We start from the raw sequence: 135,940 nt of genomic DNA on the forward strand, positions 1-135,940 counted from the left end.
CGCTCTGTCACCCAGGCTGGAGTGCAGTGGTGCAATCATGGCTCACTGCAGCCTTGACCTCCTGGGTTTAAGCAATCCTCCCACCTCAGCCTCTGGAGTAGCTGGGACTTCAGGTGCGCACCACCATGCCCAGCTAATTTTTTTGGTTTTTAGTAGAGACGAGGTCTTGCTATGTTGCCCAGCCTGGTCTTGAGCTCTTGAGCTCAAGTGATCCTCCTACCTCAGCTTCCCAAAGTGCTAAGATCACAGGCATGAGCCACCATGCCCAGCCTGCTCTCACTTTTCAATGAGGAAAATGAAGTCCAGAGCAGGCCAGTGACTCCCCTGGGGTGACCAGAAGGGGTGGCTACACACAGGTGTCTACATCCCAGGCTACCCAATTTCCCTTCTGTCTATCCTTACCCCTCACTACCTTCCTTCCATTTCCTGCTGGCACTAACCCAAGCCTCAGCCCATCAGCCAAAACCCACCTGGCTTGTGGAACCTGTATTCTAATGAATGGAGACAGACAAAAAAGTAAATGGGGCCAGGCGTGTTGGCTGACGCTTGAATCCCAGCACTTTGGGAAGCCCAAGACATGAGGATTGCTTGAGGCCAGGAGTTCGAGACCACCCTGGGCAACATAGGAAGCCCCTATCTCTACAAAAAATTAAAAAAATAGCCAGGTGTGATGGCGCGCACCTATATCCCAGCTACTCAGGAGGCTGAGGTGGGAGGATTGCTTGAGCCCTCAGTGAGTCGTGATTGCACCACTGCCTCCAGCCTGGGTGACAGAGCAAGACTCAATCTCTACAAAAATAAGTAAATGATTTTTTAAATTAATAAAATGTAAAAGTGAAAAAAAGTTTTAAAATGTAAAAAAATGTAAAAGTGAAATGTTCATTTGAGACAAGAATTATGGCAGGAAAGGGTAGCCATTCAGTGGGGCAGCCAGAGACGAAGAGTATGGTACAGGGATTGGGGAGAGGGAGCTCCAGGCAGACAGAAGAGCTTGCACAAGGACCAGGAAGTACCAGATGGCTCATCACCTTCACACAAGCAGCAAGTTGCTGGAGCTGGCATAGGTTGAGAATGAGGCATGAGGCTGGAGGCACTGGCTGAAGCCAGGTTAAGAAGAGAAGAGGAAGCCAGGCGTGGTGGCTCACGCCTGTAATCCCAGCACTTTGGGAGGCCAAGGTGGGCGGATTGCTTGAGGTTAGGAGTTCGAGACCAGCCTTACCAACATGGTGAAACCCCGTCTCTACTAAAAATACAGACCAAGCTCGGTGGCTCATACCTGTAATCCCAGCACTTTGGAAGGTTGAGTCTGGCGGATCACTTGAAGCCAGGAGTTCGAGACCAGCCTGGCCAACATGGTAAAATCCTGTCTCTACTAAAAATACAAAAATCAGCCAGGCGTGGTGTTGCATGCCTGTAGTCCCAGCTACTCGGGAGGTTGAGGCACAAGAATCACTTGAACCCAGGAGGCGGAGGTTGCAGTGAGCCAACATCATGCCACTGAACTCCAGTCTGGGTGAGAGAGCAAAATTCTGTCTCAAAAAATAATAATAATAAAATAAAAATAAAAATAAGGCCGGGTGCAGTGGCTCACGCCTGTAATCCCAGCACTTTGGGAGGCCAAGGTGGGTGGATCATGAGGTCAGGAGATCAAGAACATCCTGGCTAACACAGTGAAACCCTGTCTCTACTAAAAATACAAAAAATTGGCGTGGCGTAGTGGCGGGCGCCTGTTGTCCCAGCTACTCGGGAGGCTGAGGCAGGAGAATGGCGTGAACCCGGGAGGTGGAGCTTGCGGTCCAGCCTTGGTGACAGAGCCAGACTCCGTCTCAACAAAATAAAAATTAAAAAAAATAATTAGCCAGGCACTGTGGCACACATCTATAATCGCAGCTACTCGGGAGGCTGAGGCAGGAGGATCGCTTGAACCCAGGAGTCAAAGATTGCCGTGAGCTGAGATCAAGCCACTGCACTCCAGCCTGGGCAATAGAGAGAGACTCCATCTCAAAAAAAAAAAAAAAAACACAAAGGAGCAGCAAGGGATTGGGGTGTGTCAGGGAGCCCTAAGAGAAGATGGGGTTCCATTTTTTTTTTTTTTTGAGATGGAGTCTCGCTCTGTCGCTCAGACTGGAGTGCAATGGTGTGACTTCAGCTCACTGCAACCTCCACCTGCCAGGTTCAAGCAATTCTCCTGCCTCAGCCTCCTGAGTAGCTGGGACTACAGGCGCAAGACACCATGCCTGGCTAATTTTTTTATATTTTTAGTACAGACGGGGTTTCATCATGCTGGCCAGGCTGGTCTCGAACTCCTGACCTCATTATCTGCCTGCCTCGGCCTCCTAAAGTGTTGGGATTACAGGCATGAACCACTGCACCCAGCCTAAGTTTTTTTTTTTAATTAGAGAAGGGGGTCTCACTATGTTGCCCAGGCTGACTTTGAACTCCTGGGCTTAATTGATCCTCCTGCTTCAGCTTCCCATAGTGGTAGGATTACCAGCATGAGCCACGGCACCCAGCCAACCGCCTCCTACCCTTTCTTTTTCTTTTCTTTTCTTCTTCTTCTTTTTTTTTTTTTTTTTTGAGACAGTGTCTTGCTCTGTTGCCCAGGATGGAGGGCAGTGGTGCAATCTTGGCTCACTGCAACCTCCGTCTCCCAAGTTCAAGCGATTCTCCTGCCTCAGCCTCCTAAGTAGCTGGGACTACAGGTGCCTGCTGCCATGCCTGGTTAGTTTTTGTATTTTTAGTAGAGACGGGGTTTCACCATGTTGGCCAGGCTGGTCTCAAACTCCTGACCTCAAGTGATCCACCCGCCTTGGCCTCCCAAAGTGCTAGGATTACAGGCATGAGCCACCACGCCTGGCCTTATTTTATTGTGTTTTTAATAGAGACGGGGTCTTGCTATTTTGCCCAAGCTGGTCTGGAACTCCTGGCCTCAAGGGATCCTCTCACCTCAGTTTCCCAAAGTGCTGAGATTACAGGTGAGAGCAGAGTCACCCAGCCAGGGTTCAAGATGTGAGAGGTAAGGCAGTTCTGGGTGACAGTAGAGGTTGGGAGGGGCCATGGAGAGAGCCGAAGCGAGGCCCCATGTGGTCAAGGGGGTGAGCAGGTGGCATGCCTCCAGGACCCGCTGTGGGGAGCCCCAGCTGCATGGGCTGCCGGGGAGTGAGCTGCCACCACTGGGGGATGCTGCAGAGGAAACAGGGGCTGGACTCCAGCCCCAGTTCCCTGTCCATCTCCAGTGGCCTGTGGGGCTGCTCCCTCGGCAGATGTTGGTATTTCCCTGGTGCACTCGTTCCCACGTGGCCTGGTGGGCAGTGCCCAGGCAGGCCGAGGAGGCAGAGAGCAGGAAGGGGAAGCCCCGCCTGGTTTCTATCTCACACCAGGGACCCGGCAGGGAAACCCCACAGGTCCTAAAAAGAAAGTGGCAGCAGTTGTTCTTGGGGAAGACCAAGAAACCCCATCCTCTCCCTGAAGATGGGAAATCCAGGGCGGGGCTGAGGGTGGGGCTGTGCTGGAAGGGAGACCTGTGGTCCATGTGGCCCAGCCCTGACCATGGCCTCTACAGAGCAGAAACACCAAGATTATTCTTGGACCTGGTTGAGCCCTGATCCTGACCTCACTCAACTCGAGCCTGGCCACAGGCTGAGCCCCGATCCTGGTCACTGACTGAGCTCTCATCCCAGCCCAAGCCTGGACCCCCTGCTGAGTCCCAGTCCCAGTCAGCACCTTGGCCAAAGACCAAGCTCTAGACCCAACCCTATAGGCCACAAGCAAAGCCCCAGGTCACTGATAGCTCTGACCCTAAACACAGACACAGCCGGGACATTGGCCCGGGACTAGGCTGTGAGTTCAGCTGTACACTGATTCCTGATCCTGATTATAGACTGAAATCAAATCCTATATCTGACTCAGGTTAAAGATGGAGACAGAGCCCTTGGCCCTGGAAAAAACCCTAACCCTGGTCCCAGATATGGCCTCAGACCTGGTTTTATCCAGCCTTGACCCTAGTTACAAACTGAGCTCCAATCCCACCATCACGCTGAGCCTCTGCCTGGCCCCATGCAAAGGTGCATCCCAGCCACCCACTGAGCACTGACTCTCTTTGCGCCACCTCCCTCAGCCATCTGGTAAACCATAAGGGAGTCAGATGACTCAAAACCCCGAATCCCCTCGGGTGGGCAATCCCCTTACCTGGCTATCCATCTTTGGAAGGACAGTAGACCCTAGGATGATGGTGGCAGAGCCGAGAATCAGGAGGGGGTTTGGGACTCTGGGATCAACCAGTGAATAGGGCTGGATGGCTCACCCAAGCATGGGACATTGAGGACAGGGCTGGACGTGGGAGCTTAGCAGTGAGTCTGGAGCTTGGATGTCCCGAAACCCCAGCTTCCCGTCACCCCCCATCATACCTCCCACCCCCTCCGGGAAGGGAAATTACATTTCCCCATTTTAGCAAGGGGTGGCGAGAGGGAAGAATGAGTGAACACAAAGTTGAAAGTACAAGCAGGACGGAAAGTGAAACCGGGCACAGCCCCCAGTATAAGACCCCCCCTACCCAGGAGATGGCTGACCAAAGAGGCTGGGCCCCGCCATGGACCAGACGGCAGGCGACCTTGGCTGGCGTGAGTTTGAAGCCAGGGGTGGGGGGCTTGGTTGAGTTTGGGCAGAGAATGGACGAGCTTGGCTGGTGCAGATGGGGGGTCGAGAGCTGAGAGCAGCAACTTGGCCAAGACTGAGGATTCGGCTGACTGCTGCATGGGAAGGGAGGCTGGCATGACTGGGTGGGGGCCTGGGGCAGTGGGGTGGTGGTCTGACCCAGGGCTGGGCAGAGGATGAGAAGGAGGCCTTGGCTAGTGGGAATGGGGAGGGTTGGACCAGCAATTTGATAAGGACCAGGTCTAGGCAGATAAATGAAGAGTTTGGAGTGAATAAGCAGAAGCCAAACAGCTTGGCTAAGACTGAGAATGGGGCCGGCTGGAGGAAGAGCAGAACGAGGTGCTGGCACAAGTGGAGCGCTGGGACCAAGATGTCAGCAGCCTCACTGGGTCAAAGGTCTTTAGTTTGATGTTGGAAGGAGGTCCAATCTGCGGCTGGTGGCTGCAGAACTCAGGGGCTAGAACCAGAGCAGTAGGCAGTGGAGAAGGTAACATGCCACGTAGGGCAGGTAGGGACCAAAGGCTGGAGGATGGAGACAGAGCCTTCAAAGGCCAGAGCCAATGACCCAGGATCAGCTGCAGAGGGTAAGGAGGGGGTCTGGGGGCTCCAGAGGTCAGGTTGGAGATGGCACAGCTCACTTATGGTTGGGCTTGATCCACCAGGGCCTGGGGGCACCCACCCTGTCCCCAACATTGAGCTAGGAAGAACCCCACTCTGCCTTAAGTCTCCAGGATGTCAGAGGGTCCGAGTGGCCCCAAAACCAGGGAGTCTGAATGCCAGAGATCTTACGTTAGGCATTGCCCACCACATCTGGAAGCCCACGAGGGAGGTAGACGTCCCTAGAAGCTCCCCTTCACCTTTATCAGGGGACATTTCGAAGAGCAGAGCCCAGGGGTTAGAGATTGAGAGAGGACAGGGAAGAGGCAGGGAGAGAAGGGAGAGCAGGATGGACTTCGGGCCAGTTTTGGTTTGTGTTTCGAGGAGAATTGTGTAACTCTTGTGCTTGCTAGATTTCCTCTCCCTGAGGGGGAAATTGATGAATGCTGCCCTCTTCCTAGAGCGCCCATCCGCTGCCCCTCTTTCCAGGAAAACACAGGTCAGGAAGCACACTCGGAATTCAGCCATTCTGGGCTGGGCGCAGTGGCTGATGTCTGTAATCCCAGCACTTTGGGAGGCCAAGGCAGGCGGATCACCTGAGGTCAGGAGTTGGAGACCAGCCTGGCCAACACAGCAAAACCCCTCTCTACTAAAAATAATAAAAATTAGCCAGGCGTGGTGGCACATGGCTGTAATCCCAGCTACTCAGGAGGCTGAGGCAGGATAATTACTTTAACCTGGGAGGTGAAGGGTGCAGTGAGCCGAGATCGCGCCACTGCACTGCAGCCTGGGTGACAAAGTGAGAATCCGTCTTAAAAAAAAAAAGCTCCCATACTGTGGATTCGCCCCAGGCAGGTTACCCTGCTAGGATCCACCTGCCGTGGTGGAAACTGGACAAACCTGTCCTTTTGACTCCCTGGAATAGAGCCTCTGGCATTGCCAGCCCATCCCTGGGGACCTCATGGCCAGTTCAAGCCATCAGAGCCGCTTGGCTGAGCCCAAAGAATCCTTGGCAGAACATGGTGTGCCCACTCCTGGGGCAGATGGCTGCCTCCCTCTGCATTCTCTGGGGAAAACCCATGGGCTCTGCATTTGGAAAAACCTGGAATCCAGTCCTGGCTTCCCACCTTCTGGCTATTTGACCTTGGGCAAGTCAACCTCACTGAGCCTCATCTGCAAATTGGGGAGAACAATAGCACTGAGGCTGCCACACGTGGTTGTGCAGGTTGCTCACTGAAAAAGGCATTTGGCCAAGGGAGTTTATGGGAGTCAAAATCCAGTCTCTGTCCCGGCACAGTGGCTCATGCCTGTGATCCCAGCAATTTGGGAGGCTGAGGCGGGAAGATCTCTTGAGGCCAGGAGTTCAAGACCAGCCTGGGCAACATAGTGAGACCCTGTCTCTACAAAAAAATACAAACAGGCACAGTGGTGTGTCCCTGTGATCCCAGCTACTTGGGAGGCTGAGGCGAGAGGATCACTTGAGCCTAGGAGTTCAAGGCTACAGTGAGCTGTGATCACACCACTACACTCCAGCCTGGGTGATAGAACAGAACTCTGTTTCAAAAAAAAAAAAAAAGGATCAGGCTTCTGGTCTTTTTGCAAAAGTGGGCACACCATGCGGAGATGCCATATGGGGGCCATGCTGGCTGCATCGTGGGGTTTTGTTTTGTTTTGTTTTGTTTTGTTTTTTTGAGACAGAGTCTGGCTCTGTCGCCCAGGCTGGAGCACAGTGGTGTTAGCTCACTGCAGCCTCTGCCTCCCAGGTTCAAGCGATTCTCCTGCCTCAACCTCCTGAGTAGCTGGGATTACAGGCATGCACCACCACGCCCGACTAATTTTTGTATTTTTAGTAGAGACAGGGTTTCGCCATGTTGGCCAGGCTGGTCTTGAACTCCTGGCCTCAGATGATCCGCCCGCCTCGGTGTCCTAAATTGTTGGGATTACAGGTGTGAGTCACCGCACCCAGCCTCCATTGTGGTTTTGAGGAGGCAGAGGAATGATGCTGGTCAAAGTGCCTGCACCGTGCTCACAGCTAGCACAGGCTCAGAAAAGGCATGTTCCCTTCCTTCTCCCGAGTTCTCAAGCTCTCTCCCTGTCTTGCCACCCTCTTCCCATCTCTCCAGGGCTCAGCCTGTTGCTGCTTCCCTTGCTCCTGGTTCAAGCTGGTGTCTGGGGATTCCCAAGGCCCCCAGGGAGGCCCCAGCTGAGCCTGCAGGAGCTGCGGAGGGAGTTCACAGTCAGCCTGCATCTCGCCAGGAAGCTGCTCTCCGAGGTTCGGGGCCAGGCCCACCGCTTTGTAAGTCCCCCTAATGCAGCTGGTGCTGGAGATGGGCAGACCCCCAATCCCGTCTGGCCCCCACTAACAGACCTTGCCCCCCAGGCGGAATCTCACCTGCCAGGAGTGAACCTGTACCTCCTGCCCCTGGGAGAGCAGCTCCCTGATGTTTCCCTGACCTTCCAGGCCTGGCGCCGCCTCTCTGTGAGTGAGGGCTGGTGGAGTGGGGCGGGAAGCTTGTGATAGGCTGGGGCCAGGGTGCAAGATGAGGCTGGAGATTGAGCTGGAGATGCATTGGGGATAGAACCTGGATAAGGCTGAATATGTCATTGGACATAGAGATGAAAGACAGGCATGGTAACTTACACCTATAAACCCAGCACTTTGGGAGGCCCAGGTGGAAGGACTGCTTGAGGCCAGGAGTTCAAGACCAGTCTGGGCAACATAGTGAAACTTTGTCTCTACAAAAAAAAATTTAAGAGTTAGCCAGGCATGGTGGTGTACACCTTTGGTCCCAGCTACTCAGGAGGCTGACATGGGAGGATTGCTTGAGCTCAGGAGTTGGAGGCTGCAGTGAGTTATGATCCTGGACTCCAGGATGGAGAACAGAGGGAAACCCTGTCTCAGAAAAATAAATAAACTGCCAGGCGTGGTGGCTCATGCCTGTAATCCCAGCACTTTGGGAGGCTGAGGAGGGCGGATCACCTGAGGTCAAGAGTTCAAGACCAGCCTGGCCAACATGGCGAAACCCCATCTCTACTAAAAAGTACAAAAATTAGCTGAGCGCGGTGGCTCACGCCTGTAATCCCAGCACTGTGGGAGGCTGATGTGGGTGGATCACCTGAGGTCAGGAGTTCGAGACCAGCCTGACCAACATGAAGAAACCCCACCTCTACTAAAAATACCAAATTAGCCGGGTATGGTGCTGTGCGCCTGTAATCCCAGCTACTCGGGAGGCTGAGGCAGGAGAATTACTTGAACCCAGGAGGTGGAGGTTGCAGTGAGATGAGATCGCGCCACTGCACTCCAGCCTGGGCAACAGAGCGAGACTCCATCTCAAAACAAACCAACAATAAAGATGAAGCTGGAATAAGGAAGTGGGGTTGGGAAGAGGTAAGAGTGGAGCTAGGCATGGAACGCGGCAGGCATGGGACTGGAATGAGGCTGGAGAGAGATCACAGCAGCATGGAGGGTGGGTGGAGGTGGCACTGGGGGTGAGAATGCGGATAGTTAGAGATGAGAAGGTGATGATGAGGGTGAACGTTAAGCATGGGATGGAGAAGGGATGGGGATTGCTGGTGGGGAAGGGAATGGAATAGGGTTAGGAATGAGGTTGGAGATGGGATGGAAAGATAGAAAGAGTGAGTCTGGGCACATGGAGGAAGGATGGAGTTGGGGTTAGGAATGGGAATGAGGATGAAGATGGGATGGAAACACATAGGCAGGAGGTATGATGGGATGGTGGAGGAGGGAAGGGAACAGGGCTGTGGATGGAGAGTGCTTCAGGGACTGAGAGGGGGTGGGTTAGAGAAGATCATTGGCATAGGAGTGAAAGGGAGGCTGGAAAAGGAGATGGGACAAATGTCCCAGACAGTGGAGATGGAAGGAATGGGGACACAGCTGGGCTGAGGTGGGGGAAGAGCTACAGGGATGGACTGGAGGCTGGAGCGTGGAATGGGAAGGAGACCCGGATAGGGAGGGGGTGGGTGTGATATGGCCATCCTTGGCCTGTGGGCCTTTCCTGACCATCTCCCTCCCCTTCAGGACCCGGAGCGTCTCTGCTTCATCTCCACCACGCTTCAGCCCTTCCATGCCCTGCTGGGAGGGCTGGGGACCCAGGGCCGCTGGACCAACATGGAGAGGATGCAGCTGTGGGCCATGAGGCTGGACCTCCGCGATCTGCAGCGGCACCTCCGCTTCCAGGTAGAGCCCGGCCACCCTCCACCACCCCAGACCACGTGGGAAAGAAAACTCGCTGGCTCATTCAGTGATCCCATGCTCTGAGTGTGTGTGAGTGTGAGAGTGTGAGTGTGACTGTGTGGGTCCGTAAGTGTGAGAGAGTGAGTGTGACTGTGTGGGTCCATGAGTGTGACAGTGTGACTGTGAGAGTGTGTGAGTGTGGGTCTGTGAGTGTGAGAGTGTGTGGGTGTGACTGTGAGTGCATGTGGGTCTGTATGAGTGTGAGCATGACTGTGTGTGAGGGTGTGGGTCCGTGAGTGTGAGAGTGTGTGAGTGTGTGGGTCTGTGTGAGTGTACCTGACTGTGAGAGTGTGTGGGTGTGACTGTGAGTGTGTGGGGGGGGCTGTATGAGTGTGAGCATGACTGTGTGTATGTGGGTCCGTGTGTGAGTGTGTGACTGTGAGTGTGTGGGTCTGTGAGTGTGAAAGTATGTGACTGTGAGTGTGTGAGTGTGTGGGTGTGACTGTGAGTGTGTGTGGGTCTGTATGAGTGTGAGCGTGACCGTGTGTGAGTGTGTAGGTCCATGAGTGTGAGACTGTGTGAGTGTATGGGACTGTGAGTGTAAGAGTGTGGGAGTGTGTGGGTGGGTGTGTGAATGTGAGTGTTGTGAGTGTGAAAGTGAGGTGGGTGTGTGGGTGAGAGTTTGGGTATAGGTATGTCAGTGTGTGAGGATGAGTGTGAGTGTGAGAGTGTGTGGGTACGTGAACGATTTTTTTTTTTTTTTCTGAGACTAAGTCTCACTCTGTCGCCCAGGCTGGAGTGCAGCGGTGCGATCTCAGCTCACCGTAACATCTGCCTCCCAGGTTCAAGCAATTCTCCTGCCTCAGCCTCCTGAGTAGCTAGGACTACAGGCGTGCACCATCATGCCCGGCTAATTTTTTTGTATTTTTAGTTTCACCATGTTGGCCAGGCTGGTCTCAGACTCCTGACCTCGTGCTCTGCCCGCCTCGGCTTCCCAAAGTGCTGGGATTACAGGCGTGAGCCACCATGCCCAGCCATGAATGTGTTTTGTGTGAATGTGACTGTATGGGAATGAGTGTGGGTGCGTTGTGAGAATGAGTATGTGTGTGAGTGTGTGCGTGTGTGCGCACGCACACACAGCCACACCAGGCCCTGGTGCCGCCCCTCAATCTTCACATTCTCCTGGGGCTCCATCTTCAACAGGAGGCCATTGGGCTGTGAGGTCACTCGGGGTGTGTCCTGAGTGCCCAGCACAGCGTCTGCCTCCTGTTTCCTTTCTCCCTCTGATTCTCTGATGTCACCCAGATCCTCCAGAACCTTTCAAAGGGAAATCAGAATTTTACACTTAATGAAACGAGAATAGAAAATGCAAGCAGCAGGGCTGGGCGTGGTGGCTCACGCCTGGAATCCCAGCACTTTGGGAGGCCAAAGCGGGTGGATCATTTGAGGTCAGGAGTTCGAGACCAGCCTGGCCAATATGGTAAAACCCCATCTCTACTAAAAATACAAAAATTAGTCGGGCGTGGTGGTGCGCGCCTGTAGTCCCAGCTACTCAGGAGGCTGAGGTAGGAGAATTGCTTGAACTGGGGAGACAGAGGTTGCAGTGAGCCGTGATCACCCCACTGCACTCCAGCCTGGGCGACAGAGCGGGACTCCCAAGAAAGAGAGAGAGAGAGGACTGGCAAGCAGCAGGGAATCTGAACTATGTCACCCTCTGCCTGTTGCTGACCCGACCCAAAAGCAACTTTCACAGCAGAGAGAAACTTCCTGAACCCCACGCCTCGGGGCAGTCCTTGGGGTGATCTAGCTCTGTGAGCATCCTCTTGCTCCTTGACTTCCATTTTCTCGAACCGAAAGATCAGGTGAGACGCGTTAGCAGGTGACATCATGGAAGATCAAGCAGGGAATATCCGGGGAAATCATGACCTTGTGGTCACTGATGTCATTGGGAACCGCTGGGCATGAATAGGGAATGAGGATTCCTCTCAGGTTCTTGGCCTGGCCCCTCCCTGACCCATGGCCTCTCCTCACAGGTGCTGGCTGCAGGATTCAACCTCCCGGAGGAGGAGGAGGAGGAGGAAGAGGAGGAGGAGGAGGAGGAGAGGAAGGGGCTGCTCCCAGGGGCACTGGGCAGCGCCTTACAGGGGCCGGCCCAGGTGTCCTGGCCCCAGCTCCTCTCCACCTACCGCCTGCTGCACTCCTTGGAGCTCGTCTTATCTCGGGCCGTGCGGGAGTTGCTGCTGCTGTCCCAGGCTGGGCACTCAGTCTGGCCCTTGGGGTTCCCAACATCGAGCCCCCAGCCCTGATCGGTGGCTTCTTAGCCCCCTGCCCCCCACCCTTTAGAACTTTAGGACTGGAGTCTTGGCATCAGGGCAGCCTTCGCATCATCAGCCTTGGACAAGGGAGGGCTCTTCCAGCCCCCTGCCCCAGGCCCTACCCAGTAACTGAAAGCCCCTCTGGTCCTCGCCAGCTATTTATTTCTTGGATATTTATTTATTGTTTAGGGAGATGATGGTTTATTTATTGTCTTGGGGCCTGATGGTCCTCCTCGGGCCAAGCCCCCATGCTGGGTGCCCAATAAAGCACTCTCATCCACCCCTGGCCTCCGCTTCTCTTCGGGTAAGGGCTCTCTGACACCCAGAGGGCAGGGCAGCCTGGAACGGGGTCAGCAACCTCTAGCCATCCTGAACCCCTTTCTGCTCCTACATTTTTGGGGTCTCTGGCCCACCTTCCCCTACTATGTCCTGCTCAGGCAGGCAGTTGCCATAGTAACCAGCAGCATCCTGAGGCCGAGCTACCGTTTTGGAAGCTCAAGGCAGCTCGTCTTTGATTCTGAACAGTGCTCCTTAAGCCCTCCTAATCGCCTTCCTTTGGCCTGGATGCAACTCCAGAGGTTTGTGTTATCCCCGCCCAGTTCTGAGGGTCTTGGTGCAGGGAGTTGGGCTGGGAAGTGGGAGTTAGAGAGGAAGGCCTGTAAGGAAAATGGTCGCTGTTCCCTCAGTCTTCCTTGCAGTCTTTATTGTTTTATTTTGTTTTTAAAAGATGGGGGTCTTGCTATGCTGCCCAGGCTGGTCTCGAACTCCTGGTCTCAAGCGATCCTCCCACCTTGGCCTCCCAAAGCTCTGGGGTGACAGGCGTGAGCCCCCGTGCCCAGCCTCCTTGCAGTCCAGACAGCTGACTCAGGCTGGGGAGGAACCAGGGCAGGCACCCTGAGAGGTGGTCTCAGTGGGGTAGGTGGTCCACCAGCCTGTGTTGGAGAATCAGACTCCTTAAGTTCACGGTCTTCCCAGACGTCTGGTTTTGCCTGCTCCATGAATGATACATCAAGACACTGAGGCCCAGAGGGTGGAGAGGATGTGTCCACAGTGGCAGAGGGAGCAGGGCTCAGTGGCATTGGAGCAAGCCTTCTGGCACCCACTCAGGGCCTGGCTCCCAGAGCACCGGGTCTCAGTCACTGGGGCTTAGGCCGGCCCAGACGGGCTTGCAGCTCCTGCATCATGCCAGGGTGCGCGAGGCCAAACCTGGAGGCGGAAGTCAGGCCCGTGAGAACAGGTTCCCAGGTGCCTGCGGTCTCTTCCCCACCCCAGCTGAGTTGCCCTGTGCCTACCCGTGTCCCAGGGGCCTTCTCCTGGCTGGCACCGGGGTCCCATCATGCCTCAGAGGGCTTGGCTCCAGGGGTTCCTCCAGCTGGAGGGGTCTCTGCTCAGGAGCTGACAGCTCCTCCTCAGGAGGGTTGGGGGCTGGGGGCTCCTCCTGCTGCTCCCAGGCCGGAGTCCGACGAAAAGAGGGCCGGGAGCGACGCTGTGAGGAGCTTCTTGAGAGGTGCACGCGACTCCTTGGGACAGAGACGTCTAGGAGGGACCCAGGGAGCGGGGCCTGCAGGAAAGGGGGCACAGAGGACCATGGGGCCGGCTTCGGGATTCCACTCATTTCCCCCGAGACCCCACCAAGAGCCCTCACCTCGCTCCAGCTGTTGGCAGCACCTCCTCTGGCACTGCCCATGGCCTCAGCCGTCTCGGCTTCCCCGACTGACTCTGGCGCAGCTTCTGCAGGGGCCTGGTGTGTTGGCTGCTCCTCCTGGCCCCTGACATGTTCCAGGCTTTCTGGCTCAGTCTCCTTGGCCTCTGCCCTCCGGCCCCCGGTCACCATGAGACCCTCTGCATCAAGGAGCCTTGGTGCCTCTCCCTCAGGGTGGTAGTCCCCACACCGCCCCTCACTGTCTTCCCTCTGTTCTCTCTCCTGCCATCCAACAGCCTCTTCTTCCAACAGTGTCCACTCTTCTAGAAGCCCCCCAGCCTCCACCATGGCTCCCATCCCCTCTGCCCTCGCTGTCTGGGAACCCGCGGGATCCAGCCCACAGCTGTCCTCTGCGCCTGCAGATTCCTCGGCCTCTACCCGCCCTCCCCAAGGTCCTCCCTCCCTGGACTCAAAAGCCTCTACTTGGCTGCCTCTGCCAGTCACCTCTTCCTCTGCTGAGCCCTCCAGACCAAATTCTTGCCCACCTGCATGCTCTCCTGCTGCTGCCTCTTCCTTTTCTTTCCAGTCCCAGCCTTGCCCAAGCGCCCCTTCCAAAGCTTCACCAGCGCCAGCAGCGCTGATGTCTGGGACCACCTCACCCCCCATAATCCCAGCAGCCACAGAGCCAGTCTGTGCATCCTCACGGTCCGGGAGGCCCACAGCCACTGCTTGCAGCCTCCAGCCTCTTCTGGATGTTCTGTCAGCCTCCGCCTCCTCATCCTCAGTTTCTCTGGCATAGGCCTCTCCCAGTGACGGGCAAGGCCCCGCGTCTGCCCCTGTGCTTCCGTCCAGCTCCTGGTTCTCTGAGACAGACGCCTCTCCCTCCTCAGTTCCACATCCCGCGTCCTGGGTTGTCAGCCCCTCCCCGCCTGCCTCTGGGACTTCTGATAGTTCAGACTCTCGGTCTCCTTCAGCCTCAGCCGCCAGGGTCTGGCCTCCCGCAGCCTCCTCCTCCTCCCGCTGCTCGCCATCCGCCGCATCCTCCTGAGTATTTCCTCTCTCCATGTCCTTTCTCGTGCGGTTTTCCCAGGCTCCTGGGAAGGCCTCGGAGGCCTCAGGCTTTACAGACCCCGCGTGCCTGGGACCTGCCTCCAGGCTCCTCTCCTGCTCCTCTTTGCTCTGGGCCAGAACTCCCATGAGCTCCACCTCCCCTGCCTCCCTTTCCTCGGGTTGCTTAGTTGGGGTCTGGGCGCCCCCCATCAGCTCAGGTCCCTGGCCTTTGGTGACGCTGTGTGTGAGGCCACCCCATTCCACCCCCAGTGGGCCACAGCTAGTCTGGGCCGCCTCACTCTCCTCCCCTGTGAGCTCCTCCTCAGGCCTGGCCTCTGGAGTTGCCTCCAAGTCGGCAGCGCCTTCAGCCCCTCCATCTGAGGGCAGCTCAGCCACTGGATCCCTGCTGCTCCCTCTCTCCTCCTGGGCCTCCTCTGCCTGTACCAGCTCTTCCATCCTGGCCCGGTCGGCCCTGATCTCCAAGTCCTGCCTCATCTCAGCCTCCTTACCACGCAGGTCTACCTGGCCCTCAAAGCTCTCCCCTGCCTCCTGGCCTCCCACAGCCTCCCTCCCTGCGGTCTGGCTCTCAGCAGCCTCTTCTGTTCTTTCAGTGCCCAGGACCTGGGCCTGTTTGGGGAAAGGGCTCACCTCAGCCTCTCTCTCCTCATCCCCCTCCTCCTCTAGGACCCAGACTTTTCCAGTAGCCTCTAGGAGCCTTTCTCCTGGGACTGCTCCATATTCTGTCTGTCTGACTCCCAGCAGGTCAGCCTCCTCTTTGCCTGAGGTTGTCCAGGCCTCGTCCCCTCCTGAGGCTGTCCCGGCCTCCTCCCCTCCTGAGGCTGTCCCAGCCTCCCCACCTGAGGCTATCCCGGCCTCCTCCCCTCCCGAGGCTGTCCCGGCCTCCTCCCCTCCCGAGGCTGTCCCGGCCTCCTCCCCTCCCGAGGCTGTCCCGGCCTCCTCCCCTCCCGAGGCTGTCCCGGCCTCCTCCCCGCCCGAGGCTGTCCCGGCCTCCTCCCCTCCCGAGGCTGTCCCGGCCTCCTCCCCGCCTGAGGCTGTTTCGGCCTCCTCCCCGCCTGAGGCTGTCTCAGCCTCCTCCCCGCCTGAGATTGTCCTGGCTTCCTCCCCATCTAAAATTGCCCTGGCCTCTTCCCTACCTGGGGTTGTCCTGGCCTCCTCTCTGCCTAAGATTCCCCAGTCCTCAGGCTCTGCCCCTGGGCCCCACGTCCCCCATGCCCTAGTGCTTTCACAGGCCTTCTCCACCACTACCACCTCTTCTCCTTTCCCAGCCCCTTCGGCCCCAGGCTCCTCAGTTTCCCCTGCATCTGCCTCCCTGACCCCCTGCTCCATCTCCCGGTTGTCCCCTGCCGCCTTTGGCCCAACAGCACCAGCCTTCCCCTCCGTCTCCCCATGCCAGGTCCACTCTGACTCCGCCCCTCTGGCCATCCCTGGCTCTCTTGCCCTGACCTCTTCCTCCTCCTCCTCCTGTTCCCAGCTTCTCAGCCTCTCCTCTCTGTTCACTTCCTGCTCATGGGACTCCTGCCTCTCCTGGGCTTGGCTGCTCCTGTCTTGGCAAGCCCCAGACCCTGCCTTGGATTTCTTTCTGGCCTCCAAGTGGGCGCTTGGCTCCTGGCACCTGGCAGCCTTGGCTGTCTCCCCAGCCCCACTGTCCTGCCTCTCTGCTTGGGACCCATGGGAGCTGCCATCTCCCCAGCCCCAGGTCTGTTCTACAGCTGAGCTCCCCACTTCACGTCTTCTGTCATCTCCAGGCCCTCTCAGCCTTCCAGCCCCCTCGTTTTGGCTGCCTCTAAGGCCCTCCAGGTCCTCCTGGGCTTCCTCCTCTACAATCTTCCCTGTCTTTCCCACCGCCACCGCCCCCAGTTCCTCAGCCGCCTGCGCCTCCCGCTCTACAGTGGGGACTGCATCTCCCAGGAGGTAGGAGACAAAGGTGCTGAGGGAATCCTAGGACAAAAGAGAGAGGGGAGAGTCATTGAGGAGAGTCCCAGCCCTTTCCCTGGGGGCCCTGGCTGGAGGAGCCCAGGTTAAGGAAGAGGGTACTGGGATCTGAAAGGAGAAGAAGAGGATTTGCAGAAGGAGCCAGAAGGGGCATCGATTAGGGGTACGAGGACGCATGGTTGGAGGTGGGGACTGAAATTCAGAAAATATTAGGCCAGGAGTCTGCCTGAACCTGAGAAAGCAATCTCCAGTTTGAGGAGATCAGAAGGAGGAGGGGAAAGGTGAGGCCCCAGGGGAGGTGCCCGGAAGTGAGGCCCCAGGGAATGGGGTGCAAGTATCTGGCAGCTGTCTGCCCTTCTCACCAGTGCCCCCCTCAAGGCCTGGTGCAGCCCAGGGAGGTATAGTCGGAGGAAGTCCATCCTGTCTGTCTCTGTCTGTGTGTCCAGAAAGCTGATAATGACCGTCCCCACCCACCAAGACAAGCCAACCTTCCCCAGGACCAAATGCACTTCCTCTTCCCCTGTCTCCCTGATGTGTCCCCACCCCAGGCCCTGCCCACGGCGCCTGATGCCCACAGTAGCCCCCACTGCAGCCCGGGAAATGGGTGTACATCACACAGGGGACTCAGGTGCACATTTGGAAATAAAGGACAAGCAAGAGGCCAGAAAGGACAAAGTGGGAGCAGGAGACCTTAGAACTGGGGAGGGGGAGAGGGAGGGGACATGTGGCAACAGCAGCTCAAGTGACTCAGGTCTCGTATCCGCACCTCAGCCATTTCCGCCTCCCCTACAAGCCACAGCCACTCTGCAAGAGGAAGCTGGGGTTTGTGGTTCCTGTTTTGCCTGGGAAGAAAGAGTAGCAGTGAAGAGGGGGCTGGTGGGAGCTCTGACACATTTCGGCGTCATTAACACTTCCCCCAGGGGCGGAAGGGGCCGGATTGGTGGCTCTGGGGTGCATCCCCTCACCTATGATTAGGCTTGCAAAAAAGAACTTGGCTAAACTTTATATTGTGGATATCTGTGTCTGCCTCCCACCTTCCTGTGACTTCCTTGATGGCAGATGCCATGTATGAAACGCTGCTGAATTTCTAGAGCCCTGCACGTTAGTAGGATTCCATTTTCCATCAGCTGAGTGACCTGGGAGGCACACTAGAGAGGGCACATTTCTTTTCTTTTCTTTTTTTTTTTTTTGAGACAGTCTCACTCTGTCACCCAGGCTGGAGTGTAGTGGCGCAGTCTCAGCTCACTGCAACCTCTGCCTCCTGGGTTCAAGTGATTCTCCTGCCTCAGCCTCCCGAGTAGCTGGGATTATAGGTGCGTGCCACCACACCTGGTTAATTTTTGTATCTTTAGTAGAGACAGGGTTTCACCATGTTAGCCAGGCTGGTTTCGAACTCCTGACCTCAGGTGATCTGCCCACCTTGGCCTCCCAAAGTGCTGGGATGACAGGCATGAGCCACCACGCCCAGACGAGAGGGCACATTTCCAACTGCATTCTGAAGGCCTGGTGGTGAGAAAGAGCATATAGAGGTGGCACAGCCCATAGCAGAGATGAGGCCAAGGACAAGAAGAGAATGCAGGATGCCGCTTTCCACCTAGAAGAAGGTAAGGGTATGATTCCTTATTTGGAACTATATAAAGTGACCTTGCTCTACTTCTCTTCCCCATACCCTCCTTCTCCCCTCCCCAGCCCCACTTTCCTATTCCAATTAGGGCAATTCTATGAAATCACAGCATCAGAATCTTAGGCCTTAAAATCATTTAGTCTGGCCAGGTGCAGTGGCTCACGCCTGTAGTCCTAGCACTTTGGGAAGCCAAGGCGGGTGGATTGCTTGAGCTCAGGAGTTTGAGGCCACCCTGGGCAACGTGGCAAAATCCAGTCTCTACAAAAAATACAAAAATTAGCTGGGCACAGTGGTGTGCACCTGCTGTCCCAGCTACTCGGCAGGCTGAGGTGGGAGGATCACCTGAGCCTGGGAGGTCAAGGTTGCAGCAAACCAAGATCCTGCCACTGCACTCCAGCCTGGGCAACAGAGCAAAACCCTGTCAAAAAAAAAAAAAAAAAAAAAAAATCTGGTCTAAGCACCACCTTTGATGGAGGCAGGAATCCTGCAGCAGCCTGGAGCCAACCCAATGGCTCCCTGCCTCTGGTGCTCTATTTCTTATCACCATACAGGTCTCTAAGGTCACCTTTAGGTCTAACATTGTATGAATGATTGTCAGCAACTGTCCAATTTTTTTCATATATATATATTTATTTTATTTTATTTTTTACTTTTTCTTTTTTTGAGACAGGATCTCACTCTGTCACCCAGGCTGGAGTGCAGTGGCGAGATCATAGCTCACTGTAGCTTCAACCTCCTGGGCACAAGTGATCCTCCCACCTCAGCTTCCAAGGTACCTGTGACTACAGGAGTGCGCCACCATGCCCGGCTAATTTTGTTTTATATATATATATTTGTACCTTGGTTTTCTCATCTGTAACACCAGGGGTTGAAGTGCTGTGATATTTTTTGGTTCTAGGATAATTTGGAAATAGGGATCTGTTAACATCTTGGATACTGCCAATAGATCATTCACGAAATCCCTTTAGATGAGTGTTATGTTTACTTAGGTCTCTAAAACAATTTGTAAGGTCAACAGATGGGGATAAGAATGACCTGAAGCTGGTCGTCTTTGTTCGCAACCAGAAACAGTCCTGCCTCAAAAAAAAAAAAAAAAAAAAAAGGGAGTAGGCAGGTGGCCATATTTGTTTCTGGCAAGTGAGTGCTGAAGGAGCTGAAGCCTCCCACAGCCATAACTGGTGCTGGCAGGCTACTGTCTCGGTCTTGGGCGCCACTGATCTAAGGTCACGGCTCTGCTTGCTGCTCCCACCCGCTCCAGTTTAAAACCTGCGGTTCCAGGGTTCTCCAGCCCCTCCCTTTCTCACGCTCCGAAGCCGAGAAGTCCCAAAGCGAAGACAGAGAGGACTCGGAAGTAGGGAAAACCTCTGAGCACGTGATGGGGGAACACGCGGGTGCTGTCACGTGATCCGACAAACGGCCTCTGCATAGTGCAGAACATTCTGCTGCTCTTAAAGGTACAGGCCTCAGGGTCCCTGCTGTAGACGGGGCGGGGGCAGAGTACGATGGGTGGAGTGTGGTGGGTCGTAGGGCGCTCGAGATGGAGCCCCCAGCTTCCTTGATGGATCGCGGGGCGCGAGTGCCCTAGACAAGCCGGAGCTGGGACCGGCAGTCGGGCGTTGATCCTTGTCACCTGTCGCAGACCCTCATCCCTCCCGTGGGAGCCCCCTTTGGACACTCTATGACCCTGGACCCTCGGGGGACCTGAACTTGATGCGATGGGAGGCTGTGCAGGCTCGCGGCGGCGCTTTTCGGATTCCGAGGGTGAGTATTCCCGCCCACCCTCATGGAACGACCACCTCTGGCTCGCAGCCCACCTGAGGGGAATGAGAGCTGACTCGGCCCCGGGAGGACACGCAAGGAGCGGTCGTGCACCTAAGAGTAGGTGGGGGTCATGCCCTCTTCTCGCTCTCCCAGGGGAGGAGACCGTCCCGGAGCCCCGGCTCCCTCTGTTGGACCATCAGGGCGCGCATTGGAAGAACGCGGTGGGCTTCTGGTGAGTGGCCTGAGACTTCAGCGAGTGACAATGGCATGAGAAGAGGGAAGTGACCGGAGGAAAGGGGGAAGAAAGAGTTAAGCTGCGCAAAGGAGCTGAACCCACAAATATTTACTGAATCCACTGGTTTGCCCCGGGGGCAGCATGTAAAATTTCCAAACTTCTCTCCTTATCACCTTCCGGATTTAGCAAGATCCTCATACCTACCACCTGTAGGATTATTTACTTTTTTCTTCCAGCCAATTCAGCCTTAACTTTTTTTAATGCACATATTTTTAAAAAGAAAACTTTAAATCACGACTCCACTTGGAAAACCAGCGTTTTCCTAATGAACGTTTAAATAAATGCATCACTACTAAAACTTTTTATTTTTTTAATTTATTTTATTTTATCTTATTTTTTTTTTCTTTTTGAGACAGGGTCTTGCTCTGTTGCCCAGGTTGGAATGCAGTAGTGCAATCACAGCTCCCTGCAGCCTGGAACTCCTGGGCTCAAGTGATTCTCCCACCTCAGCCTCCAAGTAGGTGTGGCTACAGGTGTGCACCAATGCATCTGCCTAATTTTTACATTTTTTTATAGAGATGAGGGTCTCACTATGGGACCTGGGCTGGTCTCAAACTCGTGGCCTCAAGTGATCCTCCTGCCTCAACCTTCCAAAGTGCTGAGATTACAAGCATGAGCCACCATGCCGGGCCTGAACCTTTTTTTTTTTTTTTTGAGACGGAGTCTCTCTCTGTCCTCCAGGCTGGAGTGCAGTGGCGCAATCTCGGCTCACTGCAAACTCCGCCTCCCAGGTTCACACCATTCTTCTGCCTCAGCCTCCGGAGTAGCTGAGACTACAGGCGCCTGCCACCACGCCCGGCTATTTTTTTGTATTTTTAGTAGAGATGGGGTTTCACCGCGTTATCCAGGATGGTCTCGATCTCCTGACCTCGTGATCCGCCCGCCTCGGCCTCCCAAAGTGCTGGGATTACAGGTGTGAGCCACCGCGCCCAGCTTTTTTTTTTTTTTAATTTTATTTTATTTTTGAGACAGAGCCTCACTCTATCACCCAGGCTGGAGAGCAGTGGCACAATCTCGGCTCACCGAAACCTCCACCTCCAAGGTTCAAGCGATTCTCCTGTCTCAGCTCCCTGAGTAGCTGGGATTACAGGCGCGTGCCACCAGACACAGCTAATTTTTTGTATTTTTAGTAAAGACAGGATTTCACCATGTTGGTCAGGCTGGTCTGGAACTCCTGACCTTAGGTGATCTGCTTGCCTCCACTTCCCAAAGTGCTGGGATTACAGGCGTGAGCCACCGTGCCCCGCCCTGACATAGGGGCTTTGGGATCACAGACTTGGATTCACTTCCAGCCTCCAAGGCCTCTCCCAGAAACTCTCTGTGACCACTACTCTCCTTTTTTTTTTTTTTGAGATAGAGTCTCGCTCTTGTAGCCCAGGCTGGAGTGCAATGGCACAATCTCGGCTTACTGCAACCTCCGCCTTTCAGGTTCAAGTGGTTCTCCTGCCTCAGCCTCCTGAGTAGCTAGGATTACAGGCATGTGCAACTTCGCCCAGCTAATTTTGTATTTTTTAGTAGAGACGGGGTTTCTCCATATTGCTCAGGCTGGTCTCGAACTCCTGACCTCAGGCGATCCGCCCGCCTCGGCCCCTCAAAGTGCTGGAATTACAGGTGTGAGCCACTGCACTCGGCCTCTTCATTTTTATTTTTTATTTTTGTGACAGGGTCTTGCTCTGTCACCCAGGCTAGAGTGCAGTGGCATGATCACAGTTCACTGCAGCCTCTGACTCCTGGACTCAAGCAATTCTCCCACCTCAGCCTCCCAAGTAGCTGGGACTACAGTGCAAGCCACCACACCTGGCTAATTTTTAAATTTTTTGTAGAGATGGGGGTCTCACTATCTTGCCCAAGCACCAAAGCCTGTATTTTTGACCCCAACATTGAATGAGGATGGGATCTGGTGATAGAGGGAAAAAAAAGAGGGGGCTGATTGAAGGGCACAGGTAAGGGAAGGTTTGGCACAAAGGCTACAGATGGCTGCAGGATGAGGAGGGAGTTGAGACCTGTCCTGCTCCTTCCAGGCTGCTGGGCCTTTGCAACAACTTCTCTTATGTGGTGATGCTGAGTGCCGCCCACGACATCCTTAGCCACAAGAGGACATCGGGAAACCAGAGCCATGTAAGTTACTCTCTACCACCACCACCATGGTTAGTCCCTGTGGGAAGATGAGGGGGTGGGACAAGGTGGGGTAAAGTTTCCAGTCTCTGGCTGGGCGCAGTGGCTCACACCTGTAATCCCAGCAGTTTGGGAGGCTGAGGCGGGTGGATCACTTGAAGTCAGGAGTTCGAGACCAGCCTGGCCAACATGTTGAAACTCCGACTCTACTAAAAATACAAAAACTAGCTGGGTGTGGTGGCACACACCTGTAGTCTGAGCTATTCAGGAGGCTGAGGCAGGAGAATTGCTTGAAGCCAGGAGGTGGAAGTTGCAATGAGCCAAGATCACACCACTGCACTCTAGCTTGGGCAACAGAGTGAGACTCCATCTCAAAAAAAAGAAAGCTCTTGAATGTGTTATCTAAACAAAGTCCATTTACAGGGCCATCTGTGGCCTGTGGTCTAGTAGTGTGAGACTCATATGGAAACCCCCTCTTCATTGTGCATGCAGAGATGCTGAGGTCCTGAGAAGTCAGTCACTGCTGACCCAAAGCCATCCTTCAAGTGAAGGCAGAGCTGGGACGGGAGCCAGGCTCTGTGTGTCTTCCCTCTGCCTCCAGGGTGAAAGACATGCTTTTCTCCCATTAGGTGGACCCAGGCCCAACGCCGATCCCCCACAACAGCTCATCACGATTTGACTGCAACTCTGTCTCTACGGCTGTGCGTACTCATCTCACCTGGTCCTTGCCTGACCCAGGGCCCCTGGGTCTATAGACCCCACTCCCAGCCCTTCACTACCCAGCTGGGACTGTCATGATTAAAACAGTTGAGACCTGGGCTGGGCGCACTGGCTCACACTTGTAATCCCAGCACTTTGGGAGACCAAGGTGGGAGGATCACTTGAGCCTAGGAGTTTGAGACCAGCCTGGGCAGTACAGTGAGACCCCCCATCTTAAGGAAAAAAATTAAAAAAATATATATATGTAATAATTGAGACCTTAATATAATTTCTGAGGCTGAGGCGGATGGATCACTTGAGACCAGGAGTTCAAGACCAGCCTGGCCAACATGGTGAAACCCCATCTGTACTAAAAATACAAAAATTAGCCAGGCATGGTGGTGCACTCCTGTAATCCCAGCTACTCGGGAGGCTGAGGCAGGAGAACCACTTGAACCCAGGAGGTGGAGGTTGTAGTGAGCCAAGATCGAGCCACTACACTCCAGCCTGGGTGGCAGAATGAGACTCACTCTCAAAATATATATATATATAGTTTCTGAGTCCTTTCTGTCTGTACCATATATTAGCTCATTTAAGCCACACAGCAGTCCTGTGAGCTAGGCGCTATGATATTCCCATTTTCCAGATGAGGAAACTGAAGCTCAGAGAGTATAAACTCTTGACACACAACTAAGGAGTGGGAGAGCTGAGACTTGAACCCAGGCGTGCCTGACTCCAGAGCCTGTGTTTGTAGCAGGCCTGTTTGGCCAGCTCCTGCCTCTCCTTGGCCACGTGCTTGGGAGGGTTGTCCCCTGGAAGCTCTGCGGTCTCACTCTATTCTCCTGTCCCAGGCTGTGCTCCTGGCGGACATCCTCCCCACACTCGTCATCAAATTGTTGGCTCCTCTTGGCCTTCACCTGCTGCCCTACAGGTCTGGGTGAGGGTAGTGGGAGGCAGGGTGGGCAGGAGCTGAGAAAGGGGAGGCCAGGATGGCTGAGATGCTGAGAGTAGAGACCGACCTTCCCCCTCCCTTCCCTTCTCACCCCCTCAGCCCCCGGGTTCTCGTCAGTGGGATTTGTGCTGCTGGAAGCTTTGTCCTGGTTGCCTTTTCTCATTCTGTGGGGACCAGCCTGTGTGGTGAGTGTGTGGTTCTGTGTCAGATGGGGAGCCCCGAGGAACCGCATCAGAGCATTTGTGGGAAGAGTCTCCCCAGCCTCCCAGAGGAAAGGGATTCATTCTGTCACCCTTAGAAGCCTGCTAGGGCTATCAGCAGTCGGAGATGGGAGACTGGGACAATTTGGAGGGGTAGGCAGTGGAGGAGATGGGAGAAAATGGATGAATTAGATGGAGATTGAGGTGAACAAAGTCAAGACTCTGTGATGGACCAGGCACAGTGACTCATGCCTATAATCCCAGCACTTTGGGAAGCCAAGGCAGGCAGATCACCTGAGGTCAGGAGTTCGAAACCAGCCTGGCCAACATGGAGAAACCCCGTCTCTACCAAAAATACAAAAATTAGCTGGGTGTGGTGTCAGGAGCCTGTAATCCCAGCTACTCGGGAGGCTGAGGCAGGAGAATCTCTTGAACCTGGGAGGCAGAGGTTGCAGTGAGCTGAGATCACGCCACTGTACTCCAGCCTGGGTGACAGGGCGAGACTCCGTCTCCAAAAAGAAAAGAAAAAGACTGATGAAGGGGCAGAGACATCAAGGGTGCATGTCTGCCCCTGGTCTGATAACTGGGTGGATAGAGGTGCCACTCTCCATGAAGGGACACGCAGGGGAGTGGGGCTCTGCTTCAGACCTGGAACCTGGCCTACGCATGGGATCTATTGGAGCCTCTATGAGCTGATACTGAGGAGGCCATGGCCAGACACATTAGAGGCCTGGGCAGTGTGGCAAGGTGAGGTGTGACCATCCCAGTGCTTGTCCTCCCCCCAGGTGTGGTCTTCGCTAGCATCTCATCAGGCCTTGGGGAGGTCACCTTCCTCTCCCTCACTGCCTTCTACCCCAGGTAAGCAGGTGGAGCAGGGAGTGTGGGGAGAGGCTGTCCTATGGTCAGCCTAGGTCCTCCTGAATGTTCCTGTGTTCTCCTTCCCAGGGCCGTGATCTCCTGGTGGTCCTCAGGGACTGGGGGAGCTGGGCTGCTGGGGGCCCTGTCCTACCTAGGCCTCACCCAGGCCGGCCTCTCCCCTCAGCAGACCCTGCTGTCCATGCTGGGTATCCCTGCCCTGCTGCTGGCCAGGTGAGCTGCCCTGAGCCGGGAGGGAGAGGGGTCCAAGGAGAGAAAACTTGGCCATGGCTGGGTGTGGTGGCTCACGCCTGTAATCCCAGCACTTTGGGAGGCCAAGGAGGGCGGATCGCCTAAGGTCAGGAAACCAGCCTGGCCAACATGGTGAAACCCCGTCTCTACTAAAAATACAACAATTAGCCAGGTGTGGTGGTGGGTGCCTGTAGTCGCAACTACTCAGGAGGCTGAGGCAGGAGAATCACTTGAACCCCGGAGGCAGTGGTGGCAGTGAGCCGAGATCGTGCCATTGCACTCCAGCCCGGGCGACAGAGTGAGACTCTGTCTCAGGAAGAAAAAAAAAAAAAAAGAAAGAAAAGAAAACTTGATTATGATTGCAATCTTCAAGTCCCTACCTTGCTGTGAAGGGAGGCGGAATCTGGACTCTGATAGCCCCAGGTGTGAGTCCTGGAGCTGCCACTTTTTAGCTTTGTAGCGTTGAACAAGTTACTCCACCTCTCTGAACCCTCAGTTTCCCCATATCTCAAATGGCAGTTGTTCTTGCTTTCCTTGGAGGTGATGAGGGTAATGCACTCAGCACAGTGTGGTTCCCAAGGTGATTAGAAGTAGGATGAGGGTGGACTTTATTTGATTAGTTCCTTTTTTTTTTTTTTTTTTGTATCAGTGTTGACCAGGTTGGCCTCGAATGTGTAGCCTTGCCTGCCTGAGTGCCAGGGCAACCGGCCTGAACCATGGCGACTCCCTTTTTTTTTTTTTTTTTTTTTTTTTTGAGACGGAGTCTCATTGTGTCACTCAGGCTGGAGTGCAGTGACTGGTGTGATCTCAGCTCACTGCAGCCTCGGCCTCCCGGGCTCTAGTGATTCTCCTGCCTCAGCCTCCCGAGTAGCTGGGACTACAGGCCCATGCCACCATGCCTGGCTAATTTTTTATATTTTTAGTAGAGACGGGGTTTCACTGTGTTGGCCAAGCTGGTCTCAAACTCCTGACCTCAAGTGATCCACCTGCCTTGGCCTCCCATAATGCTAGGAATACAGGCGCGAGCCACCGCGCCCGGCCTGATTAGTTCTGTGTATTTTCATGCATATTACAAAACACTTTGGCTGGGCATGGTGGCTCACACCTGTAATCCCAGCACTTTGGGAGGCCGAGGCGGGCGCATCACGAGGTCAGGAGTTTGAGACCAGCCTGGCCAATATGGTGAAACCCCATCTCTACTAAAAATACAAAAATTAGCCAGGCTTGGTGGCGCTTGCCTGTAGTCCCAGCTACTTGGGAGGCTGAGGAGAAGAATCGCTTGAACCCAGGAGGCAGAGGTTGCAGTGAGCCGTGATTGTGCCACTGCACTCCAGGCTGGGCAACAGAGCGAGACTCCGTCTAAAAAAAAAAAAAACACACACTTTGAGCTAGCCAGACACACCTGGCCCTTCACAAGATTAGTGCTTAGGACAAGTCTAAGTAGAAAAAGTGAGTCCATTTAAAGAAAAATATTAAGTAAAAATATATATATACAGGAGGAATATGGATATGGCAAATAACATGAAGCCAGAACCTAAGTGACTAAAATCGAGGAAGTTCTGGCCTAGCACAGAGTGAACGTATAATTAATGGGAGCTAGAGCAACCATTAGAATAATAATGGCCAAAAAACAACTGACTCGCTAGGTATGAGCCAGCAGTCCGAACAAGGGCCTGCTGAGCACAGTGGCTCACAGCTGTAATCCCAGTGCTTTAGGAGGCTGAGGCTGGAGGACCACTAGAGGCTAGAAATTTGAGACCAGCCTGGGCAACATAGCGAGACTCCATTTATACAAAAAATGGAAAATATGAGGCGGGCTTGGTGGCACATGCCTGTAGTCCCCGCTACTTGGGAGGCTGAGGCGGGAGGATTGCTTGAGCCTGGGAGGTCGCGGCTGCAGTGAGCTATGATTGCACCACTGCATTCCAGCCTGGATGCTGGAGAAAGACCCTGTCTCTGAAAAAAATCAAAACAAAATGAAGGCCCATGAATAGGAACAAGGAGATAAATTCAGCTCCAAAGAAGGAAGCCTTTGTCCACAATTGGAGCTCTCCCGCACAGCATAGGAGCCTTAGAGGCAGTGAGCTACCCATCTTTGGAAGTGTTCAAAGGTAGAGGTGTTCCCTGGGAAAAGTGGCCTAGATGGTCCCTGGGGACCTTCCCAGCCAGTAGGGTTTTCTGACCCTGCCTTCATCCTACTCCTAGCTATTTCTTGTTGCTCACATCTCCTGAGGCCCAGGACCCTGGAGGGGAAGAAGAGGCAGAGAGCGCAGCCCGGCAGCCCCTCATAAGAACCGAGGCCCCGGAGTCGAAGCCAGGTAGGAGACACAGACCCTCAGAGAGGTCACTTTCTTTCTCTCTGGGTTTGGCCTTTTCCTCTCTGCAATAGGCAAAGTTAAGAGGGGAAAGAGAGTGAGTATACTGGTTATGGGAAAAGCCTTTGTCTATTTGAGAAATACTTGTTGAGGACAAGCACAGTGGCTCACGCCTGTAATATCCCAGCACTTTGGGAGGCTGAGGCAGGAGGACCGCTTGAGCTCAGAAGTCTGAGTCCAGCCTGGGCAACAGAGCAAGACCTTGTTGCAAAAAAAAAAAAAAAGAAAAGAAAGGAAGGAAGGGAGGGAGAGAAGGAGGGATATTAATTGAGTACTTACCATGTGCCAGGCATTCCAATCACAAGTGCTGAGGCCCTGCGGTGGGGATAAGCTGGGATGTTCTAGAACCAGAGAATGGCCAGTGAGACTGGGCAGGATGGGCCAATGGCCATCTGTGGAGCTGTACAAGAGACATTGGCTGGGCGTGGTGGTTCACACCTGTAATCCCAGCACTTTGGGAGGCTGAGGCAGATGGATCATCTGAGATCAAGAGTTTGAGACCAGTCTGGCCAACATGGTAAAACCCCGTCTCTACTAAAAATAAAAAAATTAGCCAGGTGTGGTGGTGCATGCCTGTAGTCCCAGCTACTTGGGAAGCTGAGGCACGAGAATCACTTGAACCCAGGAGGCAGAGGCTGCAGTGAGCTGAGATTGCACCACTGCACTGCAGCCTGGGCAACTGAGTGAGACTCTGTCTCAAAAAATAAAAAAAAGTAAAAATCAAAGAGACGTGAAGAGGTCTCACCTGGTTAGCTTTTATTTTCATCATGATAAAGTATGTATATTACTGGAAGTTTACCATTTTATTATTTTTTATCTTACTTTATTTTTTTGAGGCGGAGTTTCGCTCTTGTTGCCCAGGCTGGAGTGCAATGGCGCAATCTCAGCTCACTACAACCTCTGCCTCCTGGGTTCAAGTGATTCTCCTGCCTCAGCCACCCGAGTAGCTGGGACTACAGGCACCTGCCACCACACATGGCTAATTTTTGTATTTTTAGTAGAGATGGGGTTTCTCCGTGTTGGCCAGGGTGGTCTTGAACTCCTGACCTCAGGTGATCCGCCCACCTCAGTCTCCCAAGGTGCTGGGATTACAAGCATGAGCCACTGCGCCCAGCCATTTTAACCATTTTTAAATGTCCAATCCAGTGGCATGTAAGTGAGTTCCCACTGTTGCGTGGTCTGGTTAATTCTGTCATACCGGTGCCTCTTTGCCGAGTCTTCAGTGTGAAAACTTCATCTGCCCTTCTCTCTCTGTTCCCCTGCAGGCTCCAGCTCCAGCCTCTCCCTTCGGGAAAGGTGGACGGTGTTCAAGGTTCGGATGATGGCTGGGGTATGTCCCTGTGGGGCTTGCTCACCTCCAGGCCCCCCGCTTATATCTTCTGCCTTTTCCAGGGTCTGCTGTGGTACATTGTTCCCTTGGTCGTAGTTTACTTTGCCGAGTATTTCATTAACCAGGGACTTGTAAGTGAGGGGTGCTAGGAGGGGTGTGGAGGTGGCGATTGGGGCTGGGACCCACACAGCCCCGTCCATCTCCCCTGTCTGGTATTTGTTGCAGTTTGAACTCCTCTTTTTCCGGAACACTTCCCTGAGTCACGCTCAGCAATACCGCTGGTAAGAGGAGCGAGGGCAGTGGGCTGGGAGGGCGCCGTGGTGATGCAGCTGCCCTGCCCAGTAGGCACCGGGGGGAGCGGGATGGTCCCTGGAGGAGCCTCCTCTCCTACCCCCAACCCTAACCTCAGGTACCAGATGCTGTACCAGGCTGGCGTCTTTGCCTCCCGCTCTTCTCTCCGCTGCTGTCGCATCCGTTTCACCTGGGCCCTGGCCCTGCTGCAGGTACCAAACCCCTGCCCCTCACTTCACTCCCACCTTGGCTCCCAGCTTGGCTCCCAGCTTCCCCAAACCCCCTGCTTCCCACTATCAGTGGGAAGTGTAAATTTTTTTTTTTTTTTTTTTGAGACAGAGTCTCGCTCTGTCGTCCAGGCTGGAGTGCAGTAGCACAATCTTGGCTTACTGCAACCTCTGCCTCCCGGGTTCAAGTGACTCTCCTGCCTCAGTCTCCTGAGTAGCTGGGATTACAGGCGCCCGCCACCATACCTGGCTAATTTTTGTATTTTTAGTAGAGATGGGATTTTGCCATATTGGCTGGTCTTGAACTCCTGACCTCAGGTGATCTGCCGGCCTCAGCCTCCCAAAGTGCTGGGATTACAGGGAAGTGTAAATTGTACACTATCATTTCTTAGCACAGGGAACCAAAGTCCAGCAGAGCTCCATGTAAAATGTATAGCCTCAGGAGCCAAGCAAAACTGAGCTTCAGTACTCAGCCACTGTGTGACTTAGGGCAGGTCTCAGAACCTCTCTGAGCCTCAATTTCCTCATGTATAAATTGGGTGTGGCCAATACCTATTTTTCAGGGTAGTTGTAAGAAATAGAGATGAGAGAAAGAATCGAAGAACAAGATTTTGTATTGTGTGTGTGTGTGTGTTTTAAGCATTGGGATTGGGCCGGGCCAGGTGGCTCATGCCTGTAATCCCAGCACTATGGGAGGCTGAGGCAGGTGGATCATTTGAGCTTGGTAGTTCAAGTCCAGCCTGGGCAACATGGCATAATCACATCTCTACAAAAATTAGCCAGGTGCAGTGGCGCACACCTGTAGTCTTAGCTACTGGGAAGCTGAGGTGGGAGGATCACTTTAACCCATGAGGTCAAGGCTGCAGTAACCAAGGTCATGCCACTGCACTCCAGCCTAGGCAATAGAGCGAGACCCTGTCTCCCAGAAAAAGAAAAAAGAAAGGAAAAGTCGGAACCTTCCTCTGTCGCCTAGGCTGGAGTACAGTGGCATGATCATAGGTCATTTACCTCAGGCAAAGAGACAGGCTTTCAAATAATGTTTCTAACTATAAGAAAATGTACAGTTCTTTTATTCTAGATAGTTAATTATAATAGAATTGGTGACTTTGAAGTCAGTGGGTTATTTATCTTGAGGGTGGTGAGCAAATTCAACTGCCTTTGGCAAACAGTAGTTTACAGCTTTAAGGGCGCAAACACCCTTCCTTACAACAGTCTAATAAAAGGAGTTTCATATAACCAGCATTCATTGTTTCAAGGTTACAAATCCACAGCCCCTGCAGGTAACTGTTACAATAAACTGTCAACTGTGACAGGAAAGTCCTCTGCCTTTGAAATTTAGGAACTTGGCCAGTCCTGGTGGCTCACACCTGTAATCCCACCACTTTGGGAGGCCAAGGCAGGTGAATCACCTGAGGTCAGGATCAGGAGTTTGAGACCAGTCTGGCCAACACAGTGAAACCCCGTCTCTACTAAAAATACAAAAATTAGTTGGGCGTGGTGGCACCTGCCTGTCATCTCAGCTACTCGCTAGGCTGAGGCAGGAGAATTGCTTGAACCCCGGATATGGAGGTTGCAGTGAGCCGAGATAGCAGTACTGTACTCCAGCCTGGGCCACAGAGCGAGACTCCATCTCCAAAAAAAAAAGACTTAGGAACTCAATTCTGTGATAGCAAAATACAGAAATAGAGATTATACTTTAGGCTAGGTGTTGTGGCTCACACCTGTAATCCCAATGCTTTTGGAGGCTAGGGTGGGAGGATCACTTGAAGCCAGGAGCTTGAGACCAGACTGGGCAACATAGTGAGACCCCCCCACCTCTACAAAAAATTAAAAAAAAAAAATAAGCCAGGTGGGAGAATTGCTTGAGCCCAGAAGTTTGAGAGAGCAGCCTGGGTAACATCACGAGACCTCATCTCTACAAAAAACAACAACAGGGTGTGGTGACATTCACCTGTAATCCCAGCTACTCGGGAGGCTGAGGCAGGAGGATCGCTTTAGCCCAGGAGTTCCAGGCTGCAGTGAGCCATAATCATGCCACTGTACCCCAGCCTGGGTGAGACCCTATCTCAAAAAAAAGATTACACTTTCATATTATGGCAAAAGCATGTAAATATCCTCCAGCCTCCTTCCTTATTTATCTGAGCAGTGCTGCAAGCCCAGGGTTTGTACCCACAAAACCCCAAATTTATAACTCAGGGTGCTTGTAGATACCACTGAAACATGTAGCTTATGGTTTTAAGCTACATGTTTTTAGCTATAATGTTTTTTGTTTTGTTTTGTTTTTTGAGATGGAGTCTCGCTCTGTTGCCCAGGCTGGAATGTAGCGGTGCAATCTTGGCTCACTGCAACCCCTGCCTCCCAGATTCAAGCGATTCTCAAGCCTCAGCCTTCCGAGTAGCTGGGATTACAGGTGCGCGCCACCACGCCCAGCAAATTTTTTGTTTTGTTTTGTTTTGTTTTGTTTTTTAGAGACAGAGTTTCGCTCTTGTAGCTCAGGCTAGAGTACAATGGCGTGATCTTGGCTCACTGCAACCTCCGCCTCCCAGGTTCAGGTGATTCTTCTGCCTCAGCCTCCTGCGTAGCTGGGATTACAGGCACATGCCACCACACCTGGCTAATTTTTGTATTTTTTAGTAGAGATGGGGTTTCGCCATGTTGGCCAGGCTGGTCTTGAACTCCTGACCTCAGGTGATCCACCCGCCTTGGCCTTCCAAAGTGCTGGGATTACAGGTGTGAGCCACCACACCTGGCTAGAGGTGTGTCCTTTTTAATGCTCATCTTTAAGTCCACCTCAGATTTAATGAATTAGGACCTCTAGGGTAAGCCCCGCTTGGGGCATTTTTGTACCTAGATCCCCAGGCGATTCTTACACATACGAAAAGTATGAACCGCCAGGAGGAGGCCTACACACTGCCCAAGAGGCAATGTGGCGTGGTCAGGGCTGGGAGGATGGCACCTCCTTGAGAGACTGGGGCACAGAGGTGGGACCTACACCCTGGGGTGGGGATCAAAGAGGCTTCCTGGCCAGGTGCGGTGGCTCCTGCCTATAATCCCAGCACTTTGGGAGGCTGAGGCAGGGGGGCAGCGACTGCTTGAGACCAGGAGTTCGAGCCCAGCTGAATAGGATGCCCGGCTACTCCCACCTTGTTTTACCATAGTGAACCAACGGTTTTTCAAACAGGGGCAATTTTGCTGCCCAGGGGATGTTTGGCAACGTCTGCAGGCATGCTTTGGTTGTCACAACTGAGGGATGCTATGGGCATCTAGCGGGCAGAGGCCAGGGATCCTGCTAAATGCGCTGCCATATACAGGACAGCCCTCACCATGCAGAACAACCAGCACCAAATGCCAAGAGTGCTGCAATTGAGAAATCCTGGTTTCGATGGTCCCACTTCCTTTAAGAAGCCTCCATTTTTTTTTTTTTTTTTTTTTTTTTTTTTATGAGACAGGATCTTGCCCTGTCACCCAGGCTGGAGCGCAGTGGCACAATTATAGCTTACTGCAGCCTCCACCTCCTGGGTTCAAGCAATCCTCCTGTCTCAGACTCCCGAGTAGTTGGGACTGCAGGTGCGTGCCACCATGCTCAACTAATTTTTAAATTTTTTGTAGAGACGGAGTTTTGTTATGTTGCCCAGGCTGGTCTCGAACTCCTGGCCTCAAGTGATCATCCCACCTTGGTCTCCCAATGTGCTGGTATTACCTGCATGAGCCACTGCACCAGGCTGAGGCTGAGAATTTTTTTTTTTTTTTTGGGATGGAGTCTCTCTCTGTTGCCCAGGCTGGAGTGCAGTGCTGCGATCTTGGCTCACTGCAGCCTCTGCCTCCCAGGTTCAGGTGATTCTCCTGCCTCAGCCTTCCAAGTAGCTGGGACTACAGGACCACTACACCCAGATAATTTTTGTATTTTTAGTTGAGATGGGGTTTTACCATGTTTAGTAGAGACCAGGCCAGGCTGGTCTTGAAATCCTGACCTCAGGTGATCTGCCCACCTCAGCCTCCCAAAGTGCTGGGATTACATGTGTGAGCCACCGCACCGGGCTGGTGTTGAGATTTTATCTAGACCTGGCAGCCCTCTCCTTCACCAGTAACTCCTAAAACCAGGGGCCCCTGGAGGGGAGGCCACCTCTCCTTCCCTGCCCCGCCCTGGTCCCAGGCTTAGCCTCTCCCTCTGTTTACAGTGCCTCAACCTGGTGTTCCTGCTGGCAGACGTGTGGTTCAGCTTTCTGCCAAGCATCTACCTCGTCTTCCTGATCATTCTGTATGAGGGGCTCCTGGGAGGCGCAGCCTACGTGAACACCTTCCACAACATCGCCCTGGAGGTCAGCATTGGCCGGGCAAGGGCTGGGGGTGGCCTGTCCAGGGACACCCAGGGCAGGGATGTCTGGGACTGAAGCCTCACCCCTGCTCTCTGCCCTCCCAGACCAGTGATGAGCACCGGGAGTTTGCAATGGCGGCCACCTGCATCTCTGACACACTGGGGATCTCCCTGTCGGGGCTCCTGGCTTTGCCTCTGCATGACTTCCTCTGCCAGCTCTCCTGATACTCGGGATCCTCAGGACGCAGGTCACATTCACCTGTGGGCAGAGGGACAGGTCAGACACTCAGGCCCACCCCAGAGACCCTCCATGAACTGTGCTCCCAGCCTTCCCGGCAGGTCTGGGAGTAGGGAAGGGCTGAAGCCTTGTTTCCCTTGCAGGGGGGCCAGCCATTGTCTCCCACTTGGGGAGTTTCTTCCTGGCATCATGCCTTCTGAATAAATGCCGATTTTATCCATGGACTTCTTATATCGTTTTTGTCTCTAAAAAGAAAGTTTTATTATGAAAGTAATACATGCCCACTTTCCTATATATAGACAGCATAAAGAAGGTATGTCAGCAGATTTCTCCCTTTTTTGTTTGTTTGTTTGTTTTGAGAGTCTCGCTCTGTCACCTAGGCTGGAGTGCAATGGCGTGATCTTGGCTCACTGCAACCTCCACTTCCCGGTTCAAGCAATTCTCCTGCCTCAGCCTCCTGAGTAGCTGGGATTACAGGTGGGCACTACCATGTCTGGCTAATTTTTATATTTTTAGTACAGACAGCATTTTGCCATGTTGGCCAGGCTGGTCTCAAACTCATGACCTCAGGTGATCCGCCCACCTTGGCCTCCCAAAGTGCTGAGATTACAGGTGTGAGCCACTGTACCTGGCCTCTGCCGTCTTTGAGGCCTTACGTATTCATTCATTCATGCATTCATTGTTTGGGACAATCTGTAAACAATCATGTTGGACATTCTTTCCAGCATGAAAGTTTTCAGAGAAGTGGAAAGAATTGTGCAGTGAATCATCCTGAGTATGCACCACCCTGTTCTATGTTAACATTTTGTTACAGTTGCTTTATCATGTAGTCCAGCCCCCATCAAATCTATGTATTCACTGTTCCATCAGTGAGTAGATAGAGCTAATGAATGGCAGGGTTGGCACCTGAGGCATTTTATTTTATTATTTTTTTTTATTTTTAGAGACAGGGTTGCACTCTGTCACCCAGGCTGAAGTGCAGTGGCACAGTCATGGCTCACTGTAGCCTTGACCTCCTAGACTCAAACAATCCTCACTCCTTGACCTCCCAAGCAGCTGGGACTGCAAGTGCATGCCACCAAGCCCAGCTAAGTTTTTTTTTTTTTTTTGGTAGAGACGCGATCTTCCTATGTTACCCAGGCTGGTCTTGAACTCTTGAGCTCAAGCAGTCCTGCCTCGGCCTCCCAAAGTACTGAGATTACAAGCATGAGCCACTGCTCCTGGCCTCCTGTTATTTAGGTACAGTTTGTATACACAGTAAAACGCATAAATTGTTACATATTTTTACAGTAAACTGAGTCTGGGCCAGGCACTGTGGCTCACACCTGTAATCCCAGCACTTTGGGAGGCTGAGGCGGGCAGATCACCTGAGGTCAGGAGTTTGAGACCAGCCTGCACAACGTGACAAAACCCCGTCTCTACGAAAAATACAAAAAATTAGCCAGGTGTGGTGGCTTGCACCTGTAGTCCCAGCTACTTGGAAGGCTGAGGCGCAAGAATTGCTTGAACCCAGGAGGCGGAGGTTGTGGTGAGCTGAAATTGCACCACTGCACTCCAGCCTGGGCAACAGAGCAAGACTCTGTCTCAAAAACAAAAAAAACAAAAAAAACTGAGTCTTAGTGTTTCTCATACTTCATTGTTACCCTTTCTACTATATTAGCCATATCTGAACCTAACAGTACTTTTATTTACTTAATATTTTTCATTAAAGCAACTAACCTTTAATATACATTCAGTTATTTTAAAGGGAAACATTATTAAAATCATGAGTTTGAGGTGATATATATGTATTTTCTACTTTACTTTAAATAGTTATGTAACTATTGGAGTTTAAAATGAACATGCAAGTTCCCCCTGAGACTACTCCATTACGACCAGTGATGTTTGTGGACCCAGATCTAGGAAATGCTGACCCACTGGTTAATAGCATGGGCTTTGGGGGCAGAAGGAACTGACTTTCAGGTGCCAACCCTGCCATTCACTAGCTCTATTACCTTGGGCAAGTCACTTCACCTCTCTGCACCTCAGTTTCCTGATCTGTCCAATGGGATAATAATAGCACCAGCATTTCATACGTTGCTTTTGGAAACTACATGAGATCATGTCAACACTCAATAAACATCAGCTCTGATCATGCTATGATATGACTCCTGCCTCTCACCTTTGCATTGCATTATACCCGTGTTTCTCAAACCTTAGTGTGTACTGGAGGCCTTGTTTTTTGTTTTTGTTTTCTTGGAGACCAAGAGTCTTGCCCTGTCACCCAGGCTGGAGTACAGTGGCATGATCATAGCTCACTGCAGTCTCAACCTCCTGGGCTCAAGGGGTCCTCCTGCCTCAGCCTCCTGAGTATCTAAGACTGCAGGCACGCACCACCATACCTGGCTAATTTTTATATTTTTGGTAGAGATGGGGTTTCACCATGTTGTCCAGGATAGTCTTGTACTCCAGAGCTCAAGTGATCCACCCACCTTGGCCTCCCAAAGTGCCAGGATCACAAGTGTGAGCCACTGCACCTGGCCCTGCCTGGCTAATTTTTATTTTTTTTTCTGTAGAGACGAGGTCTTGCTTTGTTGCTCAGGCTGGACTGGAACTCCTGGCCTCAAGTGATCCACCTGCTTCAGCCTCCCAAAGGGCTGGGATTATTACCCATGAGCCACCACACCCAGCCACAATATTTTATTTATCCATTTGTTAGTTGATGGATATTGGGGTTTCAATTTTTTGACTTAACTATGAATCATGCTGCTATAAATGTTTGGGTAAAGTTTTTGTGTGGACACATGTTTTCCATTTCTCTTGGATAATATCAAGGAGTGGAATTGCTGGGTTGATGGTAATTTTGTTTGATCCTTTGAGGAACTACCTGACTGTTTCCCAAAGTGGCTGCAATTTTACATTCCACTGGCAGTGTACGAGGACTCCACGTCCCCACCAATACTTGCTCTTTTCCATTCTTTTTCCACTGCAACCTCCGTCTCCCCGGTTCAAGTGATTCTCCTGCCTCAGCCTCCCTCTTTTTTTTAATTTTTGAGACAGTCTCGCTCTATTGCCCAGGATGGAGTGCAGTGGTGCTATCTCGGCTCACTGCAATCTCAGTCTCCTGAGTTCAAGTGATTCTCCCACCTCAGCCTCCCAAGTAGCTGGGATTACAGGCATGCGCCACTACACCTGGCTAATTCTTTTTTTTTGTTGTTTTTTGTTTTTTTGTTTTGTTTTGTTTTTTCAGATGGAGTCCTGCTCTGTCACCAGGCTGGAGTGCAGTGACGCAGTCTCTGCTCACTGCAGCCTCCGCTTCCTGGGTTCAAGCTATTCTTCTGCCTCAGCCTCCCAAGTAGCTGGGATTACAGGCACCCACCACCACACCTGGCTAATTTTTGTATTTGTTATGGAGACGAGGTTTCGCCATGTTGGCCAGGCTGGTCTCCAACTTCTAAACTCAGGTGATCCACCGGCCTTGGCCTCCCAGAGTGCTGGGATTACAGGCATGAGCCACCGTGCCCAGCCTCTTTTCCGTTTTTGTTTTTTTTTTTCCTTTGGTTGTCTGGTTTGGTTTTTATTATAGCCTTTCTAGTGAGTGTGAAGTGGTATCTCATTGTGGTTTTGATTTGCATGTCCCTGGTGACTAATGATGCTGAGCATCTTTTCATGTCCTTATTGACCGTACATATAGTTCTTTGAGAAATGTCTTCTCAGATCCTTTGCCCATTTTTAAATGGGATTGTCTTTTTTTATTAAAGAGCCAGAGATCTGAAGTCTTTTTGAGTTGTAAGATTTCTTCATATATTCTAGACAGAAGTCCCTTATAAGATACATGATTTGCAAATATTTTCTCCCATTCTGTGTTGTCTTTTTACTTTTTTGATATTGTCTTTTGGTATGGAAAGACACTTATTTTGATGAAGTCCAATTTATCTATTTTTTGTTTGGTTGCTTGTGCTTCTGGTAACATATCTAAGTGGGAGCCAGGTGCAGTGGCTCATGCCTGTAATCCCAGCACTTTGGGAGGCCAAGGCGGGAGGTTTGCTTGAGACCAGGAGTTCAAGACCAGCATGAGCAACATTGCAAGGTTCTATCTCTATAAAGAATTAAAATAATGATAAAAGGAGGCCGGGCGTGGTGGCTCATGCCTATAATCCCAGCATTCTGGGAGGCAGGAGGACAACTTGGGCCAGGAGTTCAAGACCAGTCTGGGCATCATGGCAAAAAAAGAAAAAATAAAAAATAATTATCCTGGCAAGGTATGCCTGTAGTCCCAGCTACTTGGGAGGCTGAGGCGGGAGAATTGCTTGAGCCCGAGAGGTGGAGGTTGTAGTGAGCTGAGATTGAACCATTGCACTCCAGCCTGGGTGACAGGAATGAAACCCTGTCTCAAAAAATAAAAATAAAGTAAGCCAGGTGTAGTGCTGCGTGCCTGTACTCCCAGCTACTCTGGAGGCTGAAGTGGGAGGATCACTTGAGCCTAGGAATTCGAGGCTGCAGTGAGCTATGATCATACCACTGCACCCCAATGTGGGCACAGAGCAAGACCCTATCTCTTAAAAAACAAACAAAGAGGGGCGGGGTGCAGTGGCTCACGCCTGTAATCCCAGCACTTTGGGAGGCTGAGGCGGGCAGATCACGAGGTCAGGAGATCGAGACCATCCTGGCTAACACGGTGAAACCCCATCTCTTTTTTTTTTTTTTTTTTTTGAAACAGAGTTTCATTCTTTTTGCCCAGACTCCTGGGTTCAAGCGATTCTCCTGCCTCAGCCTCCTGAGTAGCGGGCATTACAAGGATTACACACCCAGCTAATTTTTTATATTTTTAATAGAGGCGGGGTTTCACCGTGTTGGCCAGGCTGGTCTCAAACTCCTGACCTCAAGTGATCCGCCCACCTCGGCCTCCCAAAGTGCTGGGATTACAGGCGTGAACCAGCGCGCCCAGCCTCCTACATTTTCTTCTAAGAGTTTTATAGTTTTAGCTCTTACATTTAGATCTTGTTTTCATTTTGAATTAACTTTTTTGCAGGTGGTGTGATACAGCAGTCTGTGCAGAAAAAAGTTAACATAGTAGACCCTAACTGCTAACTTTATTTTTACTTTTATTTTTTATTTTGTTTAGAGACAGGGTTTTTGTCACCCAGGATGGAGTGAAGTGGCGTGATCATAGCTCACCGTAACCTTGAACTCCTGGGCTCCTCTGCCTCAGCCTCCCAATTAGCCACCACACCCAGCTACCTTTTGTACATTTTTTTGGTAGAGACGGTGTCTCACTATGTTGCCCAGTCTGGTCTCAAACTCCTCAGCTCAAATGATCTGCCCACCTTGACCTCCAGAGATACTGGGATTACAGGTGTGGGCCACTGCACCAGATCCAGGTTTATTCTTACACCAATACAACACTGTCTTAATTACTATAGCTTTGTAGTGAGCTTTTGAAAATAGGAAATGTGAATCCTCCAACTTTTTTTTTTGGAGACAGAGTCTCGCTCTGTTGCTCAGACTGGAGTGCAGTGGCACTATCTCAGCTCACTGCAAACTCCATCTTCCAGGTTCAAGTGATTCTCCTGCCTCAGCCTACCAAGTATCTGGGACTACAGGCAGGTGCCACCATGCCCAGCTAATTTTTGTATTTTTAGTAGAGATGGGGTTTCACCATGTTGGCCAGGCTGGTCTTCAACTTCTGACCTCAAGTGATCCACCCTCCTCAGCCTCCCAGCGTGCTGGGATTACGGGTGTGAGCCACCTCATCCAGCCTCTTTTTTTTTCTTTTAATATCTAAAATCCTTTTTAGAACATCATTGCTGTTTGCCAAATAGAAGACACAGACAGCAGATGAACAGTGGAAACAGAACCCGGTGACCTGAGCCACCTAGTGGCTGGGGACCCTCCCCTCTACCTGGTGGACCAGCCTGGCGACCTCTGCCCCTCCCCGGGCCCCTGGGCCTTTGGCATGATGCTGATGGGGCGCTGTGGGCAGTGAAGTCCCTTGACTCAAAGCAGAGACTTGAATGGGTGCTGGAGAGTGGGGACAGTGGAGAGGGCGGGGAGGGGGAGAGGGCAGGGAAGGCCTGGCAGGCCCCCAGGGCTAGGGGGAGCAGCGGAAGTGGAGGAAGCCAGGAGCTGGGGAGATGGTGTCTATTTTTGTTTTCTGAAAAGGGGCGCCTAGGGGCTTGCACACAGGTGGCAGCTGCAGCTGGGGTGGGTCACGCACTGACGTCCCCACCTGTCTTGGGAACAGCTTCCAGCAGCCGGTCCCTGAACACTCCTCCTCTCCCTCCTTGGCCTCGCTGACCTCAGAGTTGGGGACCCGGAGGCCGGCGTCGATACACTGCTGCATGGGGAACTTGGCCTTGGTGGGGTCCATCTTGCTGCATTTGCACGTCCTTCGCATTGAAGCCCTTTTGGAGTTCCTCAGGGGGGGACTCGTCACCTCCACGGGTTCCAGGCCACCAGGGCCAAGCTGCTTCTTGAGCTCCTCCTCCTAGTACTCCTGCACCACCTGCTTTCTAGACGCGCAGCTTGGCGCAGCCCCGCACAGGCTCCGTGGAGGCTTCCAGCTCGTCCTTGAAGCTCTCCATGTACTAGCAGTCAGCCGTCTGAATCTCAGTGAAGAACTGCCAGAAGCAGGCCCGGGGGACCCTTTCCAGCTCCTGACCAACACCAGGTTGAACTGCGTGACAATTGCCTAGTGGACCACCTGCTCCGTGAGGGCGCATTTCTCCTGCACCTCTAGATCAGCACACCAGATGACCAGGTAGTTGGCCATCTTCTCATCAGGCTTGGTGTTCACCATGCTCCTGCTAAAGCCGTCTTTTCTTTTTTTTTTTTGAGACGGAGTCTTGCTCTGTCGCCCAGGCTGGTGTGCAATGGCATGATCTTGGCTCACTGCAGCCTCCGCCTCCCGGGTTCAAGCGATTCTCCTGCCTCAGCCTCCCGAGCAGCTGGGATTACAGGCGCCCACCACCACGCTCAGCTACTTTTTGTATATTTGTAGAGACGAGGTTTCGCCATGTTGGTCAGGCTGGTCTCAAACTCCTGACCTCAAGTGATTGCCCCGCATCAGCCTCCCAAAGTGCTGGGATTACAGGTGTGAGCCACCGCACCCAGCCTGAAACTGCCTTTGCTGAGCGTGTCCACGTTCCAGGTCATGCTCTTCTTCTTGGGCATCTCCTCCAGCTTCTGCTCCCAGCTCAGCTCCTCATGTAGCCACTCCACCTCCACCCTGGCGCCCTCTGACACCTACAGCTCCATCAGCTTCCTCTGGCACTCGGCCATCTTGCACTTGTACTCCCAGCAGCCCTTGTCCAGTTCCTCCTTCTCCTTCTGGAACTGCTCCATGAGCTCCACCCGGGCTTGGTGCTGCTAGCGGAAGAGGTTAGCCCGGTGGGTGTTGGGATGCCTCTCCTCTTCATCATCGCTCAGTGTGGCCCCACACGCTGTAGTCCAACATTTTGCCTCTGCGACCCAGCTAACTCCCTGAACAGTGGTTCTCAGTGAGGTAGTACTGCCCCCTAGGGCCATTTTGGAAGCTTGTTTGTGGGGGCTTTGATCTCACTGTGAATGTGACAATGTCCTTAGAGGGAGAGAGCAAAGCCATCCTGCCATGCACAGTATGGTCCTGGATGAAGAGAGATTCTTCTACGTTTGAGTGGTTTTTTTAATATCCCCGCCAGACATCCAACAATATGTGCTAAGAATCTAACTTCATTTTACATATGAACCCAAAGTTGCTTGTTTTGTTTTGTTTTAGATATAGAGTCTTGCTTGGTCACTCAAGCTGGAGTGCAGTGGCATGATCTCAGCTCACTGCAACCTCCGCCTCCCAGGTTCAAGCGATTCTCCTGCCTCTGCCTCTTGAATAGCTGGGATTACAGGCATGCACCACCAAACCTAGCTAATTTTTGTATTTTTAGTAGAGACAGGGTTTCGCCATGTTGGCCAGGCTGGTCTCGAACTCCTGACCTCAGGTAATCTGCCCGCCTCAGCCTCCCAAAGTGCTGGGATTACAGGCATGAGCCACTGCGCCCAGCCTAAACCCAAAGTATTTCTTGCTTGGTTTTAATATACACTGAATTTTTCAAGAATTCGACTATCGTGTATTAGTATGAACTAAATGTTTGTGTTCTGCCAAATGCATATGTTGAAGCCCTAATCCCCAATGTCATAGCATTTGAAGGTGAGAAGGTGAGGCCCTTGGAAGGTAACTGGGGCTAGATTACGTCATGAGGGTGGGAGACTTCATGATGGTATTAATGCCCTCGCAGAAAGAGAACGAGACAAGCAATCTCTTTCTCCACCAAGTGGGGATACAGCAAGAAGGCAGCTGTGAGCAAACCAGAAACAGAGTCCTCACCAGACACCAAATCGGTTTTGCCAGCACCTTAATCTTGGACTTCCCAGCCTCCAGAACTGTGAAAAATAAATATTGTTTTTTAAGCCACCCTGTTTATGGTATTTTGTTATAGCAGCCTGAGCTGACTAAAATCTCAGGTCATTGAAGGAAGATGTATTTTGCTTCGTTGGGATCTTTACCAAGAGCTGTACTTGGACAATTCCTTTACTGAAGGCAACACATATTAAAATCCATTGCTTACCAGCTGCACTGCAGTGCCTCAGTCACCATGATTCTAAGTATAAAAATGCTAAGTATAGGCCAGGTACAGTATCTCACGCCTGTAATTTCACCACTTTGGGAGGCTGAGGCACTCAGATCACTTGAGATCAGGAGTTCGATTCCAGCCTGGCCAACATGGTGAAACCCTGTCTCTACTAAAGATACAAAAATTAGCTTAGCATGATGGTGTGTGCCTGTAATCCCAGCTACTTGGGAGGCTGAGGCAGGAGAATCGCTTGAACCTGGGAGGCAAAGGTTGCAGCGAGCTGCATCATTGCACTCCAGCCTGGGCAGCAAGAGTGAAACTCCATCTCAAAAAAAAAAACAAAAACAAAAAAACTAGCTACTAGCTATATGCTATTTCAAGATGTATATAAATATCATTATTATACAGAAATATTGAAAAGCAATTAATAAAAAAATACATCAGGCCAAAACCAACTAAAATGAAGTTGGAAAGCTATATTAGTGTCAGAAAAAATAGACTCACAAAAAGTATTACTGCAGATAAAGAGTGTCATCTCATAATAATAAAATAGTCCCAGCCTGGCCAACATGGCGAAACCCCGTCTCTACTAAAAAATACAAAAATTAGCTGGGTGTGGTGCCACGTTCCTGTAATCCAAGCTACTTGGAAGGCTGAGGCAGGAGAATCGCTTGAACCTTGGAGGTGGAGGTTACAGTGAGCCGAGATTGTGCCAGTGCACTCCAGCCTGGGTGACAGAGTGAGACTCCATCTCAAAAAATAAATAAAAAATAAAATAAAATATTCAATTTAACAGGGATGTATAACAAAAACTACTCTGTACCTAATAATAAAAATTTAAAACATATGATATAAATATTGAAAAAAATGTTGATACAAGCTTTATTTATAATATGGCCAGGTATGGTGGCTCACACCTGTAATCCTAGCACTTTGGGAGGCCAAGGTGGGAGGATCACCTGAGGTCAGGATTTCCAGACCAGCCTGGCCTGGTCTCTACTAAACATGGTGAAACCCCATCTCTACTAAAAATACAAAAATTAGCCAGGTGTGATGATGCACGCCTGTAATCTAAGCTAATTGGGAGGCTGAGGCATGAGAACCTCTTGAACCTGGGAGGCGGAGGTTGCAGTGAGCCAAGATCATGCCACTGCACTTCATCATGGAGGACACAGTGAGACTCCATCAAAAAAAAAAAAAAATCTACAGGAGAATGAATACATTGTGGTATCGATCGTCATTCAATTGAAAACCATTCAGGAATTTAAAAAGAATGACTGGGCTGGGCGCGGTGACTTACGCCTGTAATTCCAGCACTTTGGGAGGCCAAGGTGGGCAGATCACCGGAGGTCAGTAGTTCGAGACCAACCTGACCAACATGGAGAAAACCAGTCTCTACTAAAATTGTAAAATTAGCTAGGTGTGGTGGTGCATGCCTGTAATCCCAGCTACTCATGAGGCTGAGGCAGGAGAATCGCTTAAACCCGGGAGGCAGAGGTTGCGGTGAGCCAAGATTGCGCCATTGCACTCCAGCCTGGACAACAAAAGCAAAACTCCATCTCAAAAAACAAACAAACAAACAAAAAAGAATGTCCTACCATACTGGTGCACTTAACACGGATGAATCTCATAAGTATTATGGTCAACAATAGAAGCCAGGTACAAAAGAGGATATGCCTTACGATTCTGTTTATATGAAGCTCAAGAACCGGCAAAACTGGCCAGGCGTGGTGGCTCACGCTTGTAATCCCATGCTTTGGGAGGCTGAGGCAGGATGATTGCTTGAGGCCAGGAGTTCAAGACCAGCCTGGGAACATAGTGAGGCCCCCCATCTCTACAAAAAACAAAAACCCCACAAAAAACATTAGCTGAACTCGGTGGTGTACACCTGTGGTCCCGGCTACTTGGGAGGCTGAGACAGGAGGATCCCTTAAACCCAGGAGTTCAAGGCTGCTGCAGTGAGCTGGGATCTTGCAATTGCACACCAGCCTGGGCAAGAGAGTGAGATCTTGTCTCTAGTAAAAAAAAAATCAAAAAATAGGCAAAACTAATAGATGATGATAGACACCAAACCAGTGATTGATTAGTGCAGCTGATTCATTTAGCTATATGTATGTTGTCTTTTAATAATTACAATAATAGGCAGAGTGTGGTGGCTTATGCCTGTAATCCCAGCATCCTGGGAGGCCGAGGCAGGCAGATCACTTGAGGCTAGGGGTTTGAGACCAGCGTGGCCAACATGGTGAAACCCTGTCTCTACTAAAAATATAAAAATTAGTTGGGTGTGGTGGTGCATGCCTGTAATCCCAGCTACTCCAGTGGCTGAGACAGGAAAATTGCTTGAGCCTTGGAGGCGGAGGTTGCAGTGAGCAGAAATCGTGCCACTGCACTCACACCTGGGCGACACAGCAAGGCTCTGTTTCCAAACGAAAAATTTATAATAATAATAAAAACATATCATTGAACATGTACTATGTGAAATGCACTGAAGGGATACTAAGACATTCCTGTCTTCAAGGTACTTGAGGTCTATTTGAGAAAATTAAACACAAAGCAAAATACAATAAAATTGTGTGTATCAGAAAGTTATATTATCTGTGAATTTCATAGTCTTTTCTTTTCTTTTTTTTTGAGATGGAGTCTCGCTCTGTCGCCAGGCTGGAGTGTAGTGGCGTGATCTCGGCTCACTGCAACCTCCGCCTCCCAGGTTCAAGCGATTCTCCTGCCTCAGCCTCCCGAGTAGCTGAGACTACAGGCACGCGCTACCATTCCCAGCTAATTTTTGTATTTTTAGTAGAGTTGGGGTTTCACCATGTTGGCCAGGATGGTCTCTATCTCTTGACCTCGTGATCCTCCCACCTCGGCCTCCCAAAGTGCTGGGATTACAGGCATGAGCCACTATGCCCAGCCTGAATTTCATAGTCTTTTGAGACATTTATTTTAGAAAGGGGATATTGAAGCCAGGCACATTGGCTCACACCTGTAATTCCAACACTTTGGGAGGCCAAGGCAGGAGGATCACTTGAGCCCAGGAGTTTGAGACCAGCCTGGACAACATAGCGAGAATCCATCTCTAAAAAAATTTAAAAAATGAATCTCAGCCAGGCAGGTGGCTCACGCCTGTAATCCCAGCACTTTGGGAGGCCAAGGTGGGTGGATCACTTGAGGTCAGGAATTCAAGACCAGCCTGACCAACATGGTGAAACTCTGTCTCTACCAAAAATACAAAAATTAGTTGGATGTGGTGGTGCATGCCTGTAATTCCAGCTACTCACAAGGCTGAGGCAGGAGAATCGTTTGAACCCAGGAGGTGGAGGGTGCAGTGAGCCGAGATCACACCACTGCACTCCAGCCTGGGCAACAGAGCAAAACTCTATCTCAAAAAATAAAAAATAAAAATAAATAAGTCTCGTGCGGTGACGGGCGCCTGTAGTTCCAGGACAATGATTGTATCACTGCACTCCAGCCTGGGTGAAAGAGCAAGACCCTGTCTCAAAATAAATACATAAATAACAGTCCAACGTGGTGGCGTGCACCTGTAGTCCCAGCTCGGGAGGCTGATATGGGAGGATCACTTGAGCTCAGGAGTTTGATGCTGCAGTGACCTATGATCACACCACTGCACTCCAGTCTGGGTGACAGAGTGACACCCTCTCTCAAATAGTAATAATAATTTTTAAGATTAAAAAAAGAAAGAAAAGGAAAAAATAAAAGAAAAAGGGGGGATATCAGTGGCTGGAGTTGCGTGAGTGAGGGGGAGTGTGGTACCCAGCATTTTGTCCCACAGAGGGGTTCCCATGGCACTCCCTCCCCTTTTCCCACGCTCTGTCCTCTCCTTCCGCTCAGTTCATTCCCCTTCCGCAATAAAATAATATACTTGGAAGCATCTTCTGTGACCTGCGAGTTAGAGGACCTGGTTTCAGAATCTCATGCTGTCACAACAGAGCCCTCCCCCGCACTGCAGAGTCCTGCTTTTCTCATTTGTAAAATGAGGTTAGTAATAGCTGCTTTTCCTGCCCACCTATAAGTTTTCATGAGTTTCAAGCACCTCTATGCATTTGAAATTGTTATTCAAATGCCAATTATGGTTATCATCTTCCTGCTTGCTGGCTGTGTTATTACAGGCACATGAAGAGAGTCAATCTGCTGTGAGAAATACGTACACCCACATGAACTGGAGACACCAGAGTGACCAAAGCTCTTTCAGGGTGTGGTTCCCACTCTGGGACCATTAAGGACCCCATCAGAATCTGGGTATTAACAAAATTCACCTATTAAATACACCCATGTTACGTTTGTCTCCAGTCACAGAGCCTATTACACTCATAAAAGAAGAAATTATTAGGTAAATTACTAGGTTTTCTTTCCCTTTTTTTTTTTTTTTTTTGGCGACAAGGTCTTGCTCTGTCGCCCAGGCTGGAGTGCAGTGGCAAGATCTTGGCTCACTGCAACCTCTGCCTCCTGGGTTCAAGTGATTCCCCTGCCTCAGCCTCCCAAGTAGCTGGGATTACAGGCGTGCACCACCATGCCCGGCTAATTTTTGCATTTTTAGTACAGGTGGGGTTTCACCGTGTCAACCAGGCTGGTCTCGAGCTCCTGACCTCAGGTGATCCACCCGCCTCGGCCTCCCAAAGTGCTGGGATTACAGGTGTGAGTCACCATGCCCGACCTAGGATTTCTTTAAGTCAGCTGCCTTCATTCCCATTTTTCCTATTTACAAGACGAAGTTGAGGCCAAGCACAGTGGCTTAGTCTTGTAATCTCAGAGCTTTGGGAGGCCAATGCTAGAGAATTGCTTGAGGCCAGGAGTTCAAGATCAGCCTGGGCAATATAGTGAGACTCCATCTCTACAAAAAGTAAAAATATTAATTGGGTGTAGTGGTGTGTGCCTGTTGTCTCAGCTACTCAGGAGGCTGAAGTGGGAGGATCGCTTGAGGCCAGGCGTTTGAGGCTGCAGTGAGCCGTAATCACACCACTGCACTTCAGCCTGGGCAGCAGAAATTGCAAAAAAAAAAAAAAAGAAAAAAAGAAAAAAAAGGCCGGGCGCGGTGGCTCACACCTGTAATCCCAGCACTTTGGGAGGCTGAGGTGGGCGGATCACGAGGTCAGGAGATCAAGACCATCCTGGCTAACACGGTGAAACCCCATCTCTACTAAAAATACAAAAAATTAGCTGGGCATGGTGGCAGTTGCCTGTAGTCCCAGCTACTCGGGAGGCTGAGGCAGGAGAATGGCATGAACCCGGGAGGTGGAGCTTGCAGTGAGCCAAGATCGCGCCACTGCACTCCAGCCTGGGTGATGGAGCAAGACTCCGTCTCGAAAAGAAAAAAAAAAGACTAAGTTGAATTCACTCAAAAATTGTTGGAGTCTGGCTCTAAAACAACACATCTCTCAACAGTTTAGATAGCTGTGGAATAATGTTTGGGTTGGAATGCAAACTATCGATTTGACTTTAGACAGGTCACTTGACCTTTTAGGACATCAACATCCTCCTCTCTAAAGTGGAACAGTGTGGCCTGCCTTCTGGGGTTATTATGCTTTTTTTTTTTTTTTTTGAGATGGAGTTTTACTCTTGTTGCCCAGGCTGGAGTGCAATGGCGTGATCTCGGCTCACTGCAACCTCCACCTCCTGGGTTCAAGCAATTATCCTGCCTCAGCCTCCCAAGTAGTTGGGATTACAGGCATGTGCCACCACACCCAGCTAATTTTGTATTTTTAGCAGAGATGGGGTTTCACCATTGTTGGTCGAGCTGGTCTCGAACTCCTGACCTCAGGTGATCCACCCACCTCAGCCTCCCAATGTGCTGGAATTACAGGCGTGAGCCACCACACCCAGCCTATTATGAATACTTTTAAAAGGCAATCAGGCTGGGTGTGGTGGCTCGTGCCTTTAATCCCAGCACTTTGGGAAGCAAAGGCAGGCGGACCACTTGAGGTCAGGAGTTCAAGGCCAGCCTGGCCAACATGGTGAGATCTCATCTCTACTAAAAGTACAAAAATTAGGTGTGGTGGCAGGCACCTGTGATCCCAGCTACTCAGGAGGCTGAGGCAGAAGTATCGCTTGAACCTAGGAGGCGGAGGTTGCAGTGAGCCAAGATTATGTCCAGCCTAGGCGACAGAGCAGACTCTGTCTCAAAAACCAAACAAAAAAAAGGGAATGAGACAGAGCCATATGCACTGATACAGAATGAGCTGCAAGATATATGAATAATGAAATAAGATGCAGGAAACAATGGTAGAGACAGATATGTTCCAGGTAGACGCACACACACACACACACATACCCTGATCTATATAATTGATATATATATATTGAATATATATACATACACACACATATATATATACATACACACATACAATACATCTATCTATATCCTTTCTGTCTCTATCTAGTCATTTCTTGGTATCCTCAGGGGATTGGTTCTAGGATTCCTGGGAGATACCAAAACCTGTACATACTCAAGTCCCGCAGTTGCCCCTGTGGAACCTGTGGTTACAAAATGTGGGCCCTTGGTATACATGGGTTTCAAATCCAGTGAATACTGTTATTTTTGATTGACATTTCATTCCAGATGTGGAACCCACCTGTATGGAGGATTGACTGTATTTATTGAATTAAAATCCACATATACGTAGACCTGCACATTGTTCAAGAGTCAACTCTGTGTGTGTGTGTGTGTGTGTACACACAAAGAGAGATACGGAGAGAGAGGGCACAAAGTGACATCTGGAAGATAACGCTATAAACTGACAATTGTGTTTGCTTCTAGAGAGAAAAGCTGATGAACATGAGGTCAGGGCAGGAAGGAAACATTTTTTCCTGTATATTTTTTCTTCCTGTGTATTCTGTTGTACCATTTTCATTTTGTAAAAATGTACACATATTATTTAAAAATAAAGAGCTGGGCGTGGTGGCTCACGCCTGTAATCCCAGCATTTTGGGAGGCCGAGGCGGGTGGGTCACCTGAGGTCAGGAGTTCGAGACCAGCTTGGACAACATGGTGAAACCCCTTCTCTATTACAAATACAAAAATTAGCTGGATGTGGTGGTGCACGTTTGTAAATCCCAGCTACTTGGGAGGCTGAGGCAGGAGAATTGCTTGAAACTGGGAGGCGGAGGTTGAAGTGAGCCAAGATCATACCATTGCACTCCAGCCTGGGCAACAAGAGCAAAACTCCATCTCAAAAAAAAAAAAAAAAAGATATTTATGGATTTACAGATGTACAATGAACCTTGTTTTTTTTTAACTTTTTTTTTTGGAGACAGAGTCTTGCTCTGTCGCTCAGGCTGGAGTGCAGTGGCACGATCTTGGCTCACTGCAACCTCCACTTTCAGGGTTCAAGCAATTCTCCTGCCTCAGCCTCCTGAGTAGCTGGAATTACAGGCATCTGCCACCATGCCAGGCGAATTTTTGTATTTTTAGTAGAGATGGGGTTTCACCATGTTGGCCAGGCTGGTCTCGAATTCCTGACCTCAAGTGATCTGCCCACCTCTGCCTCCCAAAGTGTTGGGATTACAGGCATGAACCACTATGCCCAGCCTCATATTAAGTTTTGACGGTGCTGGGTGGGTTGTGAGTACATAGATGTCCATTGGAATAGTCTTTATTCTTGTCTGTTGAAATATTTCACAATAAAAAATAAAACGGCCAGGTGTGGTAGCTCATGCCTATAATCCCAGCACTTTGGAAGAGCATGCTCTTCCCTTCCCAGCACTTCCCTGTCCCGCTCCCATATCAAAACCACCTTGAAAAATGTAACACAGTCCCTTGCACTAAAACCTCTGCCGATGGCGGCTCCAAACCACAGGCCTATAAAGACCTGCAAGATCTAGCATCGTCTACTTTTTTTTTTTTTTTTTTTTTTTGAGACAGAGTCTTGCTCTGTCACCCAGGCTGGAATGCAGTGGTGTGATCTCTGCTCACTGCAATCTCTTCCTCCTGGGTTCAAGTGATTCTCCAGCCTCAGCCTCCCACGTAGCTGGGATTACAGGCAGGTGACACTGTACCAGGCTAATTTTCGTATTTTTTAGTAGACACGGGGTTTTGCCATATTGGCCAGGCTGGTCTCGAACTCCTGACCTCAGGTGATCCATCCACCTCAGCCTCCCAGAGTGTTGGAATTACAGGAGTGAGCCACTGTGCCTGGCTAGCATTGTCTACTTTTTTTTTTTTTTTTTTTGAGATGGAGTTTCGCTTTTGTTGTCCAGGCTGGAGTCCAATGGCTCGATCTCGGCTCACCACAACCTCCGCCTCCCGGGTTCAAGCGATTCTCCTGCCTCAGCCTCCCGAGTAGCTTGGCTTACAGGCATGCACCACCACGCCTGGCTAATTTTGTATTTTTAGTAGAGATGGGGTTTCTCCATATTGGTCAGGCTGGTCTCGAACTCCCGACCTCGGGTAATCCGCCTGCCTCGGTCTCCCAAAGTGCTAGGATTACAGGCGTGAGTGAGCCACCGCACCCGGCAGGATTATCTACTTCTATACTATTAATGCCTATTAATACTGTAATTACACGCGTGAGCCACTGCGCCCCGCCGATCTTCGTGTTTTAAATCCCGACACCAACGCGCGGTAGGATTCGCGACGCCTGCAGCCAAGGTCTCAGCGCCCGGTTCCCTCAGGCTTGTCCCCGCCCCCTTATGGCGCGAAGGCCACTGGGAGTTGTAGTCTCCCAGTGTAGTTAGTCGGCGCTTCCCGGAAGTGACGCGAGGACCCGCCTTCTCTCTCGGCGTTTCCGCTGTCAGGGCCTTGCGGTGTGACTCGCGGGCTCAGCTGGTTGGTATTTTTTGGGCCTCGTGCTTCGTGGTGGGAGACCCAGGTCGAGGTCCGGGTGGGGCCGGTGAGGGGTTGGGCGTCGGGAGGTGTTGGCTCGGGCCTCTTCGCGTGGCCGGTGACGCCTTGGCTCCCCCGCAGGTCCGGCCGTAGCACCTCCGCGCCGTCGCCATGTCGCGGTTTTTCACCACCGGTTCGGACAGCGAGTCCGAGTCGTCCCTGTCCGGGGAGGAGCTCGTCACCAAACCTGTCGGAGGCAACTATGGCAAACAGTGAGTTGCGGGGGCTGTGGCTGTGACCATTCTGGGAGTGCGGGGTTAGGCAGGCTGTGGAACGCAGTGCACATGGGAGGGGATGGAGGTGAGGGCGGGGAGAGTGGGTTTGGACAATGACCAGAGTTTGCAGGATCGGAGCGGTGTTGGAGAGAGACAGCCTTAGAGGGCTGTGATAGCCGGTAGCCACCCACCAGGCACAAGGGATAGAATCACAGAGGTTTCCCAAGCCAGATCTGTTGCATCAGCTTCTTAACTGGCCTTAAGTCTACAGCCTCTACCTCTCTCCTCTCATTTTACCGCCGAGAAGTCCTTAGTGACTTCTCACTGCTCACAGAAGGAAATGCAAAATGCTTGATTGGTATCTGGGAGCCCCCTGATGCGACTCTGAAGTCTGGTCACCTGCTGTGTACGCAGGTGCTTAAACATTTTATATGCCTGTTCGCCTCTACGTAAATACCCATCCGCCATTTCTGTACATTAATTTTTTTTTTTTTTACCCTTTGGAACAATAGAATGGTTTTTCTTTTTCCTTTTTTTTTTCTTTTTTTGAGGGGTCATAGCTCACTGCTGCCTCGACCTTCAGATCTCAAGCGATCCTCCCACCTCAGCCTCTCAAGTAGATGGGACTACAGGTGCACGCCATCGCAGCAGGCTAATTGTTTTTAATTTTTTTGTAGAGAAGGTGTCTCACTGTGTTGCTTAGACTGGTTCTGAACTCCTGGGCTCAAGTGAACCTCCCACCCAGCATTCTAAAGTGTTGGGGTTACAGGAATGAGCCACTGTGCCCCACTGGAATGGTGTTTCTTAAACATCTGCCACGTTTGTGCTACTGTTTTAAAAGTATGTATTGCACATGTATATGCCAGTATGCATATGGTTTCGTATCACTTCCACAGGTGGAAACCAGTGTCATTTGCCATAAAATACCAAATAATCCAGGCTGGGCAGGTGGCTCAAGCCTGTAATCCCAGCACTTTGGGAGGCTGATTACTTGAGGTCAAGAGTTTGAGACCAGCATGGCCAATAAGGTGAAACCCCGTCTCTACTAAAAATACAAAAATTAGCCGGTTGTGGTGGCACATGCCTGTAACCCCAGCAACTTAGGAGGCTGAGGCAGGAGAATCTCTTGAACCTTGGAGGCGGAGGTTGCAGTGAGCCGAGATTGCGCCATTGCACTCCAGCCTGGGCGATAAAAGCAAAACTCCACCTCAAAAAACACCGCTAAAATAATCCAAAAAATAATAAAAAGGGAAAAGAGGCAGGCAAGATGGTGCGTGCCTGTAGTCCCAACTACTCTGGAGGCTGAGGTGGGAGGATCCCTTGAAACTCAGGAGTTGGAGGCTGCCTGGGCAACATAGTGAGACCTTATCTCTTAACAAACAAAAAGAGTAGAGATACTGTTGCTGACTGTGAGCCTGTGGTCTGGTCTTATTATCATAGAAAAATCCTAGCAGTGGAGGTGTTAATACCATTGAGACTTTCTCCTTGCTGTTGGCCTCTCATACTTTGGGAAATGTTGCTAAGATCTAGTTTAGGTACCACCTCCCTAAAGCCTTTTCTGTTCATTATAGCTCAAGTATCATTTTTCTCTACCTCTTTTTTTATTCATTACTTCTGTGGTGACTTGTGTCTCTATGTCATTAGTTACACAGTAAATTAGCACTTTCATTTGTTTTTGAGAGGATAGTGAATGTCATCTTTGTGTTGCTACAACACTGAGCAAAAGGCCTTACTTAGTGTACACTTAAAAGATTGAGTTGTATATGAAGTGGCCCTGAGGAGGAGTCAAAAAGAGGATGGGTGTGGTGTGGATGGCCTGGATTACTTAGTTCTACCTGTCCTGAGTAGGGAAATACGGATCTCTTGGAAAGACTGGGAAAGGAGGTTAATGTCCTCTGTTCCTTCCAAACAGGCCATTGTTGCTGAGCGAGGATGAAGAAGATACCAAGAGAGTTGTCCGCAGTGCCAAGGACAAGAGGTAAAGCCATGGCGAGGCTGGGTGATGGGAGTCTCTGGGAGCAATGAAGCTGTGGGGAGGCTGGGTGATAGGAGTCTCTGGGAGCAGTGGTGAGTTTTCCCTCGGTGGGCACGTTCAATGTGGTATCGGGCTCCCAACCCAGGTTTGAGGAGCTGACCAACCTTATCCGGACCATCCGTAATGCCATGAAGATTCGTGATGTCACCAAGTGCCTGGAAGAGTTTGAGCTCCTGGGAAAAGCATATGGGAAGGCCAAAAGCATTGTGGACAAAGAAGGTGTCCCTCGGTTCTATATCCGCATCCTGGCTGACCTAGAGGACTATCTTAATGAGGTGTGATGCCTATATTTATTACCACCACTTATTCATGGTTTTGTACTTTTAGTGGTGGGATGTATAGGATCTTTTAAAAATAAGCTAACAGATGTAGTTAATAAGTAGTACCAGCGGTGTTCCAATAGCAAGACTCAAAAGTGGAGAAGAAGCCTGGAGTTTAGGAAATGTTACTTAGTTTCAAATCACTGTTCTCTGTTTCTTTCCTCTTCTTCCCTTTAGCTTTGGGAAGATAAGGAAGGGAAGAAGAAGATGAACAAGAACAATGCCAAGGCTCTGAGCACCTTGCGTCAGAAGATCCGAAAATACAACCGTGATTTCGAGTCCCATATCACAAGCTACAAGCAGGTGGGGAGGCTAGAGGCACACTTACTGAACTGGGAACAGTGACCCCGTGACTGAGGCCCAAAGATGGAATTGCTAGTGGGAGGTGTGACTGGAGCAGGAAGATGACAGAACTGTCTGGGGTGGAGGGGTGGGGTGGGCTGATGGCTGGAGAGCATCCATGATTGTTCTCTCACTTCCCTCTCTGTCCAGAACCCCGAGCAGTCTGCGGATGAAGATGCTGAGAAAAATGAGGAGGATTCAGAAGGTGAGCAAAAGAACCTTTGTTGCAAATATGAAGTCCAGAGTTAGTGCTGCCCTTGGCCTGGTTTCTTGGCTGCCCTCCGTCTGGCTTTTCAACATTCAGGATCTTTTTCTCCCTCCATTACCACTAGGCTCTTCAGATGAGGATGAAGATGAGGACGGAGTCAGTGCTGCAACTTTCTTGAAGAAGAAATCAGAAGTTCCTTCTGGGGAGAGTCGCAAGTTCCTCAAAAAGATGGATGTAAGAGCCAGGGTTAGATGGATGATTTCCTGCCAGAGGTAGTTCCTGAGTCCCTGGGGGAAGAAGACAAGACTCAAACCCCTAGGGTTGGGAGGGGTGGAATTTAGTGGAGTTGAGAACAAGCTTCCTCTTACATCAGAGCAGTGGGCAAACAGGGATCTGGGCCCAGCTCTGCCAGGGGAAGCTGTGTGTGTTCCTGCGGCCAAATTGCAGCATCACTCTGGGACTTGATGGTGAGTCCCAGCCCTTGGTATCTTGATTCCATGAGTAGCTGCTCTTGTTCTACTCATGAAAGTAAATCTCGAACATGCGTTAGTAAGGAGGAGACACCAGTCAATCTCCCTGTCTTCTTGCTGATCCTCTTTTCTTCCCTCTAAGGATGAAGATGAGGACTCAGAAGATTCCGAAGATGATGAAGACTGGGACACAGGTTCCACATCTTCCGATTCCGACTCAGAGGAGGAAGAAGGGAAACAAACCGCGCTGGCCTCAAGATTTCTTAAAAAGTAAGGAAAGTAGTGGGACCTAGGGTTACACTGGAACTGGTGGAAAGCTCTTAATTGTCTGGAAGGTTATTGGTTCTTCCATGGAGTCCTTTTAGGTTGGAGCAGCCAACTGTTAGCATTTTACAGTAGGATCAGAGAGTCAAGTACATTAGTTGGCTAAAGTCACGAAGCTAATGTGTCCTAAAGATGAGAATTGAAGGCTCCAGAGTCCAAATATTTACCCACAGCCTTACTCACTGCGTGTGGATTGGGTGCAAATCTCACTTTGGCACCCGATACCTGTGTGACATTGGACAAACTACTTAGCTTGTCTAATCTTCAGTTTTCTCATCTGTAAAATAAGGCAGGGAACCCTCCCTTCCAGAATAGCTGCAGGAATACAGGGTGGTGTGATGTAAGAAAGTAGTTCATCTAGGACTGACGTGTGGTGAGTCCTCAGTGTGCGTTGCTACTGTGTTACCCTTCCTGATAACTTCTTAGTACACATACAGCATACAGACTGCCGCAAGTGTTCATGACCTTTACTGGGACAGTCAGAATAGGGGAGGATCCCAGTGTGGATTCTGTCTCCCAGCCTTTATCAGCTGTACAACATTGTATAAGTTACTTGACCTTAAGTCTTAGTTTCTCCCTTTGAAATAAAAGTGATACCTGCTCTTTTGTATCCCATGGGAGTGAAATCTCAAGCTCACTAAAAATAGTGCTTTTATTTATTTTTTCTTAGCCAGTTTGCGCAAACTACAGATAAAAAGTGCTTTTTTTGAGACAGGGTCTCGCTCTTCCCAGGCTGGAGTGTAGTGATGCAATCTTGGCTCACTGCAACCACAACCCCTTGGGCTCAGGTGATCTTCCCACCTCAGGCTCCTGGGTAGCTGGGACTACAGGTACACTCCAGTACATCCGGCTAATTCTTGTGTTTTTAATACAGACAAGATTTCACCATGTTACCCATGCTGATCTTGAACTCCTGGGCTTAAGCGATCCTCCCGCCTCAGCCTCCCAAAGTGCTGGGGTTATAGGCGTGAGCCACTGCACCCAGACAAATAGTACACTTTTAATGGGAAGATTATTGCTCTCAAGGTTGCTTTCCTGTGTTTAAAAGTTGTGGTCGTGCTGCTTTAGGGAGGTAGTGAGTTTCCAGCCCTCTAGAGGTCTAGAGAGGCTGAACAACTTACTTGGTGGGCATTTTGTTGAGAAGGCCTTTTTTGTCCAGTGCTTCAGGGAACACTGGTCAAGGTCTGGGCCACATTGTCTATCACACCCCTTCTTGGAGGGTTTACAACCACCTCTGGAAAGTTCCATGAGAATAAATATACCTAACTTTGTTTTATTAACCATCTCAAAAACTTGCTTGATCATGAAACTCATTTTTTTAACCTGTTGACATCTTACAGAACTATCAGCGTTACTATTGGTTCAGGTCTTTTATATCTACTGTACTTTGTGTTTTTGTCTTTGAATAATTGTGTATTGAAGTCTCCCATTGTGTGGACTCTGGTGTGTGATGTGCACTGCACATGTGTGTTACACAAAGGCTCCTGTCTGAGGGAGCAAATGGGGCCTAAAATTAAACTTAAGACATCGAGGCTGGGCACGGTGGCTTACGCCTGTAATCCCAGCACTTTGGGAGGCCGAGGCGGGCGGATCACAAAGTCAGGAGATCGAGACCATCCTGGCTAACACAGTGAAACCCAGTCTCTACTAAAAATACAAAAAATTAGCCAGACATGGTGGCAGGCGCCTGTAGTCCCAGCTACTCGGAAAGCTGAGGCGGGAGAATCACTTGAACTGGGAGGCAGAGGTTGCAGTGAGCCGAGGTCGTGCCACTGCACTCCAGCCTGGGCGACAGAGCAAGACTCTGTCTCAGAAAACGAAACAAAACAAAAAAAACCGTAAGACTATAAAGCTATACTTTTATAAATACAGACTCAAAAGTTCTTAACAACATAGTAGAAAACCAAACACAGCAACATACAATGAGGATTATGTGGGAGCACCCCCTCCTTGCCTGTAGGGGGATGGAGGATGGGTGGGCTCATCTCCCAAAAAAGTTTTTAAAAAAAATTTAATAACCAAGTAGGATTTATCCCAATAATAGAAGGATGTTTTAATATGAAAATCAACTAATATACTACATCAATAGAATAACAGACAAAAGCCGTAGAGTCATCTCAGCAGATGCAAAAAAAAGCATTTGAAAAAAATCCTAATATTCTTTCATGATAAAAGACTGAAGCTAGGAATAGAAGGGAGCTTCCCTCTACCTGATAAAGGATGTTTATGAAAAGGACGTTTCCTGTCCTTTTATTTTTAACTCTGCCATGCTGTATGATTAAGAGTGTTTCTTGGCTGGGCGTGGTGGCTCACGCCTGTAATCCCAGCACTTTGGGAGGCGGAGGCAGGCAAATCACAAGGTCAGGAGTTCGAGACCAGCCTGGCCAACATGGTGAAACCCCATCTCTACTAAAAATACAAAAAAATTAGCCCGGTGTGGTGGCCTGCGCCTGTAGTCCCAGCTACTCATGAGGCTAAGGCAGGAGAATTGCTTGAACCCGGGAGGCGGAGGTTGCAGTGTGCCGAGATCGCGCCATTGCGCTTCAGCTCTGGGCAACAGAGCAAGACTCCGTCTCAGGAAAAAAAAAAAAAAAAAAAAAAGAGTGTCTCTTAAGCACAGCTAGGTTTTTGGTTTGTTTTTTTTTTAATCTCATAAAATCTCTGCTTTTTTTTTCTTTTATTGTGATACATAACATTTCCCATTTTAACCATTTTCAGGTATACAAATCAGTGGCATTTAGTACGTTCACGTTGTGCAATGACCGCCAGAACTTGATCTCTGCTTCTCTGGCAATTTAGTTCATTTACGTTTATTATAGTTATTTACATATATATGATGGTTATTTATATATGTGTCTACATAATTAGTTTTTATCAAGATGGGGTCTTGCCCTGTTGCCCAGGATGGTCTCGAACTCCTGGGCTCGAGTAACCCTTCTGCCTGGGCCTCCTAAAGTGCTGGGATTACAGGCGTGAGCCACTGCGCCCAGCCTATTGTGGTTATCAATGTATTTATTCTTACCATTTTATGATATCTTATACTTTCTGTTTATCCTCTTTATTTTAAATTTTCTAATAGCTTTATTGAGGTGTAAATGACATACATTAACTGCACTTGTTTAAAGTTTTTTTTTTTTTTTTTTTTTTTTGAGACAGAGTCTTGCACTGTCGCCCAGGCTGGAGTGCAGTGGCGCAATCTCGGCTCACTGCAAGCTCCACCTCCCGGGTTCACACCATTCTCCTGCCTCAGCCTCCTGAGTAGCTGGGACTACAGCCACCCGCCACCATGCCTGGCTAATTTTTTGTACTTTTAGTAGAGACAGGGTTTCACCATGTTAGCCAGGATGGTCTCGATCTCCTGACCTCGTGATCCACCCGCCTCGGCCTTCCACTAAGTGCTGGGATTACAGGCATGAGCCACCGCACCCGGCCTTAAAGTTAAATTTAATAAGTTGTGACATATGTTTACACCCATAGAACTCACCACAATCAAAACATAATATCCTAAAAATTTCACACCTAAACATTTCCACCTTTGTAATACTTCTCCCTGCCTCAGTTTCCTCACCCTATCCCTGGGCAACCACTAATTTGCTTTCTGTCACTAGGTAAGTTAGCATTTTCTAGAATTTTATGTAAATGGAATCAACAGTATATGATTTGGAGGGGGTAGTTTCTTTCATCATAATTATTTTGAAATTCATTCTGTCTTCTAAAGATTGGGCATCTCTAATTCCAAAGTCTGAAACTTCTGGAGCACCATAAGTGGACAATTCCACATCTGACCTCATGTGACAGGTTGCAGTCAAAACTTTGTTTCATGCACAAAATTATTTAAAATACTATGTAAAATTGCCATCAGGCTGTTTGTATAAGGTGTAGATGAAACACACAAATTTCATAGACTTGGAGCCCTTCCCAAGATACCTCATTATATATATGCAATTATTTGAAATTTGAAACACTTCTGGTTCTAAGCATTTCAGATAAGGGATATTCAGCCTGTATTTTATTTTTCTTTTATTTGTGTGTTTTTTGTTTTTGTTTTTGAGAAGGAGTCTCACTGTGTTGCCCCGGCTGGAATGCAGTGGTGCAATCCTGGCCCACTGCAACCTCTGCCTCCTGGGTTCAAGTGATTCTCAGGCCTCAGCCTCCTGGGTAGCTGGGACTATACGTGAGCACCACCACGCCCAGCTAATTTTTATATTTTTAGTAGAGATGAGGTTTCAGCATGTTGGCCAGGCTGGATTCGCTCGCCTCAGCCTCCCAGAGTACTGGGATTACAGGCATGAGCCACCACACCTAGCCTACATGTATTTTCTCATCCTCTTTTTTTTTCCCCGTTTCTAGTTATATATATTTTCTTATTATTCATTTTGTTTTTCTCTGCTGGTTTGGGAGTTAGACATGCTATGCTTTTAGAGGTTATCCTTGAATTTTTTTTTTTTTTTTTTTTTTTTTTTTGAGACACTAGCCTGTTGCCGAGGCTAGAGTGCAGTGGCGCGATCTCGGCTCACTGCAAGCTCCGCCTCCCGGGTTCACGCCATTCTCCTGCCTCAGCCTCCTGAGTAGCTGGGACTACAGGCGCCCGCCACCACACCTGGCTAATCTTTTTGTATTTTTAGTAGAGACGGGGTTTCACTGTGTTAGCCAGGATGGTCTCGATCTCCTGACCTCGTGATCTGCCCACCTCAGCCTCCCAAAGTGCTGGAATTACAGGCGTGAACCACCGCACCCAGCCAAATTTTTTTTTGTTAAACCTGTAAACTAACTTGTATACCTAATCAGAAAAATCTAAAATTAGTTGAATCAATGTTCTGAGGAAAACCCTTGAGAAAATAAAGTTAGAATTTCAAGTGTCAGAATCTTTTTGACATTGAGAGTTTGTGGCTTTGTAGTGTAGAAGAATAATTCACAGACACTATTTCACTTGTATAACAAGGGAGACAGATTTTCAGATTAATTTCCAACCGAGCAAAAGCAGGATTTATATAGGAGAAAGAGGAACAAGGAGAGAGGGCAAAACCACAGAACAGTGGATTCTGTTTGCCCGTTTTTCTGTGTAAACTCTGATATTAACTCTCCTTGAGTATGCCACCCAGGGTTGGTGGATGCTCTAGAAAACACGATAGGCCCTCTGCCAGTAAGGGTTTTCAGCAACTCCAGATTCAGCCAGTCTAAATATACCCTTTCCGTCATCAGCATTTCTCAGCCTTCATCTTTTGGTCAAAACAAGCTTGTAAAGGAGTGGGTTTATTCTCATGAGCTTCAGCCTCTTTGATGTGGGATAAGGCCATCTGTTGTCTTATGGTGATCTGAAGGTATTAGGGGGAAGTTCATCTATACCTGATGTCATGATTGACCTGTGAACTCTTTCTTTTTTTCTTTTTTTTTTTTTTAGATGGAGTCTTGCTCTGTTGCCCAGGCTGGAGTGCAGTGGTGCAATCTCAGCTCACTGCAACCTCCGCCTCCCTGGTTCAAGCAGTTCTCCTCAGCCTCCCAAGTAGCTGGGATTACAGGCACGTGCCACCACGCCTGGCTAATTTTTTGTATTTTTAGTAGAGACGGGGTTTCGCCATGTTAGCCAGGATGGTCTCGATCTCCTTATCTCGTGATTGCCTGCCTCGGCTTCCCAAAGTGCTGGGATTACAGGCGTGAGCCACTGTGCCCAGCGACCTGTGAACTCTTACAGAGCTGCTGTCTACTTCTAAGAGTTACCTGATTCTGGAGGCGTTTTTTTGTTTTTGTTTTTGTTTTTTAAGTGAACCCCAGGATCTCTAGTGAGACTGAATGTCCGAGTTAGGATCCTAAGCAAGGGTATACATCTAGGGCTTTCCATCAGTAGTTGTGGTTGGGAAGGCATGGAAAAATGGTGTGGTCCTCTGCAGTGTAGTTAGGCCGGACTTCCGTTGGTGTCTCTCAATAATGAGTTTTTAGTCTCTTAACTATGTATTAAGTAGAGGTAATACTCGTTTAGAAATGTTGCTTTTATCTGTTGATTATATAGCTGAGGATATAAACATTTGTTATCTGATAATTTCTAACAAGATATGAATATACCAGAGTATAATCTGTCATAGGAGAGGTCAAGCCAAGTCTTAGGTCTTTCAGTTAGAATTTCATACAATAGTACATTTCCCTTTTGAGGTGTGTATCATACTATCTTTAGTGCTAGAAGTAATACTTTAGCCAAGGAAGTTTAAGTTCTTTTGAAGCATTCATTTTTAAAAATAGCTTTAGTTCTTCTGATCTCAGAGCTATACAGATGGTTTGGACCAAGAGGTTTTAGTTTAATGAACATGCTTTGCATATTTGCAAAGGATTTTACCTATAAAGTGAGTCATCATTAGAGTCTTGCAGTGGTACGGGGGAAGGATCCATAAGCTTTTGTTGTTGTTGTTGTTGTTTTTAATAGAGACGGGCTTTTTACCTTGTCACCCAGACTGGTCTCAAACTCCTGGGCTCAAGCAATACGCCCACCTCGGCCTCCCAAAGTGCTGGGATTACAGGCTTGAGCCACCGTGCTTGGCCAGTCTATACACTTTTGTTGAGAGCTATGGCCTTGGTCTTCTGGCAAGGGAAGACTTAATTTAACTGGTAAACTTATAGACTATTCCAAAAACATATTCAAACCTTTTAAGCAGTGAAAATGAAATTTATTTATAAATGTTCAAATGGTAGATTATGGTAATTACATATGAGTTTTCAAAAATGTTGAGTCTTTCTAGAAAGATTTATTCTTCAGTATCTGTGCAAAGTTTGAAGTAATTTGTCTTTGCCATTTGGTTTGTATTTTGTTACATAAATACATACTCAAGTCTGGAGATGGTTTCAGGCAACATCCAGTAGCCTAAGACCATTTCAAGGTAGCTGGTGATCTTTTTCTGTTTTGTGGGGACCTTTTTTGTAATGAACATTTTTTTAAAATTCAGAATTTAGATTAATCGGTTGTCAAGAGAGGAGAGAAAGGGATAAAACAGTTTAGGAATAGTAAAAAAGAAAAAAATGTTTTTATATATTTGGGGGAACTGATTCATTGATTAGTTGGTCAGTCTGGAGAAAGCAACTGGTATCAAAGAAAATAAGTTGTTTGTGGATTCTTTGGAAAACTGTAGATGTTAGCTTTGGAGCAAAATGACAGGTTGGTTTTTTTTTGTTTTGTTTTATTTTGTTTTGTTTTTTTTGGAGACTGAGTCTTGCTCTGTCACCCCGGCTTAAGTGCAGTGGCATGATTGTGGCTCACTGCAGCCTTCTCTGCCTCCCAAGTTCAAGTGATTCTCGTGCCTCAGCCTCCTAAGTAGCTGGGACTACAGGCGTGCACCACCATGCCTGGCTAATTTTTGTACTTTTAGTAGAGATGGGGTTCCACCATGTTGCCCAGGCTGGTCTTGGATTCCTGACGTCAAGTGATCTACCATGCCTAGCTGACAGGTTGTTTCTATTAATATGTCTACAGTGGCCTGGTTAGTACTCTGTCTTATTAGAGATGGCTATGGTTATGGTTCACTGTGCCCTCTAGGTCATTGTTGTGGAGCATAACTTGGACCCAGGAGCTGCTGGAGGAAAAGAGGAAGTTGATGGGAGGAAGAAGCCTTAGAGGTGGGGAGGGGCTGATGTGTCATCTTCTCCCATGTCTGTCGGCAGGGCACCCACCACAGATGAGGACAAGAAGGCAGCCGAGAAGAAACGGGAGGACAAAGCTAAGAAGAAGCATGACAGGAAATCCAAGCGCCTGGATGAGGAGGAGGAGGACAATGAAGGCGGGGAGTGGGAAAGGGTCCGGGGCGGAGTGCCGTTGGTTAAGGTGAGGGTTTCAGAGGTAAAATGAATTGGGGAACAGTTTGGGAGGACATAAAGGTCCCCTTGTGGGGAAAAGGCAAGGACAGTTTCCTGCTGGGATGCGCATGACGGGATATGTACTGATACAGGAGAAGCCAAAAATGTTTGCCAAGGGAACTGAGATCACCCATGCTGTTGTTATCAAGAAACTGAATGAGATCCTACAGGCACGAGGCAAGAAGGGAACTGATCGGTAAGATTCGTGGGCCTGGGCAGTGGGATTGCAGGGTGGCAGAGGGTGGAGGTTGGGGGAAGGGATTGTTGGGAGGGTCTGTGTGTGGCTGTAGTAGAGGGAATTGTATGCTTGGGGCATCCCCGTCCATTATCTGCTGTTTACTCTTCTTGTGACTTAAAACCAATCACTTAACGTTTTGGGTCTGTTTTCCCATCTATACAATGAGATAATGTTCTCCTCTTTTTTTTTTTTTTGTTTGAGATGGAGTCTCGTTGTTGCCCAGGCTGGAGTGCACTGGCACGATCTCGGCTCACTGCAACCTTTTTGCCTTCTGGGTTCAACCGATTCTCCTGCCTCAGCCTCCTGAGTAGCTGGGATTACAGGAACATGCCACCATCCCTGGCTGATTTTGTACTTTTAGTAGAGATGGGGTTTCATCATGTCTCGAACTCCTGACTTCAAGTGATCCGCCTGCCTCAGCCTCCCAAAGTGCTGGGATTACAGGCATGAGCTACCACACGTGGCTTTTTTTTTTTAAGATTAAAAAAGTAAGAGTGTTTACCTTCTTTAGTTATTAGGTAACAGAGGATGGTGGTAGGTGTGAAGCATTTCACAGCATTCCAGGATGGTTGGGATTATTGTTGCTTCTGTTTGGAATTTATAAAGGAGAAGCAGGGATATGGGTGATGAGGAGGGCGTGTTATCTGAAGAGGGCATGCTGGGAGAGACTTTGTGATTTGTCTCCAAAGCCTCACCCAGCTCTCTGGCCCTCTAGTGCTGCCCAGATTGAGCTGCTGCAACTGCTGGTTCAGATTGCAGCAGAGAACAGCCTGGGAGAGGGCGTCATTGTCAAGATCAAGTTCAATATCATCGCCTCTCTCTATGACTACAACCCCAACCTGGCAACCTACATGAAGGTGAGAGCAGTGAAGAGGCTCATCTCAGGGCGTCGCTGGTGGGTTGGGGGAAGAAGGTACCTAGCATCTTAAGACTCAGGGGCTATGGAGGCAGTCTTGGTGGTGGAAGGCCCCATGATTCCTGCTGAAGGGGGAGGCATCCGCTTACTCTACCTTCACACCTCTGACTCTGATGTGGCCTGAAATCTTGGCAGCCAGAGATGTGGGGGAAGTGCCTGGACTGCATCAATGAGCTGATGGATATCCTGTTTGCAAATCCCAACATTTTTGTTGGAGAGAATATTCTGGAAGAGAGTGAGAACCTGCACAACGCTGACCAGGTAAAGGGAGGAGTTGGCAGGATAACTGGAGGTGTGTATTTTATGCTTTGGGAAGGCTCAGTGGGACCCGAGGGTTGAGGTTTGAGACTGAGATCTGGGCTAATTTGTTGACTCCTCCTTCGCCTTCCTTTTCAGCCACTGCGTGTCCGTGGCTGCATCCTAACTCTGGTGGAACGAATGGATGAAGAATTTACCAAAATAATGCAAAATACTGACCCTCACTCCCAAGGTGAGCCTGAGCAAGCGTGGGCTTTGCTGAGAGGAAAATTGTGGGGAATATTACTAGGTTTAGAGCTTTGTGAGGATTATACTAAGTCAGAGTGCTTGAAAAGCCAGCCTTTCAACTTACCTAGCGTTCACACGGAAGGGCCTGATGAGATGCTGGCTCCCAGTCCCATCGTTTCTGATTCCATAGGTCTGAGTGGGGCCTGAGAACCTGCACCTCTAGCCTGCTCCCAGGTTGCTGGTCTCAGGGCTATACTTTGAGAACCTTTGGGGTAAGGCATCTATTCACTTCTCTTGTTTAGCTTGGATGAGAGGCATTGGGGTGTGAAAGTGCAGCATAGTTTACTCAGTAAAAGTGTGAATGTGCCCATCAAGTCAAGGGTGTAGTGATTAACAAGGCAGCCAAAAGCTTACCTTTTGTGCTGGATGGAGAAAGGCAGTTTGAAAAATAATAGTAGTAAGATATGGCCGGGCGTGGTGGCTCACGTCTGTAATTCCAGCTCTTTGGGAGGCCGAAGCAGGCGGATCCCGAGGTCAGGAGATCGAGACCATCCTGGCTAACACGGTGAAACCCCATCTCTACTAAAAATACACACACACACACACACAAAATTAGGCGTGGTGCTGGGCGCCTATAGTCCCAGCTACTCGGGAGGCTGAGGCAGGAGAATGGCATGAACCCAGGAGGCGGAACTTGGCAGTGAGCCGAGATCACACCCCTGCACTCCAGCCTGGGTGACAGAGCAAGACTCCATCTCAAAAAAAAAAAAAAAAAAATAGTATGATATTAAGATAATTCTGGGCCAGGTGCAGTGGCTCACGCCTGTAATCCTAGCACTTTGGGAGGCCGAGGTGGGTGAATCACCTGAGGTCAGGAGTTTGAGACCAGCCTGGCCAACGTGGCAAAACCCTGGCTCTACTCAAATACAAAAATTAGCCAGGCATGGTGGCAGGTGCCTGTAAATCCCAGCTATGTGGGAGGCTGAGGCAGGAGAATCCCTTGAGCCCAGCGGGCCAGAGGTTGCAATGAGCTGAGATCACAGCACTGCACTCCAGCCTGGGCGAAAGAGTGAAACTCCATCTCAAAAAATAATAATAATAATTCTAGATGATATAAAGTTCAGAGTTAAACTAGAGCCCTGTGGTAAGAAGTGGCTGGAGGGGTGGCTGCTGTAGCTAACAGCTGGAGAAAGCACCCTTAAGTAGGGACCACCTGAGGTGAGATCCAATGAGGAGGAGTTAGGGGAAGAATCAGCTGAAGACAGCGCCTGACAGGAGGAGCAGAGAGCGAGCTTGATGTTCCAGGAGTAAAAAGGCCAGTGGGACTCCAGCACAGGAAGCCAGAGGGAGAATCGTGGGAGACCAGGCAAGGGCCAGGCCTGGCAGACCCTTATTGGCAGAGGTTGGCAGTTGGGATTTTTTTCCTAAGCTGTGGGACTGGAAGGTTCTGGGTCCTGGGAGTGGGAGATGGCCTTTCTGGGGCACACTGACTAGACCTTTCTGACGGGTGCAGAAGAGGGACGGGTTGATTGGAATGAGTGGGGACAGATGGGAAAGCCTGGCTGCCCAGCTGAGACAAGGGTGGGTGCTCTCCGTGCCAGAGTACGTGGAGCACTTGAAGGATGAGGCCCAGGTGTGTGCCATCATCGAGCGTGTGCAGCGCTACCTGGAGGAGAAGGGCACTACCGAGGAGGTCTGCCGCATCTACCTGCTTCGCATCCTGCACACCTACTACAAGTTTGATTACAAGGCCCATCAGCGGCAGCTGACCCCGCCTGAGGGCTCCTCAAAGGTGAGCACATGGCAGTCATGGCAGAGGGGAATGGGTGTGTCCACCTGTCCTCCACTTCTGTCAGGACTTGACAGCAAATCTGTTACTCTCTAGACTTCCGCAGGTGGAGCAGGGAGGGAAACTGAGGTATTAGAATGAGACTGGATATATCGAGTCTCATCTTTAGTTGCTAGAGCCTGTGCCTTTTAAAGCTGGGTCTCCTTTGCAAATAACCTCCCTTCCTCCCCAGTCTGAGCAAGACCAGGCAGAAAATGAGGGCGAGGACTCGGCTGTGTTGATGGAGAGACTGTGCAAGTACATCTACGCCAAGGACCGCACAGACCGGATCCGCACATGTGCCATCCTCTGCCACATCTACCACCATGCTCTGCACTCCCGCTGGTACCAGGCCCGCGACCTCATGCTCATGAGCCACTTGCAGGACAACATTCAGCATGCAGACCCGCCAGTGCAGGTAGGATGGGGAGGCCTTGGAGGTGAAGGAGTTGCCAGGCCCCTGGCCTCTTGGCAAACTGGCTTAACCAGAACAGCCACCTGTCTGGCCGGTGCAAATTTAAGTAGACACTTGGTCTTTCCCAGTTGTCAGCATCCTGCAGTCCTCCTGCATGTAAACACATAATTTCGTGTCAAAAAAAAAATTATCCAGGCTTGGTAGTGCTTGAGCCCAAGAGGCAGAGAGAGGTTCCAGTGAGCCGAGGTTGTGCCACTGCACTCCAGCCTGGGTAATGGAGCAAGACTGTTCAAAAAAAAAAAAAAAAAGCTGTATCTGGAAGTGTAGATCATGTAAAAGTATATTTGAGGCAACTAGGAAATGTTTATGTGTAGAGCACCTGGTGAACCTGTCTGGAGGTAATGCTGGTTTTTAAACAGCCCTCCTGTTTGTGTTTTTCTTCTATGGTATGAACGTATCACTGTGTCTGTTTTCCTCTTGGCGGACACCCAGTTTATTTCCAGTTTTTGGCTCTAATGTATGAAGCTGCTGTGAACATTCTTGTAAGAAACTCAAAAGTGGTTATACCATTTTACACTCCTGCTAGTGTTTGGGAGTTCCTTGTCAACTTTTGGTGGTGTTGGTCTTTTTTTGAGAGGGAGTCTCGCTCTGTCGCCAAGGCTGGAGTGCAGTGGTACAATCTTGGCTCACTGCAACTGCCACCTCCCAGGATCAAGCGATTCTACCTCAGACTCCCGAGTAGCTGGGATTACAGGTGCCCGCCACCACTTCCGACTAATTTTTGTAATTTAGTAGAGATAGGGTTTCACCATGTTGGCCAGGCTGGTCTCAAACTCCTGACCTCAAGTGATCTGCCTGCCTCAGCCTCCCAAAGTGCTGAGATTACAGGAGTGAGCCATCATGCCGGCGGTGGTATTGGTCTTTTAAACTTTTTTTTGTTTTTGTTTTTTGAGTCAGGGTCTTGCACTGTCACCTAGACTGAGTGTAGTGGCATGATCATGGCCCGCAGTAGCCTCAAATTCCCAGGTTCAAGTGATCCTCCCACCTCAGCCTCCATAGTAGCTGGGACTACAGGCATGTGCCACCATAGCTGGGACTACAGGCATGTGCCACCATGCCTGGCTAATTTTTTATTTTTTGTAGAGACAGGGTCTCACTATGTTGCCCAGGCTGGTCTCAAAGATCTTTTAGGGGTGTGTGTGTGTGTGTGTGTGTGTGTGTGTGTGTGTCTCTTTTAGGGGGTGTGTGTGTATCTTTTAGGGGTTGTGTGTGTGTGTATCTTTTAGGGGGTGTGTGTGTGTGTGTGTATCTTTTAGGGTGTGTGTGTGTGTGTGTGTTTTGAGACAGAGTCTCGCTCTGTTGCCCAGGCTGGAGTGCAGTGGTGCAATCTTGGCTCACTACAACCTCCATCTCCCAGGTTCAAGCCATTCTCCTCCCTCACCATCCCATGTAGCTGGGATTATAGGCACGTGCCACCACACCAGGCTAATTTTTGTATATTTAATAGAGACAAGATTTCACTATGTTGGCCAGGCTGGTCTTGAACCTCAGGTGACCCAGCCACCTCAGCCTCCCAAAGTGCTGGGATTACAGGCGTGAGTCACCGCAACCGGCCACTCAAAGGTCTTTTAAATTTTAGCTGGTTGTCTAATGGTATCTCATTGTGGTGTTAGTTTGCATTTCCCTGGTGACTATTGATATTGGCTACTTTTTTATGTTTATTGGCCATTTATCTTTCATGAAATAATAAATATCTAGTCAGTTCTTGCCCATTTAAAACAATTGGATTTTTCACTTTATTGAGTTGTAGGAGTGCCTTATCTATCCTGGATAGCTAGTCCTGTGTCAGAATTTTTTTTTTTTTTTTTTTTTTTTTTGGAGACGGAGTTTCGCTCTGTCGGCAGGCTGGAGTGCAGTGGCGCGATCTTGACGACTCACTACAACCTCTGCTTCCCAGGTTCAGGCAATTCTCCTGCCTCAGCCTCCCGAGTAGCTGGGACTACAGGCGCCCACCACCATGCCCAGCTAATTTTTTTTATTTTTTAGTATCCGTGTTGGCCAGGATGGTCTCGATCTCTTGACCTCATGATCCGCCCGCCTCACCCTCCCAAAGTGCAGGGATTACAGGCATGAGCCACTGTGCCCGGCCCAGTTTTTTCTTTTATAGTAATTATTTTCTGGATCCTGTCTAAAAAACCTTTGCCTAACTGAAATTCATGAAGACTTTTTAAATTTCTCTCTTTTTTTTTTTTTGTAAGTTGCTATGGGTGTTAGCTTTTACATTTAGTCTTATAGTTGGTCTTGGTTTGATTTTTGCATCTGGTGAGGTTGGGATCAGGGTTTCTTTTTCCTCCATATGGATACCTAGTTGTTCTAGCATCATTTGTAGAAAAGACTTCCTTTCCCCTATTGTATTGCTTTGGTGTCTTTGTGGAAAACAATATGAAAAACCACATTACCTATAAGAGTAGGTGTTTTTCAGGTCATTCCCTCTGTCCCATTCATTTACCTTTTTGTCTGTCCTTATGCAAGTCCCATACTATCTTCATTGCTGTGCAACATAGCAAAACCCTGTCTCTACAAAAAATACAGAAACTAGTCAGGCATAGTGGTGCACGCCTGTAGTCCCACCTACTCAGGAGGCTGAGGTAGGAGGATTGCTTGAGCTCAGGAGGTTGAGGCTGCAGGAGCCACGATCATGCCACTGCACTCTAGCCTGGGCAACAGAGCAAGACTGTCTCAAAAAGAAAAGAAATACCCGGTTACTTCTCCTTCATTCTATTCATATAATGAATAACTATGAGTTCATTATTGTGTGTTTTTTGTTTTTTGAAAAAGGGTGTCACTCTGTCACCCAAGCTGGAGTGCAGTGGCGCGATCTCGGCTCACTGCAATCTCTGCCTCCCAGGCTCAAGCAATTCTCCTGCCTCAGCCTCTCGAGTAGCTGGGATTACAGGTGCACATCACCACTACCCGGCTAACTTTTGTATTTTTAGTAGAGACGGGGTTTCACCATGTTGGGCAGGCTGCTCTTGAACTCCTGACCCCACGATCCACCCACCTCGGCCTCCCAAAGTGCTGGGATTACAGGCATGAGCCACCACGCCCAGCCGAGTTCATTACATTTTTATACCAACCTTTTATTCCTGAAGTATATCCAGTTTGGTCATGTATATTGTCTCTTTTATATTATATATTGCTGGATTCTGTCGCTAACATTTTTAAGGCTTTTTGCATGTAAGCTTATGACTGGTATTGATCTCCACATTTTTGTTGTTATGACTACACTTAGCCTTTTCCCCCAAGATTTGTACCACTTACCGTCTCCCCTGTCTTAATTAGTGCCAAGTCCCTCTTCCCAGTTGCTTAGACCAGAAACCTTGGAGTCATTCTTGATTTGAACTTTTCCCTCGTATACTGTATCTGATTCCCCAGCCATTCCTGTTCACAGTCCATTATGAGAAGAACACTTCTGTCACTTCTGCTTGTACCCTCTGCTGTAAGCCACCATCATCTGCCTTTGTGTCCCTTCAGTCCCTTTGTTCTGTTCATAATACAAATTAACCCTGTTCAGTTATGTCAGATCATATTACCTGTTTGCTCAAAACCTTCCCATGGTTTCTTGTCTTAAAACTCATAACAAGGCCAGGCACGGTGGCTCACACTTGTAATCCCAGCACTTCGGGAAGCCGAGGCGGGTGGATCACGAGGTCAAGAGATCGAGACCATCCTGGCTAACACGGTGAAACCCAGTCTCTACTAAAAATACAAACAATTAGCCGGGCGTGGTGGCGGGCGCCTGTAGTCCCAGCTACTCGGAGAGGCTGAGGCAGGAGAATGGCGTGATCCCGGGAGGCGGAGCTTGCAATGAGCCAAGATCACGCCGCTGCACTCCAGCCTGGGTGACAGAGTGATACTCCGTCTCCAAAAAAAAAAAAAAAAACTCATAAATGGCTGGTGCTCGCCCATCCCCCAGCTTGTGGTGGCATCTTTTCCCAGCCCTAGCTGTGTCGCGCCCCTTGTTTCTTGAATATGCCTGGCCCGGTTCTTCCACAGGATCACTGCGTTTATTTTTCCTTTTTATAGGATATTCTTTCCCCAGATGCCTGCATGACTTGCTCTCTCTTTAGGTCTTTATTCAAACATTCTTTCCCAGTGAGGCCTTCTGTAGTTATATGAACATTTGAGCCTCCACCACTGCGCAGACTGCCTTCCTGGCTCCGTCCTCTGCTTTATTTTTCTTCTCAGCATGAGTCACCATCCTCGTAGTGCAGCTCTCTTGCCCACCACACCCCACCCCTAGACATAAGCTCCATGCAGACTGGGGACTTGTCTATTTTGCTCTCCCTCCCCAGCCTAGTGCTCAGCACATAGTAGGCACTTGAAGTAGATTTGTTTAGTTTTGTTTTTGTTTTTTATCTTTAGCGATGGGGTATCTCCATGTTGCTCAGGCCCATCTTGAACCCCTGGGCTCAAGTGATCCTCCCACCTTAGCCTCCCAAAGTGCTGGGATTACAGGTGTGATCCGGCTTAGTTATGGAATAAATGAAGACTTGTCTTGCAGCTGTCATCTCTGAGTGCATTATGACCCTTTGCCCCCAGATCCTTTACAACCGCACCATGGTGCAGCTGGGCATCTGTGCCTTCCGCCAAGGCCTGACCAAGGATGCACACAACGCCCTGCTGGACATCCAGTCGAGTGGCCGAGCCAAGGAGCTTCTGGGCCAGGGCCTGCTGCTGCGCAGCCTGCAGGAGCGCAACCAGGAGCAGGAGAAGGTGGAGCGGCGCCGTCAGGTCCCCTTCCACCTGCACATCAACCTGGAGCTGCTGGAGTGTGTCTACCTGGTGTCTGCCATGCTCCTGGAGATCCCCTACATGGCCGCCCATGAGAGCGATGCCCGCCGACGCATGATCAGCAAGCAGTTCCACCACCAGCTGCGCGTGGGCGAACGACAGCCCCTGCTGGGTGAGTGTGGAGCTCCAGGGTTCAGCAGGCTGCCTCGCTCCCTGATTACACATAAGGATTAAGAGAAGTGAAGGGAGTAACTCTCCCACCACTCGACTCCATCTGATTTAATGACACCTCCTCTGCCTGGCACTGTGCTAAGTGTTTTACAAATAATTATTTAATCTGCATTAGTAATAACCCTATGCCGGTAGGTACTAGTAATACCCTTTTTCCCGGTGGAGAAACTGAGGCACAGAGAAGTTAAGTGACTTGCCCGAGTTTAATGCAGCTCATGTGTACCTCTGATCTTTCTTTCCCTTTTCTTCCCTTCATGTACATTATATTCCAGCCAAACCAACTATCATAGAGCCTTATCGTTCAAGAGGCTAACGTTGATTCCTTTGGCCCCTTTTGAAAGACAGATCCTGCAGGGTTGCAGTGAGTGGTGACTCACTGGAAAGGAATTGAGCTGCGCCCTTCCTGTGACATTGGCCCACAGGAGGGCTTGACGAGTGAGCTGAGCCCAGTGTCCACAGCCACATCCCCTTACAGATTTGTCCTCTCCTGGTCATGTATATGTTTGGGCTAAAGGGCAAGTTCCCTTAGGCACATTTTGTTTGGCTTATGTAGTGAGATTTACTTTGTGGGGAAATTTCCCATGAAAATCGGAGTTTTCATGTCTTAGAATATTGGCAATCTGTCGCTCCTGGCCCTGCCTTCCTGCAGAGCTAGCCTTGGCTGGAGCTGAAGTAGCAGCGATGGGAAAGGGCTGTCTGCTTCTCCACAGTCCCTGCCTCTCAATTTCTCCCTACAGTGGTTCCAAAAGCCAGTTTCCATCAGTCCTGCACTGTTGTTCGGCCTATAGAGAAATATTCTTTGAGCCCCTAAACTTGCCTTTTCTTTTTTTTTTTTTTTTTTTTGAGACGGAGCCTCACTGTTGCCCAGACTGGAGTGCAGTGGCGCAGTCTCAGCTCACTGCAACTTCCACCTCCTGGGTTCAAGTGATTCTGCTGCCTCAGCCTCTCGAGTAGCTGAGACTACAGGCCCCCGCCACCATGTCCAGCTAATTTTTTATATTTTTAGTAGAGATGGGGTTTCTTCATGTTGGCCAGGCTGGTCTCGAATTCCTGACCTCAGGCGGCCCGCCCACCTCGGCTTCCCAAAGTGCTGGGATTACAGGTGTGAGCCACCACGCCCAGACCAACCTTGCCTTTTGCAAGTGTTAATATGGTTAAAATGGAGGTTCATCCAGGAGGGCTGTGTGCCTCTCCTTACACTCTTACACTTAGCCCTGCTCCTATGGTTCCATTTGGACCTGATCCCCGTTCGCATTGAGCTTGCCGTTCTTGCTGTGGAGTCTGCGTGTTTGTGTTTCACTGTCTGCCACCCATTTCTAGCCGTAGAACTTTTGCACTTTGTCTACCCTGAATTCCAGTTACTATGGCGTACCATGTCTTACCTTCCTGGCTTGTCTTAGGATTGTATTTGGGGGCCTGAGTTCATAATTAATATATAAACTTGTGATTTTAGAGATAATTTTTACTGGGGCTAAGTTTTTTAAGGAAAAGAAGTGAGCTGCTTGGAAGAATAATAAGCTGGCAACAGTGTAATTGATGCATGGGAATGGCACCATTCATGAAGGTGATGTGAGTGAGGAAGGGTTGGTAAATTCCATTCCAGTTGAGCTGGAAGAGGTGGTTTTGTTTTGTTTTGTTTTGTTTTTTGAGACAGAGTCTCGCTCTGTAGCCCAGGCTGGAGTGCAGTGGCAAGATCTCATCTCACTGCAAATTCTGCCTCCCGGGTTCAAGCAATTTTCCTGCCTCAGCCTCCCGAGTAGTTGGGATTACAGGCGTGTGCCACTATGCCTGGCTAATTTTTGTATTTTTAGTAGAGACGAGGTTTTGCCATGCTGGCCAGGCTGGTCTCCAACTCCTGACCTCAGATGATCCGCCTGCCTTGGCCTCCGAAAGTGCTGGGATTATTACAGGTGTGAGCCACCACGCCTGGCTGGAAGAGGTGTTTTTAGGTCAAGGAAGCTTACGAGAATCTGATGAAAGCCGTGGGCCTTTTTCCTAGGAAGAATGTACATAAGGACATGTGCACAATTTGTCAACATTTTTGAGGTTTCGGCAGTCCCCTGAAGTGCATCTATGGACTGATTGAGTTCAAACATTTGTGCAGATGGAGTGGCTTGGGCGACTACGTGGCTGTTTGGTGGAGAGGCGGGGAGAGTCTCTAGTATGGTTTGCTCCTCCAGCCTCTGTTCCTCCTTAAAGAGTGCTAATGGAACTTGTCCCAAGTTCCCTAGGCCCTGCCTCATTCCCACCCTTTCAGGTCCCCCTGAGTCCATGCGGGAACATGTGGTCGCTGCCTCCAAGGCCATGAAGATGGGTGACTGGAAGACCTGTCACAGTTTTATCATCAATGAGAAGATGAATGGGAAAGTGTGGGACCTTTTCCCTGAGGCTGACAAAGTCCGCACCATGCTGGTTAGGTGAGCAGACAGAGAAGCCATGATGGGTCGGGGAAGAAGAGACTGGTTGGTCCCCTTCCCTGAGGCCCTTTTGTGTCTTCTGTCCCCTCTTCCCACAGGAAGATCCAGGAAGAGTCACTGAGGACCTACCTCTTCACCTACAGCAGTGTCTATGACTCCATCAGGTAGGCGGGGCCCTGGGGACACAGAAGGGCCCCAGCCTTGTGGGCAAGTGTCCTGACTGCCCCGCCCTCTGCCTTCTTTCTTCCCAGCATGGAGACGCTGTCAGACATGTTTGAGCTGGATCTGCCCACTGTGCACTCCATCATCAGCAAAATGATCATTAATGAGGAGCTGATGGTAGGGGCCAGGGTGGGAAGCGGGCAGGTGGAGCCATGGAGGGATTGGAGCAGAGGGGCCTGATCTGTGTCGTGTCCCCTCCTCTGCCTTGGCGCCTGTCAGGCCTCCCTGGACCAGCCAACACAGACAGTGGTGATGCACCGCACTGAGCCCACTGCCCAGCAGAACCTGGCTCTGCAGCTGGCCGAGAAGCTGGGCAGCCTGGTGGAGAACAACGAACGGGTGTTTGACCACAAGCAGGGCACCTACGGGGGCTACTTCCGAGGTGAGTACTTCAGCTCCTCTCCTTGCCCAGCTCCTGGTGCCCTCACCGCCTCTCACCTGGCATTCCCTGCCCTTCCTTCCCATCTCTCTCCTACAGACCAGAAGGACGGCTACCGCAAAAACGAGGGCTACATGCGCCGCGGTGGCTACCGCCAGCAGCAGTCTCAGACAGCCTACTGAGCTCTCCACTCTGTTTCCCGCCTAGGCCATCCAACCTTGAAGTCCTAAACCACACCTCAGTCACTAAAGGTCTGTTTAAAGTTGTTCTGGTTGATTGCTTGTTGCCACAAAGGTGTGTTGAGCCCATTCATTTGCTGATTATATTTCTGAGCTGCTACCACATGACAGACACAAGGCTCAGATGAAGAGGTGAATTGAACACGTTCCTGACCTCAGAGCCTGCTGCTTTTTGACATTTAACAGAAAATTATAGTAACATAAGTTATAATGGGTGTTTTAAAAGGCCAGTCGCGGTGGCTCACGCCTGTAATCCCAGCACTTTAGGAGGCCCAGGTGGGCAGATCACAAGGTTGGGAGTTTCAGACCAGCCTGGCCAACATAGTGAAACCCCCTCTCTACTAAAAATACAAAAATTAGCCGGGCATGGAGGCACATGCCTGTAGTCCCAGCCGCTTGGGAGGCTGAGGCAGGAGAATCGCTTGAACCCATGAGGTGGAGGTTGCAGTGAGCCAAGATCACACCACTGCTCTCCAGCCTGGGCAACAAAGCGAGACGCCGTCTCAAAAAGAAAGTCACAGATGTATTGAGGATGTGACCGGGGGTGGAACATCAGGAAGACATAGTGGAGACAGTAGTGACAGTTGGACCCTGAGGGTTCACCAGGCAGGGAGAAGGGAGAGCTGGTCTAGACCAGCGTGGATGCACTGTTACCTGTTCATAACAAGACAGCTGCCATCAGTAAGAGGGTGCATTGAGAGACTGGGCCTTTGCTCTGATATCTAAGCATGTGGTGGTTTTCTGATCATTTAAGTTTACTGTGTTTTTTGTTTGCTTGTTTTTTGTTTGTTTGTTTTTGAGACAGAGTCTCACTCTGTCGCCCAGGCTGGAGTGCAGTGGCGCGATCTCAGCTCACTGCAAGCTCCGCCTCCCGGGTTCACACCGTTCTCCTGCCTCAGCCTCCCAAGTAGCTGGGACTACAGGCGCCCAACACCACGCCTGGCTAAATTTTTGTATTTTTTTTTTTTTTAGTAGAGACGGGGTTTTGCCATGTTAGCCAGGATGGTCTCCATCTCCTGACCTCGTGATCCACCCGCCTCCACCTCCCAAAGTGCTGGGATTACAGGCGTGAGCCACCGCGCCCGGCCTTATTGTGTTTTACATAAGTATGGGTCCACAGCAGATTGGATTTTTTTTTTTTAAGACATGGGATCTTGCTGTGTTGCCCAGGCTGGTCTTGAACTCCTGGACTCAAGCAATCCTCCCACCTCAGCCTTCTAAGTAACTGGGACTACAGGTATGCATCACCATGCCTGGTCTAGATTGGAAATTTTTTTTAAATGATCCTTCACCACATTTGAGAAGCACTGATGTAGGCAGAGGGAAAAAGTGCAAGCTCAAAGGGTTGGAGAAGTGAGACAGTGGCATGATTAGTGTAACGCACGTGTGGAGCATGTGCAGGAGATGCACTGGAGACTTACCCGGGCCGTCTCTTAAAATTTTCAATGCTCTGGGTTTTTATAAACAAATTCACAGCTGGGGCTGGGCGCAGTGGCTTACACCTGAAATCCGAGCACTGTGGGAGGCCGAGGCAGGACGATCACTTGAGGCCAGTAGCAGGGCACAAAAATTTTTTTTTTTTTTTTTTTTTTTTTTTTTTAGTATTTATTGATCATTCTTGGGTGTTTATCGGAGAGGGGGATTTGGCAGGGTCATAGGACAATAGTGGAGGGAAGGTCAGCAGATAAACGTGAACAAGGGTCTCTGGTTTTCCTAGGCAGAGGGCCCTGCGGCCTTCCGCAGCGTTTGTATCCCTGGGTACTTGAGATTAGGGAGTGGTGATGACTCTTAACGAGCATGCTGCCTTCAAGCATCTGTTTAACAAAGCACATCTTGCACCGCCCTTAATCCATTTAACCCTGAGTGGACACAGCATATGTTTCAGAGAGCACGGGGTTGGGGGTAAGGTTATAGATTAACAGCATCCCAAGGCAGAACAATTTTTCTTAGTACAGAACAAAATGGAGTCTCCTATGTCTACTTCTTTCTACACACGCACAGTAACAATCTGATTTCTCTCTCTTTTCCCCACATTTCCCTCTTTTCTATTTGACAAAACCGCCATCGTCATCATGGCCCATTCTCAATGAGCTGTTGGGTACACCTCCCAGACGGCGTGGCGGCCGGGCAGAGGGGCTCCTCACCTCCCAGATGGGGCGGCCGGGCATAGGTGCCCACCTCCCGGACGGGGTGGCGGCTGGGTGGGGGGCTGCCCCCCACCTCCCTCCCGGACGGGGCGGCTGGCCGGGCGGGGGCTGCCCCCCACCTCCCTCTCGGACGGGGCGGCTGGCCTGGAGGGGGCTGAACCCCACCTCCCTCCCGGACGGGGTGGCTGCCGGGCGGAGGGGCTCCTCACTTCTCAGATGGGGCGGTCGCCAGGCAGAGGGTCTCCTCACTTCTCAGACGGGGCGGCCGGGCAGAGACGCTCCTCACCTCCCACACGGGGTCGCGGCCGGGCAGAGGCACTCCCCACATCTCAGATGATGGGCGGCCTGGCAGAGACGCTCCTCACCTCCCAGATGGGATGGCGGCCAGGCAGAGACGCTCCTCACTTTCCAGACTGGGCAGCCGGGCAGAGGGGCTCCTCACATCCCAGATGATGGGCGGCCAGGCAGAGACGCTCCTCACTTCCCAGACGGGGTGGCGGCCGGGCAGAGGCTGCAATCTCGGCACTTTGGGAGGCCAAGGCAGGCGGTTGGGAGGTGGAGGTTGTAGCGAGCCGAGATCACGGCACTGCACTCCAGCCTGGGCACCATTGAGCACTGAGTGAACGAGACCCCGTCTGCAATCCAGCACCTCGGGAGGCCGAGGCTGGCGGATCACTAGCGGTTAGGAGCTGGATACCGGCCCGGCCAACACAGCGAAACCCCGTCTCCACCAAAAAAATACGAAAACCAGTCAGGCGTGGCGGCGCGCGCCTGCAATCGCAGGCACTCAGCAGGCTGAGGCAGGGAGGTTGCAGTGAGCCGAGATGGCAGCAGTACAGTCCAGCTTTGGCTCGGCATCGGAGGGAGACTGTGGGGAGGGAGAGGGAGAGCCTGTTTCTAATAAATATACAAAATCAGCAAGGCATGGTGGCGCATGCCTGTAATCCCAGCTACTTGGGAGGGTGAAGCAGGAGAATCGCTTGAACCCAGGAGGCAGAGGTTGCAGTGAGCTGAGATCGTGCTATTGCACTCCAGCCTGGGCAACAAGAGTGAAACTCCATCTCAAAAAAAAAAAAAAAAAAAAAGACACACGAAAATAAAACGGCATTTAGAATTGAAAGCTTCGCCTTCCTCTCTGGATGGTGAGTCCTCACTCTCCCAGCAGCCCACGCCTCTGCCTCAAACCTCCGTGGCTCCCAAGAGTCTGGATAAAGCTAAGGAGTCTCAACGCACCCCAAGTCCTGGGGGTAGTCAGCCCCTCTCACTCCTCCCTCATCCTCTCACACAAGAGTTGTTTACTGTCCCTCCAGTTATGCCTGGTCACGCAGACACTCTGCTGCTCAAATGCCCTCACCCCATCCTCAGCCTGCTCCCAGGCCACCTCCCTCCAGAATCCACCCTGCCTGCCAGGTGGCCATAGGGACCCTCGCCATACTGTCTGCTTGTGGCAGTGCCCTCCGGCCTGGGGGGTCTTCCAGAGCAGATCTCTGGCCTAGCGCAGTGGCTCATGCCTGTAATCTCAGCACTTTCAGAGGCCAAGGCAGGTGGATCACCTGAGGTCAGGAGTTTGAGACCAGCCTTGCTAACATGGTGAAACCCCGTCTCTACTAAAAATACAAAAATTAGCTAGGTGTGGTGGTGCACGCCTGTAGTCCCAGCTACTCAGGAGGCTGAGGCAGGAGAATCTCTTGGACCTGGGAGGTGGAGGTTGCAGTGAGCCGAAATGGTGCCACTGCACTCCAGCCTGGGCAACAGTGAGACTCTGTCTTAAAAAAAAAAAAAAAAAAAGATCTCTGATATAAGCTCCCCTGGCACACAGTGAGCTTCCAGAAATGGTCCCTTGACCTCTAAATCCACCAAGACCCAGGGAACACGCCCACTCTGAGCACCCTGACAATGTCCCAGTCCCAACACAGTACCCTGAAGCTGTCCCCAAAGTTTCCCCTGCCACACTCCCTGACCACTCTCTGGTATCTCAGAGCCCTAGCAACAGCCCTATAGAGGGAGGGTTCTAGGCATGGGGCAGGCATGAGCACTGTGCTTATAACCAAGCAAAACACTCCCTCTGTGCCAACATAGGTGGGGCAGGTCACGCTGGTGTCTGTTTGCCCTGTCTGCCCACTGCAGCCTCCTCGGGGAGGGCCAGGGTTGTCTGTGCATCCTGTGACCCCACGGTCTATGCGCAAATATGTGTGTCTGTGCTGCTCTGTGTGTGTGTGTGTGTACACGGCACATCTGAATTGTCCTGAGTGCTGTCTCGGGTATCCTTGAGCTGTGTGTGCGTGTGTCCCCCTAGTGGTATCTCAGTATTTTTGCCTGTGGGAGCTGCACACCGTGAGCTGCACACCTGAGGGCCAGGTGAGTCTGGGGCTGGTCCTGTGCCTGCGCATCTGTGTGCTGGCGGTGTCTGCATAGTATTCTGTGGCTACATGTATCTGTGCACCCCAGAAATGGGCAGTCACCCAGGAGACCTCTCTACAGTGACCCCAAATGATGGATAGTGAGATAGGGACAGTATGATCTATATTTTTTTTTTGGTCACGGGTTTGTTGTACAGGGGCACAATATATTCTTCTCCCACCCCCAAGCCGGGCCCTTTCTGCCCCTGCTCCTCCCACCCTCTGGTGTCTCACATCTCAGGGACAGGTGGAATGAAGGATAAGTTCGCGGACCCCAGATCAGGACAAGCGGGAAGCTTCCGGGCTGCTGGAGAGGGTCACAGCCGGTTAGGGGAGGGAGCCAGGAGAGGACTCTGTGGCCCCGGGGAAGGGCTGGGCTAGTTCTGGGTCCTTGGGAGGAGTGAGTGGGGGGCCCTGCAGAGGGCTGGGACCCAGAGTGTGGGTGAGCATTAGAAGAGCGAGCTGGGGGCTCTAGGGCAACTAGGAACTTGGAGAGGGATGGGAGGCAGGGCTGCTGGGTCCCTAGGAAGGGCTGGAGGAATCCCGGAACGCCTGAGCCGGGAAAGCCGCTTCCTCACTTACCCTCGCCGGACCTGGGGCCAGGTGCAAGCAGCAGCAGCAGCTACAGGAGCCGTAGGAGCAGCATGATTGGCAGGCGCACAGGTAGCGGCCCCATCGGAGGGTGGCAGAGGTGGGACGGTGCTGCCGGGCCGCCGGAGGCAGCAAGCCCAGCAGACACACACCCTGGCTGCCACGCCTCGGCCCGGCCCTCGACCTCACCGTCCCTCGGGGCCCAGGCGGAACCAGCTAGGGGTGGGCACCTGGGGCGGCGCAAAGACATCCTGATCTCTGCATCTTGGTCACTGAAGGGGCTCGAGAGGCCGCGGGGCGCTGGGGACAGGACTGGGAGTCAGGCCCAGGAAAGTCTCCTCGGAATAAGGGAGGAAAAGGCGCTCTTTTGATGTTATTATTCCCCCAGCCCCTCCCCCGCTCACCTGGGCGCCCAAAGGGGACAGAAGACTTGGAGGAGGGGTAGTCCTGAATTTACTTTAGCATTTTATTTCATTTGGCCGGGCGTGAGGTGGCTCACGCCTGTAATCCCAGCACTTTGGAAGGCCGAGGCTGGCGGATCACCTGAGGTCAGGAGTTCAAAACCAGCCTGACCAACATGGCGAAGCCGTCTCTACTAAAAACACAAAAATTAGCAGGGCGTGGTGGTGCGGACCTACAATCCCAGCTACTTGGGAGGCTGAGGCACAGGAATCGCTTGAACACGGAAGGTGGAGGTTGCAGTGAACCAAGATCACTGCACTCCAGCCTGGGTGAGAGCCAGACTCCGTCTCTTTCTCTCCCTCCCTCTCTCTCTCTCTGTCAGTCTAGAGAGAGTTGATTGTCCCCAGTCAGTCTCTCTCTCTCAGTCGAGGGGGGGGGGGGTGGGGACGGAGGCTGGGCACAGGGCTCACGCCTGTAATCCCAGCACTTTGGGACACTGAGGCGGGTGGATCACCTGAGGTCAGGAGTTTGAGACCAGCCTGGCCAACATGATGAAACCCTGTCTCTACTAAAAATACAAAAAATTCCCTGGGTATGGTGTTGGGTGCCTATAAACCCAACTACTCAGGAGGCTGAGGCAGGAGAATCACTTGAACCTAGGAGGCAGAAATTGCAGTGAGCCAAGATCGCACCACTGCACTCCAGCCTGGGCAACAAGAGTAAAACCCTGACACACACACACACACACACACACACACACACACAAAATTAACCAGGCATGGTGGCATGTGCCTGTAGTCTCAGCGGCTCAGGAGGCTGAGGTACAAGAATCGCTTGAATTTGGGAGGTGAAGGTTGCAGTGATCCAAGATTGCGCTATTCCACTCCAGCTGGAGCGAGAAGACCGAGACTCCATATCAAAAAAAAAAAAAAAAAAAAAAAAGTCTCTGTCTCAAAAAAACAAAAACAAAAACAAAAAAACAATAAAAACCAGAAGTCTTGATCTGTGATCTTGGGAAAAGCTGTTCACATCAAGGATGCCATCTTCTTCCAGCGAAAAACTTCTCTCTTGTGAGATTATGAACCCAAAGTTCAAGGTCCTGAAGTTTTGCTGTAGTGTGGATGGCAAGGACATTCTTTCTCTGATGTTCTCAGAAGATCCAATCTTCAGGTTCTAGATTGTGAAGGAATTGATTGTCCCCAGTCAGTGAGCCATAAAAAGCTTTCAGTATCTGGTGAAAATACACCGTACCATAGATCTACTGTTATAATATCAGCCGTCTTGCATGGGAAAGCAACCAGAAAACATGCATTGAAAATGACAATTGACAATTGAAATGTTCAAATTGCCCATGAGGTAGCCAAATGCACCTGAAGCTTTGATTGTCTTCCCAGGAACATGGATTTGACAAACGAAACATTGGTTATGAACTATTTTAGCAATTTATAAGTCAGCATAGAAATACATATTTAATTTGGATCATTTTATCTTTTCCATGATGAGTCATGGAATGCAGAGCCTTTTGTTTTTTGTTTTTAGACAGTTTCATTCTTGTTGCCCAGGTTGGAGTGCAGTGGTGCTATCTCGGCTCACCGCAACCTCTGCCTCCTGGGTTCAAGCGACTCTCCTGCCTCAGCCTCGCGAGTAGCTGGGATTACAGGCATGAGCCACCACACCTGGCTAATTTTTTGTATTTTTAGTACAGATGGGGTTTCACCATGGTCTCGATCTCCTGACCTCGTGATCCACCCACCTTGGCCTCCCAAACTGCTGGGGTTACAGGCTTGAGCCACTGTGCCTGGCTTAATTTTTGTACTTTTAGTAGAGACACGGTTTCACCATGTTGGCCAGGATGGTCTCCATCTCTTGACCTCATGATCTGCCTGCATTGGCCTCCCAAAGTGTTGGGATTACAGGCATGAGCCACCACACCCGGCCCCCCTTTTTTTTGAGATGCAGTTTCGCTCTTGTTGCCCAGGCTGGAGTGCAATGGCGTGATCTCAGCTCACTGCAACCTCCGCCTCCTGGCTTCAAGCAATTCTCCTGCCTCAGCCTCCCAAGTAGCTAGGATTACAGGCATGCCCCACCACACCTGGCTAATTTTGTATTTTTTTTTTTTTAACTAGAGATGGGGTTCCACCATGTTGGTCAGGCTGGTCTTGAACTCTTGACCTCAAGTGATCCACTCACCTCGGCCTCCCAAAGTGTTAGGATTACAGGCGTGAGCCACTGCACCCAGCCAGCATTTTCTTATAGTAAAGAAAGTGAAACCATGGGTTGTTGAAAGAAGGAAGAAAGGTAGAGCGTGAATCTTGGTAGGAAAAAGAAGGAAAGCAAAAGGAAACAAAAACTTCCAGCTGTCTGGCTTGTATTGGCATTTACGATGTTTGCTGCTGTCCCACTTTGATCAGTGAAATGTGGCTGGGAGGAACCTGTGTCACTTTTTGTTTTTTCTTTTTGAGACTCACTCTGTAGCCCAGGCTGGAGTGCAGTGGCGCAATCTTGGCTCACTGCAAGCTCCGCCTCCTGGATTCTCACCATTCTCCTGCCTCAGCCTCCTGAGTAGCTGGGACTACAGGCGCCCGCCACAACGCCTGGCTAATTTTTGTGTTTTTAGTAGAGACGGGGTTTCACTGTGTTAGCCAGGATGATCTTGATCTCCTGACCTTGTGATCCGCCCGCCTCGGACTCCCAAAGTGCTGGGATTACAGGTGTGAGCCACCACGCCCGGCCTGAACCCCTGTCATTTTTTAGCAGAAACTTTCAGAGTCAGTAAGTGGCCAGGCATGTCTCTTTTTTTTGTGCCACAGGACTCTGGATGTTTCCAATGCAGACTAATCCAAGGCTGCTGTGGATGTGTCCTGTGGGAGAGAAATCAACTTTGTCTATTTCTCTATGGAGAATGGGGGGAGCACCAGGCAGGATGACTCATGCCTGTAATTCCAGCACTTTGGGAGCCCAAGGCTGGTGGATCACTTCAGGCCAGGAGTTCAAGACCAGCCTGGCTAACACAGTGAAACCCCGTCTCTACTAAAAATACAAAAATTAGCCAGGTGTGGTGGGGCATGCCTGTAATCCCAGCTACTCAGGAGGCTGAGGCAGGAAAATTGCTTGAACCAGGAGGTGGAGGTTGTAGTGAGCCAAGGTCACGCCACTGCCCTCCTGCCTGGGCAACAGAGCGAGATTCTTATCTCCATAAAACGAAACAAAGCAAAACAAAGGGAGAGAGAATGGAGGTTGCCTGTTACTGCATCATAATCTTGTTTATGCTGACTGATGCATTAGAGGTACTAATGGCATGAGAGGAACAATTTCCTGAGACACAGTTTACTGACCATGAATTTCCTCAAAACCCCCGAGAGCAGGCTTCTCAGGAGGAGACTCAGTGTGGAATCCCTTGCCAAGGTAGACCCTGGTTCTGTAGCAGGACGAGCCGCAGACAAATCTCCTCAGACACCGGATTAAAGAAGGAAAAGGTTTATTTGGCCAGGAGCGTCAGCAGATTTGTGTCTTAAGAGCCGAGCTCCCCGAAAAAGAAATTCTTGGCCTTTTTAAAGGCTTACAACTTTAAAGGGTCCACGTGAAAGTGTCGTGATAAATCGAGCAAGCATGGGGAAGGTGAGTGGGGGCAACATGCATCAGCTAACAGAACAGAAACTTTTGCAATGCTTTTTCATACAACGTCTGGAATTTACAGATAACACAAGTAGTTTAGGTCAGAGGTTGATGTCATTATTATTATTATTTTTAACTCCTGTGGCAGGTGGTGGTGCCAAGGTGTCTGGCTACTTATCTTACTTTTGTTTCTAAATTTTTGCTTTCTCTCTTTCCTCCTGTCTTGTGAACTAGGCAAGATGGTGGGAGGAGGGCAGCCGGAGTAGTAGTGGTCTCCTTCCTTAGTTCAGGTTCCAGCTACAAACACTCACCACCTGTGAGACCTTGGGCAGTTCACATCCCCTCTCTGTGGCTCGGTCTGCTCAACTGTAAAATAGGTTAAATCCTGAAAGGTCAAAATCCCTCACATCTAAAATCTCAAAAATCACAGTCCCAAAGTGATCGTTCTTGTTGCCCAGGCTGAAGTGCAATGGTGCGATCTCAGCTCACTGCAACCTCCGCCTCCCAGGTTCAAGTGCTTCTCCTGCCTCAGCCTCACGAGTAGCTGGGATTACAGGTGTGCACCACCATGCCTGACTTATTTTTTGTCTTTTTAGTAGAGAGAGGCTTTCACCCTGTTGCTCAGGCTGGTCTCGAACTCCTGACCTCAGAAGATCCACCCTACTTCAGCTTCCCAAATTGCTGGGATTATAGGCATGAGCCATGGTGCCCGGCCCCTTATTTTATTTATTTATTTTTTTGAGTTTTGCTCTGTCACCCAGGCTGGATTGTAGTGGCACGATCTCAGCTCACTGAAACCTTCGCCTCCTGGGTTCAAGCAATTCTCTGTCTCGGCCTCCCGAGTAGCTGGAATTACAGGCGTCCGCCACTACGCTGGCTAATTTTTGCATTTTTAGTAGAGACGGGGTTTCATTATCTTGGCCAGGCTGGTCTTGAACTCCTGACCTCGTAATCCACCCGCCTAGGCCTCTCAAAGTGCTGTGATTACAGGCATGAGCCATTGTGTCTGACCCCTTACATTTTTTAAAAACAACTTTATTGAAATAGAATTCACGTAGCATACAACTTCCCCATTTAAGGCATACAATTCAATGGCTTTTAGTATATTCACAAATCCTTTCTTTTTGTGTATATGTACCACATTTTCTTTGTCCATTCATCTGTTGATGGATACTGAGGTTGATTTTATATTTTGGCTGTTTTGAATAGTGCTGCAATAAACATAGGAGTGCAGATGTGTCTTTGAGATACTGAGTTTCTTTCTTGTGGACTTATACCCAGCAGTGTGATTGCCGAATTATACGGTAGTTCTATTTTTAGCTTATTGAGGACCCTCCATACAGTTTTCCATAGTGGATAAGCTATTTTACATTCCCACCGGCCAGGCGTGGTGGCTCACGCTGGTAATCCCAGCTCTCTGGGAGGCTGAGGCGGGAGAATAACGAGGTCAAGATATCAAAAACATCCTGGCCAAAATGGTGAAACCCCATCTCTACTAAAACCACAAAAAATAGCTGGGCGTGGTGGCAAACGCCTGTAGTCCCAGCTACTCAGGAGGCTGAGGCAGGAGAATGCTGGAACCCGGGAGGCGGAGGTTGCAGTGAGCCGAGATCCGCGCCCTTGCGCTATTCCAGCCTGGGTGACAGAGAGAGAGACTCTGTCTCAAAATAAACAAACAAAAAACATTTCCACCAAGAGTGTTTGAGTGCTCCTGTTTCTCTGCGTCCTTGTCAGCACTTGTTGTTTTCTGACTTTTTGATAGTCGCCATTTTAGTTGAGGTTAGATGAAATTTTACTGGGTTTTGATGTGCACTTCTGTGATGATTAGTGATGTTAAGTTTGCATATACCTGTTGGCCACTTGTATGTCTTCTGTTGGAAAATAGCCATTGGGATCTTTTGCCTATTTTTTTTTTTTTTTGCCAATGCTGTCGTTTATTGCGCGGAGTGGGGGCGTGGGGGTTAGTGGGGCGTGGGGGTCGTGATGGGGGCACTGCTGCCTCGGTTCGTCAGTACATTAATCACGGCGGCGGGACTCCAGCCTTTGCAGCCTCGCCCACGCGCCCTGCGCAGCCAGGACGGCTCGCCCCTCGGCGCAGGTGCTGGAGGGAGCCGGGGCACTGCTCCGGGAGGTCACCGCGGGACGCGCGTGGACGGCGGCTGGGCAGGTTATTGCGTGAGTGCGGTGGGAGCAGCGGGAAGCCGGAGGGCCAAGTATTGCACTTAGAATAACAATCCTCATCAGACGGCGGGCTACCTAGAGGGCAGGGGGCGGGCAGGGCTCCACAGCCGGCTCCTCTCCACCACTGGGTCGCCCTGTCCCTATCTTACAGCTGGGGAAACTGAGGCACCGAGGTGAAGGGAGCCCCCTCGCACGCGAGGCCGCCGCCGGGGGCAGGGGCGATGGGGGTGGGCGCAGGGCGATGAGGGGGGACGGCCGGGGGCTCGGAGGGGACTGCTTCCCGGCCAGTGTAGTCAGTCCGACTACGGCTACCTACGTCTCGTCTGTAGCTTCTTGAGGGGCTGGCGGCCGGGGCAGCGCAATGACAGGGCTTTGGTCTGGATGACGCCCCGCCCCGGGCCAGCCTGGGCCCCGCAGGGCGGTTGGTGAGGGTCACAAGTTGGACCAGAAGCGCGAGCGCGGAGAGTCCTGTGGGTCCAAGCCGCGGGCGGCACCGGGCGAGGCCGAGTCCATGCGGTCCGGGCTGGGCGCGCGCTCGGGGCAGCGGGCCTGGGCCCCAGGCGAGGCATGGACCTGCTGGCCCGGCCCGCTGTGGCTGTTGTCCATTTTTTAATGGGATTATTTGGGATTTTTGTTTTTGAGTTCTTATATGTTCTGGGTATTAATCCTTTGATGGATGAATAGTTTGCAAAAATTTTCTCCCATTCTGTGGGTTGTCTCTTCACTTTGTTTTTTTATTTATTTTAGATGGAGTCTCACTCTGTGGCCCAGGTTGGAGTGCAGTGGCACAATCTCGGCTCACTGCAACCTTCGCTTCCCGGGTTCAAGCAGTTCTCCTGCCTCAGCCTCCCTAGTAGCTGGGGATTACAGGCACCCACCACCATCCCCAGCTAATTATTTGTATTTTAGTAGAGAGAGGGTTTCACTATGTTGGCCAGGCTGGTCTAGAACTCCTGACTTCAAGTGATCTGCCCGCCTTGGCCTCCCAAAGTGCTGGGATTACAGGCATGAGCTACCGTGCCTGGTCTACTTTGTTTATTTTTAATTTTAATTAAACAAATTTTTTTTCTGTGCAGAAGCTTTTTAGCTTGATGTAATTCTATTTATCAATTTTTGCTTTGGTTGTCTGTGTTTTTGAAGTCTTACTCAAGAAATCTTTGCCTAGACAAGTGTTATAAAGCATTTCCCCAATGTTTTCTACTAATATTTTCGTAGTTTCTTTTCTTTTCTTTTTTTTTCTTGAGATGGAGTCTCACTCTGTCACCCAGGCTGGAGTGCAGTGGCGCAATCTCAGCTCACTGCAACCTCCACCCCTTGGGTTCAAGCAATTCTTCCGCCTCCCTCCCTAGTAGCTGGGATTACAGGTGTGCGCTACCACGCCTGGCTAATTTTTGTATTTTTAGTAGAGACGGGGTTTCGCCATGTTGGCCAGGCTGGTCTCGAACGCCTGAGCTCGGGCAATCCTCCCGCCTCGGCCTGGGCTGGGATTACAGGTGTGAGCCACAGTGCCCAGCCTGTAGTTTCTTATATATAAGTTTTTAATTAATTTTGATTTGATTTTTATATATGGTGAAGCACAGGGGTCTAGTTTTATTCTTCACACATAGATATATCTCATTTTCCCAGCACCACTTATTGAAGACACCATCTGTTTCCCCATGGTATGTTTTTGGTGCCTCGGTGCAAAATGAGCTGGCTGTAAATGCATGGATTTATTTCTGGGTTCTCTGTTGTGTTCCACTGGGCCATGAAATCCTTCCTTTCCAATATTATAAAGTCACCATTTTCCTGTTTCCCTCCTGTCACCCTTGCTGTGTTTGGGCCAAGCAGGGCAGGCAGGACCCAGAACTTGATGTGGCCAGGTGAGGCCAGAGCCTCTCTAGGCTGCTCAAGAAATCTGCGCTGAGGTCCTTGGTCTGCAGGGAGAACCAAATCCCCATCGATGACCCCACAAAACACTGTTAGGTAAACCACAGTGTGAAACAGCTTGAGAAATAGAATCTGTGTCATATCCAACATTTACTCACACTCATGATTGTGAGACTGGGATACCTAAGCAGGAGGAACCAGAAGAGCACCCTCTTCCCCTGCATGTCCAGGTCCCCTTTAGGTCACCTAGGGCATGTGGCTGGAAGCAGGGGCTTCTGGGATAGGGGCAGGCTATGGTCAGGGGCAGTGGGGGTGGTGGGCCCTGGGCAGTAGGGGTGGTGGTGTTAGTGAAAGGTCTGAGGCAGGGAAGAGATCAGGAGGAATGGCATTCTAGCAGGATTCAGAGACAGGCCAGTAGGTCGGCAGACACAGGAGCAGGTGGCCTGGGACTCAGAGGAGCAGCTGGAGTTGGAGGAGAAGGGCCCTGCTTTCCTCCAGTCTTCTTCTGTTTGGGTGCTGCATTAGCACCCCACTGCACCCCCAACCCCTGTCCCTCCCCTTCCCTCACTCCCTGAGTCTTAGAACCCATTCCTTCATCCCCAGCATGCACCTTCTTTTTTTTTTTTTTTGAAACAGAATCTCATTCTTGTTGCCCAGGCTGCAATGAAGTGGCACGATCTCAGCTCACTGCAACTCCCACCTCCCAGGTTCAAGCAATTCCCCCTGCCTCAGCCTCCCAAGTAGCTGGGATTACGGGTGCACACCACCACTCCTGGCTAATTTTTGTATTTTTAGTAGAGATGGGGTTTCGCCATGTTGGCCAGGCTGGTCTCGAACTCCTGACCTCAGGTGATCTGCCCGCCTCGGCCTCCCAAGGTGCTGGGATTACAGGCGTGAGCCACAGTACCCAGCCGCAGCATGCACCTTCTTAAGGACAGTTCCTTTCTGGATCCTTCCTAAGGTTCTGATTTCTAATCCTTCCTAACCCAGCTCACTGCCCCCCACCACCACCCTCCATCCCCCCATTCTGCCTCAGTTTCTCCTTTCCTGATTCCCACAATTTCCAGCAATCAGTCTTGGCCTCAGATTCCTGTCCTTCAGGTTCCAGTGTTCCTTGGGTCCTCTCTCTCCAGTTGATCCTCTCTGATTAGGGGTGGGAGGGTGTGAGTTGGAATTAAACCCAGCCTTTATTGGAGTCCTAGGGCTGGATTCTGCATTGTGCTCCGTTGTGTCATTGCACCTTCTCATTTCCACTCTTTCTGCCTTGCTTCATCCTCTTCATACTCTAAGCTCAGCCAGCGCATGTTGACCCCACCAGTGGAGCGCCGCTCCTTCCCACCTGCTGCTTCTCCATCTCTCCATCTCCACCTCTCCATCTTCTGCTCCTGGCCATTCCTGGCACGGGGACCCGAGCTCTGAGCTCTTGCCTTTTTCTGGGGCACCGTCTTCTCCTTCTCGTCACCCCGGGCAGTGCCCCTGGGCTCCTCGGCTGCTGCAGGCCTGGGCCGCCCGGGTCAGCGCGGCCCTGCTGACAGCGCAGTTCACGCCCCGGGGCGGCCGCGGCAGGTGCAGTGCGAGGGGCGCCAGCTGTAGGTTGGTGTGGGCACTGCCTAGAGGTTGCTGTGGCGCCGTCTGGAGGTTGCCGTGGTGCTCGTTGGCGCCCAGCGCCCCGCCCGGGGCTTCATGGCTGTGTCGCTGCTGCCCCCTCCCAGGGCCGCAGGGCCCGGGTTCCACTTGGCGGCGTCTTCTCGCGAGTCGCTTTCGCTGCTCCGAGAAGTCGGCGGTGCAGCAACTGACGCCGCTGCTGCTCCGGTCGCCGCAGGTCGCCATATTCCTCGCGGGGGCCGGCCGGGCTCTCGGCTCAGGCCGCCCACCCTGCTCCGGCCGCCGCCGCCTCTCCGTTCCCGCAGCCAGAGGAGGCGAGGGAGCGACCTCCAGGCACTGGGCGCCCGCCGCTTCCCCAGCAGCCGGCGGGGCGGGGAAGAAAGACGCCAGGAAGCGGAAGGCCCCCGCCGGCCCGAGGGTCGCCCGGGGCTGTGCCCCATGGTTCCTGCCCGTGAGCAGCTGCTGGGACCCCCCTTGCCAAGTTGCTCCCCGAAAAGCTCTAAGGTTCTCAGGCCTGCAGGGAGTGACAGTTTTCCCCTGACTGTAACGTAAGGCTGCAAACTCGAAGCCAGGAATTTTCTGCATATTCTTAAATAGAATGTTTCAGTCAAAGCCTTGATAATATAACCAATCTTTCTGATTGTAGCCTGCTTATAAAGAGAACATATGTACATGAAAATAAGAATATTTATGAATAGTTTCCAAACTTTAGAAGGATCAAGTAGGGAGGAAAAACAAACGCTTCCACCCACCTTTGTTCACAAAAGTGTGCTTTACCAAATCGGTGTAAATTCTAGATAACTTCTGAGAAAAACCTTTCTTCAATCTAGAAAACAAAACAAGGGCCGGGCGCGGCGGCTCAAGCCTGTAATCCCAGCACTTTGGGAGGCCCAGGCAGGGGGTGATCACCTGAAATCGAGAGTTGGAGACCAGCCTGGCCAACATGGTGAAACCCCGGTCTCTGCTACAAATACAAAAACTAGCTGGGCGTGGTGGCGGGTGCCTGTAATCCCAGCTACTCGGGAGGGTGAGGCAGGAGAATCGCTTGAACTGAGCGGAGATCCTGCCACTGCACTCCAGCCTGGGTGACAGAGTGAGACTCCGTCTCAAAAATAAAAATAAAGAATGAATCAACAATGTTTTAAATACGAGTTATAAAAACATTATCTTAATAGATTTTTTTGTTTTGCTTGATCTCGCTTAGCAGTTTTTTGAACCATTTTTTCCTTATTAGAAACCACTAGAAATTGGTTTTTAGTTCATTGATTTTTGTTTATTTTTATTTTTATTTCTGAGACAGAGTCTCAGTCTGTCGCCCAGGCTGGAGTGCAGTGGCACAATTTTGGCTCACTGCAACCTCTGCCTCCCAGGTTCAAGCGATTCTCATGCCTCAGCCTCCTGAGTAGCTGGGATTGTGTGCCAAATCATTCACCCCTCACAACAACCGAATGAGCTAAGGATTCTCATTGTATATAGTTTATGGAGAGGGAAGTGCAGACATAAAGAGGTGAATTATCTTACCCAGATCACACAGCTGATAAGTGGTGGAGGCAGAATAGAATCTAAACAGTGTGGCTCCGGAGCCCACATGCATTGATTTGACAAGTGTTTATTGAGCACCTGCCACAGACAAGGCCTTGTGTGATTAAATAGGGTTATAATTAATAATATAAAAATGAGAAATCACTAATGCTTTTTAGACTTAACATTTTCTTTTTTTGTAGGTTTCAGGCACAGAACTGTATATCCAATAATAGTGAAATGGATCACACTAATTATGACAGAAATGATGATACATTTAAATGACTTGGATGTTTTATAGGTATGATCTCGTGAAACCTTGAGAGAAACTGAATGACGAATGAAACTATTGTTCCTGTTTCACACAGAAGAAAACTGAGGTTAAAAGGGGTAAAGTAATTTTGCATGGCATGAAGTAGAAATTCAAAGTACAGGAATTTGAACTTGGTTCTGTCCTTTTCTGAAGCCCTTGACCACTATAGACTCAAACATCACCTTGTTTTTCCACTCATTCAACACTTTTTTTTTTAATTATCTAATAGGTTGGCACTCATCATGAGCCCCTGTTCTCATTCTGCAAATGGTGAAGCTCTCTATTGTCCTGACCCCACAGTTCCTGTCCCATGACCAGGGCCAGCTCACCAAGGAGCTGCAGCAGCACGTAAAGTCAGTGACATGCCCATGCGAGTACCTGAGGAAGGTGAGTGAGTGCAGACAGCTGGGGCCTGGTGCCCTTGAGCAGTTCCCGGGTCTCAGCTGCCACACATCTCATAGCGGGTGATGCTGGGGGAAGCTTACGCAGTCACAGTACTGGCTTCTTCCTCTTTTTCTTTCCATACAAGTGGCTTAGGGATGGGGTAGAGTAGTTGACTTATTTGGATGAAAACCACTATCTTCTGTCAGAAACTCAAAAGGAATCATTGCTGGCATGGTAACCTAAAGAAAAACAACCAGACAAGTGCCCAACGACACTTAAAAAGGTTATTTATTATCTTGCCAAGTTTAGGCTGGGGGTGGTGACTCATGCCTGTAATCCCAGCATTTTGGGAGGCTGAGGCTGGTGGATCACCAGAGGCCAGGACTTCGAGACCAGCCTGACCAATATGGCAAAACCTCGTCCCTACTAAAAATACAAAAATTAGCCGGGCATGGTGGTGTGAGCCTGTAGTCCCAGCTACTCAGGAGGCTGAGACAGGAGAATTGCTGAGATTCAGGAGGTGGAGGTTTTAGTGGGCCGAGATCACGTCATTGCACTCCAGACTGTGCGACAGAGCGAGACTCTGTCAAAAAAAAAAAAAAAAAAATTATCCTGCAAAATTTGAAAAGTAAATTCAAATCAACGGCTTCTAAACTACTTTTTAACATGACTCATAATAAGAAATACATTCTACAGTACATATATATGTTCTATAATTTTGAATAAAAGAATTAACCACATCACATTTATTTTACAACATGTAATACATATTTTTTATTCTCCTTCATTTGTTTTGAATGCTCTGTGCAGTCTACAAAAAGTCCAATAGTAATAATTAAATTAGTCATTAAGTTGAACATTATCTTGTCTTTTAAAATGATAATCTCAAAAATGATCTTTTATTTTTGAGATTTATATAGATACACACACACACACACACACACACACACATATATATATATATAGAGAGAGAGAGAGAGAGAGAGAGAGAGACAGAGTTTCACTCTGTCGCCCAGGCTGGAGTGCAGTGGCACAATCTTGGCTCACTGCAACCTCCGTCTCCCGGGTTCAAGCAATTCCTCTGCCTCAGCCTCTGAGTAGCTGGGACTACAGGTGTGCACCATCATGCCCAGCTAATTTTTATATTCTTAGTAGAGATGGGGTTTCACCATATTGGCCAGGCTCGTGGCAACTCCTGACCTCGTAATCTGCCCACCGTGGCCTCCCAAAGTGCTGGGACTATAGGTGTGAGCCGCTGCACCCGGTCCAAGATAAAATTATTTTAACAATATACTATGAACTTCAGAGAAAAACACTGGCTATGAAAGAATATGCATAGTTTTACCGTGTTTAAAAATAAAGATTGAAAGAATACATATGCAAATAAGTTTACTTTTATTTTTGGTAATACTTTACTGGATTGTCTGAATATTGACAATCAGTATGCATCATGAAGCTACATGGCTAACATTGAGTACTCACTGTGTGTGCCAGGCCCTGGGTTCAGTGCTCTACATGCACTTATATTTCATTTAATTCTCTCTGCAACCTGAGATGGTATAGCCACCTCATTTTACAGAGTTGAAACTGAGGCTCAGAGACTGAAAGTTAAGCCTGAGGTTACAGTCAATAAGAGGCAGAGCTGGAACTGAAACCTACGTGTGTCTGACCACCAGTTCATGTTCTGACGGCAGGCTAGTCTGCATCACAGAGTGTGGGGTAGATGGTGCATGCCTGCTAGGATGGGCTAGGTATCACTGTAGGTAACAAACAGCCCCAAACGATGGAAATGTACACCACTGAAGGCTCTTTTCCTGCCCATGCTGCACATCCTCCATGGCTCTCCTGTGCCCTGTGCCCCACATGCCCTCATCCTGCCACGAGAATAAAGGAGCAGCCTCCATATGGGAGCTGTCAGCTGCTCTAAGAGATGAAGGAGAGGGTGGCCAGTCTCAATGGCTCCCAACTCTTTTGCCTCGAGGTGACACGCTTCACTTCCACTCACATCTCTTGGGTCAAAGCAAATCCCATGGGTACATCCACTTTCAAGTGGCCCAGGAGAGAACCTGAAATACTCGGTGGACTCCATTAAGGCCGTCATATGGTGTCAGCCTGCATGGGAGACTGTGGAGGGGCAGAGGAGGAGAGTGGGGAACTGATGGGAAATGACAGGAGGACTAAGTCACCGCAGATTTGCTTTATCCTCAGCCAGGTGGAGTTTGTCCCAGAGCTGCACAAAATCATCACCAGCATGATTAAACAGAGTAGACTTCAGAAAAAGCAGTTTGGTCAGATGTAATCAGCAGTGAACTCAGAATCAACTGAGTGACATTGAGTCAGTAAATCTCTGACTGCCTCAGTTACCCCATATGATAGTTTTGAGGATGGGAACATTGAGAGAGTTGATTTGGAAGGATATCAAGAGTAAAAATTCCAACATTTTAGTTCCTTTAAGTTAAATCCAGGCACTATTTTTCCTGCAAGTCTCCTGTTCCTTTCAGATTGCACAGGTGAGAGTGCTCAGATTAGGGCTGGAGGTTGTAAACTATTGCTCCCACACTGACAGTGCCCCCGTGTCGTGCATGTATTCTGTGCATTTTCCTGTGCTAAACACTCTCCCAAAACATCGTGGGGCCTGATTCTTCCTCTTTGTTCCAATGGCCCTGGGTGACTCAAGTGCCCATTCAATGACCAGGACACAGAGGTGTTAGAGAGATGCTCCATGAGGCCCCAGGTGCGAGCCTGTACCCTGCCGGAGCATGAGGCAAGGGACAGGGCATCGTCTGTGGGGATAGTGGGGGTAGTGGGGGTAGTGGTCAGCCAGGCTTGGTGACTCTGCTTGCTCACCAGATGATCCTACACCTGCCACCTCCGATGGATCCACTGCCTCTGTGCCTGCCTGTACTGCTGATGCTCCAGTGGATAACTCAGCATCCCAGCTTAGGCCCAATGCCACTGAAGATGGACCTGCCCCCTGGGGACCCAGGAGTCCTACCACTCAGCTGTCCCCAGGAGTGCCCAGACCCTCATTCTTATCCAGGACCTAGGAGTCCTACCCCTGGCCTTCCCTCATCAGCCGTAAATGATGATTTACTGCTGTTACCATCATCACTGCCTTCAGTGACCAAGGGCCTTCCAAGGTGCCAGCTCTGGAACGAAGGATGCCCTTGGGAGGTGATGACACTCAGGTACACGGGTGCTCAACAGATTGCTTCCTCCTATCCTCAGACGGTCTTTGCATGCATGCAGCCATTGGCACTCCCATTGTATGGAAGGAAACCAGCCCAGGGTCACACAGCTGGTCAGCAGCAACATAGCTGGTCTCAAATCTAAGGTGCCTGGCCATGCCTCCATGAGGGACCGCCTGCAAGGGAGGTTGATCCTGGCTTTGGGGAGCCTTTCCTGGGCTGCACGAATAACCTCCATTGTTCGAGACCCCAAACTCTGCTCACATCTTCCTTTCCCTGTCTCTGCTTGGGCTATGATCACGGTGACTCTAGCAGCCCTTCATGGACATTATACTACTCTCTGCCATTCACTTTTGGTCTAATCTGACTTCAACCCCCACTTACTTGGTCTCTCCTTTTACAACCAAAACAACCGAAATCTAGGGCTTCTTCTTTTTTTCTTTTTGAGACAGAATCTCATTGCATTCTGTCACCCAGGCTGGAGTGCAATGGTACGATCTCGGCTCACTGCAACCTCCGCCTCCCGGGTCCAAGGGATTGTCCTGCCTCAGCCTCCTGAGTAGCTGGGATTACAGGCGTGTGCCACCATGCCTGGCTAATTTTTGTATTTTTAGTAGAGACGGGGTTTCACCATGTTGGTCAGGCTGGTCTCGAACTCCTAACCTCGTGATCCGCCTGCCTCAGCCTCCCAAAGTGCTGGGATTACAGGTGTGAGCCACCATGCCCAGCCAAATCTAGGGCCGGAACATGGCTGCAGCATATAAAAAGAATTGAATTCCATACTTTTGTTAACCCTGTTTTTTGTTTGTTTGTAGTTGTTGCTGTTTTTGAGACAGAGTCTCGCTCTGTCGCCTAGGCTGGAGTGCAGTGGTGCAATCTCGGCTCACTGCAGACTCTGCCTCCCGGGTTCAAACTATTCTCCTGCCTCAGCCTCCCAAGTAGGTGGGACTACAGGCGCCCACCACCACACCCGGCTAATTTTTGTATTTTATTAGAGACAGGGTTTCACCATATTGGCCAGGCTGGTCTGGAACTCCTGACCTTGTGATCCGCCCACCTCGGCCTCCCAAAGTGCTGGGATTACAGGCGTGAGCCACCACACCCAGCCCCTGTTTTGTTTTTGTTTTGCTTGCTTCTTAGGGTTGTTTTTCTATTTGTGGTAAAGGCATTGGCTTTCCATTTGTAGCATCAATAGAATATTTCCTGTTTACAATAACCGTATGTCATAGTAAATGGTAAAGGGATTTAAAGCAGTGGTTTTCAGCTGCCAGAGGCCTGAGAGAGTTTGGGCACACTCTGTGTGATCGGGCAGAAGGCCTGTGGGAAGTTTAGCAGAGGACAGGGCCAGGAAAGGTGATGGACAGTGGGGGTCTGTCCTGGTCACCAGGCCCCTGGGTCCTGCCCACCTGCTTGGAGCTCCCCACCCATCACACATGATGCTGCCAAGCCCTCTGGGTATTGTGAGCAAATACCTTAGGAGAGAAGCTGATGAACTTTGTTTCTTGAAATGCACAGATTCCTTGGACATCCCTGAGAGGTCAATCATGAAAGTCAACTTGGTTTTCTCCCCCTCATTTGGGTTCAGAATTTAAAGTCCACACACACAGGCAGTAAGATGATATAGATAAGGACCTCATCACTCGGTTTCGGATGTTAAAATGTCTAGGTGGGTTAGGGGTGATTTGAGATCACACAACCTTGTGCCACAAAGAGGAATTCCCAGGCCAGAGGGAGACATTTTATTGCCATGTTATGATCTTATCATTGAGTTGAAAGGCAATCTTGTTTCATTTTGGATTATTTCTTATGTTTATGTCTTATAAGGGCACTTTGAATTTCCAAGCAAATAATAATTTTGAATTAGCTTTTAATCATTGACTTCTAGCACAGTTATATGATCAGAAACATGCTGTGTGATTTGATTGCTCTCAAATATATTGAGATTTGCTGGAACAAAATAAGTCAGGTTAATTTTTGTAAATGTACCATGCATGCTTAAAATGAATGTATCTACATTTGTTCCTGAGATACAGGTTGATGGACGGATGGCTACATGGATGTGATGGAGATGGTTTACTATCGGGACCTTCCGCATCCTGCTGATGTTTTGTTGCTTAGGATATGAATGGCTGAGCGGAGGCTGTAAAACCTGGCACCCTGCTTGGGTATGAGGTTCTTCCTGCCATCCTGCCATCATTTGTTTTTTATGTTTTGTCACCAAAAGTGACCTTGAGGAACCCTGGGAGCTCAGGAAGGAAGGAGCGCCCAGAAGCAGGGACAGGGAGCTGGTTGGGGAGGACCAGAAATCAGGTTTGTGAAGGTTCCAGAGAGGACCTGTCTTTGGGAGGAGTGTGGGAGACTGAGATGGGGGAGGGGTCATTGGAATGATGCGGGCGCTACTTGGCATTGTCCATTGTGAGTCACCACCGGGGTCATCAGGGATTGGTGGAGAGGGAGTATAAAGCCCCAGGGTTGCTAAGGGAGGGCCCAGACCGAAGAAGGTTTGGTGGATAGCAGAACCTTTGTCTCCCTCTAATTGCTCCTAAGCCTCACGCTCCCTTGCCCCGTGTGTCCTGTTGCTTCCCTGATCTTCTCCGTGACCTGTAGCTAAACCTTCCACCAGCGCTTGAGAACTTAATTTGAACCGGATCCTTTCCCAGACCCCTTTCTTCTTCTCCTCCTCCTCCTCCACCTCCTCCAGGTGCCCACCAGCCCCCTTCCCCCCTCCCCCTCCCCTCCCCCTCCCCCTCCCCCTCCCCCTCCCCTCCCCCTCCCCCTCCCCTCCCCCTCCCCCTCCCCTCTCCCTCCCCTCCCCAACTCAGATCCGGCCCGGTCCCCGTCCCCTTCCCTCCCCCCTGCCCTAAGCCACCTCCACCTCTGTCCTGGCCGCCTCAGGGCGCCCTGAAAGGACCAGGACATGCGGGTGCGGTGGTGGCTCCTCTTTTGGCTCCTGCTGGGATTTATCAGCCATCAGCCCACCCCTGTGAGTAGACGCTGGAACTGCGGGGTTTCTTCCTTTTTACTGGGCTGTGTCACGTGGCATGAAATTACACAGCTCAGGCCTGTAATCCCAGCACTTTAGGGGGCCGAGGTGGGCAGATCACTCGAGTCCAGGAGTTGAAGAGTAGCCAGGGCATCATAGCGAAACCCCATCTCTACAAAAAATTCCAAAAAAGATTAGTTGGGCCTGGTGGTGTGTACCTGTTATCCCAGTTACTGGAGAGGCTGAGGTGGGAGGATCGCTTGGGCCCAGGAGCTGGACGTTGCAGTGACCCGAGATGGCCCCGCTGCACTCTTGTCTCTAACAAACAAAATGGACCAAAACAAAGTGAAATGTCATTTGATTTGTGTCATCTGGTTTGATGACTTTTTTTTTTTTTTTTTTTTAGACAGAGTCTCACTCTGTCGCCCAGGCTGGAGTGCAGTGGCAAGATCTCGGCTCACTGCAACCTCCGCTTCCGGGGTTCAAGGAATTGTCCTGCCTCAGCCTCCTGAGTAGCTCAGATTACAACGCCTGGCTAATTTTTGTATTTTTAGTAGACCACCACACCTGGCTAATTTTTGTATTTTTAGTAGAGACGGGGTTTCACCATGTTCGCCAGGATAGTCTCCATCTCTTGACCTCGTGATCTGCCTGCCTCAGCCTCCCAGTGCTGGGATTACAGGCGTGAACCACCGCGCCTGGCCAAAATATATAACCTTAAGTGTAAGTTTACTAACTTTGGAAAGTACATACACCAGCATAAACCAACCCCCTTTCAAGATCTACATTATTTTATTTATTTATTTATTTATTTGAGACAGTTTCTCCCTTGTTGCCCAGGCTGGAGTGCAATGGGGCAATATCAGCTCACCGCAACCTCTGCTTCCCAGGTTCGAGTGATTCTCCTGCCTCAGCCTCCCGAGTGGCTGGGATTACAGACATGTGCCACCACTCTCAGCTAATTTTGTATTTTTAGTAGAGATAGGGTTTCTCCATGTTGGTCAGGCTGGTTTTGAACTCCCGACCTCAGGTGATCCGCCCGCCTCGGCCTCCCAAAGCGTTGGGATTACAGGCGTGAACCACCGTGCGCAGCCAAGATCTACACTATTATGTCACCCCAGAAAGTGAACTCTCACTCTTCCCGGCCAGTCTCTTTCTTATCATAGGTTAGCTTGCTTATTCTGGAATTTCGCGTATACAGATGCATGCCATGCCATAGGTACTCTTTTGTGTCTGCTTTGTTCTGCTCAACACCATGTTTCTGAAATCATTACCATTGTTGTATGGTTCTCTAACTCCATCATTTCCATTTCAGACTCAGCATATGCTGAGTTCAACCTGTTGAAGGGCTATCTCTGTTTAATTCACCATCTTGAAAGAAACATTGAAAATTGAGATGTTTTCAAGAATATATAGTCAAATCCTGAGGAATCCATGTAGAAATGTTATCACAAGCTGTCTGAACTTACTCAGGGCAAGTCTTCGTCTTCACTCACATAAGAGTCTAATGGAATTAATATCAACAATCTTAGAGAAATCCCACACTATTCATGCCATTTTCATGATCTCCACCTTGGTAATTTTTTTTTTTTTTTTTTTTTTTTTTTTTTTTGAGACAGAGTCTCGCTCTGTCACCCAGGCTGAAGTGCAGTGGTGCGATCTCGGCTCACTGCAACCTCTGCCTCCCGGGTTCAAGTGATTCTTCTGCCTCAGCCTCCCAAGTAGCTGGAACTATAGGCGCATGCCACCATGCCCTGCTAATTTTTTGTATTTTTAGTAAAGATGGGTTTCACTGTGTTAGCTAAGATGGTCTCAATCTCCTGATCTCGTGGTCCACCCACCTCGGCTTCCCAAAGTGCTGGGATTGCAGGCGTGAGCCACCACGCCCGGCCCACCTTGTTAATTTTTAAGCACTAAAATTTGATACTTATTTGTGAATGAAGTAATCTCTTCATTGTGTGTTTTTTTTTTTTACTTATGCTGAGCTTTAAATGACAAAGATTCCTATAATCCAAGAGAGAAGTATTATTTAGAGGGATTCTTTTACCATGTGATATATAATAAATGCATCCAATGCTATACGTCAATTTAAAAAACAAGTAAATAACTTTAAAGAAAAGATAACTACTGGCCAGGTGCAGTGGCTCACACCTGTATTCCCAGCACTTTGGGAGGCCGAGGCAGGTGGATCATGAGGTCAGGAGTTGGAGACCAGCCTGGCCAAGATGGTGAAACCCTGTTTCTACTAAAAATACAAAAATTAGCCGAGCGTGGTGGCAGGCGCCTGTAATCCCAGTTACTCAGTAGCTGAGGCAGGAGAATCGCTTGAACCCGGGAGGCGGAGGTTGCGGTGAGCTGAGATCATGCCACTGCAATCTAGCCTGGGTGACAGAGCAAAACTTTGTCTCAAAACAAAAAAGAAAAGAGAAGATAATTACTTTATACTTAGCTTGTCTTACCCATGAGTGACGGGCTGCATGTGGCCCAGGACAGTTTTGAATGCAGTTCAACACAAATTTGTAAACTTTCTTAAAACGTTAGGAGATTTTGGCCAGGTACAGTGGCTCATGCCTGTAATCCCAGCACTTTGGGAGGCGGAGGCGGGCAGATTACCTGAGGTCAGGAGTTCGAGACCACCCTGGCCAACATGGCAAAACCCCATCTCCACAAAAAATACAAAAATTTGCTGAGTGCATTGTCAGGCACCTGTACTCCCAGCTACTCAGGAGGCTGAGGCAGGAGAATCACTTGAACCTGAGAGGCAGAGGTTGCAGTGAGCCGAGAGCACGCCACTGCACTGCAGCCTGGGTGACAGAGTGAGACCCCATCTCAAAAACAAAACACCAAACAAAAACAAAAACAAAAAAAAAATGGCTGGGCACGGTGGCTCACACCTGTAATCCCAGCACTTTGGGAGGCCGAGGCAGGCAGATGGCCTGTCAGGAGTTCAAGGCCAGACTGGCCAACATGGTGAAACCTCATCTCTAGTAAAAATACAAAAATTAGTCGGGCATGGTGGCAGAGACCTGTAATCTCAGCTACTCAGGAGGCTGAGGGAGGAGAATGGCTTGAGCCCAGGAGCTGGAGGTTGCAGTGAGCCGAGATTGCACCACTGCACTCCAGCCTGGGCGACTGAGTGGAGTGGAACTCTGTCTCCAGAAAAAAAAAAAAAGTTTTTTTTAAGATCATCAGCTATTGTTAGTGTTAGTGTATGTTATGTGTGGCTCAAGACAACTTTGCTTCTTTTAATATAGGCAGGGAAGTCAAAAGATTGGATATCCCTGCTTTATACCAAGAAAGACAACACCCCACATTTGCAATGCCTAAAAACACTACCAGCCATCTGAAAAACATGAGACTTCTAACTTCTGTTCTTTTTTGTAGCAGTGGAATGCAACGGTGATATCTGAGGGATGTGGTTACCTTTTGGAGGAGGTTGACGGTTTCTAAGGATGATTCTTTCTGAGTGAAATATTGTCAGTGTCATTGACCTTTTCATTATTTCAACTGTTACTATTCCAGGTTATCAATACTCTGGCTGTCTATCGTCATCGTGAGACTGACTTTGGTGGAGGAGTTCGAGACCAGCCTGGCCAACATGGCAAAACCCCATCTCCACAAAAATTGGATAATTTGATAATTATCATTATTGGGTTTCTGAGACGTTACACATTTGCCATTCTCTTCTGCACAAGTTACCTTTGTGTGAGTATACTAACTTTCTGTAGAGGTATGCTTGTAATCACAAATAAGAATAAATTATATAAAACAATTCACATTTCTGGACTTCATTATCAATATGTGGTTTTACCCAAAAAATCAGGGGAATGATTTATTAGCATAAGAATTATGAAAATGTCTGCCATTTACATTATGAAAATTAAATAGGTCGGTGTTTGTTTAATAGAATGTCAACAGAGCTTTTGGTCAAAACTAAGTTTTTTTAACCTTTGTGCTATTTATCACAAATGGAGTATGAGGTTTCGTCACTTAAATAGGAAATTCTTTCTAAACTCTTCTGCTTTATAGTTCTATCGTATGGGTGGAAGGAAAGCTTCCAATCTCCTCTCTGAAGATTCACTGCAGAAATGAGCTGACAACAGACAGCTTAACAGGAAAAGAAAAACATAGAACAGGCATAAACATGGGAACCAGCTGAAAAATGAGACTGCTAGAAGGGCCGGATGGTTGATGCTTAAAGAGCACCCTCTTCTGAGGGGAGAGGGAGATAGATGGAGATGTAGGCCATTTAGAGGGGCAGCAAATGATTTTTAGGGGAAATGAAAGAGCCCAAGGAACAAACAATTGGCCTGAGACAAAGTTCCTCTGAGGTCATAGGGACGAGGTGACAAACTGCCGGAAGGTGAAGGGCAGAAGTGCACTGCGTCTCATGATGCAGAGAAAGCCCCAGAGAATCTCTTAGAACTGCCCTCCAAGAGAATCAATGAAAAGTGTGTCTGGGCAGGGTAATTTTGAATGACATCATTCAAAGTGCATGTTCCCATTTGCAACTGGAGAGAGATCAGTATGTCAAAAGTCTGTACTTGGTAAGAATTTGGCTGCTAAGTTGTGCCATAATTTGTCTTTTGAGCCTTTTTTCCTTTGGGTAAGTTGAGCTCTACATTTTCTCTTGCCATTCATGACAGTAAAGATGTGGTTGTCTGGGGGCTGAACCTCCTTCTGAACAATGATCCAAGATAAAAGTACTAATACCACAATGCTTTTTTATATTCAAGGGAAGAGGAAGTATGTTTCAGTTTTACCACCTAGATAATTACACGTCATTTGGCACTGCCTTTCAAGATATGTAGAAAACAGAAAATATATGAGTTATGAAGATATCTAGGCACATTTAACATTCTCTATGCCACTTAGTCCTGAACAGAGAATTTTCGGTATAAATTGGAGAAAGCTTTTTTTTTTTTTTTTTTTTTTTCCTTTTCTCACCCCCGAGACGAGTCTCCCTCTGTTGCCCAGGCTGGAGTATAATGGTGTGATCTCGGTTCACTGCAACCTCCACCTCCTGGCTTCAAGCGATTCCCCTGCCTCAGCCTCTCAAGTAGCTGGGATTACAGGTGCCCACCACCATGCCCAGCAAATTTTTGTATTTTTAGTAGAGTCGGGGTTTTACTATGTTGGCCAGGCTAGTCTCAAAACTCGACCTCAAATGATCCACCCGCCTCAGCCTCCCAAAGTGCTGGGATGACAAGCGTGAGCCACCACGTGAGCCAGGGGAAGTTTTTAAATTTACCACTTTTTAACAATTCCATTTAGGAAAGTTCAGTTGAGCTGTTGGACTTGGACAACTTCGCACCTCTCATCTTTGTCCTTGTCATCTAGTCATCTATACCATTACCTCCTAAGCAGCGACATCATGGGTGCCATGAAGCATTCATGCGTGATGGCATTTCTTTGCTTGTCATTTCTTCATGTGTTTGACATTTCTCCTAGCTCCAAACTGGGCCAGCTACCTTTCCTATGAAATCTAGCAGTAGCTGTGGGATTGACATGGTTGCTCTTTTCATCTTTTTAGATTACCCATTGCTTCTCTCGAAATCCTAGTACATGATTTTTTTTTTTTATCCTATGTGCAGAAATCAGGAAAAAACAAATTCTACAAAGAATTTGAAAGTTATTATTTCAGGCCAGGTGTAGTAGCTCATTCCTGTAATCCCAGCACTTTGGGAGGCTGAGGCAGGTGGATCACTTGAGGTCAGGAGTTCAAGACCAGATGGGCCAACATGGTGAAACCCCATCTCTACTAAAAAGACAAAAATTAGGCAGGCATGGTAGCAGGCACCTGTAATCCCAGCTACTTGGGAGGCTGAGGCACAAGAATCGCTTGAATCTGGGAGGTGGAGGTTGCCGTGAGCCAAGGTAGCTACGCCACTGCACTTCAGCATGGTTGAGAGTGACACTCCATCTCAAGAAAAAAGTCATTTCAATGACTACCTCAGGAGATTCATAGGTATCTGACCCACATCTGAGATGGAATTTGCATTGCATTTTCGCTGTGATGAGAACAAATATTTAATATCTTAGAAGATTAAAAGCATACTGTGAAAACATGGAAATCTTGGTGGAAATTCAGTCATTAGTGAGAATGTTTTGCATTAAGTTCAAACCAGCCTCAAGGAAGCTGATGTGAGGGAAGGGAAAGTGAACTCTGAGTAGAGCAGGGACAGAAGGAGGATGCTCCAGTGCAGATCAGGAAGGAGCAGGGGGTGAAATGTTACAAATTCTAGAACTCAGAGAGCTGAAGGTAATTACTTCCTTTTCAAGTTGTGAAACATGTTAACCTGTGGTAAAATACTTATAAGATGATAATTACCATCTAATCGTGTTGAAGTGTACAGTTCAGTTGTGTGAAGTATGTTCATGTCATTTTTTTTTTTTTTTTTGAGACGGAGTCTCACTCTGTCACCAGGCTGGAGTGCAGTGGTGGGATCTTGGCTCACTGCAACCTCTGCCTCCTGGGTTCAAGCAGTTCTCCTGCCTCAGCCTCCCGTGTAGCTGGGACTACAGGCGTGCATCACCATGCTCAGCTAATTTTTGTATTTTTAGTAGAGACGGGGTTTCACCATGTTGCCCAGGATGGTCTCCATCTCTTGACCTTGTGATTCACCCGCCTCAGCCTCCCAAAGTGCTGGGATTACAGGCGTGAGCTACCGCACCTGGCCTATTTTTTTTTTTTTTTTTGAGACAGAGTTTCAATTTTGTTGCCCAGGTTTGGAGTGCAATGGCACAATCTCAGCTCACCACAACCTTTTCCTGCTGGGTTCAAGTGATTCTCCTGCCTCAGCCTCCCGACTAGCTGGGATTACAGGCATGCACCACCATGCCTGGCTAATTTTGTATTTTTAGCAGAGACAGCGTTTCTCCATGTTGGTGAGGCTGGTCTCAAACTCCCGACCTCAGGTGATCCGCCTGCCTTGGCCTCCCAGAGTGCTGGGATTACAGGAGTGAGCCACCGTGCCAGCCTCATGTCATTCTTGTGTGTGTGTGTGTGTGTGTGTGTGTGTGTGTGTGTGTGACAGAGTCTCATTCTGTCGCTCAGGCTGGAGTGCAGTGGTGTGATCTCGGCTCACTGCAACCTCCGCCTCCCAGCTTCAAACGGTTCTCTGCCTCAGCCTCCTGAGTAGCTCGGATTACAGGCGCCCGCTGCCATGCCCGGCTAATTTTTGTATTTTTAGTAGAGACGGGGTTTCACCATCTTGGCCAGGCTGGTCTTGAACTCCTGACCCCGTGATCCACCTGCCTCGGCCTCCCAAAGTACTGGGATTGTACGCATGAGCCACCGTGCCCAGCCATCATTCTTATATTATTATTTCCTAGGGGTCTTTCCTGAAGACTATCTTCCGGTCTCGAAATGGACATGATGGATCCACGGATGTACAGCAGAGAGCCTGGAGGTCCAACCTCAGTAGACAGGAAGGTATGGCTCTGTTGGAGTCCCCATAGTGTGGAAATGAGTTTGCCCTGGAAAGGGAAAGAACAGCTTCTTGCCCTCAGGTTTCTCACCTTCTCCTCTCCTCACTCTCACCAAGGGCTGAGGTCCATTTGTATGCACACAAAGAAAAGAGTTTCTTCCTTTCCAGGAATTAAAATTGGCCTGGAAGACATCTGTACTTTATGGAAACAGGTGGAAACAAAAGTTCAAGCTAAAATCCATAAGATGAAGGTCATAAAGAAAGTCAACCATCATTACAAATTCAATGGAAAGAGGAAGACCGCCAAAAAACAGTAAGATGTGCCTTGACACAAATACTGTTGTATGAACCATGTGCCAATCAAAGTAGACAACTGTAAAGTCCTTGAGAATATTTTCTACAATATTTGTGGCAAATTCAGTGGGTTCAAAATTGAGTTTGTCCTTTCTGCTTCATTAGTTTAAGCTGTATAATTCCTTTCCCTTCCTACATTCTTGTTTGTCATTTTTTCGGGGGAAGAGGAGTTGCTAGTACTGGCATTGGTTTTCCTTTCTCTCTCTCTCTTTTTTTTTTTTTCCTGAGATGGAGCTTTGCTGTTGTTGCCCAGGCTGTAGTGCAATGGCACAATCTCAGCTGACTGCCTTTTGGGTTCAAGCGATTCTCCTGCCTCAGCCTCCCAAGTAGCTGGGATTACAGGTGCCCACCACCACACCCAGCTTATTTTTGTATTTTTACTAGAGATGGGGTTTCACCATGTTGTCCAGGCTAGTCTCGAACTTCTGACCTCAGGTAATCCACCTGCCTCAGCCTCCCAAAGTGCTGGGATTAGAGGCGTGAGCCACCACAGCCAGCCTTTTTTTTTTTTTAAATTTTGAGATAGAGTCTGACTCTGTCACCCAGGCTGGAGTGCTGTGGTGCAATCTTGGCTCACTGCAACCTCTGCCTCCCAGTTTGAAGCAATTCTGCCTCAGCTTCCCGAGTAGCTTGGATTACAGGTGTGTGCCACCACATTTGGCCGATTTTTTTTTTTTTTTTTTTTTTTGAGACAGAGTCTCACTCTGTCACCCAGGCTAGAGTGCAGTGGCATGATCTTGGCTCGCTGCAACCTCCACCTCCCAGGTTCAAGCGATTCTTATCCCTCAGCCTCTTGAGCAGCTGGGACTACAGGCATATGCCACCATGCCCGGATAATTTTTGTATTTTTAGTAGAGGCGGGGTTTCACCATATTGGCCAAGCTGGTCTAGAACTCCTGACATCATGATCCGCACACCTCGGCCTCCCAATGTGCTGGGATTACAGGCATGAGCCACCGTGCCCAGCCCAATATTTGTAATTTTAGTAGAGATAGGGGTTGACCATGTTGGCCAGGCTAGTCTTGAACTCCTGACCTCAGGTGATCTGCCTACCTCAGCCTCCCAGTGTGAGCCACCACACCCAGCCTGGATTGTTGAATTCAATGCTTGGGTCACCTCCAGATTCATTTTCACAGTCTTTCATGTTTTGGTCATATTACATTGTATTTTGCTGCCATATGACTGATCTTTTTTTGTTAAATGTGAGATACTTGTTAAAAAATATTTAGCAATGAATTGAGGCCTAGTAGCATGTTATCTTGCTGCAGAAGAGATGGGAGTCTACTTCTGGGGGATGGTCAGGGGTCCTCCATACAGGCTGCAATTGAGGTCGCCGGTGCAGGCTCAGTCCCTACAAAGGCCAGGGTATTTCCTGTCCACCTCTATTCTGATGCGTGACTCTTCTGGGTCTCAACCAGAGCCAGTGGACTTCAGTATGGGTCGCTTTCATTGGCAGACCCTCAATCCACTTGTTTTCCTTCTAATCCCACGCATGTGTGCAAAAGCTGCTGTGCTTCTTTGCATCTCAGTAGTAGTTCCTTCTGGAATTCAGCAATGAAACTCAGGGAAATGGGTTCCAAATGCGAGGCTGACTTTCATCCTGGGTTTCCTTCTTCTCCATCTTCACCTCATGTCTGTTTACTGCCATGTTAGCAATTTGATGTATTCAATCATGGGTTTTATATTCTGTTTGGTGTCCCCCATTGTTCTCATCGGAGATCAGAAGCTTCAGATGCACTTACGTCAACTCAAGAGTAGAATGCTTCCTTAGCTTCCCTCCAGAGTCAGGTTTTATGTTTCTAGTTCCCAAGTGCACAGCAGGAGTAGTGATGTCCTCACTGGCTTCTCATTTGCATTAAACTGTGAGCTTCTTTAGCGTGGGGACAGGACCCTGCTCCCATTGCATTCTCAGCACCTCACCACACACTCCTTGTTTGAGGCCACTCCAGACAGCGTGTGCTGAAGGATGCCCTGTGGTCAGAAACAAGTTCATTAACTTTCTCTTTGAAGTGTTTTCGTCCCTGTTTCCTAGCGTTCTGGGAATTTTACACATCCTTCCTATAAAACCAAGTATCAGGTGAGATCCTTAGGATCAGGACCATGAATCAAGTGGTGTGAGGGCAACAGAGCAAACTTACCCATTTTAGGCCGTTTCCTTTTTCTGCCCTCAATCTCTGTGAACTGAACCTTGTTAAAGTCAGTCAACACCAGGGTGGATGGTTTGCCGTTGTCACCTATTTTCAGGACATAACACCCTGACTTAGGAGCCATTCCAATCATTTGTAATTCAATAGATGCGCCCAGCCTTCAGATTGCCTTTTCTCTCAACCAGGATCTTTAAAGTCGATGACAAGAGTTCCAGTCCTGAATCATGGCAAAGTGCAGTAGTGAACTGCGGGGTTAATGACACCATATTCTGGAAGGATCTCTCTTTGGCTGATGGTCTCAGTTCCGGCATCAGCCTCTGACTGAGAATCAGGTCTCACACAGGAGGAGTCAGATGAGGAGCAATCCTCTGCTTCCGATGGAGTTAGTTGTGATGAATTGGTGAGGTCTGGTTTTTCACACAGAACTGAAATGAGCTTTCGCTGTGTCAAGCACAAGACTGACCCCAGAAACACACATACTGCACCTCATAGAAGCTTTTAATAGTCTTTATATTTACTAAAGAATAGGACTAACTATGGAACTATGAAGATGAGCTGGAAATGACAGGTGACTTGCCAGCAGGCCAGAGTGTGACTTTTTTTTGTCCCTGAATGGGAGGTGTCAATTCTCCCTTCGGTTGTGAGAATCAGTTGGTTCATTTGTGGAAAGGTTGCAGGGGGGATCTTTGAATCACAGCCTTCAGATGCCAGAAGGGCAGAGGGAATCCCACACGGGCTGGTGGATCATGTGTGTGCATTTCTCTCCCTTCTAATCTGAGGAAACTAAGCATGAAAGAATGTGAGCATGCAGAAAAGGAGAGGTAGGTATCAGAGGCAGAGGAAAATGGGAAATTGGATATGAAAGAAATACACACCTACAAGTGAGTTCAGAAACTGAACCCCACCCTCCTGGGAAACGCCCATTGGAGTGTTGTTTTTAACCTTTGTACAGTGTTTAGACCCAGTAAATGCAGAAATAGAAACAAATGGTCAGAAGACATATCGTGAGAGAGAGAGAGAGAGAGTTCACAAAACAGAAAACAAAGTACCTTAATATTTACCAGTGACCAAAAGATGTGAAGTAGCAAAACGTCTCCTGACCCCATTGCCAGCTAGACTGTGTGGAAACTCGGTTCATACCAGCCATTCTAGGGGTGGGGTGAGTTGTTGTCATCCTTAGGAAAGTGTGTTGTTGTAGGATCAACCACATCCTTCAAAAGGACTATGCCTGTTTATAAGCCCAGCTGTTTCTGCCCTGTGAAACACGGTAAGGATGTTAATACAAAGACAATACAGCTTTATGATAAAAGATGCTCAATGAAGGATGAATTAGGGATATACTGAGAATGGGGAAGGAAACTATCATCTCAGAAGTCAGCAGGCAGTAAGCAAGAGGAGGAATCAATATAGCAACAGTTTGGATCAGACTGTACAGTTTTTGTTTTTGTGAGATGGAGTCTCACTGTGTCACCCAGGCTGGAGTGCAATGACGTGATCTTGGCTCACTGCAACCTCCGCCTCCCAGGTTCAAGTGATTCCCCTGCCTCAGCCTCCCGAGTAGCTGGGATTACAGGTGCCTGCCACCACGCCTGGCTAATTTTTTGTATTTTTAGTAGAGAAGGGGTTTCACCATATTAGCCACAATGGTCTCAATCTCCTGACCTCATGATCCATCCGCCTCGCCGTCCCAGAGTGCTGGGATTACAGGCGTCAGCCACCGTGACCGGCTCAGACTGTACTCTTATAGCCATCTGAAATACGTTTTCTAGGTATAGATAGATTGTGTAAGGGTACAGTTGTGAGGATAAGAGAAACATGGCAGATTATTTAAAATCATCCTGAAAGTGGTGCTTTATCTGATGAAAGTGATTGTAATCCATAGGAAAATGTTTCAACGTGCGCAAGAGTTGCGGCGGCGGGCAGAGGACTACCACAAACGCAAAGTAAGGAGCTTCCTCCCCGCAGTTGCAGGATAGTTCAGTGCTGATGCAGATGATGCCACGGCCCTTAGACTCTCTCAACATTCAATTTCTCATGTGTTGGCTTTTTCAGATCCCCCCTTCTGCAAGAAAGCCTCTTTGCAACTGGGTAAGTTTGCTTGTTTTCCTTGCTTTTGGACATAGTCTGCCAGGTCAGGACATGGATACATTTTTCTCCCTACAGCTCTGTGCTCAAGCCCTGCAGAGGGAGATGGCAGAGAGAAAGGCTGCCTACGAGCATCACAGTCCCATCCCTGTTGGTAACCATGTTGTGCAAAAACACTTTCATCCCCACCCAGTGGGGCCCCTGATCTAATATTCTAAGTGTCAGAGGTCCCATATTTGTAATAGCAAATGGGCCCTGACTGTAAATTAGTGAAGAGTGAATGTAACTTATTACCCACAGGGACAATTCCAAATGAAGGCCTTAAATGATGCTCAGCTAAGCTGGTTCTTGTGTGGCCTCTGTACCTTCAAAAGCTGCCGAGTCCTATGATTACACGTGATGGGACTTGTACACTTGAAGTGAAACACAGTTTTAAAACTTGCTTTGTTTAGAATTCCCACCTCATTTTTCCATGGACAAAAGTATTCTTCATGTCCTAGTGCACTTACAATTTGCTATTACCTGGGAGTGAAAAGAAATATTATAGCCATGCCTAACTGACTTCTTGAGATAAGATTGTTCTGTCAGAAAACCCTCTCCCAGTTCCCCTGCAGCTCTTCAGGAATCCACATCTCTCCAGAGCTCTTTGTTCTCATGGGTGGCACCTCCAGAGTGAAGAAGATCCTTTGTCAAGAAGGGAAACAGAGGGGAAATGAGAGGGTCCTGCAGGCAGAGCTGGAGTCAACTTCCACTCTGCCTCTTGCAAGCTGTGTGACCCTGGGCACAATTTCTCCTTCCTCTGGAAACCTCTGTTTTCTTAGATTTGGAGCAGGGTGGTCACACTGACCTTGCAGAGTTCTGAGAATCAGAGACAGAACATAAAAGGCCTGGAAAACATTCTCCAAAAAGAAGCTGCAACATGTGTGGACAATGGGCTTTTCATGCCTCTCTTACTGTCTCTTACTGTCTGTTGACCTGGTGCAAGAAACATGCTCTGGTGATGGCTGTGAGGGAGGAATGAGGATAGACATAGACACTCCTGTGTCTCAAACATGCTTCTTTATTACTCTGTTATGACTCTGTCTTCCCTGGGGCAGGACCCCAGCCTGCCTACATTTGCAGACAGACAGAGTGGCATGTGGAGACAACAGTGTGTCCCAATGACTTTTCTTTACCCCCCAGCTGTCGGCAGTACTCAGTGGAAGGGTGATATTATGACACTGATACTGCTATTTTGAAACCCGGAGGATGGAAAGGTGCAAAAATCTATCACCAGCAACAGAAGGTGCAGACTGTGTTGGTGGCGGTAATTTTGTCCATCAAACGGATATGTGTGAAAACATTCCCTCCTTTGTCCCTACAGGTCAGAATGGCGGCAGCGGAGCATCGTCATTCTTCAGGATTGCCCCACTGGCCCTACCTCACAGCTGAAACTTTAAAAAACAGGATGGGCCACCAGCCACCTCCTCCAACTCAACAACATTCTATAACTGATAACTCCCTGAGCCTCAAGACACGTGCCGAGTGTCTGGTCTATCCCCTTCCACCCTCAGCGGATGATAATCTCGAAACGCCTCTCGAGTGTCTCCTCACTCCTCTTCCACCCTCACGTCTATCCTCAGCTCCACCCTCAGCGGATGATGAGACACCTGCCGAGTTTGTGGTCTATCCCCTTCCACCCTCAGCGGATGATAATCTCGAAACGCCTCTCGAGTGTCTCCTCACTCCTCTTCCACCCTCACGTCCATCCTCAGCTCCACCCTCAGCGGATGATGAGACACCTGCCGAGTTTGTGGTCTATCCCCTTCCACCCTCAGCGGATGATAATCTCGAAACGCCTCTCGAGTGTCTCCTCACTCCTCTTCCACCCTCACCTCCATCCTCAGCTCCACCCTCAGCGGATGATGAGACACCTGCCGAGTTTGTGGTCTATTTCCTTCCACACTCAGCGGATGATGATCTCGAAACGCCTCTCGAGTGTCTCCTCACTCCTCTTCCACCCTCACGTCCATCCTCAGCTCCACCCTCAGCGGATGATGAGACACCTGCCGAGTTTGTGGTCTATCCCCTTCCACCCTCAGCGGATGATAATCTCGAAACGCCTCTCGAGTGTCTCCTCACTCCTCTTCCACCCTCACCTCCATCCTCAGCTCCACCCTCAGCGGATGATGAGACACCTGCCGAGTTTGTGGTCTATTTCCTTCCACACTCAGCGGATGATGATCTCGAAACGCCTCTCGAGTGTCTCCTCACTCCTCTTCCACCCTCACGTCCATCCTCAGCTCCACCCTCAGCGGATGATGAGACACCTGCCGAGTTTGTGGTCTATCCCCTTCCACCCTCAGCGGATGATAATCTCGAAACGCCTCTCGAGTGTCTCCTCACTCCTCTTCCACCCTCACCTCCATCCTCAGCTCCACCCTCAGCGGATGATGAGACACCTGCCGAGTTTGTGGTCTATTTCCTTCCACACTCAGCGGATGATGATCTCGAAACGCCTCTCGAGTGTCTCCTCACTCCTCTTCCACCCTCACCTCCATCCTCAGCTCCACCCTCAGCGGATGATAAGACACCTGCCGAGTTTCTGGTGTATCCCCTTCCACCCTCAGCGGATGATAATCTCGAAACGCCTCTCGAGTGTCTCCTCACTCCTCTTCCACCCTCACGTCTATCCTCAGCTCCACCCTCAGCGGATGATGAGACACCTGCCGAGTTTGTGGTCTATCCCCTTCCACCCTCAGCGGATGATAATCTCGAAACGCCTCTCGAGTGTCTCCTCACTCCTCTTCCACCCTCATGTCTATCCTCAGCTCCACCCTCAGCGGATGATAAGACACCTGCCGAGTTTGTGGTCTATCCCCTTCCACCCTCAGCGGATGATAATCTCGAAATGCCTCTCGAGTGTCTCCTCACTCCTCTTCCACCCTCACGTCCATCCTCAGCTCCACCCTCAGCGGATGATGAGACACCTGCCGAGTTTCTGGTCTATCCCCTTCCACCCTCAGCGGATGATAATCTCGAAATGCCTCTCGAGTGTCTCCTCACTCCTCTTCCACCCTCACCTCCATCCTCAGCTCCACCCTCAGCGGATGATAAGACACCTGCCGAGTTTCTGGTGTATCCCCTTCCACCCTCAGCGGATGATAATCTCGAAATGCCTCTCGAGTGTCTCCTCACTCCTCTTCCACCCTCACCTCCACCCTCAGCTCCACACTCAGTGGATGATAATCTCAAGACACCTCCCTTAGCTACTCAGGAGGCTGAGGCAGAAAAACCACCGAAACCCGAGAGGCGGAGCGCTGCTGACGTGCAACCATCACCGAAACCCGAGAGGTGGAGCACCGCTGATGTGCAACCATCACCGAAACCCGAGAGGCGGAGGGCCGCTGACCTGGAATCACCACCGAAACCCGAGAGGCGGAGTGCCGCTGACCTGGAATCACCACCGAAACCCGAGAGGCGGAGCGCCGCTGACCTGGAATCACCACCGAAACCCGAGAGGCGGAGGACCGCTGACCTGGAATCACCACTGAAACCCGAGAGGTGGAGCGCTGCTGATGTACAACCATCACCGAAACCCGAGAGGCGGAGGGCCGCTGACCTGGAATCACCACCGAAACCCGAGAGGCGGAGCGCCGCTGACGCGCAACCATCACCGAAACCTGAGAGGCGGAGCGCCGCTGACGTGCAACCATCACCGAAACCCGAGAGGTGGAGCGCCGCGGACCTGGAATCACCACTGAAACCCGAGAGGTGGAGTGCCGCTGATGTGCAACCATCACCGAAACCCGAGAGGCGGAGGGCCGCTGAGCTGGAATCACCACCGAAACCCGATAGGCGGAGCGCCGCTGACGCGCAACCATCACCGAAACCCGAGAGGCGGAGCACCGCTGACGCGCAACCATCACCGAAACCCGAGAGGCGGAGCACCGCTGACGCGCAACCATCACCGAAACCCGAGAGGTGGAGCGCTGCTGACGCGCAACCATCACCGAAACCCGAGAGGCGGAGCTCCGCTGACGCGCAACCATCACCGAAACCCGAGAGGCGGAGGGCCGCTGACCTGGAATCACCACTGAAACCCGAGAGGTGGAGCGCTGCTGATGTGCAACCATCACCGAAACCCGAGAGGCGGAGGGCCGCTGAGCTGGAATCACCACCGAAACCCGAGAGGCGGAGCGCCGCTGACGCACAACCATCACCGAAACCCGAGAGGCGGAGCGCCGCTTACGTGCAACCATCACCGAAACCCGAGAGGTGGAGCGCCGCTGACGCGCAACCATCACCGAAACCCGAGAGGCGGAGCGCCGCTGACGCGCAACCATCACCAAAACCCGAGAGGTGGAGCGTCGCTGACGTGCAACCATCACCGAAACCCGAGAGGCATAGGGCCGCTGACCTGGAATCACCACCAAAACCCGAGAGGCGGAGCGCCGCTGACCTGGAATCACCACCGAAACCCGAGAGGCGGAGGACCGCTGACCTGGAATCACCACCGAAACCCGAGAGGTGGAGCGCCGCTGACGTGCAACCATCACCGAAACCTGACAGGCGGAGGGCCGCTGACCTGGAATCACCACCGAAACCCGAGAGGCGGAGCGCCGCTGACGCGCAACCATCACCGAAACCCGAGAGGCGGAGCGCCGCTGACGCGCAGCCATCACCGAAACCTGAGAGGCGGAGCACCGCTGAGGCGCAGCCATCACCGAAACCCGAGAGGCGGAGCGCCGCTGACGCGCAGCCATCACCGAAACCCGAGAGGTGGAGGGCCGCTGACCTGGAATCACCACCGAAACCCGAGAGGCGGAGCGCCACTGACGCGCAGCCGTCACCGAAACCCGAGAGGCGGAGCGCCGCTGAGGCCCAGCCGTCGCCAAAACCCGAGAGGCGGAGCGCCGCTGAGGCGCCGCCGTCGCCGAAACCCGAGAGGCGGAGCGCCGCTGAGGCGCAGCCGTCGCCGAAACCCGAGAGGCGGAGCGCCGCTGAGGCGCAGCCGTCGCCGAAACCCGAGAGGCGGAGCGCCGCTGAGGCGCAGCCGTCGCCGAAACCCGAGAGGCGGAGCGCCGCTGACGCGCAGCCGTCGCCGAAACCCGAGAGGCGGAGCGCCGCTGACGCGCAGCCATCACCGAAACCCGAGAGGCGGAGCGCCGCTGAGGCGCAGCCATCACCGAAACCCGAGAGGCGGAGCGCCGCTGACGCGCAGCCATCACCGAAACCCGAGAGGTGGAGGGCCGCTGACCTGGAATCACCACCGAAACCCGAGAGGTGGAGCACCGCTGACGTGCAACCATCACCGAAACCCGAGAGGCGGAGGGCCGCTGACCTGGAATCACCACCGAAACCCGAGAGGCGGAGCGCCGCTGACACGCAACCATCACCAAAACCCGAGAGGCGGAGCGCCGCTGACGTGCAACCATCACCGAAACCTGAGAGGCGGAGCGCCGCTGACGCGCAACAATCACCGAAAACCGAGAGGCGGAGCGCCGCTGACGTGCAACCATCACCGAAACCCGAGAGGTGGAGCACCGCTGATGCGCAACCATCACCGAAATCCGAGAGGCGGAGGGCCGCTGACCTGGAATCACCACCGAAACCCGAGAGGTGGAGCGCCGCTGATGTGCAACCATCACCGAAACCCGAGAGGCGGTGGGCCGCTGACCTGGAATCACCACCGAAACCTGAGAGGCGGAGCGCCGCTGACTCACAGCCATCACCGAAACCCGAGAGGCGGAGCGCCGCTGACGCACAGCCATCACCGAAACCCGAGAGGCGGAGCGCCGCTGACGCGCAGCCATCACCGAAACCCGAGAGGTGGAGGGCCGCTGACCTGGAATCACCACCGAAACCCGAGAGGCAGAGCGCCGCTGACGCGCAGCCGTCGCCGAAACCCGAGAGGCGGAGCGCTGCTGAGGCCCAGCCGTCGCCGAAACCCGAGAGGCGGAGCACCGCTGAGGCCCAGCCGTCGCCGAAACCCGAGAGGCGGAGCGCCGCTGACGCGCAGCCGTCGCCGAAACCCGAGAGGCGGAGCGCCGCTGAGGCCCAGCCGTCGCCGAAACCCGAGAGGCGGAGCGCCGCTGAGGCGCAGCCGTCGCCGAAACCCGAGTGGCGGAGCGCCGCTGAGGCGCAGCCGTCGCCGAAACCCGAGAGGCGGAGCGCCGCTGAGGCGCAGCCGTCGCCGAAACCCGAGAGGCGGAGCGCCGCTGAGGCGCAGCCGTCGCCGAAACCCGAGAGGCGGAGCGCCGCTGAGGCGCAGCCGTCGCCGAAACCCGAGAGGCGGAGCGCCGCTGAGGCGCAGCCGTCGCCGAAACCCGAGAGGCGGAGCGCCGCTGACGCGCAGCCATTGCCGAAACCCGAGAGGTGGAGCGTCGCTGACGTGCAACCATCGCCAAAACCCGAGAGGCGTAGGGCCGCTGACCTGGAATCACCACCGAAACCCGAGAGGCGGAGCGCCGCTGACCTGGAATCACCACCGAAACCCGAGAGGCGGAGGACCGCTGACGTGGAATCACCACCAAAACCCGAGAGGTGGAGCACCGCTGACGCGCAGCCATCACCGAAACCCGAGAGGCGGAGCGCCACTGACGCACAGCCATCACCGAAACCCGAGAGGCGGAGCGCCGCTGAGGCGCAGCCGTCGCCGAAACCCGAGAGGCGGAGCGCCGCTGACGCGCAGCCGTCGCCGAAACCCGAGAGGCGGAGCGCCGCTGAGGCGCAGCCATCACCGAAACCCGAGAGGCGGAGCGCCGCTGACGCGCAGCCATCACCGAAACCCGAGAGGTGGAGGGCCGCTGACCTGGAATCACCACCAAAACCCGAGAGGTGGAGCACCGCTGACGTGCAACCATCACCGAAACCCGAGAGGCGGAGGGCCGCTGACCTGGAATCACCACCGAAACCCGAGAGGCGGAGCGCCGCTGACACGCAACCATCACCAAAACCCGAGAGGCGGAGCGCCGCTGACGTGCAACCATCACCGAAACCTGAGAGGCGGAGCGCCGCTGACGCGCAACAATCACCGAAAACCGAGAGGCGGAGCGCCGCTGACGTGCAACCATCACCGAAACCCGAGAGGTGGAGCACCGCTGATGCGCAACCATCACCGAAATCCGAGAGGCGGAGGGCCGCTGACCTGGAATCACCACCGAAACCCGAGAGGTGGAGCGCCGCTGATGTGCAACCATCACCGAAGCCCGAGAGGCGGTGGGCCGCTGACCTGGAATCACCACCGAAACCTGAGAGGCGGAGCGCCGCTGACTCACAGCCATCACCGAAACCCGAGAGGCGGAGCGCCGCTGAGGCGCAGCCGTCGCCGAAACCCGAGAGGCGGAGCGCCGCTGAGGCGCAGCCGTCGCCGAAACCCGAGAGGCGGAGCGCCGCTGAGGCGCAGCCGTCGCCGAAACCCGAGAGGCGGAGCGCCGCTGACGCGCAGCCATCGCCGAAACCCGAGAGGTGGAGCGTCGCTGACGTGCAACCATCGCCAAAACCCGAGAGGCGTAGGGCCGCTGACCTGGAATCACCACCGAAACCCGAGAGGCGGAGCGCCGCTGACCTGGAATCACCACCGAAACCCGAGAGGCGGAGCACCGCTGACCTGGAATCACCACCGAAACCCGAGAGGTGGAGCACCGCTGACGCGCAGCCATCACCGAAACCCGAGAGGCGGAGCGCCGCTGAGGCGCAGCCGTCGCCGAAACCCGAGAGGCGGAGCCCCGCTGACGCGCAGCCGTCGCCGAAACCCGAGAGGCGGAGCGCCGCTGAGGCGCAGCCGTCGCTGAAACCCGAGAGGCGGAGCGCCGCTGAGGCGCAGCCGTCGCCGAAACCCGAGAGGCGGAGCGCCGCTGACCTGGAATCACCACCGAAACCCGAGAGGCGGAGGACCGCTGACCTGGAATCACCACCAAAACCCGAGAGGCGGAGCGCCGCTGACGCGCAGCCATCACCGAAACCCGAGAGGCGGAGCGCCGCTGACGCACAGCCATCACCGAAACCCGAGAGGCGGAGCGCCGCTGACGCGCAGCCATCACCGAAACCCGAGAGGCGGAGCGCCGCTGACGCGCAGCCATCACCGAAACCCGAGAGGTGGAGGGCCGCTGACCTGGAATCACCACCGAAACCCGAGAGGCGGAGCGCCGCTGACCTGGAATCACCACCGAAACCCGAGAGGCGGAGGACCGCTGACCTGGAATCACCACCAAAACCCGAGAGGCGGAGCACCGCTGACGCGCAGCCATCACCGAAACCCGAGAGGCGGAGCGCCGCTGAGGCGCAGCCGTCGCCGAAACCCGAGAGGCGGAGCGCCGCTGAGGCGCAGCCGTCGCCGAAACCCGAGAGGCGGAGCGCCGCTGAGGCGCAGCCGTCGCCGAAACCCGAGAGGCGGAGCGCCGCTGAGGCGCAGCCGTCGCCGAAACCCGAGAGGCGGAGCGCCGCTGAGGCGCAGCCGTCGCCGAAACCCGAGAGGCGGAGCGCCGCTGAGGCGCAGCCGTCGCCGAAACCCGAGAGGCGGAGCGCCGCTGAGGCGCAGCCGTCGCCGAAACCCGAGAGGCGGAGCGCCGCTGACGCGCAGCCGTCGCCGAAACCCGAGAGGCGGAGCGCCGCTGACGCGCAGCCGTCGCCGAAACCCGAGAGGCGGAGCGCCGCTGACGCGCAGCCGTCGCCGAAACCCGAGAGGCGGAGCGCCGCTGACGCGGAACCACCCCGCAAACCCAAGAAGCGGAGGGCCGCTGACGCGGAACCAGCATCACCTGATCCCAAGAGTCGGAGGGTCGCTCACGCGGAACCAGCATCACCTGAACCCAAGAGGCGGAGGGTCGCTCACGCGGAACCGCCACGGAAACCCAAGAGGCGGAGCGCCGCTGACGCGCAGCCATCACCGAAACCCAAGAGGCGGAGCGCCGCTGGCGCGCAGTCATCACCGAAACCTGAGAGGCGGAGCGCCGCTGACGCGCAGCCATCACCGAAACCCGAGAGGCGGAGCGCCGCTGACGCGCAACCATCACCGAAACCCGAGAGGCGGAGGGCCACCGACCTGGAATCACCACCGAAACCCGAGAGGCGGAGCGCCGCTGACGCGCAGCCATCACTGAAACCCGAGAGGCGGAGCGCTGCTGACACACAGCCATCACTGAAACCTGAGAGGCGGAGCGCCGCTGACGCGCAACCATCACCGAAACCCGAGAGGCGGAGGGCCGCTGACCTGGAATCACCACCGAAACCCGAGAGGCGGAGCGCCGCTGACGTGCAACCATCACCGAAACCCGAGAGGCGGAGGGCCGCTGACCTGGAATCACCACCGAAACCCGAGAGGCGGAGTGCCACTGACGCGCAACCATCGCTGAAACCCGAGAGGTGGAGCGCCGCTGACGCTCAACCATCACCGAAACCCGAGAGGCGGAGCGCCGCTGACGTGCAGCCATCACCGAAACCCGAGAGGCGGAGCGCCGCTGACGTGCAGCCATCACCGAAACCCGAGAGGCGGAGCGCCGCTGACGTGCAGCCATCACCGAAACCCGAGAGGCGGAGCGCCGCTGACGCGCAACCATCACCAAAACCCGAGAGGTGGAGGGCCACTGACCTGGAATCACCACCGAAACCCGAGAGGCGGAGCGCCGCTGACGCGCAGCCATCACCGAAACCCGAGAGGCGGAGCGCCGTTGACCTGGAATCACCAGTGAAACCCGAGAGGCGGAGCGCCGCTGATGCGCAGCCATCACCGAAACCCGAGAGGCGGAGCGCCGCTGACCTGGAATCACCACCGAAACCCGAGAGGCAGAGCGCCGCTGACGCGCAACCATCACCGAAACCCGAGAGGCGGAGCGCCGCTGATGCGCAGCCATCACCGAAACCCGAGAGGCGGAGCGCCGCTGACGTGCAACCATCACCGAAACCCGAGAGGCGGAGGGCCGCTGACCTGGAATCACCACCGAAACCCGAGAGGCAGAGCGCCGCTGACGCGCAACCATCACCGAAACCCGAGAGGCGGAGCGCCGCTGACCTGGAATCACCACCGAAACCCGAGAGGCGGAGCGCCGCTGACGCACAACCATCACCGAAACCCGAGAGGCGGAGCGCCACTGACGCGCAACCATCACCGAAACCCGAGAGGCGGAGCGCCGCTGACGCGCAACCATCACCGAAACCCGAGAGGCGGAGCGCCGCTGACACGCAACCATCACCGAAACCCGAGAGGCGGAGCGCCGCTGACGCGCAACCATCACCGAAACCCGAGAGGCGGAGCGCCGCTGACGCGCAACCATCACCGAAACCCGAGAGGCAGAGCGCCGCTGACCTGGAATCACCACCGAAACCCGAGAGGCGGAGCTCCGCTGACACGCAGCCATCACCGAAACCCGAGAGGCGGAGCGCCGCTGACCTGGAATCACCACCGAAACCCGAGAGGCGGAGCGCCGCTGACGCGCAACCATCACCGAAACCCGAGAGGCAGAGCGCCGCTGACGCGCAACCATCACCGAAACCCGAGAGGCGGAGCGCCGCTGACCTGGAATCACCACCGAAACCCGAGAGGCGGAGCGCCGCTGACGCGCAGCCGTCGCCGAAACCCGAGAGGCGGAGTGCCGCTGACGCGCAGCCGTCGCCGAAACCCGAGAGGCGGAGCGCCGCTGACGCGCAGCCGTCGCCGAAACCCGAGAGGCGGAGCGCCACTGACGCGGAACCGCCGCGCAAACCCAAGAGGCGGAGGGCAGCTGACGTTGAACCATCATCACCCGAACCCAAGAGGCGGAGGGTTGGTGACGTGGAACTGCCACGCAAACCCAAGAGGCCGAGGGCCGCCGACATGGAACCATCATTACCCGAACCCAAGAGGCGGAGGGTTGGTGACGTGGAACTGCCACGCAAACGCAAGAGGCCGAGGGCCGCCGACGTGGAACCATCATTACCCAAACCCAAGAGGCAGAGGGTCGGTGACGTGCAACCATCATCACCCGGACGCAAGAGGCGGAGGTTGAATTAGCTGAGAACAGGCCATTGCACTCAAGCCTGAGCAATAAGAATAAAACTGAGTAGAACAAAATAAAAAAATCAAAAAACAAAACAAAACCCACACTCCAAAAACAAAGAATAAATAAATAATATAAAAATAAAATAAATACTGCAGTCCTTATGTTATTGCTTTGTTTCAATATCTGGTATGATTGCTTGAGGGACCTGAGGTTTTTAATCATGGGGGGTTGTTTTAATCTTTAGAAGTGGTTGGTTATGTAAAATATTATTATTATTATTTTTTGAGACGATTTTGCTGTGTCACCCAGGCTGGAGTGCAGTGGCTTGATCACAGCTCACTGCAGCCTCAACCTCCTGGGCTTCAAGCAATCCTCCTGCCGCAGCCTCCCAAGTAGCTGGGATCACAGATGTGTGCCACCACGCCTGGCCAATGTTAAAAAATCCTTTAACTTTTGTGTAGAGATGCACTCCTGGACTCAAGCGATCCTCCTACTTGTCCCGACCACCAGCCCCTTTCTGATAAACACTTACACTGTTTATTATCTGATGCCATTTCTATCTTCTTCCTTGTCGTCCAGACATCAAATAATTAGGTTTCTTCAGGGTTTTCTTTTTCAAGTGCTCAGTGTTAAAGATCACTCACATTAGGGCCAGACACCACGGCTCATGCCTGTAATCCCAGCACTTTGGGAGGCCGAGGCGGGCAGAGCACTTGAGGTGGGGAGTTTGAGACCAGCCCGGCCAACTTGGTGAAACCCCACCTCTACTGAAAAAAATACAAAAATTAGCTGGGCGTGATGGTGCATGCCTGTAGTCCTAGCCATTTGGGAGGCTGAGGCATGAGAATCGCTTGAACCCAGGAGGCAGAGGTTGTAGTGAGCCAAGATCACATCAGCACACTCTAGCCTGGGTGACAGAGTGAGACTCTGACTCAAAAAATAAATAAAATAAATATCACTTACATTAGCTATACCCAACGGGTGGTCTATAGAGACTTGGAAGCAGTGGTTATTGCAACAGGGGCACGGAAGTCATCTGGCTATGCCAGGGTGCCCAGGGGATACTCGGGGTGGGTGGCATGGTGCTGCTGGGGACTCACCGCACAGGACGCTCTGGTTGACACACTGCCAGGAGTAGCGCTCTGTCTTGGGGCTGCAGCCGGCCTCCTCAGCTCGAGTGTAACAACAGTCGTGGCCATGGCAGCACCTGCGGATGTCACATGGGCAGGACAGCAGGTGGGTGAAGCTCTCTCCTGGCCCTCCTCTTGCCAGGACCATGGGTGACTGAAGACCCCCAGGGAGGCACAGCATCCTCTTATCTAAGTTTTTTTTTTTTTTTTTTTTTAAGAGACAGGGTCTTTCTCTGTCGCCCAGGCTGGACTGCAGAGGCACAATCATAGCTCAAGGCAGCCTTGAACTCCTGGGCTCAAGCGATCCTCCCACTTCAGTGTCCCAAGTAGCTGAGACTACAGGCACACGCCAGCATGCCCGGCTGGTTTTTTAATTTGTATTTCCTTTGAGACAGTGTATCTCTCTGTTGCTCAGGCTGGAGTGCAATGGCTCAATCAGCTCACTTTAGCCTTGAACTCCCGGGCTCAAGTGATACTGCCACCTCAACCTCCCAAGTCTGCTACTACAGGAACACAAACTCCTTTCAAATGCTGGGATTACAGGTGGGAGCTACTGTACACCTGGCCTTATCTAAGCTGTTTCCCTGAAAATCCCCGACTTGGGTAATGATTCCATTGGCCCCACCATGCCCTGTCCTGCCTTCCTGGCTGTGCCCAAGCTTGGTCCCTGCCTGCCTGCCTGCCTCCCTCTCTGGGTCTCGAGCTCCTGTGACACATGACTCCTCTCTCTTCCTGGAGTGATCCAAGCCCTGCCACTTCCTGACTTTGCCCACACTGTACCCTCTGCCTGGGGCAACTTCATGTCTGCCCATTGACCCTCAGGCCTCAGCCCAGGCACAAGCCCCTGCCTCCGGAGGTCATCCAGGCCTCACCAGGCTACACCCTCTCATAAAATTGGATTCCCTCCCTTCAGGGCAGGTTTATAATGAAATCCTCCTCAGAGGCCAGGTGCGGTGACACCCATCTGTAATCCCAGCACTTTGGGAGGCTGAGGTGGGAGGATCACTTGAGGCCAGGGGGTCGAGACCAGCCTGGGCAACATAAGAGAGACTCTTGTCTCTATAACAAATGTAAAAATTAGCTCACCAGGCCAGGCTCAGTGGCTCATGCCTGTAATCCCAACACTTTGAGAGGCCGAGGCAGGTGGATCACGAGGTCAGGAGTTTGAGAGCAGCCTGACCAACATGGCGAAACCCTGTCTCTACTAAAAATACAGAATTAGCCAGGCAGGGTGGCACGCACCTCTAATCCCAGCTACTCGGGAGGCTGAGGCAGGAGAATCGCTTGAACCCAGGAGGTGGAGGTTGTGGTGAGCCAAGATCACGCCATTGCAGTCCAGCCTGAGCAACAGAGCAAGACTGTGTCTCGAGACAATAAAAACACACAAAAAATTAACTCGCCATGATGGCACATGCCTATAGTCCTAGCTACTTGGGAGGCTGAGGTGGGAGGATTCCCTCCAGCCCAGGAGTTTGAGGCTGCAGTGAGCCACTATGATTGTGCCACTGCACTCTAACCTGGGCAAAAGCGAGACCCCAGGCTAGAGTGCATGATTTTGGGTCACTGCAACCTCCACCTCCCAGGTTCAAGTGATTCCCCTGCCTCAGCCTCTTGAGTACCTGGGACTACAGTCATGTGCCACCACGCCTGAGTAATTTTTGTATTTTTAGTAGAGACAGGGTTTAGTAGAGACCATGGTGAAACCCCATCTCTATTAAACAAATCTTTACTGAAGATTTGCTATACTGAAGAGATAGCAAAACTCAGTTACCAAAATGGCAATGTGTTTGAACTGTTTACAGGCCAAGAATTCACATTTGCAACACACGCAATACACTGTACTGATTGTGTGACTTCCTCTAGAGAGAATGTCAAAAGTTACAATGTGATGGCTTTTATGAATGTGAGATGAGGCCCAGTGTGCCTTCTCCTCTTCGGTTTGCGCCTCAATGATCACCACCTCCCAAAACATATGCTGAGCTCCCAGCTTCCAGGCACTGTCCCAAAACTGGGGTGCCAGTGGGAACCCAAGCAACAGACAATATAGAGTCTCGCACCTCATAGAACTCATTTTCTCCTTGCTTCTTTTTCTCTTCACCTTTTTTTTTTTTTTTTTTTTTGAGATAGGGTCTTACCCTGTTTCCCAGGCTGGAGTGCAGTGGCACAATCATAGCTCACTGCAACCTTAAATGCCTGGGCTCAACGTAGCTTCCTGCCTCAGCCTCCCGAGTAGCTGGGACTACAAGCACCCGCCACCATGTCCGGCTAATTTTTCTTTCTTTCATTTTTTTTTTTTTGGTATTTTTAGTAGAGACGGGGTTTCATCATGTTAGCCAAGATGGTCTCGATCTCCTGACCTTGTGATCCACATGCCTTGGCCTCCCAAAGTGCTGGGATTACAGGCATGATCCACCGCACCTGGCCCTGATTTTAACTTCTCTTTTTTCTTTTTTTTTTTTTTTTTTTTTGAGACAGACTCCTGTTGCCCAGGCTCTGGAGTACAGTGGTGCGATCTTGGCTCACTGCAACTTCTTCCTCCCAAGTTCAAGCGATTCTCCTGGCTCAGCCTCTCGAGTAGCTGGTAATAAAGGCATGCACCACCATGCCTGGATCATTTTGGTATTTTTAGTAGAGACGGGGTTTCGCCATGTGGGCCAGGCTCGTCTCCAACTCTTGTCCTCAGGTGATCCACCGGCCTCGGCCTCCCAAAGTGCTGGGATTATAGCCATGAGCCACTGTGCCTGGCCTTGATTTTTAACTTTTAACTTTGAAATAACTACAGACTTTGAAAGAAGTTGCAAAAATAGTACAAAGGGTTACCACATACTCTTCACCCAAGCTTCCTGAAATATTGATATCTTACATGACCATAGTACAATGATCAAAACCAGAAAATAAGCACGGAAATCATACACGTACCTAATCTACAGATCTTATTCAAATGATCACCGATCGTCACCCTAAGGTTCTTTGTTCCCAGTCTGGCCTCCAATCCCGGATTGCTTCACATTGTGTTGAACTGTCAAATGGCCTCAGTCTCCAAGTGAGACCACTAACCGGCTATTCTGTAGGCTGTCCCTCAATTTATCAACCCAGTTGTTATGGGCTAAATGATGCCCTCCAAAATTCATATGTTGGAGCCCTAATTTCCAGTACCTCAGAAGGCGACTGTGTTTGAAGATAAGGCCTTTAAAATGGCAGTTAAGTTCAAGTGAGACCTTTAGGATGTGCTCTGATGCAATCTGTCTGGTGTCCTTATAAGAAGAGGAAATTTGGGGGCATGCTTGGTGGCTCTCACCTGTAATCCCAGCACTTTAGGAGGCTAAAGTAGGAGGATCACTTGAGGTACGAAGATCACTTGAGACCAGCCTGGCCAACATGGTGAAACCCCATCTCTACTAAAAATTAGCTGGGTGTGGTGGCACATGTCTGTAATCCCAACTACTTGGGAGGCTGAGGCGGGAGAATCGCTTGAACCTGGGAGAGGGAGGTTGCAGTGAGAGGAGATCGAGCCACTGCACTACAGCCTGGGTGACAGAGCAAGATTCCGTCTTTAAAAATAAAATAAAATAAATAAAAAGTTGGACACACAAACAGGCACCAGGGGCCGGGCGTGGTGGCTCATGCCTGTAATCCCAGCCCTTTAGGAGGCCAAGGCAGGAGGATTGCCTGAGCTCAGGAGTTCAAAACCAGCCTGGGCAACATAGTGAGACCCTGTCACTCTCTCTCTCTCTTTTTTTATTTAAAAAATAAATAAATAAAACGATGCACCAGGGATGTTTTCACACCAAGGAAAGACCATGTGAAGACACAGCAAGAAGGCAGCCGTGCAAAACCAACCCAGCAGGCACCCTGGTCTTGGACTTCTTGCCTCCAGAAGTGTGAGCAAATAAATTTCTATTGTCTAAGCCACGCTGTGTGTGCTATTTTGTTATGGCAGCCCCAGCAAACTAATATATCCATTCTCTTCAGTTCTTGGAAATCTGCCCATTTCTATGTTCTCTGACCCTTTTTATCTGCCCGTTTATTGATTTATAGCCTTCTCCGGCTCCTTATCCTTGTTACTGGTCCGGAGTAAACTTCTGTTAGATTTCTCCCAGCTGGGCAGGCTTCCAGCTCACCAAAACATCTCCTTCTTTGCTTTTTACTTATATCCCCCTTGTATCATTTTTCCATGGCTGAGGTAACAAATTACCACGAATTTAATGGCTTAAAAGAACACAAATTTCTTGTCTTAGAATTTGGGGGGTCAGAGTCTAAAATGGGTCTGCAGGACTGCATTCCTCCTGGAGGTCCTAAAGGAGAGTTCATTTTCTTGCCTCTTCCAAGCTTCTAGATGCTCCCTGCACTCCTTGGCTCCCCATCCAACATCTTCAAAGTCAGCAGCATAAATCTTCCCATCTCCCTTTCTCTCTCTTTTTTTAGACAAAGTCTTACTCTGTCACCTCGGCTGGAACGCAGTGGTACAGTCATAGCTCACTGCAGCTTCAAACCCCGAGGCTGAAGTGATCCTCCCGCCTCAGCCTCACGAGTAGCTGGGACCACAGGCATGCACCACCATGCCTGGCTGATTTTTAATTTTTTATAGAGACAGGCTCTTGCTATGTCACCAGGGCTGTCTTGAATTTGGGAGCCCGCGATCAGAAGCCGGCATGGTCGGCAGCTCCCTACACCACGTCCGGGCTTCCCGGGCCTCCAGCTGCCCCCTGCGCCGCCGCCGCCGCCCGCACCTGCACGTGGCCACTCCAGATGCTCCGGAGGGATTGAGCACCCCGCGCACACCCAGCTCGCACCATCCAATCCGGAGGCCATGGGCCGACATGGGGGCTGAGCGTTTGAAATGTGCCCAGACCACCAGATGCATGGGTCCATTCACACGAAATACCCAGAACAGGCAAAGCCACAGAGGCAGAAAGTATGGGGTTATTTATTTTAATTAATTAATTGTTTTGAGACGTAGTCTCCTCTGTCGCCCAGGCTAGAGTGCCGATCCCTATGTTAGCTTGATGTGGTGGCTCATATCTGTAATCACAGCACTTTGGTAAGCTGAGGCGGGAGGATCGCTTGTCAGGCCAAGAGTTCAAGACCAGTCTGGGCAAAATAGTGAGACCCCCTGCTATGGTTTGGATTTGGGTCCCTGCCCAAATCTCATGCCGAATTATAATCCCCAGTGTTAGGGGAGGGACCTGGTGGGAGGTGATTGGATCATGGGGGGAGAGTGCCTCCTTGCTGTTCTCCTGATAGTGAGTGAGTTCTTATGAGATCTGGTTGGTTTAAAAGCATGTAGCGCTTCCCCCTTCTCTCCCTTCCTCCTGCTCCAGCTATGTAAGATGTGCGTGCTTCCCCTTTGCCTTCCGCCATCATTCAAAGTTTCCTGAGGCCTCCCAGCCATGCCTCCTGCACAGCCTGTGGAACTGTGAGTCAATTAAACCTCTTTTCTTTATAAATTACCCAGTCTCAGGGAGTTCTTTATAGCAATGCAAGAACGGACTGATACAATCTCCATTTCTACAAAAAAAAAAAAAAAAATTGTTTTAATTACCTGGGCATGGTGGTGCACACCTGTAGTCCCAGCTACTCTGGAGGCCAAGGCAGGAGGATCACTCCAGCCTGGGCAACAAGAGCGAAACTCCGCTTTGGAAAAAAAAAAAAAAAAATTAAAAAATTTAAAAAACGTAAAGAAAAAAATTATTTTGCTAAATCTGGCAAAGCCAAAGGGATGAAACTGACATTTACTGGGTGCCTTCTGCACAAGTCAGTTCTCCTAGGAACCCAGAGAGGCAAGGGATTGGTAGCAATCTCTAGAGGCAAATATCCTCTAATATCCATGGTGTTCTTTGTGGAGCAGCTCAATGGATTTACTTAATGGGAAGTGAAAGAAGGAAAAATGAAGACTTAGAAGGCTTCGATGATTTCCAATGCATTACTGTATACTTGTCTCTTCTTAGAAGCAATAGAAAAAAAATCAGGAACTAAAGACAATCTATTACTCAAGCAAATGCTAAAGGCCTCCCATGGTCTTCAAACAAGAAGAGATGCTCTAAGATAAATTACTTCATTACGTTGATGCTTCATCATCCGTGGAAGCTGTGACTCAGAGCCCTCCAGCAATAATTAGGCAGTGCGTTCATGTCCCGTTAATGTCCCCAAACAGTGGGAGATGGATGGAGAACATAGGGCTGTGTTCGAATGAAAAAAGGGTTTTGTTCGGCGCTCTTTCAGCAGGGAATAAGTACTGATGTGGGAACTGAGCTTCAATTTACAACTAAGGATCACATTAAAAATATATTAAGATGACTACAGTGAAGCTTATTGTAGCTATTATTATTTCATTTAAATGAATCCCAGTTTCATAAGAACCACCAAGGGGGCTACCATGTCTAAAATGTAACTTCTCTTGCGAATCCTGAAATTTCTACTGACAAACAAAAGACTACGATGCACAATTAATTAATTAATTAATTAATTTGAGATGGAGTCCCACTCTGTCACCCAGGCTGGAGTGCAGTGGCACGATCTCAGCTTACTGCAACCTTTGCCTCCCGGGTTCAAGCGATTCTCTTGCCTCAGCCTCCTGAGTAGCTGGGATTACAGGCATGCGCCACCACGCCCGGCTAAATTTTTTCGTATTTTTAGTAGAGATGGGGTTTCGCCATGTTGGCCAGGCTGGTCTAGAACTCCTGACCTCAGGAGATTTGCCTGCCTCGGCCTCTCAAAGTGCTGGGATTACAGGCGTGAGCCACCATGCCCGGTCAACGCGCAACATGTTTAAGACCAAAAGGACTGTTTTGCAATGAAGCAGATGACTCAACCAGTAAGGCCAACCCCTCAAAAAATGTAGCACTGAAGTTTCTTCAACATCTGCCTCTGAGACTTGTTCATATATGCAGACACAGAGCAGGAAACTAAAGCAACTGCCTTCCTCTTTGTCACCTGAAATGAGAATGGAGAGAGGCTGGCAAGGAAATGATATGTAATCTTCCCTCCTTCCTGATTTTCTTTTCTATCCTTTTTTTTTTGAGTTGGAGTCTCGCTCTGTCACCCAGGCTGGAGTGCAGTGGCACAATCCCAGCACTTTGGGAGGCTGATGGGGGTAGATTACTTGAGGCCAGGAGTTTGATACCAGCCTGGCCAACATGGTGAAACCCCATCTCTACTAAAAATACAAAAAAATTAGCCAGGCGTGGTGGCATGTGCCTGTAATCCCAGCTACTTGGGAGGCTGAGCATGAGAACTGCTTGAGCCCGGGAGGTGGAGATTGCGGTGATCTGAGATCGTGTCACTGCATTCCAGCCTGGGCAACAGAGTGAGACTACATCTCAAAAAAAGAGAAAAAAAAGAAAAGAAACATTTACAATCTATTCATTCTGAAATTTACAGTCTATTTACTCTGAAGCCTGCTACCTGAATGCTTCATCTATGAGATAAAACTTTAGTCTCTGCAACCTCTTATTGTAACCCAGATATCCCTTTCTATTAATAACTCTTTCAACCAATTGCCCATCAGAAATTTTTTTTTCTTTTTTTTGTTTTTTTTGTTTTTTGAGACGGAACCTCGCTCTGTCGCCCAGGCTGGAGTGCAGTGGTGCGATCTTGGCTCACTGCAGGCTCTGCCTCCTGGGTTCACGCCATTCTCCTGCCTCAGCCTCCTAAGTAGCTGGGACTACAGGCGCCCACCACCACACACCACTAATATTTTGTATCTTTAGTAGAGATGAGGTTTCACCGTGTTAGCCAGGATGGTCTCCATCTCCTGACCTTGTGATCCACCTGCCTCGGCCTCCCAAAGTGCTGGGATTACCGGCATGAGCCACCGCACCCAGCCCAGAAAATTTTTAATCTATCTATAACCCAGACCAAACCAATGTAAATCTTTAAATGTATTTGACTAATGTTTCATGCTTCCCTAAAATGTATAAAATCAACCTGCGCCCGGACCACCTTGGGGATGTGCTCTCTTGCTGCTACACTTTCTGCAAATTTTCCATACAATTTTTCTTTTTCTTTTTTTTTTTTTTGAGACAGATTCTCACTCCATTGCCCAGGCTGGAGTGGAGTGGCACGATCTTGGCTCACTGCGACCTCTGCTTCCCAGGCTCAAGTGATTCTCCCACCTCCGCCTCCAAATTAGCTGGGACTACACGCCCAGCTAATTTTTGTGTTTTTTGTAGACAGGGTTTCGCCATGTTGCCCAGACTAGTCTTAAACTCCTGGACTCAAGCAATCCGCCCTCCTCAGCCTCCCAAAGTGCTGGGATTACAGGCAGGAGCCACTGCACCCAGCTAGAAGAGGGAAAGTTTAATATAGTTGATTCTCATTATTCAAGATAGTTACGTTCAAAAAAGTCATCAAGGACACTGAATTGGTGAATATTGAATCATTTGCTCTAAAGGAAATGCAGGATTGGGTGTCTCCAAGCCTCTGGTCGCAACATTTTTATAAAGCAATCAATACATAATCTTCTTTTATGTGTGTGTGTTAAAGGACGCCTTATCTAATACATATTGTTGATTCATTGACATTGAACTCACGGCCAACAGCATTGTAACTCATGCCTGAACAAAGCTTATCTAACAAATGTACCTTCTCCATTAGGTACTTCACAGCCTTCTTGCACTCAGAGACACTGGATAGCACTTCAGGAGGACACTTAGGGGCCTTCTGTTGTTGATGTTGAGATGAAGTCTTGCTCTATTCCCCAGTCTGGAGTGCAGTGGTGTGATCTCGGCTCACTACAACCTCCACCTCCAAGATTCAATCGATTCTCCTGCCTCAGCCTCTGGAGTAGCTGGGATTCCAGGTATGTGCCACCATGCCCGGCTAATTTTTTCGATTTTTAGTAGAGACAGGGTTTCACTATGTTGGCCAGGCTGGTCTCCAACTCCTGACCTCAGGTGATCCACCAGCCTTGGCTTTCCAAAGTGCTGGGATTACAGGTGAGAGCCACCGCATCCGGCTGGGGGCCATTTTAAGCAGCAAAATCACAAAAAGCACAGAACTGTGAAAGATGTGACACTGAATACACTGCAGAGAGGACACTTGTTTGCAGTCTGAAAGCTGAGACAAGAAGGCAGAGTGTGGCCAGGTGCAGTGGCTCATGCTTGTAACCCTAGCATTTTGGGAGACTGAGGCAGGAGGATCACTTGAGGTCAGGAGTTCAAGACCAGCCTGGCCAACATGGTGAAGCCCTGTCTCTACTAAAAATACAGAAATTGGCCGGGCGTGGTGGCTCACGCGTGTAATCCCAGCACTTTGGGAGACCAAGGCGGGTGGATCAAGAGGTCAAGAGATCGAGACCATCCTGGCTGACATGGTGAAACCCCATCTCTACTAAAAATACAAAAATTAGCCAGGCATGGTGGCACCCGCCTGTAGTCCCAGCTACTCAGGAGGCTGAGGCAGGAGAATCGCTTGAACTTGGAAGGCAGAGGTTGCACTGAGCTGAGATTGCGCCACTGCACTCCAGTCTGAAGACAGAGCAAGACTCTGTCTCAATAAATAAATGAATAAAAATAAAAATACAGAAATTAGCCGGGCATGGTGGCACATGTGTGTGGCCCCAGCTACTCGTTGAGGCAGGAGAATTGCTTGAACCTCAGAGGTGGAGGTTACAGTGAACCAAGATCATGCCACTGCACTCCAGTCTGGGCGACAGAGTAAGACTCTGTCTTAAAAAAAAAAAAAAAAAAGAAGGCAGAGTGTCACCCTGTTGGACCTCAGCTGGGACATCATGTGACTTAAATATTTTGCTGCTCTCTGCATGTACATGTCTTCAGATAATAGCAAAAGCACCAGAGGTATTGATTTGGGTCCAAATACATTTTAGCAAGGTAGACACATTTATAAATATGGAACCCATGAATAATGAGGATGGACTGTATGAAGAATTGTTAATAGGAGACTAGAATAATGAGGGTTTGAGTAGTAAGAAGGGAACTCTGAAGAGTATACAGGCAGATGCGGGGGGCTCATGTCTGTAATCCCAGCTCTTTGGGAGGCTGAGGCAGGTGATTAGCTTGAGCTCAGGATTTGGAGACCAGCCTGGGTAATACAGCAAGACTCCATTTCTAAAAAAAAAAAATTTTTTTTAATTAGCTAGGCATGGGGGCTCATGTCCGTAGTCCCAGCTACTCGGGAGGCTAAGGTGGGAGGATTGCTTGAGCCAGGGAGGCAGAGGTTGCAGTCAGCCGAGATTGTACCACTGCACTCCAGTCTGGGCAACAGAGTGAGACCCTGTCTCAAAAAAAACAGAAAGTATACAAGTAGTAGATACAAGGAACAGCTACTACCCCTAGGACTGAGATATGACACTTACGGAAACAATCACCCCTGGAGGGCTGAGATCTTGACCAGGTAGAGAGGGTACAGCCCTGGGTCACTGAATAGCAAAGAAGACAGTTGATGTGATGCCCTGCTGGTTGGTGGAACTTGCTGGAAATCTACCCTCAGGGTAAACTTTTCATGGCAAGGTGTCTCACTGAAGGTACTCTGCTGCAAGACCACCAGAGGGGAGTGCCAGAGGAAGCTGCCTGCCAATGAGTGGTATAGGAGCTGGGCACTGGAGAAGCCATCAGCAGGAACCAATAAGCAAAACCCTTTCCTCCTGCAGTGTCTCTCCAGCGCCCTGTACTGACAAAACTTAAAATAACATTGTGCCTCCTGGCAAAGGAAAGCTATTTAAAGGGCCCAGATCCATTTTTACCCAGAAGGCAAAAAGGATGGATTTGGAGCTGGAAGGCAATAGATCAAAAACTGACTGTTTTGATGTTTTTTATTTTCTTTTTTTAGAGATGGGATCTTGCTGTGTTGCCCAGGCTGGCCTCAAACTCTTGGGTTCAAGTGATCCTCCCACCTCGATCTCCTGAGTAGCTGGGACCATGGGCTCCTGGCATTGTGCCTGGCTGTTTAGTGGTTTTAAAAAATAATTCTACAAGTATGAAAAACAAAAAAGTGTAATTAAGAAAATTAACATCTTGGCTGGGTGCAGTGGCTCACACCTGTAATCTCAGCACTTTGAGAGGCCAAGGTGGATCACCTGAAGCCAGGAGTTCGAGACCAGCCTGGCCAACATGGCACAACCCCCATCTCTACTAAAAATACAAAATTAGCCAGGAGTGATGGTGGGCACCTGTAATCCCAGCTATTTGGGAGGCTGAGGCAGGAGAATCCTTTGTGCCCGGGAGGTGTAGGCTGCAATGAGCTGAAATTGTACCACTGCACTCCAGCCTGGGCAACAGAAACAGACTCCATCTCCAAAAAAAAAAAAAAAACAAAATTAACATCTCTAGTGTTAACCACTCTTTTCATTTTTTATGAATTTTTTATAGTCTTTTCTATGCATGTAGTTTTTCATTTAAAAAAATAAATTAGGTTCATATTACACATGCTGTGTTCTTACCAGCCCTTTTGAGTTAACAGTGTCATCTTTCCATATTAACAACTGTGTACCTGCATCACTTTTTTTTTTTTTTTTTTGAGACGGAGTCTCACTCTGTCTCCCAGGCTAGAGAGCAGTGGCGTGATGTCAGCTCACTGCAACCTCTGCCTCCCAGGTTCCAGTGATTCTCCTGCCTCAGCCTCCCAAGTAGCTGGGATTCCAGCTGTCCACCACCATGTCCGGCTAATTTTTTTGTACTTTTATTAGAGACGGGGTTTCACCATGTCAGCCAGGCTGGTCTCAAACTTCTGACCTTAAGTGATCCTCCCACATCGGCATCCCAAAGTGCTAGGATTACAGGCGAGAGCCACCGCACCTGGCACTTTTTTTTTTTACAGCTTGTGTCTTAACCAGTTTTATGGAAGTACCACTATTTAGCCAATTCCCTGTTATTTTGTTGTATACATAGGTTGTTTTCAATTTTGTTTCATTATAAGCAGTGCTACTGTGGACAGTCTTATAGTTAAACCTCTAACATATTTATGTATTTAGTTTACACTTTGGGAGTAGAATTTTAAGTACAAAACATAGGTATATTTTAAGTGTTTTTGTTACTGAATGCCCAGTTCCATTCAGTTCAACACAAATGAAATACGTCAAAGGTTTTATAACAATCTGAAATTCTACCAGCAATCCATAAGAATACTTATTTTCTTCTATTTTTTTTGAGACGGAGTTTCGCTCTTATTGCCCAGGCTGGAGTGCAATGGCACTGTCTCGGCTCACCACAACCTCTGCCTCCTGGGTTCAAGCGATTCTCCTGCCTCAGCCTCCCAAGTAGCTGGGATTACAGGCATGCACCACCACGCCTGGCTAATTTTGTACTTTTAGTAGAGACAGGAGTTTCTCCATGTTGCTCAGGCTGGTCTCGAACTTCCAACCTCAGGTGATCGACCCACCTGTGCCTCCCATAGTGCTGGGATTACAGGCGTGAGTCACCGGGCCCGGCCGAGAATACTTATTTCTGTCTACACTAACGCGGGATGTTATTTTATTTTATTTTTTGAGACAAAGTCTCGCTCTGTTGCCCAGGCTGGAGTTCATTGGCACGATCTCCACTCACTGCAACCTCCGCCTCCTGGTTTCAAGCAATTCTCCTGCCTCAGCCTCCTGAGTAGCTGGGACTACAAGGCATGCGTCACCACACCCGGCCAATTTTTGTATTTTTAGTAGAGATGGGGTTTCACTACGTTGGTCAGGCTGGTCTCAAACTCCTGACCTCACGTGATCCGCCTGCCTCAGCTTCCCAATGTGCTGGGAGTACAGGTGTGAGCCACCATGCCCAGCCGGATGTTATTATTTTTTAAAAAAACTTTGCTAATTATAGGCAAAAATGCTATTTGATCCATTTCTGCATTTTTTTGGTTACTAGTAATGTTGAACTTTTTGTCATGTTGACTATTTGCATGTTTTTCCTTTTTATATTGTCTGTTAATGTCTTTGCCCATTTGCCTTCTGGGCACACAGTTTTAGAGAAGCCTGTTCACTTTCATGAAATGTAAATAAATCTGAAACAAATTAAATATCAATTATAGTTTAAAATGCTAATAAAAATTCTTATTTTCAGCCAGGTGTGGTGGCTTATGCCTGTAATCCCAGCACTTTGGGAGGCCAAGGTGAATGGATGCTTGAGCTCAGGAGTTTGAGACCAGCCTGGACAACATGGTGAAACCCCATCTCTACCAAAAATACAAAAATTAGCCAGGGGTGGTTGTGTCCTAGCCACTGTGGAGGCTGAGGTGGGAGGATGGCTTGAGCCCATGAGGCAGAGGTTGCAGTGAGCTGAAACACCACTGCACTCCAGCGTGAGAGACAGGAGTGAGAGCCTAGCTCAAAAAAACAAAAACAAAAACAAAAAGGTCCTTTGAGTACCAGAAAAATTGTCAATGGGAATACTTTCCTCAAGGTCTTGAAAATTAATAATAAATCAA

At 50.5% G+C, this 135,940-nt stretch overlaps 5 protein-coding genes, 1 long non-coding RNA gene and 1 pseudogene across 20 annotated transcripts; 4 read left to right on the forward strand and 3 right to left on the reverse strand.

The window, feature by feature from the left end:
* The first annotated feature begins 7,257 nt into the window (after nucleotides 1-7,257).
* Nucleotides 7,258-12,025, forward strand: IL27 (interleukin 27). The gene is given in 5 exon segments (XM_031003140.3): nucleotides 7,258-7,347; nucleotides 7,350-7,546; nucleotides 7,631-7,729; nucleotides 9,290-9,448; nucleotides 11,479-12,025. Coding segments are annotated over 5 exon segments (771 nt in total). The 5' UTR covers nucleotides 7,258-7,304; the 3' UTR covers nucleotides 11,752-12,025.
* Nucleotides 12,026-12,442: 417 nt separating this feature from the next.
* On the reverse strand, nucleotides 12,443-16,946 carry APOBR (apolipoprotein B receptor). The gene is made up of 4 exons (XM_019011460.4): nucleotides 16,768-16,946; nucleotides 13,406-16,411; nucleotides 13,053-13,321; nucleotides 12,443-12,966 (listed from the first exon to the last, which is right to left on the reverse strand). Exons 1-4 carry the CDS (start codon nucleotides 16,822-16,824, stop codon nucleotides 12,897-12,899), a joined length of 3,402 nt encoding a protein of 1,133 aa, XP_018867005.4. The 5' UTR covers nucleotides 16,825-16,946; the 3' UTR covers nucleotides 12,443-12,896.
* A 14-nt stretch (nucleotides 16,947-16,960) lies between these two features.
* Nucleotides 16,961-19,409, reverse strand: LOC134757499 (uncharacterized). The gene is made up of 3 exons (XR_010131533.1): nucleotides 19,296-19,409; nucleotides 17,825-17,999; nucleotides 16,961-17,247 (listed from the first exon to the last, which is right to left on the reverse strand). It is a non-coding gene; the product is annotated as an uncharacterized lncRNA (long non-coding RNA).
* Nucleotides 19,170-34,158, forward strand: CLN3 (CLN3 lysosomal/endosomal transmembrane protein, battenin). 10 transcript variants are annotated; one of them, XM_019011498.4, is made up of 16 exons: nucleotides 19,170-19,483; nucleotides 19,669-19,790; nucleotides 19,944-20,022; nucleotides 22,107-22,203; nucleotides 22,830-22,901; nucleotides 23,751-23,830; nucleotides 23,951-24,036; nucleotides 24,837-24,909; nucleotides 24,997-25,140; nucleotides 27,364-27,476; nucleotides 28,799-28,845; nucleotides 28,926-28,994; nucleotides 29,089-29,144; nucleotides 29,273-29,366; nucleotides 33,560-33,700; nucleotides 33,802-34,158. In XM_019011498.4, exons 2-16 carry the CDS (start codon nucleotides 19,745-19,747, stop codon nucleotides 33,919-33,921), a joined length of 1,317 nt encoding a protein of 438 aa, XP_018867043.1. In that variant the 5' UTR covers nucleotides 19,170-19,483; nucleotides 19,669-19,744; the 3' UTR covers nucleotides 33,922-34,158. The 10 variants fall into 10 exon arrangements, 8 of the variants coding, with proteins under 8 accessions (XP_018867043.1, XP_030858985.1, XP_063556154.1 ...); XM_031003125.3 differs by having other exon boundaries at nucleotides 19,221-19,790; XR_010131532.1 differs by lacking the exon at nucleotides 33,802-34,158 and adding an exon at nucleotides 31,670-31,791 and having other exon boundaries at nucleotides 19,236-19,790; nucleotides 33,560-33,641.
* A 5,964-nt stretch (nucleotides 34,159-40,122) lies between these two features.
* On the reverse strand, nucleotides 40,123-41,369 carry LOC101135032 (hsp90 co-chaperone Cdc37-like; annotated as a pseudogene).
* A 9,690-nt stretch (nucleotides 41,370-51,059) lies between these two features.
* LOC101140878 (eukaryotic translation initiation factor 3 subunit C) lies at nucleotides 51,060-92,300 on the forward strand. 6 transcript variants are annotated; one of them, XR_010131335.1, is made up of 23 exons: nucleotides 51,236-51,298; nucleotides 51,437-51,567; nucleotides 53,483-53,548; nucleotides 53,691-53,880; nucleotides 54,103-54,228; nucleotides 54,418-54,472; nucleotides 54,600-54,709; nucleotides 55,088-55,215; nucleotides 62,914-63,073; nucleotides 63,198-63,301; nucleotides 64,059-64,200; nucleotides 64,395-64,520; nucleotides 64,656-64,749; nucleotides 66,347-66,537; nucleotides 66,767-66,991; nucleotides 71,591-71,954; nucleotides 74,271-74,430; nucleotides 74,529-74,594; nucleotides 74,682-74,769; nucleotides 74,872-75,034; nucleotides 75,131-75,282; nucleotides 91,902-91,990; nucleotides 92,143-92,300. XR_010131335.1 is itself a non-coding variant. In XM_031003101.3 (21 exons), exons 2-21 carry the CDS (start codon nucleotides 51,467-51,469, stop codon nucleotides 75,211-75,213), a joined length of 2,742 nt encoding a protein of 913 aa, XP_030858961.1. In that variant the 5' UTR covers nucleotides 51,060-51,298; nucleotides 51,437-51,466; the 3' UTR covers nucleotides 75,214-75,296. The 6 variants fall into 6 exon arrangements, 2 of the variants coding, with proteins under 2 accessions (XP_030858961.1, XP_030858962.1); XR_010131336.1 differs by having other exon boundaries at nucleotides 91,902-91,980; XR_010131338.1 differs by lacking the exons at nucleotides 91,902-91,990; nucleotides 92,143-92,300 and adding an exon at nucleotides 87,353-88,398 and having other exon boundaries at nucleotides 51,197-51,298.
* Nucleotides 92,301-95,492: 3,192 nt separating this feature from the next.
* Nucleotides 95,493-121,603, forward strand: LOC115931109 (serine/arginine repetitive matrix protein 2-like). Its single transcript, XM_055365627.2, is given in 9 exon segments — nucleotides 95,493-97,650; nucleotides 101,991-102,173; nucleotides 105,804-105,903; nucleotides 106,067-106,211; nucleotides 110,282-110,342; nucleotides 110,452-110,487; nucleotides 111,848-112,899; nucleotides 112,901-113,337; nucleotides 113,340-121,603. Coding segments are annotated over 9 exon segments (10,191 nt in total). The 5' UTR covers nucleotides 95,493-97,587; the 3' UTR covers nucleotides 121,454-121,603.
* Nucleotides 121,604-135,940: the final 14,337 nt, after the last annotated feature.

This window comes from Gorilla gorilla, chromosome 18, assembly GCF_029281585.2.
Source record: "Gorilla gorilla gorilla isolate KB3781 chromosome 18, NHGRI_mGorGor1-v2.1_pri, whole genome shotgun sequence".
NCBI lineage: Eukaryota > Metazoa > Chordata > Mammalia > Primates > Hominidae > Gorilla > Gorilla gorilla.

What these genes read in the sequence shown, in the direction of transcription:
- APOBR (XM_019011460.4), bottom strand. Translation starts at nt 16,824, where the DNA reads ATGGACTTCCTCCGACTATACCTCCCTGGGCTGCACCAGGCCTTGAGG. An exon ending in CTGCCAACAGCTGGAGCGAG is followed by an intron (nt 13,322 to 13,405) that starts GTGAGGGCTCTT and finishes CCTTTCCTGCAG; the next exon opens with GCCCCGCTCCCTGGGTCCCT. An exon ending in AGAAGGCCCCTGGGACACGG is followed by an intron (nt 12,967 to 13,052) that starts GTAGGCACAGGG and finishes TTCCGCCTCCAG; the next exon opens with GTTTGGCCTCGCGCACCCTG.
- CLN3 (XM_055365635.2), top strand. Translation starts at nt 19,745, where the DNA reads ATGGGAGGCTGTGCAGGCTCGCGGCGGCGCTTTTCGGATTCCGAGGGT. An exon ending in CATCGGGAAACCAGAGCCAT is followed by an intron (nt 22,204 to 22,829) that starts GTAAGTTACTCT and finishes TTCTCCCATTAG; the next exon opens with GTGGACCCAGGCCCAACGCC. An exon ending in GCAACTCTGTCTCTACGGCT is followed by an intron (nt 22,902 to 23,750) that starts GTGCGTACTCAT and finishes CTCCTGTCCCAG; the next exon opens with GCTGTGCTCCTGGCGGACAT.
- LOC101140878 (XM_031003101.3), top strand. Translation starts at nt 51,467, where the DNA reads ATGTCGCGGTTTTTCACCACCGGTTCGGACAGCGAGTCCGAGTCGTCC. An exon ending in AAATGAGGAGGATTCAGAAG is followed by an intron (nt 54,473 to 54,599) that starts GTGAGCAAAAGA and finishes CATTACCACTAG; the next exon opens with GCTCTTCAGATGAGGATGAA. An exon ending in ATGCAGACCCGCCAGTGCAG is followed by an intron (nt 66,992 to 71,590) that starts GTAGGATGGGGA and finishes CTTTGCCCCCAG; the next exon opens with ATCCTTTACAACCGCACCAT.